The sequence below is a fragment of the Anser cygnoides genome, chromosome Z, assembly GCF_040182565.1.
Source record: "Anser cygnoides isolate HZ-2024a breed goose chromosome Z, Taihu_goose_T2T_genome, whole genome shotgun sequence".
Classification (NCBI taxonomy): Eukaryota; Metazoa; Chordata; class Aves; order Anseriformes; family Anatidae; genus Anser; species Anser cygnoides.
Window position 1 is genome coordinate 69,493,924 of NC_089912.1, and position 144,179 is coordinate 69,638,102.

The 144,179-nt window shown below is 37.2% G+C and overlaps 1 protein-coding gene across 3 annotated transcripts; it reads right to left on the reverse strand.

Moving 5' to 3' along the window:
- Positions 1-47,737: 47,737 nt before the first annotated feature.
- Positions 47,738-114,709, reverse strand: FGF10 (fibroblast growth factor 10). Of its 3 annotated transcripts, none has more exons than XM_013181803.3 (5): positions 114,414-114,709; positions 113,898-113,972; positions 113,236-113,799; positions 55,276-55,379; positions 47,738-50,796 (listed from the first exon to the last, which is right to left on the reverse strand). In XM_013181803.3, the coding sequence occupies exons 3-5, from the start codon at positions 113,570-113,572 to the stop codon at positions 50,599-50,601; spliced, it is 639 nt and encodes a 212-aa protein (XP_013037257.1). In that variant the 5' UTR covers positions 113,573-113,799; positions 113,898-113,972; positions 114,414-114,709; the 3' UTR covers positions 47,738-50,598. The 3 variants fall into 3 exon arrangements, with proteins under 3 accessions (XP_013037257.1, XP_013037258.1, XP_047910008.1); XM_013181804.3 differs by lacking the exon at positions 114,414-114,709 and adding an exon at positions 114,094-114,348; XM_048054051.2 differs by lacking the exon at positions 114,414-114,709 and having other exon boundaries at positions 113,898-114,348.
- Positions 114,710-144,179: the final 29,470 nt, after the last annotated feature.

A 144,179-nucleotide genomic window follows, 5' to 3' on the forward strand; every position in this document is an offset into this window, starting at 1 on the left:
TACAGATTAAAACTAATATACAAGGAAATCTGCAAGGCAACAATCTCAGGATGATTGCATAACAAATATGAAGCTAACATGCCTCGTTTTGGAAAAGCTTATCATGCTTTGATCCACCATCATGTTCATCTCAAAAACATATTGTTTATGTAGCGGATTATGCTGTTGCCTTCTGAGGTAACTGTCATATGGCGAAAAGTCCAGTTTGCTGAGAGTAGAAACATTAGGAAAAACCTTGTAGGTCAGCCAGTGTAAAGCAGAGAGTTAAACTATTGCACTTTCTCTGGAATAAATGACTAGTTACAGGTCAACACGTGCTTGAGAATTCCTGGCAGATAGAAAAGGTCACCATCTGTTAAAGGGAAAGAAAGTCCAAAATTAAATAAGTGAGGTGAATCACCTTTTCTCAGGGGAGCTCAGTTTTCCCTCAGAGCATTAATGATAAAGTTTAGAGATTGCAGAAGACTGCAAAGTAGGGACAATCTTGCATTTGCATGAAGTGAGCAAATAGCATGAAACACAGGTTTTAAAAGCCCTAGTTAAAATAAAATTAAGCATAAAACATATGAATAACTACCTAAAAGGCTTTTAGGCATTAGTGGAAGTTAGGAAATTGAGGGATGGACTGATTTGGCTTCTTCAGAGTCAGTCATGGCTTTCTCAAGGGAAGGTGATATCCTCTCAGGAGGATATGAATTGCACTCAAGTAACGGGGTTTAACTGAAGCTCCCATTTGTGTTATGCCTGTCATTGACCAGAGAAATAGACTAAATATTGACTGTCTTTGACCTTAGATGTTTAGCAATTAGACATCTAAGTTTAGGTGAGATTAATCTGACCCTTGATAAAAGCCAGGAGATGTACTTGTCTACATATTATGTGTCTAGAGACCCTGGAAAAAAAGATCAGTAATTTACAATTAGCATTGTATAGCATAGTAGTACAATATTGCAGTATAGTATTGAAAGAGTATAAATATTTTTACAGAGCTTCACTGGACCTTTGTTGATGTCGCCTGGCTCTTAGCTGGAGCTACAAGTTTCAGATAAAGTGACTCAACTCACTTTAGTTCCTTTTCCCCCGGATGAGAATCAATGTTTATTTTATATCAGAGAATCGTATCATAGAATGGTACAGATTGGAAAGGACCTTAAAGACCATGTAGTTAGAACCTCCCTGCAATGGCAGAGATGCCATCCACTAGATCAGGTTGCCCAGGGCCTCATCCAACCTGGTGTTGAACACCTCCAGGGATGGGGCATCCACAGCTTCTCTGGGCAACCTGTTCCAGTGCCTCACCACCCTATGAGTGAAGAATTTCCTCCTAACCTCTAATTTAAATCTCAACACTTTTAGTTTAAAAACATTTCTTCTCCTATCATTATCTGACTGAGCAAAAAGTTGCTCTCCATCTTTTCTGTAAGACCCCTATAAATATTGAAAAGCTTGAATAGTGTCACCCTGGAGCCTTCTCTTCTCCAGGCTGAACATCCCCAGCTCTCTCAGCCTTTCTTCACAGGAGAGGTGCTCCAGACCTCTGATCATCTTCGCGTCCCTCCTCTGGACCTGCTCTAACAGCCCCGCGTCCTTCTTGTGCTGGGTGCCCCAGACCAGGACGCAGCACTCCAGGTGGGGCCTCACAAGGGCAGAGCAGAGGGGCACAATCCCCTCCCTCCACCTGCTGCCCACCCCTCTCTTGATGCAGCCCAGGACGCAGTTGGCCTTCTGGGCTTGCAAGCATGCTCTGCTGGCTCACGTTGAACTTTTCATTCACCAGAACCCCCAAGTCCTTCTCTGCAGGGCTGCTCTCAATGAGTTCTTCTCCCAGTCTGTGCTCATGTCTGGGATTGCCCTGACCCAGGTGCAGCACCTTGCACTTGGACTTGTTGAACCTCATGCAGTTCACATGTGCCAAGTTCTCAAGCTTGTCCAGGTCCCTCTGGATGGCTTCCGTTCCTTCTGTTGTATTGACTGTACCACTCAGCTTGGTGTCATCTGCAAACTTGCTGAGGATGCACTTGATCCAAGTGTCTGTGTCATTGATAAAGATATTAAACAGCACCGGTCCCAGGACAGACCACTGAGGGACATCACTGATCACCAGTCCCCACCTGGACATAGAACCATTGACCACCACTCTCTGGGTGTGGCCTTCAAGCCAATTCCTTATGCACTGAATGGTCCACCCATCAAGTCCATGTCTCTCTAATTTGGAGAACAGGATAGCATGGGGGACTATGTCAAAGGCCTTACCAGTAGATGACATTAGTCGGTCTTCCCTTGTCAGCTGATGCAGTAACTCCATCATAGAAGACCACCAGATTGGTCAGGCATGATTTACCCGTGGTGAAGCTGTGCTGGCTGTCTTGGGTCACTTCCTTGTCCTCATGCGCCTTGACATTGCTTCTAGGAGGATCTGTTCTATAATCTTCCCAGGCACAGAGGTGAGGCTCACTGTTCTGTAGTTCCCTGGGTCCTCCTTTCTACCCTTATTAAAAGTGGGAGTGATGTTTCCCTTTTTCTGGTCACTGGGGACTTCCCCTGACTGTCAGGACTTTTCAAAGTTGATGGATGCGATGGAGAGAGGCTTGGCAACTCCATCAGCCAGTTCTGTCAGGACCCTGGGGTGCCTGTCCTCAGGCCCCATAGACTTGTACTTGTTTAGTTTCATCAGGTGGTCTCGAATGTGCTCTTCTCTTACAGTGGGAAGAACTTTGTTCCTCCAGCCCTCCTCTATGGGTTCAGGGAAATGGGAGACGTGGGAAGCCTGACTGTCAGTGGAGGCTGAGGCAAAGAGGTTGTTGCGTACCTCAGCCTTCTCCATGTCTGTTGTTACCAGTTCACCCTTCTCATCCATCAGAGGGGGCACACTCTTCTTGGCCTTTCTTTTCTGGCCAATGTACCTACAGAATCCCTTCTTGTTATTCTTTGCATCCCTTGCCAGGCTCAGTTCCATCTGTGCCTTGGCTTTCCTGATCCCATCCCTGCACATCCTAACAGCATCCCTGTACTCCTCCCAGGCCACATGTCCCTGTACACACTGCCTGTGCATTTCCTTCTTGTGCCTCAGTTAGACCAGCAGGTCCTTGCTCAGTCGTCCTGGTTTTCATCCCTCCTTGCTCGCTTTCTTACACAGGGGGATGGAGAGTTCTTGTTCTTCAAGGAAAACATCCTTAACAAGTTGCTATCTCTGTTCAGCTGCTTTGTCCTTATGGACAGTGTCCCAGGGCGTCTTATCCAGTAGGTCTTTAAATAGCTTGAAGTTTGCTGTTCAGATGTTCAGGGTTCCTGACTTTGCTCTTTGACAGGCTCATATTCTTCGAGACCACAAACTTAACCAGGGCATGGTCGCTGCAACCCAGGCTTCCTCCAATCTTTAATTAACTCTTTAATTAACTCTTTAATGAGTTCATCCACATTGGTGAGCACTGGGTCCAGTAACATTTCTCCTCTGGTTGTTTGCTCTAATACCTGGACCAGGACGTTATCCTCGATGTGCTCTAGGAGTATCCAGGATTGCTTACAGCCTGCTGTGTTGCTTTCCCAGCAGACATCGAGGTGGTTGAAGTTCCCCATCAGGATGAGAGCATGCAAGCATGATGCTTCTTGTATTTGAAGCCAGAAGGCCTCATCAGCAGGCTCCCCTTGACTGGGTAGCCTGTAGTAGTTTTACAGAAATTATTTCTATTTGTGATATGTATAATGAATGTATGTGATACATATAATCATAATAATAACATGACTGCATGTTACCTTCTTGGTTGCATCTAAGCAGACAGAAATTGTAAGTATCCAACTTCATCTGAGTAGTTCAGATGTTCCTTAGAATAGTGGTTTCTTCTTGTTAAGAGATTTATCAGCAGGTAGATGAATTTCTCACGGAAACAAATTTAATGGAAGTTCCTCAAAGCTGTTGAATGTATAGACAATATTGTCTGTCTGAACACAATTGTGAGATTTGAAGATTGCTCTTATCATAACTATAGACCAGTTAAGTAATCTTTTTGGAAAAACTAACAGAGGATACCTGATGAGAACTCTCTCTGTCTTACACTGGAGCAACAAAGACTACAATTTAGAATATTATTGTTGCCTCATGGAAAAATGAACAGCTATTTAGGATAAAAACCACAGTACAAATTTATCTTCTCAGAATTCCCATGTAGAGTTCTGAGTTTTGTTCAGCATTTTGTGTTCATAGTTAGTACATTCCTTACAAAACCATTTGTTCCAGTAGGCTAAGTTTTGCTAATTTTATTTATTTATTTATTTATTTATTTATTTATTTATATTTTTCCACAACTGATGGAGGATGGTTTAGTGTGTGATCAGCCTTTAGTATGTGCACAAAGGCCCCTCCTACTCATTGTTGCCTCCTCTGCTTTGAGGGGAAGGAGGTTGCAGGGTTGGGGAAGATTGCTCTTCAGCTCTGTTTGGCCACCACTAGGATTTTCGTAGCAAGCTTGGATGCTGCAGGAAGCTGCTCCACCAAAAAGTGTTAGTACGTGGAAGCAGAAGAGTGCAAAGAACAAAGACATTCAGATTTCCTTAATGCTGATAGGAATAGTGGGGATGTCAGAAACTCAAGTAAAAGGGGCAGGACTCCTGTGAAGCATGTCCTTAATAAAGGGTGAGATGAGTAATAATCACCACTGTGCTAGCACATGGCAGAGAAAGATATGGTACCACTGAGAAAGCAGTCTAAGGAAGTCAGTGACCATTGACCAGTGACCTGTCTGTCTATGAAAAACTTCCGTGTTCTCTGCAAAGGAATGAAGCTTTGACTGGAAAATACCAGTGTTTCTGTTCTGTTCATTGCTCAATATTAGCAATGAGAGTTCGTTGCTTAATGTTATCAATGGGATATGTCATATTTTCCCTAGTTTACAGTTTGAATTTCTCCTCATATGCACTTAAAATACTTTTATTTATTTATTTATTTATTTTTTCCACTCATTTTCTTTTTGAATGTCTGGATGGAGCTGTTGTGTCATCTGGTGAATGGTATTGATTGTGTTGTTTGAACTGTATTAGGCATTTTTTTTTTTAATTGAAAGACTTATGTGAAGGATAATTAGCGTCCCCTTTTGGTGACTCATAATCACCAACTATGTTTTCATTATCAGTTGTGGATCCATCAATATAGTCATCATTAGGTATCTGTGACTTTGTGAGTCCTTATCCATGTAGCATCTAACTGTAGATATTTTCATAGAATCATAGAGTCATAGAATATCCAGAGTTGGAAGGGACCCATAAGGATCAAGTCCAACTCCTGGCACCGCACAGGTCTGCCCAAAACTTTAGACCATGTGACTCAGTGCACAGTCCAAACGTTTCTTAAATTCAGACAGGCTTGGTGCAGTGACTACTTCACTAGGGAGCCTGTTCCAGTGTGCAACCACCCTCTCGGTGAAGAACCTCTTCCTGATGTCTAGCCTAAACTTCCCCCACCTCAGCTTAACACCGTTCCCGTGGGTCCTATCACTGGAGATAACGGAGAATAGGTCACCTGCCTCTCCACTCCCCCCCGTGAGGAAGTTGTAGACCGCAATGAGGTCCCCCCTCAGCCTCCTCTTCTCCAGGCTGAACAGGCCAAGTGACCTCAGCTGCTCCTCATATGTCTTCCCCTCTAGGCCCTTCACCATCTTTGTCGCCCTCCTCTGGACACTCTCCAACAGTTTAGTGTCCTTTTTGTACTGTGGTGCCCAGAACTGCACACAGTACTTGAGGTGAGGCTGCACCAGCGCAGAGTAGAGCGGGAAAATCACTTCCCTCGACCGACTAGCAGTGCTGTGCTTGATGCATCCCAGAATGCAGTTGGCCCTCCTGGCTGCCAGGGCACACTGCTGGCTCCTATTCAACTTGCTGTCAACCACAATCCCCAGATCCCTCTCTGCGGGGCTGCTCTCCAGCATCTTGTCACCCAGTCTGTCCGTATAGCCAGGGTTGCCCTGTCCCAGGTGCAGGACCTGGCACTTGCCTTTGTTAAACTTCATGTGGTTGGTGATCGCCCAGCTCTCCAATCTGTCCAGATCTCTCTGCAAGGCCTTTCCACCCTCATCCGAGTCCACAACTCCTCCAAGTTTGGTGTCATCGGCAAATTTGCTCAAAAATTTTCTAGTCCTACATCCAAATCATGTATAAAAACATTGAAGAGGACTGGCCCTAAAATGGAGCCTTGAAGGACCCCACTAGTGACCATCTGCCAGCCAGATGTGGCCCCATTTACCACAACCCTTTGAGCCCTGCCCGTCAGCCAATTGCTCACCCATCGTATGATGGTTTTGTTTAGCTGTATGCTGGACATTTTGTCCAGTAGGATCCTATGTCAAAAGCTTTGCTGAAGTCCAAAAAGATCACATCAGCTGGTTTCCCTTGATCGACTAGATGGGTGATCTTATCATAAAAGGAAATCAAATTTGTTAGGCAGGACCTACCCCTCATGAACCCATGTTGGCTGGGACCAGTGACTGCATTGTCCCCCAGGTGTGCCTCAATAACTTCAAGAATCATCCTCTCCATAATTTTACCAGGCACTGACGTGAGACTGACAGACCTGTAATTGCTAGGGTCTTCTTTCTTACCCTTCTTGAAAATTGGCACATTTGCCAGCTTCCAGTCCAATGGGACCTCTCCGGATTCCCAAGATCATTGAAAAATAATTGAGAGAGGTCCCGCGATGACGTCAGCCAGCTCTTTAAGCACCCTGGGATGAGTCCCATCTGGACCTATGGACTTGTATGGATCCAGGTGAAGCAGCAAATCCCGCACATGTTCAGGGTCGGTTGGGAGTTTTTCATTCCCACTGTCATAGTCCTCTAGCTCAGGGTACCCTGGGTCCCAAAGCCCATCATCAGTATTGAAGACAGAGGCGAAGAAGGCATTAAATGTCTCTGCTTTGCCTATGTCATTGTCTGTGAGGAGACCTTCCCCATCTAGTAGCAGACCTATGTTTTCTTTGGTTCTCCTTTTTCTGTTCACATATCTAAAAAAAAATTTTTTATTGTCTCCCACAGACATGGCCAGCTTCAACTCTAGTTGGGCTTTGGACACAAAAATTTTCTCCCTACAAACACGAACAGCATCCCTGTATTCCTTCCTCGTTGTCTGACCCTCCTTCCAGCAGCCGTACAATTTCTTTTTTTCACCTAAGCTCCAGTAGAAGTTTCCTGGTCAGCCAGGCCGGCCATCTGCCCCACTTGCCTGACTTCTGATATTTTGGAATCGCCTGATCTTGTGCTTTTAGGAGGCAGTGCTTAAAGACTGACCAGCACTGATGGACACCAATGCCTTCAAAAGCAGTTTCTCAGGGGACCTTGCTGACTAGTTCCCTGAGCAGCCTGAAGTCTGCTTTCCCCATATCCAGGGCTGAAGTTTTGGTGACAGTTTTCCTTCTGTCACCAAAAATTCTAAACTCAACCACTTCATGGTCACTATGATCGAGATGGCCATCAATCGCCACGTCTCCCACAAGACCCTCTCTGTTCTCCAGCAACAGATCTAGGAGGGCACCTTTCCTAGTTGGCTATCTTAGCACCTGCACCAAGATGTTATCATCTAGGTGCTTTATGAACCTCCTGGACTTGCTTGTGTCAGCCATGTGGTGATCCCAGTTGACATCTGGCAAGTTGAAATCCCCCGTAAGGACAAGGGGAGTTGATCTCAAAGCATCTCTTAATTCTGCAAAGAATAATTCATCGGCATTGTCATCCTGGCCAGGTGGTCTGTAATAGACTCCCACAACGACATCCCCTTTATTTGTTCATCTCTTAATCCTTACCCAGAGGCTCTCAACTTTGCCATTGCCAACTTGAAGTTCCACACAGTCCAGCCCATGCTTCACATACATTGCCACCCCGCCACCTCGCCTACCCTGCCTGTCCCTCTTGAAGAGCCTGTAACCATCTATTGCAACACACCAGCCACATCAGGTTTCGCTTATGCTGATGATGTCATAGCTGTGGGACTGGGCCAAGACTTCTAGCTCATCCATTTTATTCCTCATACTGCATGCATTTGTGTAGAAGCACTTCAAATGCGCCTCCCTACACGCAGTACCTTGTGTAGCTGACCGCAGGGCCTCACTAGCGCACAGTCCCTTAGCTCATCACTGGCGTGCCTGGTTTTATCCACTTCCCCCTTTGGCTCTAGTTTAAAGCCCTATCTATCAGCCCTGCCAACTCCTGAGCAAAAATCCTTACCCCTCTCTGAGAGAGGCACATCCCATCTGGTGCCAGCAGGCCCGGTGTCGCGTAGATCTTCCCATGATCGAAAAACCCGAAATTCTGCTGGTTGCACCAGTCCTGAAGCCACGTGTTAATGTGATGAACCTGCTTGTCAGCATCGATCCCCCCTATCGGAAGGACAGATGCAAACACAACCTGTGCCCCTGATCCTTTAAGTAGTTGCCCCAAAGCCCTAAAGTCCCTTTTGATCGCTCTTGGACTTCTTGTTGCTACCTCGTCATTACCAGCCTGGAGGACCAGTAGTGGGTAGTATTTTTGGATCAGCTCTGGTGGGTACTAGAGTGACATAACCTATATTACTACCTGGGTATGACCTTCTTGTTCAGGAATTTCTTGTGAATGTAATGTTTGCATTTTACTCCTAGTATTATTGCCTTCTTCCTTCTTCCAGTGCCTCCCAGTGTTCATCTCTCATTTTTTGTGACTTCCATTTCTGGAACAATAGAAAAAAAGTTTATGGAAATTAGCATTTTTTCTGGTTCAGCCTTTAATTCTGTAGTTCTCGTAGTGCTAAAATTGGAGTAAAGGTCATGTCCACTTTAATTTGCCTTGCTTACTGTATGATTTTCTCAGCTAGCCTGCTGGACTGCATGCAATAAGGGCTTTCGTTATGGGTATGAAAGAGTAATCCTTTACAAACCTAAAAATCCTTCAGTGGCCAGTTGTAACCTATTATCTCAAATTAGTTCTTTCCAACTAAGAGGCTATATGAAAAGAAACCCTGAAGCTGCAGCAGTTACAACAGCTATTTTCCTGCCCTGCTTTAGTGATGAGCATTATACATAACTCTGTTATTCACTATCCAGCCCTCCAAAAAGCTCTGGTCTATGCAGTCCTAGATTCTGTGTGCTGACGTCTGTATCCTGGTGCCTATAACCTCCTGCTCCCAAGAAATTAATTTACATTACTCACATTGCTGTCAGGGAGATTTCACAGAGTCTGAAATAAGATTTGTTCCAGTAAAAGTATTATGAATACACGTTTGCTGAATCTCTCTCTCTCTTTCTTTTTTTTTTTTTTTTTTTGTTCTTTTACATATGAATATAAACTAAGACCTGTTTTGAGCCATCGTAGCTGCCACCACCTCTGAGAAAATAATCAATATTCAAAATCATAGAAAGAGCTCCTTTACATTGTCTTTGGTATTTGAGTCACAATGTCCGAATTCCTGCACGGGAATAGATGTGGGTTTTCAGATCTGTGTGGTGAGAAGACTAAGAAGTAATAGAAAATGATACATCCTCATAAATCAGATCAATTACAAATTCTCAGTTGTGACGCATATTGCTGGAACATTTTGTTTAGAATCAGTTGCTACAATCCCAAGAAGCAGAACTGTGGAAATACCACTCCCCGCCCCTGAATACCTTGTTCATATTAATGAAGTCTATTGTTTTGTGACTAAATGAACCATGCAATGGTTTTGAGGCACACCCTGTTGTTTAGGAACCGACAGATCCTCTGCAAGCTTTGGCAGGATTTCAGGTAATTTTGTGTCTCCCCATCTCTTCCTGTACCACAAGATTGAAATGTGGTCATTTTTTTTTTTTTTTAATTTCCAGCCTCCAGTTCTTTCTCATAGTATTGGAGTCACTTTTATTAGAGTGAAGTTAGGCTCTGCTCCAGGAAGTGATAGCTATTTGTCCACTAGAAACTTTCAGATGACATGCTTATTTAAAACAGTTTTGTCTATATTCCAAAATGCTTGATTCTTTTGAACAGCTGAACTTAGCAAATTGAAACATAGTACCCCTCCCCCCACCCCTCCCCCCATTTTTTATGTCTGTTTATTCAGTTTACTTTCAGATTTTGTTCTTAAGAATATGGGAGTTGCTGTATGTTAGACCCTTTCCCAGCAGTCATTGTGCTCGTTTCCATCAGGAAGCTGTGCTGCAGAGCTGCAGCAATTCAGCTTTGTGAATCAGGAGTAATTCCACTGGAGCTGATGAATCAATTTACCTTGGTTCTGTTCATTTCTAAAGAAAGAGATCAGGCCTAACTATTGAAAGCATTTTGACAAACATGTAAGACATTCCCACAAGCAGATTTAAGTTAGACACAGCACCTGCTGGAAACAAGTGAAATGGCAGTGCAGAATACAGGTGCAGTTTCTGTCCTTTAACTACTGGTTCTTCAATGCTAGATCAACCAGTAGGCTGATCCAATTTTGTTTCCCTTTAGCAAGAAACAAATTATTGAGGAGAAATCACAGGAAGCCTCAGAAAAGATAACAGGAATTAGAGATGGAACCTCAGTACAGATGGTATGTTACTTGCCCTTCCCAACACAGAAGTTGTCCCGTATATACATCATCATAAAAGAAATAGTCTGGTTTTTGGACCATACCGAGTCTTTTCCCACAGAGCAAACTGTTGGCAGCCTAAAGGATTTGCACAAGTTAGGGATTTAGTGCAGTGTTCAGAAATCACACATTTCATTATAAATACCCATTATAATTAACTGTTTACTGGAAATGTTGCACATTAGAAAAAAGTCTAATAACTAGAAAATAAGTTCGAGCTGGAGATCAAGGTAATTCTATTTCCTTGGCCCCAGGTTGTGCCAATGGCATAAGCAAAAGACAGAGAAAACATAATCCAACAGACCCAGCTTCTGGTTCTGATAAAATTCTTTTTTGCAGTCATAGTTATGTCTGCATGTGATGATGCAGCACTCTGCAAGAGATACCTGGGACTGCTTGATCAGAAAGCAACTTCTTAACATAGGGAATTGATATCGGCAGTAAACTTTGCCTGTATTCTTGACAGACTCTATAAATGTAACTAGTGTTATACAGGCATCCCTTTGCTGACCCAAATGGAAGACATCTTCAGGTGGCTGGATCTTCAGACACTCAATTTAATGTGGAATTCATCTCGCAAATTGAGACACCTCCATTTAGATATTCATATGTAGGTGTCTTCATGTGAATTATGTACGCATATGCACAGCAAGTGGGGCTCTGGCTATCCAGGAATATACCCTGGCATGTTGTTGAGCTGACCCTCAGCAATTCAAAGTACTGCATAGCTCATACTCTTCAATTATCTTTTTAATGCTCACCTCAGTTCCTTTGCAATTTCAATTCATGCCCCAAATGTTTTTCTTTGGCCCTTCTCAGGCCTTGAACCTGGATACAGTTTATATGCTATGAAAATATGAAGATTTTTTTTATTAATGTTTAATTTTCTTTCAAGCTTTCTTTCTCAATTATTACTCTTTGATTTAATTTTTTTTTGTCATTTTGAATAATGCAAATTTTAAGTAAACTAAGTAAACTAAGTAAATAACTGAAACATTTTGGAGAACGTTTTGTTTTCCATGTATAGTATCCGTAATATTTTATCAGAGATTGAATTTGCACTTAAGGAAAAGCTAAAAGCTTTGCAGTACCATTGAGAATGATTAGGAGCAGCAGGTTAGTAAGCATCCAGAGCTTTCACAGAAACTGCTATAGTATCCCTTCTTATTAGATTAAATATAAAGTGAAATATGCTTGACTGGAGCATATATGCTTTGACTATAGTGCTTGAACCACATCGCAAAGGCAGAATTGAAACCATACGTTAATGGAATGCGGATATTGATGACAGGAAGGATGTTCTCATAAACAAAGCATTGGAAGCCATATCTCCCTCCTCCTCCTTGTTTCCATCTGCTAGCCAAGTACATCTTATGACTCAGTCTGTATTTGTTACTGGAAATAAGCCTGAGAGTACAGAGGACCACAAGAAAGGTAACCGCTTAAGCACAGCAGCAGCAGAAGTTGTGAAATCATTAGTACAAATGTGAATTTGAAGAAAATGGGTCTCCTGCATGAGTACAACCCTCTATTGTCAAGGTAGAAAACTTCTTTGTGCCAACAGACATATTTTTCTGCTGTGACATTTAGTTACTGGCAGCAAGCACACGAGAAAACATTCAGTGTCAAGCAGTTAATCTGTCTTCATATTGGTGGAGGAATATCTGTATAATGTATATTTGATTGGTTCAAGACAATACTCATCTGGAGCTAAGAAAATGGTTGCTGTGAGATGAACTCTGAAAAACGTTGTAGTCCTTATAGTGCAGACAGATCCTTTTGCAAAATGTACTTACCTTCTCATAATCTACACAAATGAAATTAGCATCTATTTTGCTGCAACTGTGTCATTACAAGCAATGGAATCATTTTGCATCAAACCTCTTACTTGTCAGAAAAGACTAAAGATGACTGGTGGTAAATACATTAAACATTATATAGGACTCTTAAACATTTTAGAAAAAAATGCTGAAAGGTTTTCCATCTCTTTGGCCCATAACATTGTCAGTTGGCTTTCATGTAAACTTGACAATACTTTGGAGCCTTGCACAGGAAGGCTTTGGAGGATCTTTATGATAAAGTAATAGTATGAGATACCACTTCTCATGTTAAAGTGGAGGCAATCGTTAAAATGTAACCATGGTAGTTAGAGGAACCATATATCCAATTTGTTGGTGAGTGTTGACCCTGGAGATACATACTGGTTGGGTCATGATTTGAGTTAGTGTCGACATCTTAGCTTGATTAGAAGACCTGCTGGAGTTAGTAAGGGCTTTCTCAGGGAATGAAGGGACTTGGGGGTCTGTAAAAAAACAAAACAAAACAAAACAAAAACAACAAAAAAACACACTATTGTATGGCTTAAGCACTGGGCTGCTGCTTTGGAGAACCATCCCTGCTTCTGCCACAGAATTACGTTTTGTATAAGCAAGTACTGTAGTATCTGAGCATGTCAGACTTCACACACACTGGTGATATGCTTGGATTCTTCATTTTCTGGGTACCCAACTTAGCACCAGTCAGTCTTGGTATTTCTATTTGCAACTAAACTGTTCTAAAAAAGAGGTGTAGCTCTTAGATACGCATATTCCAACCCGGGAATAGACAATTGGACACTTTTAGAATAGACATATTGGACTTTTACAGCTGGTGAATTCTGTGTATTCACCTCTTGGGAATGGGAATAATAATGCCAGTCCTCTTAGGTGGATGTCATAAAAAATAATACAAACACTTCTCCAAAAAGATTAAGATTAGGTAGTAGTTATTTATAAAACATGACTTTATACACGTAAAGGGCATTCTTCTGCAAATGTTCTGCCTATAATGCAGTAGTAGTACACCTTTCAGAATAGATTAACGAAGTTTACCTATGAGACTTTCTTAATTTGATTTGATTCCACTTTTTTTTTTTGATATATAATCTGCTTTTTTGCACCTGTCCACCTGTCCAGATAGTTCTTAACAGAATTAATTTTTTTTTTTTTTTTTGGGGTGTGTGTGTGTGTGTCAAAAAACAGATAGTTCTAGTGAGAATATTTGAGGAAAAAATATTGATAGATGAATCTTCCATATTTAATGAATAAAGATCCTTGTGGAGAAAACTGACATTCTAGTCAGTGTGCAGTGTGGAAGGATGTGGAAGATGGTGGAAGGATGGAGGCATGTTTTAGGCAACTCTTTAGCAGGAAGAGAAAGAGTAACATTGCCAAGAAATGCAGAATACATCAAGAGAAATAGCTTAAACAATGAGCTGGAATTTGGATGAAACTTTACCAGATTCCTTTCTTTTATCATGTCCATTTTGCCTGTTTTCATATGCTCCCTGTTTGGCATTGAGTAATCTGAAGAAATGCCTAGAGGTAGGATTTTAATGCTGTTTTCTGCAAGTACACAAAAATAAGCAGTTGACACAATCTTAACAGTTGCCCAGATAACTGGAAATATTGCAGGAATATCCATTGCATTAAGACATGAGAAGTCATTACATGCACGTCTTTCTTTTTATGGACAAGCATGACCGCTCAGTGCTACCATGTCAAGCAAAAACTAAATGAAATAGCTCAAGCATTTCCTTCACTGAAAATAGCTGAGATTCCTGCCTGGATACATTATGTGGAAGGGATCAGAGGATGCCCATGTCCCATTCCCCAACCCCTGAAAAAATCAGGTCCTGAAAACCCCTTGCAAATGAGCAACAGCAAGACAGCTGGGAAACAAGCACATTGCTTAGTGGAGTTTGCTGGTGTTGGGGAACCGAAATCTGCTCAGTTTGCAGAGTTGAGCAGTAGGTACTCCTCTAATGACTTTGGTTCATCCATAAAGCACAAACAAGATTTCAGCTGATTTGTAAACATGAATGCAGAGGATCCAGCTGAGCAAGGAAATGACTAATAAGGAATGTATGACAACTTGACTTACTGTTGACTTCCTGAGTGACCAGTTCAAATAGCCAGAGGATGTGTTAACTAAACCAACAACCAGATTCCAGTGGGTGGAGGTTATGACAACATTTGTCTTTCCAATCCCATGCCTGCCGACACAGACATGGAGCAATTTTTTTTCTCTTTTTTTTTTTTTTTTTGAAGACTCTCTGACAAAGGGAGCAGCCTTGAAGTTTGCATAGCACATTTTATCTTTAGATTGTAAGAAGATACAGTATAAAAACAGTGAGAGGAAGTGATCTATGCAAGTGAAGAATAAATAGCTCTAAAACAGTGCTGTTTTTACAGATTTCATCTTGGTTTAAATGCAAAATTTCAATTGCCAAAATACAAGGAGATCATCCTCTCTATTTTGCTATTCTTTGCTGGTTTTATCACTTACTGAATGCAGAGATTGTATTGTGATCATGAACATTAAGGACAAATGCTTTAAAATGACTTCCAAAGACAGAACTTTCATTCTGTCTTCCATCACTAAACTTCAAAATCTATCATTTCACTTTTCAAATTATAAGAATGAAATTTCCTTTGACAAGAACACAGATAACCATTTTCTTGCTTATTCTAGTTATTTTTTGTTTGAAAAAGGCCTTTGGAATACAGACCAGTTATACAGATACCCACAGTTACAGCAAATCCCTGACTCTGAAAATGCATTTCAAAATGGCAGCTTCAGCTGTGTTAACAATAGTTTGAGTCATGTAGGAGGAGCAAAAATACAGGTCCTGTTCTACTTGGAATTCTGTTTCATTACCCAAGCACAATTTGTTCAGCATTACGATATTATTTCTGACAGTCAAACTCATAGATGTACCTCACTAAAATGTATGATTGTCTTAAAAAGCATAAGATTTAAAAAAACGTCTTCTGGGTTTAATGTCTTGTGCTGCTTGAGTCCTCTAACTATACGTTCTCATGTTTTTTTCTGTGAAGGTATGAATACTAAAATAATTGGTAAAGAAAAAACAAAACTTTCACCTCTTCCCTTAACTTCCTTTAACAGTGAATCCACAACTGAGAAAGTGACAACCAATAGTGCAAAATTAACAGTGAAGTTGTGATTTGGACACAATCTGCAATACTGTAAAATTTTAATTTGTAATATAACTTTGAAGCTGTATTTTCATATGTAAATAATAATTACACTGTACAGGGAGCAATGACCAAATGCTTATAAATCTGTTCTTTATTGCATAGTTAATAATACAGATTTGAAAGTGCCAGTGGTTTAACACCAAGACATTTGAACTTTAAAAAACAAATATTGTCTTAGTGTTTTACACTACAAATCATCGCAGAAGCGTTCGGTGGTCCTAGTTTCCATTGATGAAAGTTACAGGTTGTTCTTTTGTTAGTTTTCATGTAAATATAAACATTGTTTCCAAACTATATGTGTTTTTCCCTAAAACTTACTTGTATATCTGAGCTGCCTTTGTCTGCCAAATTCATTGGTGAGCTAATGACTGTCGATGTTTTTTAGCACTAGAATCTAGACCATGATCAATTATACTTACATTTAATCCCTCCCATTTTCATGCTTCTTTTTCTTTAGTGTTGTATCTTGCTTCTAAACTAAACTGAATGGACTAACCTTGGAAATACATTCAGACAATTATTTCTTTTTGTTGCCTCATAGTATAGTTTAAAATGGTCTTTTTTTCTAAAAGCTTTTGCATGTAAAGTTATCCGTGTTATCTGTTAGCTTGCTACATGTGTAGCAGTAGATACCTAGGCTGAAGGGTTTTTAACTGGTTCAGTGAAAAGAACCTTTCTTTAAGTACCAGAATATTAGATAGTTTCCTTAAAATAATGTCAAAAAATAGAACTAATCATATTCCATAATCCCTTCTGCAATAGTTTTCTGCTAATGGAAGTCCAGATTATAGATGTACACCTGACCTATTCTGGGGAAACCTGAAAAGGAATCAGCTTGCTCTTCCACTGTCTTCATGCACAGCCACAGGGAGAAAATTAGAACTAACGTTCTGAGGTGACTTTATTGCTTCACTTCCGAAGGGAGGAAAGACAAAGACTTAGGTCTGTCCCATAAATTGGTACTGCGTCTTACAACTCCTTTAATCTTTTCTCTTATATTGCCTATTCTTAAGTGGATTAATACTAGTTCCTGTGTGGGCCTTGCAGAAAAACTTCCTTTTCAACTTCCAAGCTAAGTAAGAACACTGTCCACCAATGTGGAGAACACAGGAAAGAAATTAAAGCTAAAATCTGGCTTCCTACAGAAGTTACACTAGGCATGGATCTCTTACATAATAATAATGACCAATTTGCAAAAGGAGCAAAGCATTTACTATAGGACACTTCTGTAATTATAAAGAAACTACTTAAATCATTGTGGTTTTATCAGTGAATATGATTGTGCTTTGAATAGAAATTATTGTGAAGTTCATTGAAGTTCAAGTAAGTTGTGACAAGAATGATTATAGGACTGGGCTGGGAGTACTGGCCACACTTAGGACAAAATGAGACCAAATGCTAGAATATGGCTGGTAGTTATTGTAGTACTTTCTTGACAGAGAACAAAGGAACAATGTTCTCTTGGAACTTAGATTTCCTTTTATTAAGTTGTCTGGCAGGCAGCTAAGTGCCACATAACCACTCTTTCCAGGTGCGATGGGGGAGGGAATCTGAGAGGTAAAAGTGTGAGAACTCACGGGTTGAGACAAGGACAGATTACCAGGTAAAGCAAATGCCACACATGCAAGCAAAGCAAACAAAGGAATCCATTCACTGCTTCCCATCAGCAGGAGGTGTTCTGCTGCTCCCAGGTAAGCAGAGATTATCATGCATAATGGTTCTGATTCGTACAAAACACTTCTCTCCCTTAGCAATACTTGCTATTACAAACACACATTGTTACACAGTTTAGAGATATCCTTATCTCTAAGTTGGACAGATATGGATTTGAAGGGTAGTCTATTTGGTGGATAAGGAATTGGCTGGATGGCTGTATCTAGGGAGTTACAGTCAACGGCTCTATATCCAGGTGGAGATCAGTGATGAGTGGTGTCCCTCAAGGCTCCATACTGAGAGCAGTACCATTTAATATCTTTATTAATGACATAGATATTTGGGATTGAATGCACCCTCAGTGAGTTTGAAGATGATGCCAAGCTGAGTGATGCAGCTGATATGACAGAAGGATGGGATGTCATCCAGATGTACTTGGTCAGGCTTGAGAAGTGGGCCCACATGAATTTCATAAAGTTCGACAAGGGAAGGTGCAAGGTCCTACACCTGGACCAGGGCAATCCCAAGCACAAATGCAGGTTGAGTGGAGAGTGGATTGAGAGCAGCTGTGAGGAGCAGGACTTGTTGGTGTTGGTGGATGAACAGCTTGATATGAACCAGCAGTGCATGCTTGCAGCCCAGAAAGCCAACAGTATCCTGGGCTTCATCAAGAGCAGCATGGCCAGCAGGGTGAGGGAGGTGACTGTCTCCCTCTTCTCTGCTCTCGAGAGACCCCACCTGGAGTCTTGTGTTCAGCTCTGGGGCTCCCAACATAAGGATATGGACCTGTTGGAGCAAGTCCAGAGGAGGGCCTCAAGGATGATCAGAGGGCTGGAAGCACCTCTCTTGTGAAGACAGACTGAGGGAGTTGGGGTTGTTCAGCCTGGAGAAGAGAAGGCTCTGTTGAGACCTTATAGCAGCCTTCTAGTAGCTAAAGGGGGCCTACAGGAAAGCTGGGGGGGACTCTTTGTCAGGGAGTGTAGTGATGGGACAAGTGGGAGTGGCTTTAAACTGAAAGAAAGTAGGTTTAATTTAGATATTAGGAAGAAATTCTTTCCTATGAGGATGGTGAGGTACAGGGGAGGCCAGAGGCTGCCTGGAGAAGCTGTGGAGGCCCCACCCCTGGAAGTGTTCAAGGTCAGATTGGATGGGGCTTTGGCTAACCTGGTCCAGTGGGAAGTGTCCCTGCCCATGGCAGGGAGTTGGAACTAGATAGTCTTTAAGATCCCTTCCAACCCAAACTGTTTTGTGATAATCAGAGTTCTCCTGTCCCCCCTTAGTCTTTTTCCTAGATAATCTTAGAGTGCCAGTCTTTAGTTAGAGGGTTTAGGACACTCTGGTTACATTTATCCTAGGAAATTAAAATTGGCCAGGAGGGTTTCCAGGCACTGAGACGATGTGACCCTTGTCTGCATTAGTAAATTTGTCTTAGCCCTAAAAGGCAGTGACATGCAACATGCCTTTGGTGATTATTCTCTGTGCTGTTCTAGCTGCCAAATTATGCTCAGCACTTACTTGGAGGCAGCTGGAATGGGTCTGTTCATGCCAGGGAACATACTGACAGTTCACTAGCACAGAGGTTGTGTTTTGGTGACTTTACTTCTTTAGGTGCAGCCTCAGTTGTTGGGACTAGGGTAGTTGGTGACCTCCAAAAGCTCCAGGATGAAGATCCTTATTGCAACTTTTGAACCTGATTATGAAAAAAAATCCTTTGTGTCAATTCTCTCTCTCTCTCTCTCTCTTTTATTTATTTATTTATTTTTATTTCCGGAAATGTGTCTGTAGCAGACCAAAACTGTGGTGTGATCATCACATAACTTACGTAATCACAGAATAGTTTGCGTTGGAAAGGATTGTCTAATTCTGACCCTCCTGCCATGGGCAGGAACACCTCCCACCAGACCAGGTTGCCCAAAGCCCCATCCAGCCTGGCCTTGGGCACTGCAAGGGATGGGACATCCACAGCTTCTCTGGGCAACCGGTTCCAGTGCCTCACTACCCTCACAGGAAAGAATTTCTTCCTAATATCTAATCTAAACCTACCCTCTTTCAGTTTAAAACCGATACCCCTAGTCCTATCACTACATTCTTTGATGAAAAGTCCCTCTCCAGCTTTCCTGTAGGCCTCCTTTAGGTGTTTTAAAGCTGCTATAATGTCTCCCTGAAGCCTTCTCTTCTCTGTGATTTCTAATTTAAATGCTAGACATCTTCCTTTGAACTTCACTTTTCTAGTGTATATCAAGATGTATATGCATGTGTAATATAGGATAACACACAAATAATTTCAAACCCAAACAGTCTACTGCTGTGCTAGGAAATGACAGAAAAGCAGACATGAGACAGTGAATTATGTTTCTTAATGCATTACTAAAAGATGCTCACATACAACACAGTAAGTCTGAGTAGACCAACTTCTAGTATTTATCAGGTGTAGTATAGCTGAGGTGGAATGCCTGTTTTCTACTTGTGAGATATGCAGTGTAGGTTTTTGGCAACCTCCATCTGCAATTACATTAAGACCATGGCAGTAAGATAGCTCATTTAAAATTGAGCAATTTGCTTTGGGAATTCTGTGTGATATCATATCATTCATACTAGCACAAGCAGTCTTGAATCATGGCTTACAACATATTTGAAACTTGGTGTATTTTTCACTGTGACTCTGAAATCACACTTTCCCTTTTCATGGAAGTCCAAACAGTGGGCAGCAGGTGACTCAGGCACAGTATTACTACAGTCTCTGAAGCTTCAGTTTCTTGATAACATGCCAAAACCAGAAAATGTTTCAAAATTAAGCAGCAAAGTGAGTTCAGTTGTATGAACCCACTGTTCCAAGCTTTGGCAAACAAAAGAAATTCACTTGTATTGCTTGTACGTTAGAGCAGTTGATACAGTAAGTACTGAAAACTTAAGTGCTTTAGAAAATACGATAACTTATTGCTAAGAATATGGGAGATTTTAGCTAAAAAAATCCTGAGCTTATTGAAAAGTATGAGGAACATCCTAGGGATAGCAAAAGCAGGGGCTTCCTCCTGTTTGTTTTTCTTCCACCTATTTGTTTTCCATTTGAGTTTTCTTTGTTCTTTCTTTGTTCTGTGTCTTTTTACATTTGTTTTGTTGTTCAGCCTCTTTTCTGTGAGTCATTTTTAATTCACTTTTATAGCAGGATTGTCTCCCTCTCTCATTCTCCTAGAAAGAAAACAAACATGATAACCACAATGTTTGAGCGGACTCACAATTAAATAAAGAGTCCTTCCATCCTTTCACAAAACAAAAAGTACTGGACTCACTGATCTTGGCTATGCTGTCTGTAACATCAAGACTTGCCAGTGGGTACTGAACACTTTGTGTATCTGGATGTAATAATGGTTAGCAACTCTGTGTGTGTGTGTGTGTGTGTGTGTGTCTGTGTGTCTCTGTGTGTGTGTGTGTGTTTTGACCTTTTCCATTCCTGTCAGGCTCAGTTATTTTCAGGTTTAAATTTTCTGCAAGTTGTTTTTTTCCGTTCCAAGTCTGAGATTTTCTCATTCTACTCTGTGAGGTAGGATGACAGAAGCCAGTCATTACTTAGAGGTTAAAGGTTATGATTTCAGTGCAAGAAAGAGACTCATGGAAATAATGTCTTCATCCTTTCATATATTATTAAGCTGGGTGTTTCTTATTAGTTAAAAACTTAAATATTGGATGTTGATTCTTAGGAAATTGAAATCAATTTCTTGCTTTTATACTGCTAAGCAAGCTGAAGAGCTGAAGACCCCCTAAAGCCACTTCATGTTATGTAGCTTTTAATTTATCCAAACCTGAGTGATTAAATTATTACGTGTGATGTAAGACCAGCAGTGAGTCATCCAGCAAGTTAACTGAGGTAAAAATCTGTTGCGTCATTAAGAGCAGGAATACAGTCCTTTGCTTCAATAGATTCATTCTCTGGTAGGCATTTTGCAGATCATCTGCTACACAGTTTTGGTGGACCTGTGTCATACTAGTCTGCAGTGCTTTTCTCCTTGCAATTTAGAATCTATGGTCACGCAACTGAAAAAAAAAAAAAAAAAAGAAAAAATGGTATTGGAATAAAGAAAGCAGTTGTTAGCAATATACTTGAGATTTTCATCAAACCATTTTTAGGAGCCTGTATGGGATGTCTCTATCATACTCTATCTAGCAAGTGTAAGTTTGGCCAACATATTTTACTATTTAACAATGGGACTGGCAACTGAATTATTCAAAGCAATTTTAAGAGACAAAGGAATAGGTCAAGATGGAAATAAATAATAGATTTTATTGTAATGGCTTACAGTCCATATCTACCATTCTGTTAAATATGCTTTCACAGTCTCCTGTATTTTGAAAAGAAAAGGTATACTGTTATTATATTTTTAATCAGAATAACATGCTTCAATTTTAATTATCCTGTGTAGAGAACCTCAGTAGTGTTGAAAACTTCCGTAGTACTATATGAACACTGTGCTGAGAACTGCAGAGTTTGGTATGAAGCAGAATTCTATATAACACTATTAAGATGTTCCCATGATGTGTTTGGCTAACATTAGGTAATACACAGAGTAGTACTGCTTACCAAGCCTGAGGACACTCCATAAAGGAAGACCGAGCAGTTGTGATTATTTAGACTTATCTAGAAGAGTAGACAGAAATACCTAATTACGTTATTTTAAAATCTTAAACATTATTAACAGTAAGGAATTAAACTCCTTTATAAATCAAATATACTATTTATGTGACATTAGGGTAAACTAATGGTGAATATGAAAAAAAGCAGTTTCTAAAGGTAGCACTTTTTTTTTTTTTTTTTTTGAGATAATTCCAGAATCTCTGTTACTGAATGATTTAAAAGTCAGGTCCAAAAAGCATCATTCAGGAATGGTAAAGGGAAGAGCTGGTTCTGACATAGACAGGGGCATAGACTAGATCAGGCCTTTTGGACTGTACCTGTAAGTTTCTGTAGCAAAGACCATGATTTTGACTCAATGTGTGTGTATTAAATCATTACTACTATTTGTAAATGTGTTTGAATGTACAAAGCTAAACACTGTTTATGACGTTTCATTCTCTGAACATTTTTATTTCTGAAGCTGCTCAGTTTCAGGTAAAGAATTGGGATGCTCTATAGCACATGTGGAAATCTAATTTCAGGTTACATTCTTGTTTGCATGAACAAAATTTCTGGAATGATGCCTGCCCTTCAATATTGACCCATTTTTTAATAAAATGGGAAGATTTTTTTTTTTGTAGTTTTTATAGATTAAAATAAAATGAAAGTATTTTTCTCACAGTGCTTTATATAAAACATTTAGCCATGATCAAGAACTATTTGTTCTGCTAGCAAGAACCTTTGCTATTCCTGCACTTCTTTGTTCAGATTTTTAGACAAATTAAGAGCAACTTTAAATACTTTCTTCATAAATTCAAAGTCTCAGTACTTGCTTATTATACAAAAATCAACTATATTATTTGGGATTTCTTTTTCCATCCCTGTATGGACTGGCTAAAACCTTCAGAAGTGTGAATCATCCAACATACACTGAACTGAGTGGTGCTCTTTTCAATTTTTACGGACTGAAGAATGGACATAAATATATAGATTACAGTCTTTTTCATCTACATCTCTCCTGGGTCATTTTCCACAGGGAAACGTTAGGAAGACCATGCACTGGTAAGTAGAAGGAAAAAGAGGCAAACAATAGTCTGGGAATGGGGTATTTTGTTTTCTTCCTCTGTTAAATTCTGTTTTGCAAATTCAAATAACTTCTCCAGTTATCAAGTTCAGACAATTTAAATCCTGACCTTTGAATTACCTGTGTCCCTGTCCCAACAAATGAGCATGTGAAGGGATCTCTCAGATAGGTGTACTTTGCAATGCAAAGTTCAAGTCATTAATAAGTATAATATATGGTAACAAGCTCAGGACAAGTAACAAGCTTCCTTATGTGACCTCACTTTAAATATTTTTTCATTTTTTCAATGAAAGACTGATAAATATTTTTATCTTTAGGGAACTAGCTGAGGTAGTTGCCAAGCCACTCTCCAGCATATTTGAAAATTCCTGGTAGTCAGGCGAAGTCCCTGATGGCTGGAAAACAGGAAACATCACTACCAGTTTTAAACTGGTCAGAAAGGAGGACCTGGGGATCTACAGACAGACAGGTGAGCCTCACCTCTGTGACTGGGAGGATTATGGAACAGATCCTCCTGGAAGCAGTGTTAAGGCACATGCAAGACAAGGAGGTGATGGGAAACAGCTAGCACAGCTTCACCAAAGGCAAATTGTGCATGACCAATCTGGTGGCTTTCTATGATGGAGTGACTGCATCAGTTGACAAGAAAAGACTGATTGATGTCGTCTACCCAGACTTCTGTAAATCTTCAGCACAGTCTCACATGACATCCTGATCACTAAATTGGCAAGACACAGATTTGAAGAGTGGACTGTTTGATGCCCCACCCCTGCAAATTTTCAAGACCAGGTTGGATGGGCCTCTGAGCAGGTGGTCCAGTGGGAGATGTCCCTGCCCATGGCAGGAGGGTGGAACTAGGTGGTCTTTAAGGTCCCTTCCAACCCAAACCATTCTATAGGTCTACGATTCTATGATTCTTGACAACTACTTTTCAGTGAGTATGATATGTCTGTGCTGGATGTTATCAATATAGCTGTTTTGTTCTGTTAGTATTTCTTCAGGTTGCATCTGTGAATGTCGTGTTGAAGTATGTAAAAAATGTTATCAAAGCCAAGGTTTATCAAATCTGCAATGCCTCCACTCTGCAATAGGTCACTTTGTCAAACATGAAATTCTTTGTTTATGGGTATTGGTAACAGTTAATACTTTCACTGTTTCCACTATAAATCTGTACTTTCAGGGAATTGCAGTGTGGTTGTAAAAATGTTTTCCCAGTCTAACACTTAGCTTTTGAATCCAGCAGCACATTTGTTTTCATAATATTTGAGAAATCCATTTGGTTCTTTTTCAAATTACAGTAGTGCAAATGAAAAAACACAAATAAAACTAAAACTAAAAAAAAAGAAAGTTACTGCTTTCAGATGTTCTTCCGCACATATCTAACTCAAACATTGCATTGTTTTTCAAACTGAAATTTTGCAAGACCTCTCAATCCATCCTGTAGTGGTTGCGGACTGATATGTTGGCTACTTGGGGAAATAAACACTTTAAAATAACTAAGTGCATCATTTTGGAAAAACTATTCCTGCACATGTTTAGCCGCTACTTACTCAACCAAAAATGTCAGACAGCTTTAAAACTGGAACATGTGGAAGTTGCACTGAGACATATAATAATAAGCCACAACAAGAGTGTGCATTAGCAGATTGCTGGTATATTTCTTGGATGTGATATGAGCCTGGAGACCAAAGGCTGAAAGACTTCAGTATCTTCAGAAGTCGATTAATAGCATGCTGCTGTACATCTTGACATGATTAATTGGTTTTAAGTACAGCTTGCTGCTAACATATTTCATTTAGCTCTTCAGAGTTTCATATACTGTATCTCTTCATTATGAACAATAAAGACCAGTAGAAAAATGATAGAAATTAACTGGGGTTTTGAATACATTCTCTCATTTTTAACCACTTTTCTTCTTTAGCTTTTTGGCTTATTCAGTCCATTTTTGAGGAATATCTGCCATAAGAAGCTGGCCTGTCCTCCCAGCAGTAGTTAAATATAATAGCAGTTATTATCAATAAAAGTCATCATGCAATTTCAGATATTGAAGAGACTTACTTCAGCTTTTGCTTGTGTAAATTTAACTGTCTATCAACACTCACTCTTATTGTTGCTTACTGCTATATTTCAGTGTAATTTGCACGTTAGAGATTTAAAACTGCCTTACATCTAAGACTGCAAATGCATCTATTAGATTTAAGGTGCTATCTATTCAAATGCTGCATAACTCTGAATGGGCAGAACAGATTTGGCAGTCTCGTTCTTAAGACTATACCTAAGCCATAGTAGTAGTCAGATTTTAGTTTTCAGAACAGATGCATGCGATAAATGCATAGGAGTGACTTTCATAAAGGTACCCAAACTGTAGACATATCAGAGGTATATTGTAATCTCCTTTTCTCATTCTCTTTATTTGCAGTTGAAGAACTCTAAATGTGGTGGGAACTTTGCATATGTAGTTTCCAAAAAGTGTTTCCCACAGAAAATGTAGAGTGATGAAACTATGCATCACTTGATTTCAATGATTTTTCTTTGTTTGTGGTCACAGAGGTGGCCCGTGTCCATAGGATATCTGACAGTATACCTGAAAGTATACCTTTAATTTTGTTGAAAAACTAAGGGTGAGATTTTTCTCACCTATTCTCTTAGTCTTAAGATTCCTTCTGAACGTTAATGGAAAGAGGTTGTCACCACTGAAGGTAACTTTATACCATCCTAAAATAAAACTATCTAACTCTGTACACTGACTAAACAGGGGCTCTAGCTGTCATTTAGATGGCTAAAGATAAATCAGATGAAAATTTGGTAAATATCTATAAATAACCATATATCACCTGACAGCAAGGAACAAAAAGTGTCCTTCAGGAAAGAGCTTCCTATGTAGCACAATTTATTTAATTAACATTTAGGAAAAAAAAAAAAAAAAAGATATATCATCTCTGAAAAGGAAGTGGAAACTGCAAATGTATCTATTTAATGAGATAGAACCATGTTAAGGGATCAAAGTAAAGTATAACTATTTACATCTTTGCGGTTTGACAGACTGTCCACAGTAATTAAAGTAGGTTAAAACCACAGCATTACAGTATTATTCCTACAAAGGAGGATGCCATTCTTCCAGATGTCATAAGCAAATGCCAGACTGGCTAACATCAGTTCATATGGTAAGGATCAATATTTGCATCCTGCTTTTCCAGTAGTGTGAAATTGAGCTAACTTGTTACACTGCAATGGTTCTTCAAAATGTCTGAAGAAAAGTATAAGTGTGTTCTGAAATTGTAATTCATTTTCAACAGAGTATAAACAAACAAACAAAAAAGTGTGTTTTTTAATGTACTTAATTGACTAAACTAGAAAAAAAAAAAAAAAAAGAAAAAAAGGTTCATCATCTGGGCTGCCAGCCTGATTGTAAATTCTTTGTGAAGTACATGGCTCAGCATGTACTGTTTACTATAAGAGGGTAAGGAATGGCCAGTGGCATATATATATTTTTTTATTATTATTTTTTAGCATGAAAGAGTGAGAATATAAAAGGTTGAGTTTTCCTTGAGCTATATTGTTTTGTGACTGCAGGTACACACTGGGAGGTTCCTAACAGGCTGAGACGGCCTGTTAGGAACTTTCTTTTCCTCTAAGTTTTAGTGCAAGCTTTTCACAAACAACTCTTCATTACTTTTTCTGGATGAGGAATCTAAATCTTTTAAAAATATGTTTGGTTTATGTAACTTTAATTTGGTGCTGTCTTCATTTTCTGTGAATTCCATTTTAACCTTTGAAAGCACCTTCTTATGTGCAAAGACAACTGTGATTTTTCTTTGAGTGAGGCTGGAAGACAAAACACATACCCATTTCCTCACATGGCAATGTCTTTTTCGTTATGCTCATTTTGCAGCTTTCATTGTGCAGAAGAGCTCAACACAGATTCAGATTCTGGCTTGGAGCTAACACAGGCACACTGAACCAGATCCTAAGCTGGTGTAAATCAACATAGGTGCCACTAAAGTGAGTGGAACAATATCTCATGTCAGAGCAGAGTCTGGTCAAAGGTTTCTCTGTTGTTTCTTTTAGAACTGAAGCCAAATGTAAATTTACTAAAAAAATACCATCCAAACACAAAACAAATTCCAACAATTTTTATTCAGCTAATCAGCATGGATTTAGCAGGAGGGACTAACAGAACTGTAGACCCCATGAACGTGGTCTTATGTCGTGCACACTCCACATCTCCAGATGGAAGGAGAAGATGTGCTTCTGAATTGCCAACAGCAGTTTTGTGGTTACTTGCAGTCCTGGTAGTAATAAGAAAATTAAAAAGAGAATGGCAATAATGGCTGTTTTTGTGAAGTTTTTGCAATGAGACAAATGTCATTATTTTTAAATCAAGCTGGCAAAGCTACAATGGTGTCAATAAAGTCAAACTATGTATGGAAGCCTGTTTTAAGAGTTGAAATGGGGCTGCTAAGAAAAATGTTGGCCTCTTCTTCCACGTGTGACTCAAAGGTTAGCAGTATTGGGTCTAATAATAGCTCAACAGCATATTTCTCTCAGAGTAGCAACAAAAATGGTTGTTTATTAAACACAGTGTTGAAGCTGTAATGCTGTCTGTAGCACTCAGTGAAAGTAAAGGCAGTATTTGTTAAAATACATTCAAACTATTGAATGTATATCATTTTGAATTTTTGCAGAATCCATGTAGGATTATTGTATTATAGATTTCGCTTCCAATTAAAATTAAGTGATAAAACTGAGAAAATGTTGTGCCTTATAAAAAAAAAAATTAAAAAAGTAAATTAATTCCTTTAGATAATTTTTGTAGGTAGGAACATTTTAAATAAATGAGAATAAGGTATTTTAGAGCTATCCTTTCTTTACATTTTCATCTTCAGCTGAAAATTTCTTATCAAAGATTTTCCAGAACTTATTTTAGTATCTCCAGTATCCTTTGAATCAGACTCTAGACCAGTCTGTTTCAGACAGTCAGGGAGTACACTGCACAATGGCATGATACAGTGTAGGTAGTATTTACAACTTTTAGAAGGAGTTTTTTCTGAAAAAAAGTCTCTTTTTTTTTTCCTTTGTATTGATACATAAAATTATTTTTGCAAGCTGCTAAAGCAGCACATCTCTATCAGCTGGTAAGATTTTTTCTCTTGTTGCATTTAGTTAGAGATGTGACTATGCTAAGATGGTTTAATTTCTTAGAACATTTTTCAGGATATGAAACAAATGGAATATGATTTCTGCATACAAACTTGATCATTATTAGGTGGGGGGATAAATCAGTGGAATCGAAGTGCACCTCTAAATAGAAAATAGGAAGGTTTGAATATCAAATCACTTGATCGTTTCTGTTTTGGAATAACTTTCTGCCCAGCATTTCCAACAGTTGCGTATTAGGAAGTAGTATCAATGGGTCACTAGCTTAAATGTGCTACTGTCAGTATCTATATAGCCTGTCTTTCCTTCTATATGGCTTCTTTTCATTGCTGATCTATTTCCAGATCTAGGTATTGTGTATTCTAGCAGAAATTTCTCCAGCTTTGGTGTTTGAAATATACAGATCCAGAGCCAACGTGGTAAAAAAAAGTTGGCTTTACTTCTTTCTGCAGTTATTTATATGGTCTCATATGAAACCATGTTCCATGCAATTATCAACTGGAAGTGTTTTGAACTAAATGAATGCAAAGAATAAAGAATAATTGTATTGGTAAAATCAGGATATCTTGAAAATATATTCTAAGATGCAAAGCCTGTACCTTTGAAAAGTAGTTCCTAAAAGTAGCTACAGTATATAAGTGCTTTTGTGCCTTTGTGTTCTTTGTGATATGTTTTAAGAATCCAGGGGTACCATAATTAAGTGCCACTTGCCGATATTTTCCAGCACTGTGTAAAGTTAACTGCACATATAAAACATATTGTCTCCTGCTGCTGACTTTTTATTGTCCTGTGTCTGTAGTAAATGCTGGACTGGTATGCTTAAGGATATAATTTTGTGCAGGAAACCACAATAAGGTCTGGGAATAATTGCAACACAAGATCAAGATTAAAAGATAGAATTTTGCAAAAATCATTTTTATCAACAGGGTTTCTCTATATACAGTATTTCTAATGATCTGTTCATGTATAAAGATAAATGTTAGCAAGAATAACCAACATTTAATGTTGCCACACACCAAAACAGTTATATAAGGCTTGATCAAGGCATGACACTACCTTGTCATCTGGTTCAACACTCAGCTTGAAAACCATTTTGTTATAATATTTTACAATCCTTCTAACCATGAACAGTTTGGCTTTAACAAATATGTGTTAGATACAGAATTTGGCTCAGTCTTCCACTCAAGCTGGTAAAGCTTTCCTTGAGGACAGTTGCCAGCCCTAGAGATCTATACAGGACATGGCTGAATAAAATCTGTCTTCCATTTTAGGTTGTTCCAGTGGAGATTTTCTTTCTGATGTGTGAGGTCAGGAGAAAAGCGTTATTTTATTCAGAAGGTTTCATTTTTGTTTTATTCAGAAGTCATCCTCTTCCTGATACAAAGTGAAAGGTTACCTTAGCCTCTCTAACCCTTGCCATTTGCACAGAATTCCTTTGAAATATTTTTTCTTCTTTTTGAGACGGAGAGGAATTGATTTATGTTTCCAACGTTTTGCAGACAATTCAAACCAAGTCCACAGCAACAGAACAAGCAACACTGTAATCCATACAGCATGTGCCATCTGTAGAGGATGTAATTGCAATAGTGTTATAACCTCTTCTCTGTGGGCCAAACATGTGGAACATTCTCTAGATGTTATGTTCGGCTGAAAATGTTTAATGTCGTGGTATTTTGAATTGGGACGAACATCCAGTAACAATGTATTGTTCCTAAGCATTGAACAACTGTATCAAACACAGCATTTGAAGAGGGGCTTGTAAAACACAAGGGCTTATAAAACCCATACAGACCTCCTTGGGGTAGGAGTAGAGGAGTAGTTCTTAGAGCTTTGGTATAAGATTCATGGATTGTGCTTAACAGTGTTTAGTTAGACTAATCTTTTCTTGTCCTGAGCACTTAATGTATACCAGTGGGTCTAGCTGGACCAATTAAGTAAAAAATGAGAAGCTCTTTTATTTCTGAAGTGTGCATTGAGTAGTAAATATCCGTTAGTGCTTTTTTTTTTTTTTCTATTAAAATGCATTGCTTGAAATAATGAATAAACTTAGAGGAGTAATAATTGTTAACACTACCACCTTAATTGCTATTTGTTGCCACAGAACTCGTATCAAGATTATGGATGTTTTGTGGGAGGAAGTGGCACATAATAAAGACGGTACTTTTTCTGAAGAGCTTGAAGTCTTAAGTTGGTCCACTGTTAGCCTTAGGAAAGTTAGCATCTAGTCTAAGCTGGATATCTACACTTTTATAACCAGTGGAGAGACACTTGACTTTTCAGGATACACATTTCAGATTGAGAGAATTTTCTGCAGAGCTTGATGTTAACATATACTTTGGTAACCTCCTGGGAGTTTATGCTTGGAAGCCCCAAAAACATCCCTGCCACATATGATTCTGTCTGTGGAAGGAGGAAAAGGCTCCAGTTTGTGAAGAACAAGGTGATAGGAAATACTTATGTTTTTTACACAGAGCTGCACAGAGCTGTACCCAAGCGGGCAGTTTCAAGATGAATCTTCACAATTCAGCATTTGATCCTATAAGAAAGGTCAAAGTCTTTGGTGTGCAGAACAGTAAAATAGAACAGACCTGAACACAGGTTTTCTACTTCCTTGGCAGATGATCCAACCCCTGGTTTAGTCTAATTAGTAAGTCAATCACCAAATGGGCCACATGTAGATCTAAGGACATCATAGAATTATACTAGGCAAGGGTATTCTGATACTATTAAGCATAAGAAACAAAAATTTTCAACCAGTTGTCACTTTTCTTTCTTAGGGGAACTGAGCTTCTTCCATTTAAATAAAAGGTATTTACTTGTTTACCTCATAATTGCACCCACAGTGTGATGGACAGAGACAGAGGGGGTTGTTCCACAAGGGTAGACGAATCTCTGAAAGTGTCATACCTACCAAAGGTGTGAGGAACAAACACCATTCTGAGGACTAGGTAAGGAAAATATTAGTTTTGCCAGTCACTGTGTTGTGGAAGAAAGCAGCCAATCCAGTACCTAAAGGGGGTCTACAAGAAATCTGGAGAGGGACTCTTTGTCAGGGCGTGTAGTGATAGGACAAAGGGTAACAGCTTTAAACTAAAAGAAGGGTAGATTAAGATATTTGGAAGAAATTCTTCACTATGAGGGAGGAGGTTGCCCAGAGAAGCTGTGGATGCCCCATCCTGGGAAATGTTCAAGGCCAGGCTGGATGGGGCTTTGGGCAACCTAGTCTGGTGGGAGATGTCTTTGCCCATGGCAGGAGGGTTAGAATTAAGTGATCTTCCCTTCCAACCATTCTTTGATTCTAGGTCCCTGTCACAAGGACCTAGAAGAGAAGGTAGACGCAGCAGAAGAAGTGGACAGGCTTATAGATCAAAAGTGGTTAGAACTCATACTAAAACCACCTATCGGAAAAAGTCCAAATCTAAATCAAAGAGTCCCCATAGGAGAAGTGCTACGCCGACTCCGTGATGATCCCCCTCTCCTAGCCAAGGATAGAGACGGTTCTCATTCCCTGGGTCCACTGGCAGGTTTATACAAATTGTCAGGATGTAAATTTAATCCTTGCTGGGAAGTACCTGATATTTCGGCCAGACATTTAAATGTGAATTTTCTTAAAGAAGAAATTCCTAATATCGGAGTTTGGAAATATTTAACCCTGGCTAGGTTTTGGCCTAAGGGCATTTCCTACTTCCCCCACGAGGAATGAGTTAAAGATAAATACCCAGGGTTCCAAGAGCAGCATAAGTCATATGATAAACCACCTGTATGATAGTTTTTGTAGTTTTGGTATTGCAGATGTGAGATCAGCTGCCTGAATCCTCATCTGCTCAGAGTACCCCACCCAGTAAGACACAATGCTTAGGAAGGAGGTTAAAACTGACATGATGGATACTGCTCAGAGGTACAACAAATACAGGTTAGGGAATCTTGACCAAAAAGAGAAAAGTGCCTACACAATTTAAGCAGCAGCCAAATGAAGGTTATTAGATTAAAAAATTTGGTTTAGAAACCTATCATCTGCCACAGACATACTTTTGAATTTCTATTTTTGGCTTTTTTATTTATATCTGTCTCTAAATGGCTTTCCAAGGTCATATATAGCCTCTCTGGCAGCTGAGATTTGAGGTCAGAATTCCAGTCCAGTGCCTTACCCACAAGATTATCTTTTTGCTTAGGCACTAGAGACATCTTTTGAAAAGTTTGGTCTGTGGTTAAGATTGCAAACAGATTTCCTGTCTTCTACAGTAAACATTTCAAAGAGGGATAGCTTTTGGTTTGAGGTGACACAAGGATCTAGCACTCAACAGTTACCCTTCAGAAGTCAAGCATAAGGCTGTAATAATACATTTAATATGGATTTTCTCCTGTTCTTCCCAGCTTAGGCAGGAAAGAGAATTTCATTCTGTCAGGGCCAAATAAAATAGAAGTTTCATATTATTTAATCTCCTTTCCTCATACGAGGTTCCTTATCTTTTCAGTGAATCTTCATATGACTCTTCGTATGACTCTTCATATGACTCTAAGAACATGTTGAAAAACAGTTAGAAAACAGACTTGAGCCACTAAGTTCAGCATTAATAATTGAAAAACTAGCTAGTCATTTTGCAATTAAGGATACAAATTCAATCACATCAGGGCACCACCTTTGGTATCTTAGTTTCAGCGTCAGTCAGGTTTCAGTAAGGCACTGCTCATATTCAGCAACCTGCTCTTAACATGCACCATATAGCCTCTGTACATTTCTAGTCTCAAAAATAAGCTAGTCTTCATATTGGTCCTTTATCACCCAAACACAACTGAACGGTTTTAACACTATCTATCTCACTTCCAATATCCCTTGTCCCTCTGTATTGTCAATATCCTTACCTTTTGCTTTACTGGAACAGTGGTATAGAAAACATCCCAGATGATGTGTAGTGGAGATGTTTGCAGATATTTTTGAAATGTTTTCTAAAACATGTATTGCAAAATTGGAGGCTGCCTCTGATTTATCTACAATTTTTACCAAATGTTAAAGAGCTTGCAGCTGATCACTTGCTGCGTTTATTCAAAAGACTAAATAACTCCCCCAAGTATCCTTTTAGAATAAAAAAAAATAGCCTATTGCTAAACAACAGAAAATGAAAAAAACATTTTCATCACAAATACAACTTCTTTTATTGCTTTCTGTGACTATTGTGAATAGATAAAGATATTATGCATATAAAGGATTGGCACTGCAGGGTGCATGTGTAGAAGTGTGTTGGGTTTGAGATTAAAGAAAAGAAATCTGAGTAATACATAACGTATAGAATTTACCTGGTAACTACATATTGGCCAGTTCTGGAGAATGGGTAAACGAGGCAGTTTCTTTGTACTTGGCCTTGGGAGTAGAGTTCAAAACTTGAATGAAGGTTGTGAGCTCCCTAAAAAGTTAAGGGGAAGAACTTGGTGTATAGTGGGATTTTTAATGGCCTGCAAAAAGATCTGCTAGAGCCCAAGCTGATTCATGGAAGAAGTGTTTCAGACTCCGTTGTTTTCCTGGCCATACATACATATTCTCTGCTTTCAAAGTGTGTGGAAAAGTAGGGTTCATAGGGTCGGTCCAGTCCCTTATAGATAGGGTCAGAGTTTGGCTAAGTGCTTCGTACTTCAAATGTCATTGGCTTTGGGTCTACTTTTTCTTTTAAGACTCAGACAGGGAGGAAAAGAGCCAGACCAGTCACCTTTTGTGAATCCAAGGCTATTTGCCATCCTCTGACTCCTAAGAAGAGCTCTCACCATCAGTGCAGAAGGTATGAAGGAGGTTGCAATTATCCCACCTCTCACCGTGAGGATTGCTCTTTTAGAGCTAAGGGGCCAAAGTACTGTGGCTAGAGAGGAAAGAAGCATACAGAAACTTGTGTCCAAGGATAACAAAGTTTTAAGGGACAGAAAGTGTCTCAGGTTCTGCTCCTTGGTTCCAGAACATTCTTTACACTTACAGTCGTACGATGTAAGCATAAATAACAGCTATAAATTCGTCCAAGTTGGGCATATTTTCATAAAGAGAATGGCAGAATGAAATTCAAAATTCTTGCCAACTGCCAGATCCTTTCTTCAAAACATAGTAGTGCTCAAAGTAAGCTGCTGTAATGCCTGTGTGTTTTTAATGAACAATATTGTTTGAACAATGTTCTTTTTCACTTCTGACATCTGACTTCTTGTTTACTAAATCTAATGAAAGGTTATTTGCCTTTTGATAAAAAATTTAGCAGAAAAAAAAATGTTCTCAAACAAAATTTTTCAGTGGTATTCAGTGATGATTTTTTTTTGTGTGTGCATATTCTCTGTGGAGCTCAAGGTAAGTACCCAAGTGTGTACCTTTCTTGACAGGGTAAACTCTGTTGGAGTTTCTCAGGTTGAATTGTCGGTAAAAAGAGTTTATAATAAATTGATGGAATAAATAGAATAATTTTTCAGGATGAGCCAGCAGTTATATGTTTGTTGAGACTGAGATATGACATTCTTACGGACAAACTGGATGGTGTAGCCACTTGTTTCAAACAGCATTGGTGCCAGAACATCGGAAGCTTGCAGATCTGGTGTTTTGTTTTTTTATTAAAAAGTTTCTGGAAGAACCTTAAAAGGCAAATTAATGCAGTTGTACTGACAAGTAGGACTAGTAGATAAAAGGAAAATATTTTAAGAGTGGAGGAGAACAACATGCATATGGTAGAGGGGAAGTTGTGCCTTTATGACAAACCTGTGAAAAATGAGATTCAATTGCTGTACAGAACCGGTATGATATGATGTAACCTTGTTTCCAAAAAAGACTTTTTTTGGTCTGACCGTGTACAGCTGTTTGCTCTCGTTTTTTTTTTTTTATATTTTTATCTTGAAATTTCTGTTTCTTTGATGAGATTGGAGTGAAATTACTGCTGGAATTTTAAGTCCTGTGATTTGTGTTTTCTTATTAAACATAAGAACAACTGTGGGCATGCTCACAAGCTGTATGGGGTGCATTTCACAGATGTGCTGCATCCTGATCACTCCTGTCTGAAGGCAGAGAAGCAAAAGCCTAAAGGCCTTTCTAGTGCTGACCTCAATTAACTGTTACTCATGACTATAGCAGATGTTCCTGATTTCATTTTTTATATGATATAATATTGGGTGTAATTATCAGAAAATGACCTGTTACTAGACACAAGCTAACTAGTTATTTCCAGACATGTAAAACACGATACCTGGGATGCATTGGTTTGCTTTGGATTATTATAGATGCAGTTGGCTGTTTGTTAGACACTCAGTCTTGGCAAGTGTTAGAATAAAGTAAACAAGTTACACGTGTTAAATGTTAGAGTAAACTAACTAAAGTAAACACTTGCCTATATGAGGTTTATATGAAAACCCAGCCAATTTAGCTTGACTCTTACTTTCTGGATCTCAAGAAGCAAAACTGTTAACTAAAGTCCCAGAGCAGTAGTTGGAGTTGGTAGACAGAAATCTGTAGAAAATAAGGGTGGCAGGCTGAAAGAGGAGACTCTCAGTTTATATGAATTTTGGCTCTGGATGGTAATTGTCAGAGTCTGCGTTAATACTTATCTGCAGTGGTTGGGTGCTTTTCATGCAGTCTTCTGTGCCATTCTTGAGAAAAGTAGGGACATATGGTCTCAGTGAAACTAATATAAAGTCACAGCTGGTTGAAAGCCATCTTAACTATTGTTCGCTGACTACTTGAATGCACATGTGGAGTTGGCAAATGCAGGAAACTAGATGGGGACACAGATGGAAGTGAATGTTCATTTATAAAAGAGTCAAATGGCATTCCAGAGTGTTATTAAATGTGTATCACTTGATGGAGTCAGGGTGTATTTGTTTCATGCTACCTGGTATTGGTAAACACCTACTGGGGAGTAGATACATTTTCTGAACGACAAAATTGGAGACAATTTATTGTGAATAATAAGGACGATAAGCAGTTTAGAAAACATGACCTCCAAAGCAAGTATGAAAGAATGTAGTCTGTTTAGTCTGGAAAAGACAAGAATGAAAAGGCTATGATAACAGGCTTCAGATGCATAAAAGGTTATTACAAAAAAGATGGTGATCAATTGTTTTCATCCCTGCAGAAGATAGAACATGAATTAATTAGATAAATTTGTAGCAAGGACAAATTTTATTGGATATTAGATAAATCTTTCACATCACAAGGCCAGTTCAACACCCAGACTATTTGAAGAAGCAGCAGAATTTCCATAAAAAGATATATTAAAACAGTTGGATAAACTTTTGTCAGGGAAACTCCAAGTAATGGATTCTATTTTAGGCAAAAGGGTTGGAATAGAGAAAAATAGTGATCAATTTTATACCTGCAGCTTTGCTAATAGAAGTAATGGGTGTTAGGGAAAAGGAAAGTTAACTGTACATTTTCAGAGAGATTCAGTAATTCATTGCTTGGTTGTTTTACTGGATAAGCTGCCATATTGCAACTTGTTATTAATGATTCATAAGCAACAAAAACAGCATGGACTGTCTAATTTGTTATGTTCCTACCACAAGCCACTGTCTTAATAATTATCTGTATAATTATCAGACCATTCACAATTTCAGGGGAAACAGAGATGTGAATTTATGTTTAGCAAATCAGATGTAGTAGTAATAATTTTGTTTCTCTTTATTCTTCGGACTCTTTGGGCTCCATCTACCCAGAGTATATGGAAAATTATTGAAGTAAATCAGATTCTTTATAGATAACATACAAAATTGTAATTATCATCAAAAAGGCATGTGGGATAACTTATGAGTATATAAGCCAGCCAGCATTATATAACTTTTGCTTCAGCATTTTTAAGCCAGAGAATGAAAACATAGGAATAGCTAATAGGGCTCAAAGGAGATTTTGACTTTAAGAAGTAAATTAGATTTTCTTTAATAAGATAACAATTTTGATACATGAAAGTAACAATGTAGATATACTACTTTTTATAAACTTTCCATTTAGCATCATAACATATTTAAATTACAAAAATTAACACTACAAAATAGCAGTAAAACACATGTTAAATGATATATCAATGGGCAAAAAATAGCAGTCAAAGAAAAACTATTGAATAGAGTTTAGACAGGAGTTCCAGGAATATGTACATGGCCTGGTGCCTATCAAAGTTTTAAACAGTGATCTGGAAATAAACGTACACTTCTTACATAACCATGTGAATTTAATTCACAATAAAAAAAATAGTGACAAAAGATGGATTGTCATCCTCAGACTTATAAACGGGTGAAAAAACTAGAAAGTTTAGAAAGTTTAGAAAGTTTAGGGTACTGTAGACAATATAGATGCTGCCATACAAAAAGGAGTCTATCAGAACATTATCAGAACGATATGCCTTATGCTGGGCAACCAAAAAAATTCTGTCTGGGTAGCTCTTCAGAATACTGAGAGTGACTTGATTCACGTCCTTCAAAGAGAATAAAACACTGGTTATCACTAGCTTTTAGCTAACATGGAAAAAGTTAGAATTGAAATTAAGATTAACATTGAAGACAGACAAACACAAATTTTAAATAAAATACATAAATGGGGCAAAACTGGACTCACTCTCTCTTTAGGTGTTCCTAGGCTGTAGTCAGTTAGAAACGGATTAAGTCAAATATAGATATTAATACGAAATTTGTGAAGGTGAAGTGGTATTCTCTTCTAGTTTTATGCTCTTTGGGTACATGAGAGAAAGATGAAAAAGATGTCTTGTTTGCAAGAGCAATTAATGAAAAAATATAAATCCAAATAAGTATTTAAACTAAGCAATAATTACTCATGGTCAGAGGTGCACAGTGGACGGTAGAAGCTGCAGCTCATTAAACAATGTCAAGTGTCTGCCATGAATGATTAAATCATTTATTGTATTGATGGAGTTCCTTTGTTCACTGCAGACTGTGTGTTGAAGTACTGGTAATTGCACCAATGCAGGTCTTCCAGCACACTGTACAGCCGGCTTCCTGCATTTTCTGCTTACAGTCTTTTTACTCTCGTGTCATGACTTCATTATTATTATTATTATTATTATTGTTTTCTGATTTGTCTCTATCCTCTTGCACATACTGGTCTTTATAGCAAACAATATTCAAAGCAGGGTGGAGTCCTCACCTGAACATGTGACATAAAACACTGACTACATCAGCTCTATTTGCCCTTTTTCTACCACGTAAACTACTTCTATTCTTGCTCTACATTGCTATTCTTCCAAAGAGCAGTCTGATGTGTTAGCTGAGAACAGCTGCCAAAGTGAAAAGCTTCTTCCCTAATGGATTTTCTAAATCATGTTCTATGACAGAGCTCTGGTTTACTGTGCTGGCTAAACAACATCCGTTGCAGAAGCTCCTGGGTTGGCATGGGCTTCATTTCATGTGCCTGTGGAGGCATAGACTGCTGCACAGTACCACAGTCAGAGCTGTGGCTCCATATATACTGGCTACATGCATCTGCAGGGAAAAATAAGAGAGAGTGTATTTTGTTCAGTTCTACCTAGGTGGCAAGAAATCTGTTGCGGATTTCATGCTCAATAAAAAAACAGACAGGAAAAGGCACAAGGTTTCTACGTATTGCAATAGTACTGCCAGCTGTCCTCTGTTTAACTGGGGCCGTCCTTGTTACATGGTGCTGTTTTAAATGTGATCTGGCTCAAGTTAAGAAAATTCTGCATATTTATATAAAACACAATAATGTTACCAGTAAAATGTTTACAACATTGACGATCTGGGAGGGACTGAAACAAACAAAAATCATATCTAATTTAATAATTAGAACCAAACAGAAACTTGCTTCTAGGACTGGGTTTGAAGAACATTTGAACTTCTCCCTCAGGATCAGGCATTGCCCAAAACTTAAACTGAACCTTTTCTGTAAGGTTCTGCAAAATTAATTTAACTCATTCTTCTCAATATCCCTTATTTCCATTTCTGTGCTTCCTGGTCTAGCCACACTTAGGTTCCTCACTGCTTTTGATGCATGTATTTGCCTAGCAGTATCTTGCACTCATCCCTCAGCATGAAGCTCCAGCTGTATCAGTTTGCTAGATTTAGGACATACCTTTTCAATGAAGATTAAGGCTGTAATTTTTCTTTACAATACTGGTATGATCCATTTTACTGTTCTGTAATATTATAGCAGTGATCTAGCTACTTGTTTAAAGAAGTTGCTAGAAGTAAATATTTTCAATAAAATGTCCATGTGTGGCCCTAGATCTATCCACTCTCCCCTTTCCAGCATCTCTTATTTGAGTCAGATGACTGTTATACATGTGAACAACACACCGAGCATTATGTTGGTTATTACTGTGCATTCACAAAGTTCAGTTTATGCTTCTCTGAAACATGTAGTATTTTGCTCCAAAGCAAGACTGTATTTGCATGATTACTGTGTTTTTCTCGGTAACTTTGTTTTGGAAGCTAAAATAATGAAGTCCTCTTTAGATGTTGTATTTCCAGCGAATAAATATAAATTAGTTACTATTTTCTTCCTGACCTTATTAAGTGAGAAAGGTGTGTCTTGCTGTGAGAAGACCATCATGATCACATACTTCAAGCATTGTGTCCTATTCCTGTTTGTCTCATATGCTATGCCGAGTCCCCTCATTATAGAATCATAGAACCACAGAGTGGTTTGGGTTGAAAGGGACATTAAAGATCATGTTTTCAACCCCCCTGCCATGGACACCTCCCATCAGAGCAGGTGTCCTGGTTTTAGCTAGGATAGAGTTAATTTTCCTCCTAGTAGCTGGTAGGGTGCTATGTTTTGGATTAGGATGAGAATAATGTTGATAACACACTGATGTTTTGATTGTTGTAGAGCAGTGCTTACACTAAGCCAAGGACTTTTCAGCTTCTCGCTCTGTTCTGCCAGTGGGCAGGCTGGGGGTGCAGCAGGAGCTGGGAGGGGACAGACCCAGGACAGCTGACCCAAACTGGCCAAAGGGATATTCCATACCACCTGACGTCGTGCTAAACAATATATAGGGGTGGCTAGCCGGGTTGGGGGGGCCGGCTGCTCGGGGATAGGCTGGGCATTGGTCAGCGGGTGGTGAGCAATTGCATTGTGCATCACTTGTTTTGTACATATTATTATTACTATTATTATTTATTTTATTTTATTTATTTATTTTATTTTATTTTATTATTTTATTTTATTTTATTTTATTTTATTTTATTTTATTTTATTTTATTTTATTTTATTTTATTTTATTTTATTTATTTTATTTTATTTTATTTTATTATTTTATTTTATTATTTTATTTTCTGCCCTAATAAACTGTCTCTATCTCAACCCACAGGCTTCATTTTTTCTCGTTTCTCTCCCCCATCCCAGAGAGTGAGGGGGGAGGGTGAGTGAACGGCTGTGTGGTGTTTAGCTGCCAGTGGGTTAAACCACAGCACCAGGTTGCTCAAAGCCCTATCCAACCTGGCCTTGAACACCTTCAGGGATGGGGCAACCACAGTTTCTCTGGGCAACCTGTTGAACTTCTTCCTAATATCTAATCTAAATCTACGCTCTTTTAGTTTAAAGCCATTCCCCCTTGTCCTTTTCACTCTACTCCCTGACAAAGAGTCCCTCACCAGCTTTCCTATAGGCTCCCTTTAGTTACTAGAAGACCACTGTAAAGTCTCCCTGAAGACTTCTCTTTTCCAGGCTGAACAACCCCAACTCCCTCAACGCATCTTTGTAGGAGAGGTGCTCCAGCCCAGTACTTATAGGAAGCCTACAAAAAAAAGTGGTGGAGGGACGCTTTGTCAGGGAGTGTATTGATAGGGACAAGGAATAGTGGCTTTAAGATTTACATCATTCTCTGATTCTGTGATTCTACTAGAAGGCTTCCATAAGACCTTAATATGACTATTAAGGAAACTGTTGCTAACATCATCCTACTGTCACAGTGCTTGGCATCCTTTCATTCTCTTTCTTTGACCACCTTTAAAGAAAAGGACTCCATTGAGGCTTTCCCTGATATGCCTTACGTGATTTACTAGTTTCAGGATACTAACTGTGATTGTTGCCTCTGCTTTCAGTATGTCTGTGGTTTTTTTTGTTTTGTTTTGTTTTGTTTTCATGTTCCTTCCATTGGACAGAGGAAAAAAAAAATCCTTCACATGAAAATCTGCATAGTTTTCTACTTTATTTTCTCATAAATCACTCCTTAAACCCATGATACTTATACTTTTGTGATAACACGCTCATTTATTTATTGGTCTCTGTCATATTCCACCATATCCGACAAGAGAGATATAATTATATTGGAGTAGCAACATCTTCTCTCTTACCTTTTTTTGCTTTGTACCTATACAAAGGAGTTTTTATAACAGCAGTAGCTGTAGCTAACAATTGTATGATTGTGATGAAGAGCAGATAGCTGCCAAAGACACAGAGAAGTAGAATACCTGCTGTAATGACTTTGAGATACAAGACTTGTCATATAGATTTAAAAGAGCTGTGAACATTAGATATGAACATTATCTTTCAAGGAGGCTGATTAAGCTAACTTCCTACCCAGGTTATAGAAAGCAACAACAGGGGATAACATCAATGCTCTTATGGGGTGAAAAATAGAAAACAATACAGTGAGTTTGGTAAGACACTGCCAATGGTATATGTCTGTGTGCATGTGTGGTATTTATGACTATAGGGTATAAATGTTTTTACATCTTATATACATTACCATAGGATTAATTTAAGAAAATTGAGTTTGGGATGTGTAACATCCAGTATTTTATGATACATCTATGACTTGTTAGAGCTACAATTAACTAGAAGAATAATCCTACCCTCTTCTCCCTGTACTTTTATTATTCTGATCCCTTGCCACGCTTCCAGAGTCTAAGCAGTAACAGAATAATCATGGAAACTGCATATTTTTCTCTTCCCTAGAATGGTCCTTCTTTTTAGGGCCTATCTAAAATAGTAACACAGTGTACAGGAAGAAGCTGAGTGGCTGATCTTTCCCCAGTATAAATTGAGGGCTATATGTAATGCAGAGTCAGTCTTTCATTTGATACCACACTTACTTTAAAAATGAATAAAAGAAAATAAACATGAAGCAAGCACTATTAATTATTAAGCTGTCAACTGATCAAAGATTCGCATTAAATAGATCAAATTTGTCTACTGGTTAATTTATAGTGCTGTTAGTGGCAGCTGAAATAAATAAAGGTTCTTGGACAGTATCCACTGGTCAGCTGATATTAGGTTAGGGAACATTCTGAGGAGTAGATTAGTGGAGCGGTTTATTCATTTTGGCATTATTCTTTCAAGGACCACTGAAAAATACAGTAATTACTTGTGAAATTTTTTATTTTATTTTATTTTTGGGACAGGTTACCAAATATCATAAGGAGGTGGACATTGACCTTTGCATATTGTAACTGCCTGGGTCAGTCTCGTTTCCTGCAGTCAGTGTACAATGGAGGCTTGAGTCAGACCCAGATTACATCTCTCTATATCATCTTGCTGTCTTTTTTTGGACAAGTTCATTCTCTGCTGAAAAACCTTACACTTGCTTTTAACCACTCTGATTTCTTTTAGTTAGAAAGATTTTAGCTACTTGTTTTTGCTTCCTGTCCAACACTGCAAACACACTTGTGGAAAGTAACTATACATGGGGGGACTGGGTGGCTCTGGGGATTTTTTATAGGATCTCCATCTTACTAGCTTGAGCCTGAGCTTGAGCCTGTTAATACTGATTGAAAATTATAACTGTCTTACTGTCTAGTGTTTTATATAGGTTTAGTCAAGGTTTTCGTAGTGGGAAAATACTGCTGTAAGGGATTTTGGATAAGAGATAGTCCATTCTCCTGTCTATGGTAGGATCAAATACCTAAGCCATTCCTGATGTCTATCATATGCTTAGAACTTCGAAAGTACAATCCTCCTAATCAATTTCTTCAGAGCCCTTAGTGCTAAGAAGTGTTTTACAAATATTTAAACTTAAACTTCCCTTACTTCAATTTGATCATTTAGTTTTTAAACTATCTGTGGTGAATATAGTGATCTTTTCCTATTTGTAGAATTCTTTTACATCTGTATGTATTTCAAGGTAGTTACCGTGGCTTCTCTCAAGCACTGAGCATTCCTCAAAATAACAGAGCAGCCCAGCTGAACTGGTATCAAAATCAGGTTCTAAGTGGTTCCAGCACATTTGAAGAACTAATCTAATTGTTCTGGAAAGTGAATGGCTTCCTCAGTAATGGGATTCTACTTTGAAGTCATATGATGTCTCTGTTACAGGGGGGTATGGAAATATTGTTGTATGATGGTCACAAGCTTTTGAAAAGAGCTCAGTCTCTAGGGTTATCAATTCAGGATTATTTTGAAGAATTTTTTACTGGATACCTCTTTCACAGCAGTTTAATTTAGTAATTTAATATAAACTTTTGGGTCAGAAATGTTTCAGTATTTCTAATCTGGTGCCATAGTATCTTGTTTTTCTTGGACAGATGTGGATTAGTGTCTAATGTCTTTCTTGGACATCATGTAAATTAGACACTGAGGGTTTGGCTTTCTGGGCCATGTTGTATGTAATATGTGTATGTTTCACAAATTATTCATGTACATGTAGTTGGTCGGCATGCCCACCTACTGCAGTACTGTGTGTGTGTTCATCTGCATAAAAACAGTGGTTAGGTACACATTTAATGGAAGTCTGGAAGCCAGAATGAATGACTGAGGTGCCAAATAAAGTTTAGCAGTCCTATTGTGCCAGACTAAAAACTATCCTCTAAAATGTTCTGTCCCAGTGAGCATAAGCATATAGCAAGTGAGATGAGCACAATAATGGAGTAATTTTTTTTAGTATTTCCTTAAAGTACCCTTCCCAAGTCTAATACTGAGGTTATCAGGACTTTGTGGGCCAAAACCTGCTATCTTATATTGATAGTCCTTAGTGTACAAGCTAAGAGAGCTGTCTGAAACTCACTGAAGTCTTTTTTGGCAAAACATATGGCAAGTTTGGGGAAAATCTGATATAATCTGATATAAGGCTTAACCCAGTGCAGAACAGTCATCACATCAGTGCTGAGTAGTCTGTTCTTATGTCTGGTCCCCTGTGTTACAGCCAACTTTCAACAACGGTAGTGCTTGCGAGGTTCCACCCAACATTTTTCACTTGATTTTTTTTTCCCATAAATGAATTTTTGTCCTTAGTACTTGATATACATAAGATCTCATGCTGTATTGCATTTCAAGTGCAATGAAGAACTGTATTTGTGTCAGGAGTCAGGCTCAAGGAATATGTTAACAGAGTAATGGGGAAGAAACTCATTACCACAGGTGACTTAAGCTCAGCTGTTGTCATTTTCAGATTCTAAGTAGAATTTGCCTCATATTTTACATCTATACACATAATCAGAGTCAAGTTTGTTGTGACTTCACTTGTGGAAGATGGTTATGACACTAGAGCAGTCAGCAGAGAGGAGAGGTTACTTATTTGTGGATAGCTAACTTCCTCATTCCAGAGGCCCAGCCATTCCTTTACAACTTGATGATGGCTTTCAGTATGAATATAGGCTGAACCTTCCCGCAGGGTTTTGTGTCAACGTACTTTAATTTTCCTGACACAGCATCTTCTCACTGCACCCCCCAACTACCACAGAAATGTACTATCAGCAAGACTTTTTGCTCACACTTCATCGTTCACCTCAGAGCATTTAACAAACAATCAGTTAAACAGATGAATAAATTAAATCTTTTCCATCTCTGTCAGGCAAAGGATACAGTACTCATTTAATAGAATAAGCAGAGCCATATCTCTTCTAAAGCTGGAGTCTTTTAGCTTAATCCATATTTAAGTGAACATGAACTCTATGGTCTACCAGTAGAACTTAGTAAGTCAAACTGGCTGATCATAACGAGGAGACAGAGGATGACCCTTCAGGATTGCTGGTATCTCTGTTCTATTTCATCACCAAAATAAGATCTAGTCAAAGACCAAAATAGGACATGTATTTACTGCCAGTTAAGAAAAACAATGAAGACTGTAAATAACAACATTTTTTTCTTCTGTTCTGATTTCGAGTGAACATAAAAAGGGAAAGCAGTAGCAAAATACATTTTAATTTGCAACATACCTTGTGCATGGTGGTTGTTAGAAAAGCCAAGCTATTCTTGCAAAGCATATTTAACTTTTGAATTGGTATTTGCATGTTTACTGTTAAATATATGGATTTTTTTTCAGAGGAGCCAAAGGTTAACAAAACAAAATAGCATCACCAGATCTCTGTATCATCTTTTACATGGAACCAAAAATGAGCATCTTAAGTTTGTACTGCTAATGACAGAGTACCACAAACATCAGTAATCCCTCAGCGAAGCATTTATGCATCTTGTTGCTTGGGGGTGTCATGACGTAAAATAAGGGGGAAATCATAGAAAACTACCATACAACAATTGGACAAGATATATACTGCCTATAGTAACATTAGAGCAAACTGAAAACAGTATTTTTCAAAAAGATTTAATGAAAAGTATGTTTTTAGAGCTGTGGCACAAAGAATCTATATTTTCACATTTTTAGTGCAAAATTTAAAATGTCCAATGGGAACATTTATGTTGTGTTTTTAATTTATACCTAATACCTTCATTTGTTCCGGTTTGTTAGAAGTGTTGCTTGAAAGATCCCAGTCCGTTGGCCCTACTATACAGAAGGTACTTACTAAGTTTTTTACAAAATTCTACTGTTCCTGTAATTAAGTATAAAAAAGCTAGGCTTTTTCAGGCACTTAATTGTATCTGATACTAGAAGACCGTTCTCAAAACATTTTGATTGTTCTGAATGGATTGGTCCACTACAATTTGAAAGAATGTTAAATTGTATGTGTGGGTTCTTGATAAGACAGATCCTACTCTGGGTGCTGTCTCAACTCGTTAAAAAGAAAAGAGAGCAAAGAGAAGGCTGAAGTGCTTATACAGTTTTGTGGCATAAATTTTGGAAATGCGGGAACAATATGAGACTTGACTATTTCTAATGCAGAAAGTATATAAATTAGCTGGGCATCAGGAAAAACATGAATAAATGAATCAGGGAGAATATTTTGCGACTGCCATATTTTAATAACACAAGTTCCTGCATGTCATTCACTGAAGGCAATCTGTTTTTCAGTTGTTTATAGCTAGACAAAATTGCAGATTAAATTGTAGATGAGTGTTTGATCTTTTCCCAGACTTCTCTGAAGACTGTTAACAGAGAAAAGAGTTAATGAAGTTCTTTTACCAACTAAAAAAAACAGTTTCATCATAAAAATAATAATAATAATAATAATAATAAAATAACTATAGCATCATTTAAATGGAGCCATAGTAATTTAGATGGTGGAATAGCGTACATCTTGAGCTTGGATGAATAGCTATACTGAAGATGAACACACATTATACTTGCAGCAGTAATAAAGAAGCTGTAGTATTTTGATTCTTCATTTACTACATTATCTGAAGATAATCATCATCAGAGTCTGACCTTTGATGTAATGATAGGCCCTGTTTTTTCACTGCAGTATACTGTCCATACACCATCAATTTCCTAAATATTTCACATAGAACTATACACTAAGATACTTCCTGTGTTGTTGTTGTTGTTTTCTGGTATTGAGATGTGTATAACCTCATATGTGGACAATGGACATGTATTTCTGATGTCAACATTAGCATATTAGCACTGTGCTTTATTAGAAAATGGTAGTCCCAAATAGTTAATCCCAACATAGTCTGAGAAAGCTCCATATAGTTAAACATGAGGTTCAAATATTTTGAGTAGGTAGACATAACTATGAATTTTAATCTGATAGGTATGAAGTAAACTAATTTTTCTTATTCATTTTTTTTTTTTTTTTTTGCACATAACGTGATGGGAAACATAACCTTTTGCATGTGTTTGTCTGTTACTTGCAGTTGCACTGGAATTGTTTCACTCGATGAGCTTTTTCTGAAAACACCGTCAGTAATCATACACCGACTAGCTGCATCAGAATGTGTTTGTGTGTTGTGTTGTGCTCTTCTTTCTCCAGCTCAACAGAGAATAAGGAGAATGAATTCAGATTCACAAATCTAATTTAAGAGGGTTAATAATGACTCTTTAAAATAGGCAATGTCTTCCTCAAGTAGCTTGTGGATTGAAGCAGTTAGGACCGTAGGAATAGAGACAATCAGTTTCAGCAGGGACATGAATTATAACGTACTCATACACTTATATTATTAAAGCTTACTAACCTCTAGTGAACTTTATAACATAAAATGTCTTGAATGAAATCTTGTATAAAATGTGACTACTTTTCTATCTCTGAAGTTTACTTTAAAAATGTAAGTACATGTTCTTCCTAAAACCCTTCATTCTTTCATTAAAGGTGCTTGCTTTAAATTCATTACTTTTTCCACTGTATAAACTAGGTGGATCTGAATACTTAAGGGAAGAATCTAAAGCATTTGGTTGTTATTAGTGTGGAGATAGCTGACTCACACATGCAAAAAATTAAAGAAACTTTACAAATGTTCTAGCGAGTTTTGTTTTGTTTTGGGGCTATACAGCACCAAACCACATCCTGTAGTACAACAGACCTTTTCCCTTTTTATTTTTAATTGTGCAATATCACTTCAGGTTAATAAAACAAACAAGGACAATACTCTTATTCTCTATTCCCCAGATTTTATTATTTTTATTTAAATATAACATGCTATACATTGTTGCTCAGTAATTTTTGTTTTTGTTTTCTTTTTAAATCCTCCCCTGTTTTCCTTTTGCTCAGGAGTCTGTTATGTTGACAGAAAACAGAGCTTATGGTTGAAGAACTGTGATACTCTAGAGTGTCTGCAGTTTGCTTCCACCACAGTGGGTATTACAGTATGTTAATAATGCAGGAATCATTGATTCCTTCAAGGTCATTTTGCTTTGGTTAATTCTCAGAAACAACTATTCATGTCATAAATGGCTCCTGACTCACTTTGGAAAAGTGATATTTTCTGATTTTGGCCTCTGAGCAGCATAGTGTTTTGAGTACTATGATAAAGCTTATGCATAATCCCTTCCCTGACCAAGTAAACTAGGTAATTCTGTAAAAAGAGAACCTCATTTGTACCCTAAATGTTCTTTAAGTGGTCAGCCAATACTGCAATTGCCCAGGCTAACACTGAATGTTCACTGTGGGTGGTCCATTATGCCTTGTCAGTATTAATTATTGATTACAAATTTTAAACAACAAAACCTCACTTCTACTATGGTAGTTAAGTTTGCTGATCATCTGCATGTACATTTAAAATCTGAAATTATTATTTCCCTTTCTAGAAAAGTCACATTTGTGAAGAAGCAAGCTGGAGATAAAGTTCCATGAAATGTAATGTTAGCTATCGGCTAAAACGTTTTGTCTCAAATGACTTTCTGGTTTTAAAACAATTGACTTTATTTAAGGACAGGAAATACAATCTGACCATTTTTTTTTTTTTTTTATGGGAAGGCTATTATTGTTTTGCTTTAAAAAAAAAAAAGCTAATATTTAAATAACAGGTTAAGATTGAAGTGCTGGTTAAACATTGACTTAAATAAGTTATAGAAGACTCCAACACCAGACTTTTTAGAGGTTAAACATTCTCAAAAAGACACATTAAGCAAGGCTCTCCTTTGTACCAAAATACAGTTTCCAAACAATAAAAATAAAACCAACTTTTTCACAACAAGAAATATTGAAGACAAAACTGCAGCATCAATATAATCTCATAGTTATCACTTAAAGTATTTAGAACAAAATAATATTATACTACTTTTGTTTCTTACTACAGACACTGCAAAGGCTTATTTATTTATTTAGTGGAATACAATGTGAAGACAGTGGTACAAATTGTTTGATGTACTGTTTTCTATTTATCTGCTCTAACAAAATGAATCTCAATATGGTTATATTGGTGAGCTATCCAGAGCTCTCTAAAATTACAGAGTAAAGCAAAACATAAAACAAACCTTATGTACCTTTAATTGAACAGACTTCATATCATGCTTAACTTTGTTATACTGCAGTTGCTCAAGTTAAGCCATGGGACTAGTAACACTTTATAAAAATGTGCTGGATATTATGCATTTTGAGCCTTCAGTTACTATGATGGATATGAAAGGCATGCTAAAGCTGGATACCAGCACAGCTTTTTGGTTGGCTCTCATATATAATATACATGTGAGTAATAGTCTCTGATAAATGCATGAGCATGATTTTGAATCCCCTATCCCTCAGTCCTTATTTAGGTATTGCTCCCAGTATATGCCTGTGATTCTACAAGCTGGTAACAAGGACAAATGTGCTGAATGGGCATATTAACTGAATAAGGAGTGCAGGACTGTGTTGCCTTCTTACTTACCTTTCAGAGACCAAATTTTACACTTGGGAATTACATACTCTTTACTTTTAATATGTGCAGTCTCAGTGATTTTAACTGGGCTGTCCACATCTAGGTTCCAGCCCAATGCTTGCCGCAAAGTTTCTCACTGATTGCAATGCATCTTTGATCCCCATTGAAATCCAAGTCAGACATATATACACACCGATGCATTGACACCCAAGTACAGAGGTGGCCCCTCCTCTCAATTTAAAAACAGCAGAAAGACCTTTTGAACAAAGTATTTCTTGAAGTTTGTTCTTGAGTGTTGAGAAGTAAAAAAACCTCTCCAACATAGACACCCAATACCATAAATTCAAGCACTGCTTGTTTGGTCTTTTTGCTTAAGTGCAAGACAGTTTAAGAAAAAAAAAATGGATTATACACATTAAATTCTGCCTTTAAAGCCATGTCCATTACTTATTCTCAGTGTACTTATGAGGTTTTGACACTTGAACTTATCAACCTCTGTGTAAAGTACTGAGAAAAAGGGAAAACAACAAGCAAATGAGGAAAACATTTCAAACCAAAAAGATATTTAACATCCTATTAAATAAATAACTTAGAGAGAAATAAAAAGAAATGAAGTTAGAACATACAAGCAAACCGTACTATCTGTTTTGTTAGAATAGTTTTACACTACTTTGCTTATATTCCTTAATCCTATCCGTTCTTCCACAGGGCGTCTCCAGAAACATCTTTGCTTGTACATATGACCCAAGTGCTTCCAGTAAATGCTTGTGTGTCTAACTGTTCATTGGATCATTAGGCTTGAAAGAGCAATTAAGGTCTTTGATACAAGTTAGTATTCCATAAATAACTTTCCCCATGAAGATCATTCAATAGATTGTCTCTCATCCCTTAAATTCCGTCGCAGAGATTAAAAAAAAATAATCAAATTGTTCACGCTGGCAATAACTTCCATCCCATTTCATCCAGCTTGTATCTTGATTTTAAGATATGACACTGAACTAAATATAAGTAAATATTGATCTGCCAGCAATGAGTTCAAAACCTTCAGAGGTTTCCCCTGCTCTTTTCAAACAAGCAGATATCTGCGCTATTTCTTTGCATTTACTCTTCGAGAGGACTACAAATTATGCTTGACGTAAGAGCTTTTGTTTCAACTGAATTGATAATATAGTTCCTTCATCTATGACATTACTACCATTGGAAGAAAGTGAGCTGAAGTGTTTTTCCTTCTTGTTTTCTGTCCTCTCTTTGTGGCTCCCCTTCCATTCAGAGCCACAAACATTTGCCTTCCATTGTGCTTCCAATTTAAGGATGCATATGTGTTATATCCATTTTCTTCTATTCTTTCCTTCAATTTGCAATCACTATTAAACTCCTTCTGTAAAAAGAAGAAAACAAGTACACCAACTCAGAATAAACAAATTTCACTGAGTCCATAGCATTTAAAACAACATCACTTAGATTACAAAAAGTGAAAAAAAAATTAGCAATAATTATAGCAATAAAATGATATAATTCAGCCAGAGTTGAAAATGCAACTTCTCTGTATTGGAATACAGGAACAATATTAAATCATATTCTCAACAATAAACTCAAAGTATGAGGTAGTACTCTTGGAATCATTCATCATATTTCAGTTGTAACAAATACAACCCTTAAATATCTTGAACCAGATTATTGATGCCATATGTTAAACAATGGCACAGGCCTACTTTGTATTGAAAGTAAGATCCTTTACACCACATTGGCCATGAAAAAGTGCTTTTTTGGGTGGGTGCAAATCACTGTCATACTGTTGATAGAATGGATGTGAAGCCTGTTTACTTGCTGATTTGAAGAGGGGCTTGGCCTGAAAAAAAGATTCATGTATGAGCCTGCATGATTCATATATGAGCCTATATCTTATTGAGAAGATATTCACAGTAAAATTCAGAGCAATTTTGGGTAGGGTACCATGGATTAATGTTTTCTATTTTTAAAGGAGAACCAGCTGCCAGTTTGCTATAAAGGATAAAAAATACAAGCATGAGGAATCAAGTAGAGACTGTTTTTTTCTATAATGTTAAATGCGCTTTTACTTGGATCTGCTTCTCTATAGTAAAGACAAGAAAGCCTTGTTTTCACAAACAAGTAATTACTACATATAAAAAAGCCAGATCAAATTACTTATATTCCATATAGAAAGCTTTTGAAAGTATAAAATTTACAACATACTAAAACATCAACCAAAAATTGATATTCTGTTGTTTCTGCATTTAAAAAAACAAGATGTTGTACAGCTCAAACAGAAGCATGTTAGAATCTTAGAGTATGATATACTAATTACATGTAGCATTCTTAAGGTGTTTATGAACAAGATAACAAATTTGTATGAATAATAAAACATTTTTCATGGGATAATAATTTCAGGAATTTTTTGATTATGACCAAAATCTGTAGGTATTCAGGTAAAAAAATATATAGAAAGTATCTGCATTAATAAAATAGACATTATTTAGCTGAATTCATTTTTTTTAAAGTAACACAGGGCAAATACATATTTTTTTCTATTCCTATTAATTTAAACTAGATTTTTTAAACTACTTAATGTTCAGTACTTCAATACAGTAGGAAGTTTCTGGTGTCTTATTAACATTTTACTTGTTTTTAAGACCACAGAACACATACTTAATGCTTGTTTTAACACAATTACACATATGCAAACACAATTTGGCTCCCAAAATGCACTTCAATTTTTGGATTAGTAGTTAGTGGAACAATAACTGTTGGGAATACACTGCCAGGAGAAAACTCTATGCAAAACAACCATTAATGCTGCCTGTATTCATAAGGTAATATACAGATCATTTAACTTTTACTTGCTGTAGTAATTTGCCACTTCCTGTGTCAAGGTATTAAGAAGGCAGGTGACTATCAATTATAGTTCTAAACCACAGTAATTTTTCCTATCTGACATAATGTTAACTTGTTAAAGAAACCAAATAATGAGTCTTCCTTGGCTTCCTCTAACCTGTTAGTCAAATGGTAACATATTTGATAAACAGAGAAACAGTCTTACTTTACTTGTTCTTCCAGATGTAGAACCATACTAGAATCCAAACTTTGTTTTTTCTTTTTTTTTTTTTTTCCCCTATTCTTAGATAATACAGAGAGAACAAATGATGTTGTGAAGTGGCTAAGAAGTCTTATTGGCAGGGGTCTGAGTGTTAGCCCAGGACTGCTTTGTTCATTCCAACCAAATTTCAGTATAGCCCTGCACCTGTATGGTGAATGAATGTCTATTGTGCACATGCTTAAGAGTGTTTTTAAAATTTTTATTGGTTCTGTTTTTCATATCCATCTGCAAGCTGCCACTCTGCAGTAATATGAGTCTAACTGCAAGTCTTAGGAGGATGGGAAAAATAATAACAGAAGCATTCTTGAAATCTCTGAAGTATTATGGAATAGGTTTTGATAAGTCATTATATTGTGATTTTATGATGTGAATATTGAAAAAATTATCTCAGTTGGAATTGAAAAAACAGCTTTCCTCATTCGTATCCTCCTGTCAACACTATTTCTAATACACTGTGAATTACTGAATCTTATGGCAGCAGTTTCCACCTATGGTACAAGAAAGCTGCTTTGCCTTCTTTTGTGTATCAGTAGGGTTGGATGAACTCTTACCGCACCAGCAATGGCTAACAAGTTGGGTAGGAAACCTTATCTTAGGTTTTGGGACAGATCATCACAAATGACTAAGTTAACAACATTAACCAAGATGTGTATTGACTACAGTGATTTAGGCTAATGTATTCACTTATGTCCAGAAGTATTCCTGTGATCAATAAAGCAACGGAGCTTAATTGACAAAAGGTAACATTGTCAGCCACTCAGTATACCCTTATGGCTCTCAATGGTGCAGGGCTGACCACTGATTGTTATATCTCACCAGTGTAATTTTATAACTTAAAATCTACATTTATGGGAGCTTACGAAAAATTTCTCTGTTCAGGTCTTTCTGTCCCTAATGCAATTCTTCAACACTGTCCAGGAGCTGAGGAGGTCAGAAGTAACCTCATAAACTAGGAGTGACTAGTAACAGTGCAGATAAGGGAAGACAGTTTATGAAGTTTATATGAACTAAATGCACCCGACAGAAATGCTTACTTAGAAAAAAAGGGCCAAATGACATCAACCCCCTTGAGTCTCAGTTGATGCAATCGGTAGTCTCAGACTGGCAATACTTTATTGTTTTCAGCAGAAGTGGGCTTAACTATGTTACCCCTTTAAAGCCTATGGATGTTCTGAATCCAGAGTAATCTGAAGATTGGCTCATCACCTTTGTACATGACTAAATTTACACTTATGTGGGTTCAAACTGGATAAAAAGTTGCAAAATTACAAACCAACTGTTATGTAATAACAGAACAATCTGGTGTCTATGCCATCATGTGGATGTGTGGGTGTAAACTTGAATTTAGTAGTCAGATTTCTAGATTATACTGCTTCCTATTAAGAATTTATTATTTTATTTTCTTTATTTTATTTTATTTTATTTTATTTTATTTTATTTTATTTTATTTTATTTTATTTTATTTTATTTTATTTTATTTTATTTTATTTTATTTTATTTTATTTTATTTTATTTTATTTTATTTTATTTTATTTTATTTTATTTTATTTTATTTTATTTTTTTATTTTATTTTATTTTATTTTATTTTATTTATTTTATTATATTTTAATTTCTTTCTTTCTTTTTTTTTTTTTTTTAAACTGGAAATATCAGTAAACCCAAACTTACAGAAATGCAAATAGTACAATTTTCAAATGATGATACCCAAATTCTTCTCAGTCAAAATCCCTGTCTCTTTGTCCTGTCTATAAGCTTATGTGTTAATTACTATAGTCAATTTATAGCTAACTGCTCCAGAAATCTTCTTCTCAGCACTCATACTTTGATAATATGGTGTGCCTTCTCCATCAGCTGAAGTTTACAACATTTTAAGTACACTTTATTTCCTCAGAATCACTAATTATGTGTCAGTACTGCAGAAACTCGGCTCTGGTGAGGCCGCACCTCGAGTACTGTGTTCAGTTTTGGGACCCTCACTACAAGAAGGACATGGAGGTGCTCGAGCGAGTCTAGAGAAGGGCGATGAAGCTGGTGAGGGGTCTGGAGAACAAGTCTTACAAGGAGCGGCTGAGGGAGCTGGGATTGTTCAGCCTGGAGAAGAGGAGGCTCAGGGGCGACCTTATAGCACTCTACAGGTACCTTAAAGGAGGCTGTAGCGAGGTGGGGATTGGTCTGTTCTCCCATGTGCCTGGTGACAGGACGAGGCAGAATGGGCTAAAGTTGTGCCAGGGGAGGTTTAGGTTGGATATTAGGAAGAACTTCTTTACCGAAAGGGTTGTTAGGCATTGGAATGGGCTGCCCAGGGACGTGGTTGAGTCACCATCCCTGGAGGTCTTTAAAAGACATTCAGATGTAGAGCTTAGTGATATGGTTTAGTGGAGGATTTGTTAGTGTTAGGTCAGAGGTTGGACTAGGTGATCTTGGAGGTTTCTTCCAACCTAGATGATTCTGTGATTCTGTGAAAAATATGGAAAAAGAGCCTTAAAGATTACATTTCGTAGATCCTTTCAATCAGCCACTAGTTAGTAAGAAATGTGACTGAAGCAATGAACGTAATAAATCCCAGCTACAAGAAGCTTGTGGCTGGGGTGCTGCTGGTTTACCAGAGGGCGAAATTTTGATGAACAGCTAATTTTAGCTCTAATTAGTAGTAATACACAGACAAGTGGGATTTTCAGTAGGTAAGAGAGGGAAATATACTGACTACTGCCATCTGTTTGGAAGGTAAAAAAAGTACTTACAGAGCCATAGACTTTTCCTTTCTTGTTCATGGCTAAATAATAGTTGCTTTTAATGGACTTAACTGCCACGACTCCAATTTCAACGGATGTTATCTCCAATATGCCTAAAAAATAAAAATTCAACTATTTAATCACTTCATTAGAGGATTTTCTCACTATAGAAAGAGCAATAAACCCCCCAAAATACTAAGCTTCTAATATTCAGAACGAACTGACCAATAGACTTCAGTAACATTCTCCAAACCATTGCAAGAATATACACAAATATTGTTTCAATTAACATGTTTCCTTTGCAAACCCTGCATTTTAAACCCCATAAATACTGAAACAGCTTCATTCTTCTTAGTACAGATTTCTCTAAAATTTATCAGAAGAGACATCTGAACCACAGCATTAAATTAAATCTATAGCATATGTCAATAGAATGTCAGATTTATCCCAATCTTCAAAACCAGTGGTAAACTATTTATTCCTTGTAGGACATTTAGATAAACTAAATCTCTTGGCTGCACTGAGATGATAAATTCATTTTTGGCAAGAGTGTTGACATTTTGGGATATAGTAAGACTAACCCTAACGGCCACATTATCTTTGCCTTTCAGATATCAGAAACATTTTGCTCTCTTTGTAACATTTTGCTCTGTTTGTAATAAATATGATTAACTTTTTACTTTTCTTTTTTTTTCTTTAAAACAAACTATTTCTGGGATACTGGATGGCTCAAGGGGCCAGTAATGGGACACAGAACTTTTCATCTCTGTATTTTCTGTCCAAGAGCATACTGATTTGGGACTAGCAGTTAGTACCACTTGCATAGGAAGTGGCTTCAGAGGTCTATTTTCAGCTATTACTAGAGCAACTGGATGGCTCTGTTGTTTTAATGCATATGCTTTAATATAGGATAAATATAGTTCCAAACAAATATCTTCTAAATGGTTTATCCAGGTAGTATACTCCAACCTTTTTACTGATATTAAAGTAGTAGTAGTGGGAAAAAAAAATCTAACTTGGAGGTCACAAAGGGGCTACCACTGGGGAAATTACTGGAGGGCCAAAAGTATTGGGAAATCTTAGAGAAAAAACATCCTACATGAAGCCAACAAATAATATGATGAATAGATCAGCTGGAACAACATTGATGAGTTGCCAACTACTTAAAGAAAAGGAGTCTGCAATAATTTGCTCCTAAATACGTCCAACACTTTTTGTCTGAGCAGAGAAAGACTGGAAAATTTGTATGTTTTTTTTTTTTTTATTTACTTAAGATTCCTTATGGTAACCACACACCAACTGAATCTCAGTGTAGCTTGTAATTCAGTGCTTTGTCTGGAAATACTGATTTTCTGTCCATGAAAACTCTATGCAGTCTGTGCAGACTGTGTAAGCATGTGCAGTTTAGTTTGCAGTGGAGGTTTGTAGGAAGCTCCTTCACTGCATATATGTATATATATATATATATATTAATAATGGGTGCTTTAGGTACAATGGAAAAGTCAAGCTATATGGCCATTGTTCTGCTGGTCTGTATAAGTGAGGATTAACAGATGAGTGAGGTTGTTACTTGTTCTGTGACTTGACATAGAAACTTTGATGTTAGCTAGACAGTGGCTTTGAATGAAGCATGACAAAACAATATCTGATTTTTAATAGGAAGAAAACTGATGATATAGGTTATGGACATGAAAAATAAAAGAAACATAAACCTAGGCAATATAACAGGAAAAACTTCCTTTTATTGCCACGAAAGAAGAGATGGACTTTTCTGACTGCATTTTTAAATATACTTACATACATATATATAAATATAGTATATATATATTCTGAATTTATATAAATTACCTAAATTTTTATAAAAGTATATGTAAATTATAGTGTAATTACCAGAGACTTTGTATTTATTTAACAGGAAGCAGTAGGCTGGCCAGAGCTACAAGGTCTAGAGTGATTGCATATTAGAAAGACTTCAATGAGAACTGCAACAATAAACAACAAGAGGTCTAGGATCTAGTAAAGCTCTCCAAAAAATGGACCATGTTAAACCAGAAATATATATATATGTTATATATGTGTATATATGTATATATACACAATACATTTCCTGTCCAAACCTATAAAGAGCTCGAGGAGGAGAGTTATTTTGTTTTAATTTCTTTATGAGTGCCTCATGCTGCAAATACTGATTTCAATATGTAAATGTAAGTGTTGATAGGTATAGTTTATCATGTATTGTTAAAAAAAAGCAGTGATAAAGCCTTCTCTTGTAAGAATTTAATTGTTTCTTTACAGCATGAAAAATCAACACTGTTAAAGATTGTGTTGCACATATATATTGAAAAACATCACTTATAGAGCTGAATATCCACTGAGTTTCTTACAGCTGCATGAGAACTGTTCTGTGCTAATTACCTCTTGAGCTTGAAACCCAGTGGGTTTAAATAAACCGTGAAAGCATAGTTACATATGGCATTGCAAGTCTGCTACCTGTGAGGGGGTAAGAAAAACAATTTCCCAAATCAGCTCATTCCATCATCAGAAGTGTTTCCAATTCAGTAGCACTAAAGGTGCCTCTGATATATCTAGAGCTGTCTTTTTCCACTGCCAGGTGGAAAAAGATATGCCCAGTTAGATAAATGAAAAATCAAAACATAACTTCCATTAGTTACCTATATGCAATGTTAGCTTGCGAATTAGCACAAGGTCCTAGGTGGAAATAAGAGGAGACGTAAATTGGGGGAAATTAGTCAATTAGTAAAATTAGTAAATTAGTAATCTGGGAAGTTCCAGAATGTGTTCAGGAAGAGTGAGGTAAGACCCATAACCTATTTTTAAGACTAATTTGACTACAGTGACAAAGCAGCTCTGTATCCTTTTCCATAAATAAGATGAAGAGAATTATACTCTCTAATCTCAAGTAAAGTTGTCAGAGTTCCTTAACTAGGTCTTGTTAGCCAGCTCATATATTACCAGTGTTGTACCATTGACACAAGCAGATCAGTAAGCCTATACCAGCTAAGGCCTATTATGTTTTTGGTGCTCTTATAATGTTGCTCATTTTCACTGCAAAGAAAAGCCAAAGTTTCTTCTTGATTTTCTGCAAAAGCATTAATACAGAACAGTGGTCTTTGATATTTCTCTACAATGGGTCATCCTCTACAGTATTTGCACTCAAAATCAAGAGCAGTTAAGTGGAATGTTTTAAGTTATGTGGATGACAACCTATAAGAGGGTAAGACTGTGTTGTGAATGTTGCTACAACACCCCTCTCTTGCTGTGCGAGAAACTCGTTTTCAGGTCTTTTCCATGCCAAAAACTGATGAGAAGAATTTAGTCAGAAGAATTTTAGTGTAGAAATTAATAGCTGTAACCCAAGCATCACCAGTAAAACTAGGCTGGGTCTGTCTCTAACACCAGTAACAACAAAAAGAAAATCTGAAACTGGCATAATATGTAGCATTATTAATTATTGTATGTTGAAATGGATTAAACTGACTTATAGTTTGTCATAGTATCCTTGAAATAACACCATATTAGATTAACTTAACAGACTATTGCACTTGTGAAATTTCTGAGTGCAGCTGAAGGAGAACAGTGCTTAAATATGAAACTTGCACTAAATTAACCCATTTTAATGGTGATACACTGCTCTTCACTACAATATCCAAGTTAAAATAACAGAAGCATTTATATAAATCATGAAAATTTTTCTGGTAAAGTTTGGTCACTATCTCATATGCCATTATACCCCCAATCAGGCAGCTAAAGGGAAGTAATGAGGAGAAATGTTATTATGTTAACATTATATATAAGAGTAACTAGCTTGATTGTACCCAGTTATGCTATTTAACTGCAACCAAATGTAGCTGAATTTGTCTGAACTATTATCAGTTTGATCTCATGACCAGTGATCCTGGATTTATTTTCATTGGGTGTGTTTTGTTTTTTTTTGGAGTTGAAAAAAGTTGTATAATTTTCAATGAAAATTTTGCATATTTTAACCTCTGCAATATTTTGAGGAGAGAAGTATAAATTTTAAAGGATGTTTTTCTTTCAAATAAATGTAGTACTCTTGATCTATTGTTCCTTGGGTAGCAGGGGTCTAGTTTGGTAACATCTACCCTGTTACTAGCTGTATGCCCTGGAGACTTCACTGGAGTTACATGCTCATTACAAGCACAGAACTATCTTTTGTCTAGATTGCAAATGATTCAGCATCATTTACTCATTTGCTATGGAGGAGATTGTCTTGTGTATTTGATAGAAATCTGTTGAAGGTAATGGAGATCTTTTTGTAGGTGTCTGTGATGTAGACACAAATTCCAGAGGTCAGGATGAGAGCATCAGCTCATCTGACACAGATCTACAAGCAGAAGTCATAAGGACTTTCCAGAACTTTGAAATAGACTGGATTTAAATCAAGTGCCTTTGATCTAAGGGTGAAAATATGTATTTGATTATTCTTGAGTCATTATTAAATTCAGCAGGAATGTGTAAACTAAAGCAATTGAAACATACAGTATGAAGCATTAAACTGTAGTGTTTTCACCACCTAATGAAACTGGCTTCTTCGAGGAGCCAGATTGTTTTGTATTTTCCTCAAGGTTTCTATAGTAGAGCTATGTGGCATGACTGGGCTTCTATGTTACTGAAATAAAAAATATAGATAATTTCCATTGGCTCTCAAGAGTAAACAGGCTTGAAGGTAAGAATCTCTATATAGTCAAAGACAATATGGCTAAAAGGATGCCAGAGTGAGGGTATTCCCTGGCTTTAGTCAGGAAAACTATTCTTGGCAGATGATTTGTTCTTAAACACTTTCGAAAAATGATATGTGACCTCCCAGGTGACCTATATACACTGTCTACGTTAGGAAGATTTTCTGGTATCTGATAAAAATGGCCTTGTTGCAATTTAGGCCCATTGTTTCCTGTTTAAAGTGACATGAAAAAGAGATTTATTTGTTTTCTTTACAGAAACCTTTTACATATTCTGGAATTATTATCACATCTACCTATCTATCTACCAACTTATGCTTTCTAAAGAAACACAAATATTCAATGCTTTCCTTAAAGATTTCAGATTTTCTAGACCTTCAACAGTCCTGTTCCATGTCCCCACAGCACAGGTGTAATGCACTTATCAAATCTTATCTGTGTTGATACATGAAGAAACATTTCCTGCAAAAGATATATGCATATTCATACATTTATGCATACTTCTTTTTTTTTCCACGTCCAATTTGTGATTCACTATCTTGAATACATGGAAGAAATGTAAGCAGTCACTCCTCATCATATAGTTGTGAATTTGATTGCTCCTAATTAAATATCGTACTTTACACACACCCCAGTTAGGTGGCTTCATTTACTTTATAATTTCTCTAATTTTTCATGTTGAGTTCTTATTCAGTCTTCCAAAACACTTGCAACTATTCCAAGTTTCATATTTCTGCAACTTTTATAACTATATTTTCAATGTTTTCACTCAAATTGTTAATGGATTTTTGATTAGGAGACACTTTGAGGAAACTCTTGCAAAACTTGATGCCTCTGTTAAGATTGACAGGGAAAAATGGTGAAGTCTTTCTATGCTGTAAGACTGTCACTTAGATTTTGTTTGTTACTCTTGTTTAAGAGAATATTCTGATATATTGATTTCAAAAATCTTTCCCAAATTTATGATACCTACTGCTTCTCTCCTGTACACAAAGTTTTTAGCCCATCACTGATGCAAATTTGGTATGGTTTGGCATTACTATCAATTATTTTGGTTTATAATTTCTTAGGTGCTTATAAGCATATATTTAAAAATTATTTGCCCCATATTTTTTCTCTAGATATGCTGACTTGTCTCTAGGTCTTTTTTTTTTCCTTTTTTAAAGATAAGTATTATATTTATTATCATGTTCTTTTTCTGTTCTAACCTGTGTTAGTTACCGTTGGTTGGAGTTTGTGTTATTTTTCTATGGAGACTGAACAAAAAAGGTACTTGAAATACTACCTAATATGTTTCTAGTATCTAATTTTATGCCATGGCTTGGGCTCAGTCATTTGCATTGCTAAAAAATAATCACATCAACAAAATGAATAAAATAAATAATTACTATGGTATAATTTGACTTGTAACTAGGCTTGATAATAAGCTATACAAAAATAATGTTATTGGGGGGGAAATTCTCATCGGTAGTTACTCATTTCCAGTTCTATGTTCTTTAGAAACTTGGAAAAGAAAAGAAATTAAAAAAAAAAAAAGAAGTAGAAAATAAAAAAATGCTGTGGCCTCCATTATGGTTTTAAAACAGATAGCACACTTATTTTACAGCCATAATTCTCTAAACTCCAACAATTACAACTAATCCCCGTTGACCACATCCACTATAAAAGCATGGTTTTCAATACCCAAACCATTTCCAACTCAATCTAATTAGAAACATCTTAAATATCATCTTGAGATGTGCCCTGTAGCCATGCATATGCTCTCTTTACAGGTCCCAAAGGCTCGAAACATATTCCCAATTGAAACCAAATATATTTAACTTAAATAAACTGTATTTTTATGGTTTATAAAAGTGATCATTATATAAATGAGAAGGCAACAGAAAGCTGACTGGCTATCTTGTTCCACACAGAGGGACTGTTTAAAATCAAAAGAAAAAAAAAAAAACACAACAAAAAATGCTCTTACATAATTCTGTACACTAATTCAAAAAAATTACATAATATCCTAGTACTTGTGTGAAATTATGTCAAGCAATTTGTTAGGAAGCAGACGTGACAGAGTACTAGATACATTATCAAGTCTGCATTACAATGGACCAAAAAAAAACCATACCCTGCAATGAGAACCACCTGATTCTGGAATCAAATTCTATGTAGTGTGAGGCAGTGACTGTTTTTCTGTAGTGTCATTTATATAGTAAGTTCCTAAAATGCACTTTACATGTCTGTAACCCTAGTCTTAATGTAAAGGAACGGGACTACCTTCTATACTTCCCAATTCAGAGACTTCGCATTTCAGAGATGATGCCACCCATATACATGACAATCCACAGGCAGTCCTTCCCTCCCTTGCCTTCTCTTGCGTCTGCACCACAGAATAAGACTGAGTTCATCTGGACAGAATGTGATAATGACTGAGAGTTTCTGAAACTTTCCAGTTTCTGAAATGTTGACAAGAAGATGCTGGGCCTGTGAAGGCAGGTAGAAAGTGGGTAATGGGAGGGAGGAGAGGGGGAAATTTGCAACATACATTTAAACTAAGTTTTCAGAACTTTTTTTTAGATCACCGTGCAGGGAGCATCTCTAGAGGGGTTCTTTTGACTGGCAGTGTCTTGGGCCAAACAAAGTTGATAAAGCATCATGTTAAAGATTTCACAATTCAAAAAGCTGCTCTTAGTAGGTGATTTGAAAAAGGCTTGTTTGAGGAAGTGAGAAGATTGGTTGGATGTGGTCATGAAAGACAAGAGTGAAGTACTAAGGAATATGGGGTCATTGAGTCTGTTCCCACTCTGTTTCACCACTTACACTGGTGGAGAGTGAGTTGAAAACATGCCCAAGTCAGAATGTATACTGTTATCAATCATACCATAGAATCATAGAATGGCTTGTGTTGGAAGAGACATTGAAGATCATCTAGTTTCTAGTTTCAAACCCACTGCCATGGACAGGGATGCCACTCACTAGATCAGGTTGCCCATGGTTTTGGGCATTGAACCTGGCATTGAACACCTCCTGTTTTTTATTTGTTTTTTCATAAGAATTGCTGACATCAGAAAGAGAAAGATGGTGGAACAGAAAATAAAATAAACCTAGAAACTGAAAATGGGGTAAGCAAGGCTTGCCTTTGGAAGGACTTTCAACGAATCAAAGTAGTTCCACTAAAATGTAATCTTCTGAATTTAGTGGCTGTCTATGAACTCCACTTCAAATACAAATCCCACAACTCAAGATAACACAGTTATGTACAGAAATCTGAAATAAGAACCAACCTGAAGCATAAACCAAGCTTTGACTTAAAACCAAAATTTTATATGAAGTTAAAATGTTTGGTGCTTTTTATTATTCTTTAATATTTGCTGAGACCTCCAGCCTTCCTGCTCTAAACTAGTAATAAAGATACTGAAATACCACAAAGAAAGTTGTTAACATGTCATAGTTTAAATCAACAATAGCCAAAATGTGAATGTTCTATGAGCTCTCCCACAACTAATGCATTTGGATAAGCCTGAGATAAATATCCAAACTTCTGGAAGACTGTGGGAACAAGACTTCAGAGCCCTCCTGCATGAGCACAGTATCAGCATAAGACGTGAAATCTCCGTTGTGCACAACAATAAAAACCACTAATTATTAGAGCCCTTTGTCAGACAATCAGAGGGAATAAGAGAAGATAAGCTGCTTCTCCTTTCCTTATCTGCTGCTTTTATGAGTTTGATTTCAGAGCAGAGCAAAGACCACTCAACCAACTCTGTAACACCAAATACATAGCAGGTTGGCAGAAGTATGGTACATAGGAAGAGGGAATCCTATTAGTGATGCAATAGTAAGATCTATTGGCTAGTAGAGGAGAAGTTTAAATTTAGCTACAAAAATGTCAGGAAGCAATTTATGCTGCATGAACACATAATACTGACATGTAACTGAAAATTAATTTTCCCTTCTAGTGTGTGGAGAGAGATAGGCAGCTTCAAAGGACAGTTCTGAACATTGCCACTTCCTCTGCTAAATGACTGAAGTTAGATGGGTTAAACTTAAGCAAAGGAAATGCAAGAAGTGACTTTAAGGATACACCTATGCTGTCAGTTAAGATGTGTTCAGATCTGTCCTTAAGGACACCTTCTCCATTACTTTCATCACTTACATGCTAATACATCATCAGATTTAGCCTAAGTGCTGGAATTGTCTTGGGGGAGGGAAGATGATAAACGGTCTCACTTCCTTCACATGGATTTAATTCATGCTGTGGAGATGGAATGGCTACAGGTAGACCCAACTCTACCTAGCTCTGTTAATAAGAGCTCAGATTTCTTGAGCTCCATGCTTTGAGCCAAGACAGGAAGAGGTACAGCCAGCTATGTGAATGTTGATGGAAAATGTAAGGGTCTGAAGATCTCAACATGCTTGACCCCAACATTGCGAGATTTGATAACATGCAGATTAGACACAGACAGAATGTCAGAATTCATTATCTGAACTGTTTCTGGGATGGAGAAGTTACAGCTGACAACTCAAACCACCCAAGGAGTAGTAGCAATTAACATGCCAGGAGGAAAAAGGGGAAAACAAAACACCCCAACTTAGAATATATGATCTATATATATAGATGCAGGGTTGTAGTTACCTGATTTGTTAGCTCTGTTGACAAAGGCAACTTAAGGAGTTTAAGCCCTCCCTTCCCCCAGATACTTTATCATGCCTCTGTGCTGAAGTTCACCAACCCTTCAAATATAACTGTTTGCGGAGCAGCACTATAAACAAAATCGTTGGAATGATCTAGCTTGAAAATAAACTCTCAATAGAAAACAAATCAACCTAAAACCCTAAGGACTAAACAATCCAAGTTTTTGCAGTCATTCCTAGTAGTATATGTTTTCTAGACCTCCTATTGCTTTCTTTCTGGTGTCTTTCCAATTGGCTAATTTTTTTGAAGTGAGGTGCCCAAGACCGGACTAGTGTTCTAACTAAGCTCTTATGGGTACTGAATAGAGCAGAAAGATTACTTCATGTGTTTATAAGGAAACTTGGATCCCAATCCAAATCCTAATCGAAACTTGGCAGACCATATATGTTTCCATTTAGTAGACAGGACCAGGCACTCAGGAGTTCTGCCAAATCTTAAATTTCTAGGTCTCCACCGAAATACATAGGATGATGGAAAGCTTCTAAGACACCAATATAGTTCAGTAAATTTCCTCAGGGGTGTATGGAGCTGCCTATTTGTAACCTGGGTGGAATCCCACGTTACCTTTTACATTCAGGATCGTTATGTTCACCTCCTGCATTTTAACACTTGTACAAATTTCAACATGAATAAGAGAGCAAATTGGATGAAATCATATGGAATTAAGGCTGTTCCATTTATTGCCCAGCCTAACACACAAGAGAAGGATAATATATAGACAGTGGCACTGCAGAAGAAAAAGTCAAAATGCATGGTGACTGCAAGGAGAAGCAGTTCATTACTTGTGGTCTCAGGAAAGGCAGACCTTCACTGCTAGAGCAGTCAAGTGTTGCTCAGTCAGAAGTTCTTAGCAGATACAGTATATATATTCACAAATGGGGTACAAATTATAATTAGTGCCAATCACTACTTAGGAACTGACAGGTACAAGCACATGGAGGTGAGTCTGAGTGCTAAAGCTGCCAGAGTATGTACAAATAGATGAAGAAAATGCACGGGTGTATCAGATGTTGCATGTAAGTTGTATCACTTACAGTGTGTTGCAGATGGCCTCTGCTGCTTTTATCTCAGCGGTCTTTATCCTAGTGACAGGTCTGTTGCCTCCTACAGGGATTGTCTCACATATACTACTCAGCTGCACATTGAAATGAGAGAACAGTTTCATTCAACAGTTATATTTAATTTGAGGCCTCATAGATCTCAGCTTGACTCCTTTTTATACAGACAACAGGACTGGAAAAATAAGCTCTCTCATTTGCTAGTTTCAAATACGTACCTTCTTGTGTAAGGTGGGAGACAGAAGGAAACTCATTGCATAACTATACCACAAAAACTGGGAATTTACAATGCACACTGCCAGCGGAAAGTAAGATCCCCTTCTAAATCTGTATGGGCACAATGACCTAGTTTTGGGGTAAAACAAAAAGTTCTACAGTTTCTAGGGACCATGGCTAAATACAATTCCTAGCAGTATCCTAATAGTACTGTGTTTCTATGAGGAAAAGGGTGTTTTAGTGTTTTCCATGCAAATCAGAAACTTGCCAAATGCACTAATCCATCACATTAATTAGTTGTTGCTAATGATTTATATCTTGTTTTGCCTCACACAGGAGAAAGGAATCCATGGTATTTTAAAATGTGGGATCCACGTGTTCTTATAAATATTTTCAGCAATTTTATTCCTTAATCGCACAAATATTCCTAATATTGCTTGGTCATAATAATCACTATTTTAAGGAAACCTCATAAGGATTGTGGGGATATAATGAACATTTTGGAAGCGTAGACTAGGGAAGATGTACAGTAAAGGTGATCAGTATTAAGAAAATGTTTGCAAACAGTATTTCAGTATATCTTAAAATTACAGACTGTTGTTTGTCCCTTGCAGCATTTTTCTTCCTCAGATTCTTTTCTTGACCGAGTTGCATGTGATCAAATAAAAGACAGACCTGCGACTCCAGTATTCTTATTTACATAGTTTGCATCAATACTGTGTATAACCTGGGGGGTGTTTTGCCAACAAACTACTCTCTAAAGTTTTTCAGACAAAATATTTATTGAAAAAGACAATCATGTTATTGGATAATCTTGGAGTAAATAAAGAGACAAAGTGAATGGAGTGAGAAATTGATTGTGAGTTCATACTGCAGATGATGTTAAAGCCAATAGTTTAATAAGTGAAAATAACTAGATGACCTCTGAACATGAGTTCATTGCTCTGAATATATATATATATATTTTTTTCTGACATAAAAAATCTGGGTACTTAATTCATCCTAAGTTGCAAACAATTGAAAAGACACCATTCAATCACTGCATATATCATTCTCATTATAATGCTATGTGATCAGCTTCTCATTTTTAATGTTAGATTTGTACTCTGGCTTACATATCTTGTACACTTTCTTCATCATCAAAGGTATGCTGAAACACTAAAACAAGTAACAAGGTCTGTACTCTTGCACACAGATGTAAACTATTGCCTGCTACAGTGCAAGCACCTGATATATGTCTTTCACAGTGTTTTCATCTTTAATACTTGACTGTCTCCTAACCTGGCTGGACCTAGTATCTTCATTCTTCTAGTACAAACAGTTTTTTTTTTTTTTTTTAACTCTGATGAGCAGTGATATGTGCTGTCTTCTTAAACATTCATTCAACACCTCATCAAAAAGCAGGATGACAAAATCGTCAGTCTTGCACAGAAACTTAAAAGGCTGATCTGCAGAGCACAATCACTTCACACCCTTCTGCTTTCATTACCTTCAAGTCTCTTTTTATATTGTTTCCCATCTTGCATGCTGACATCCTCAGATGTCATGCTAACAAGCATGTTTTGCCCACAGGATTATGTGATCTAATTGCACATGCAGCCTGTTTTTTTTTTCCCTTTCCTTGAAATGCACAAGACTTCTGTGCAAATACTCACAAAACTATGCTTGGGACAGTTAATGGACAATAGAATACAGAAGGGAATATGTAAAGTGCGGGCACCTCCTGTCTTCTCTACCTACTTTTATGTCAGGCTCAGTGATACCTTCACTTACACTACTGCCTAACATTGCAAAGAGCACCTGCCCCCTTGGCTGGCTGTTCAAAATTGTCTGGCAATCATGTTCACACCTTCTAGGGTAGTCTGGTACATCCATGAGAGTACTTGGTTCAAATTTCCTGTGATGACCTCTGGAGACTTTACCTGTAGCCCACTGACAGGTCTGTTTTCAGTTCTGAGTGTTGTGAAGACTGTGGCATCCCACCAGTGTGGTTTTTATAGTTTGATGCCAAAGTCATCTAGACATCCTCTTGTAGAGCCTGGCATGAGAGTTTATAAGACCAAAAGAACCAAACCAGGCTTGGCCTTGTCCATATTCCCTCTCAGGAGTTGTCCTTGCAATGAACTATCATGAGAATTTTGTGGAGGTTCATCTCACGAGGAAATCGTTCATGCCAAAGAAAGCTAAGAGTGAACTAGTTTATATGCTAGGCTCTCAACCTTGAGAGCTATGGTACATGTGCTGTTCACACAGCCTGCACACAGACAATAAGTATAAAACTTTCTATGTGCTTGTCTGTGAACCAACTCTACAATTATTTTCCAGTAAGCATCTGCTTTTCTATACACGTGCTGTGCAACTGATATTAGGTAACAATAAATAAAGAAATAACAGGTTAAAATAGGGAACAAAAATAATCAGTTTTCTCAGGAAAGAAATCAGTAAATTCTTTGCATTGTTTATACTCAATGTATTCATTAGTGATCCACCATAGTGGGTGGATACTGACATGATGAACCCTGCTGCTTATACTGAAATACTCAGGGTAGTAAATCTGAAAAGAAGCTGGAAGTAAATGCAGAGGTTTCTCAGGATTCCAGCTAACAGAGCAGTAAAATACCAGATGAAATTTGATGTAGATGAATGTTGTGATGTAATGCACATGGGGAGAATATTGTTAATTTTATAAACATGGAATGTGTTGCAGAATTGCTTGTGGTACAGCTATCAATTCTCAGTCATATAATAAATAGTAGAAAGAAAAAAATAGGAAAGTACAGGAGAGGAATAGGGAATGTTTAGGAAATAATATATAGCAACAATATTTAAATCCATTGGTGCTTCATTTTGAACATGCAGGCTGGCCTAGTCTCTCAACATGTAGAAGATGGAGTAGAACTGGAAAAACTACATGAAAGGGCACATGCATGAAATAAGAATTAACTATTTTTTGAGAAATCACTAAAACTCAGGGCTTTGCAGGGTGGAACAGAAATGGCTTGAGGAGAGGGATTCTGTAAAATTGTGGGCAACCTTGAGAAAGTGAAGTAGGAAGAATTATTCCCTGTATCTAAAATCGAAGTACTGGCTAAATGTTCAAAACAAAACAAAACAAATTTTTTTTTTTCTTTTCACATTCTGCTCATTAGCTTACAACAGTCATTGGTGGGATGTCAGTTTACATGAAAATCAATCAGAAGAATTAGTTAAAAAAATATAGTCCTAGCACAAGGATACCATCATTAGTCTCTGAACTGAATATTGATAGAAACTAGGAAAGCATAATAGGAAGCTATCACTATATGCTTGTTCTCTTCTCCTCTTCAGGCTTCTGTTGCTGCCAAAGACAGGAAACTAAATTGACCTTTAGTCTAAAGTGGTGGGGTTGGCCTTTGATTCTTAAATATACATCCTTTCATATAGGGAAATGGAAGAAAGCGGAGAAGTAGCTACCATGAATTTGTCAAGAGAAAAATCTGTCAAATCTAATTTCATTTTATGGCAATGTAACTGTTCATATCATGAAAAGAGCTCAGCAGTTAGGCTTTTGACACTATCACATTACATTATCTTAAATACACTAGGTATGTACAAAACTGTATTTTGAGTGTGATGAAAAACAGGCTAGAAAAGTGCATTAAGAAAATCACTCTCAATAATTTATTGCCAAAAATGAACGAGGTATTGAGGAAATGCAAATATAGGGCGGAGAAGAATGAGGTAGCCATTTTGCAGAAAACTCTCTGGGTGGTTTTCCACAACCTGGGCTAAAGTGAATAGCATGAAAAACAAACATCTTCCTAACACATTTAAACATGAGTATAGAGTGTGAAGCAAAAGAAAATCTTGCCTTTTCATCCAGCAGTTGGAAGACATAAACTGCACTCTATTCTCACTTCAAGATGTGTCTAAAAAAGAACTAGCATTGCCATATGTTTAGAAAATATGCTTTGCAATGTAAAATAAAATATTTTTTTTTTCCTTAAGAAGAAGAGATTTGAAAAGAATAAACATATAATTAACTTTCAAACACTTAAAAAAAAAAAGTTGAGGTATACTCTACGCAAGAGGGATCAGAACTAATAGGCTCAACAGAATGCTTTAGAGTATGTGTTGTCTTCAAGAAAGATGACAAAAGTGTCTACTGGAGTTGATAGTAGGTATCATCCATATGTACATTGTAGGAGAGGTGGATCTACCATGTGATCTCTTGAGATTTCTGCCTGTCATAGAAAGCTGTGTTTCTACATACAAGATGTCAATCAAATCTTTCTTAAAATGTTGCACTTGCACTCTACACAGCAGAATTCTGCACAGTACTTGCATATGAAGTCCAACACTCCCAGAAATGCACAGACAGTGTGCATAGTGTGCAGGTGACCTTTTGAAATATTCAGGATTTTCGGTTATGCAAAGGCCGTTCAGAACTACTGATATCATATATGATATTTCTGATCAAGGCATTGGAATTCCAAAAGAAATGCAAACAATAATTGAAAACCCCGGGCTGAAGAGGTCAGCTGAGATACGTGGTTGCCGCAGGTGAGAGTAGGACTGTGATAATTTAGCTTTCTCTCATGAAAACTTGAAGACCATAAATACTTGCATAATTACTAGACTTTACAGATGCTATATACTCTTTGAAGATCTTGCCTCTAAATTGTGAACTTTACAGTGAACCTCATCCCATGTTCTTCATTTGCAGGTTTGTACTTATTAATTGATCCTAGCTGATGTCTTATTAAACGCAATACCAGCCATAACTCTTTTTTGCTTTATCAGAAACTGCCCCACTGCTGCAATCAGTGGTGTTTAGAAGGAAGGAACCTATTTATTTCTGTAATGAAAAGTGTAATTATGGCAATAGTGGTAGGTCTGTTATACTGACATTAGAACAGATATTTACTTTAAAAAATAAACACTGAGTCTGCATAATGGTAAATCTTACAGAACATGGGATTCAGCATTTGAAAGCTGGCCTACCAACGATAATTCCTACAAGACGTAGAAGGGACTCCTTTCAAAAATCAGATTCATAGACAGGAACTGTTCTACCAAGTAAGACACAAAGTTCACAGAACCACTTCTGAAAATATTAATGTCCCTGTTCCTCTGATCATCTCTGGTGAATTAATTTCTTTTTATTCACCATTTCTGTACGGCCTCTTTTTTCCCTCAAACCTGCACTGTCTCCTTCTCTCTCCTTGTTGTAGCCACTAACAAAACAGCTTGATAGAAAAAGAGTAAGTTAAAGCATACGACTGAGAATCACAGTGGCTGCCTTTAAACTGTCAGTCTATTTATTAACTTTATTTATTTTGCTGTTTTGAAATCTGTGTGTGCCAAGACCACGCTCTGGGAGCTCCTTGCTGTGTATAAAATAACAAAATAATCAACAGTTACAAGACACTGCTAAATCTATTGTCATGCGTCTTAACAATTATAATTCACTTCCATGCCACTACAAAGCAATCAGACTGCCTGAACCACTCAGTCCCTTCAGTTGCATAGTCAGCTGTCAAAAAAAAAAAAAAAAAATGAAGCCCCCAGAGAAAGCAGAAGATAACAAAACTAACCTCTGGTAGAAAAGGAAAAAAGGAATTTTTGTAACAGGATAGAAATTATGTTGCATGTTTTGGTATATTGATATGATTTCAATATAATATTTCCTTCTTTATGACAACAGAGAAACATCACTATATTACTGACACTATTTCCAAGTTATCTAATTTCCGTGTCCCATATGTTTCGTGTACATACTGAGCAACAACTAGTGTCCCGTAAAATCTCTTATAAAACAGAGATTAAGAAATCCCAGTTTGGCAAAACACCTTCTCCATTCTCTAGTATCAAAGAGTAATAGTTCTGGTACAAGTAGTTCTAGAAAGTTGCCTGAAGGATGTCAAAGCTGTCAATGCCACTACTGCAAACGTCAGCTGACAAGAATCAGTGCCCACTGACCTCAGCAATCACTTAGATCTTTCTAATTAGAATAGAATAGAAAAGCTCAGTTGGAAGGGACCTTCAAAGATCATGTCCAACAACTTCAGGGCTAACCAAATATTAAAGCACATTATTGAGGGCATTATCTAAATGTCTCGAACACTGACAGGCATGGGGCATGTTGTGGTTTAACCCGGCTGGTAGCTAAACACCACACAGCCATTCGCTCACCCTCCCCCCTCCCTCTCTGGGATGGGGGAGAGAAATGGGAAAGTGAAGCCTGTGAGTTGAGATAAAGACAGTTTATTGAGACAGGAATATAATAATAACAATAATAATAATAGTGATAATGATAATAGTATTAATAATAATAATGTGTAAGAAACAAGTGATGCACAATGCAATTGCTCACCACCCGCTGACTGATGCCCAGCCTATCCCCGAGCAGCCGGTCCCCCAACCCGGCCAGCCACCCCTATATATTGTTTAGCATGACGTCAGATGGCATGGAATACCCCTTTGGCCAGTTTGGGTCAGCTGTCCTGGGTCTGTCCCCTCCCAGCTCATGTTGCACCCCCAGCCTGCTCGCTAGCAGGACAGAGCGAGAAGCTGAAAAGTCCTTGGCCTGGTGTAAACACTGCTCTGCAACAATTAAAACATCAGCATGTTATCAGCGCTCTTCTCATCCTAATCCAAAACATAGCACCCTACCAGCTACTATGAGGAAAATTAACTCTGTCCTAACTGCAACCAGGACAGGCATCAACCAGCTCTCTAGGAAGCCTATTCCAGTGTTTTACCACCCTCACTGTAAAGAAAATTTTCACAATATTTAGCCTGTACCTCCCCTGGTGCAGCTTTGTGCAGTTCCCACACATCCCTTGATCAGTTCCCAGGCAGCAGAGACCAGCACCTCCCTTTCACCTTCCCCTCCTCAGGAAGTTGCAGAGAGCAATGAGGCCACCTCTGAGCCTCCTTTGCTCCAGACTGGACAGTCCAAGTGTCCTCAGCCTCTCTTCACGGGACATGTCTTCCAGCCCTTTCAATTGATCTTAATTTTTTGAATAGCAATCTCTGATTTCCAACACAAAATTCCAGTGTTGTGGAACACATAAAAGGAAGATTCATGGGCAGATTTCCAAATCAAGGCAAAATAACCACAGTCAGAAAGACTGGAAGATTCCAAAGGCTGACCTATAGACTTATGTCTTTCCTTCCTCCTTAAATCCCATTTCATCAGGAGATGCCAGGCCAATCGATAAATGAGTGGGCTGGTACAGTTCTCTGCTGGTTCACTGTTGTTTCTTTGAAAACATCTCAAATCAGAAACAGAAAAATTTTCGTGAACAGCATGCTCTAATTTACGAAACTTTATATGTTAGTCTTACCTAATGGATGATTTGTAGAATCAATAATCAGTATTGTCTCAGAATAAAAAATTTCAACAGATGCAAAAGTATACATATTACAATATTCCTGAAAGTGTGTGACCCTCATTCCAGTATCCTTAGGCATTGTAGCTAGTAAGATCAGGTTTAGAAGCCAGTAACTTTTGTTGGTTCAGGAGACTGTTTTTCAGTACTCACTTAGCAGGATAATAGCAAAGCTTGAACCTTTTTAATGTTTTATTGAGTGAGACAACAACATTTATTGAGAACTAACTTTTCTAATTATCTCAGCTGTTTCAAGTATAAACCTCTGATTCCCACCTTAATTCCAGTGTTGTGGGTCACAGAAAGGACTTCTGGATGCCTTTTTGATTCATACAACAATTTAAGTTGGAATGGCCTCTGGAGGTCATCTGCTCCAACCCCTCCTCTCAGAACAAGGTCAATTTAAGTTTCATTAAGTTGCTCTATTTCTTCTTTGTGGCATCTGTGTTATCTCTCATGTGACTGTCCTGGAGAAGAGTTAAGTAACTTCCGTAACTGAGGACCCTTCACCTCCATTTTTATCAGCAATCTCTTCCAGAACCGGATCTGCCATATGCAAAGTGAAACCTCAGTGGAAGACAGTTGGGTAGAACTGGCAGCAGATTCAGAATCTGGTGCTGATTCCATTGTAAATGAATTAGAAACATTAAGCTTAGACAAGATCACTGACTTTAGACAAGAAGGTGGCTAATGGGACACTGTAAAACACGTGCAAGGAGACAGTGGCAGCTGATTTTGATTTCTCTTCCAACATGTGGATTATGTTACATCCACCCAAGCACTAAGCTTTCATCTCAAACAGTTGTGAAGGTGAATGTTTCTGGGGGTCTCATTCTCTAATTATGCCTGACTTAGAATTCACTTAACTTAGACTAACATGCATAGGAAGTTAAATTCTGTTAGCTGTTCCACCTTTCACCTTACCACACATCTGGGAAATATTCAGATCAAGATCATAACCTTGCATTTTGGCATTAGCTACCTAAAAAAAACATTAAGATATCACCAACAATTTGCCTTTGACTGGGAAAATTAGAAGCATATTTGAGATGTAAACACTGTTGTGCCACTAATATTGCTGGTAATGATTAAAGGCTGCTACTTTAACTATAATGGAATAAACCCAAACTGACAGTCTTAGTCCATGCCCATTTTCAGTTAAAACAAGATAAGGAAATCCCACTGGTATATCATATTCTGAAAGAGGGGGAAAGCTGGGAATATTTAGAGATGAGTATTTTTGATGAGCTCTACAAATGAAAAGCAGTATATGTAAAGAACTGTAACAAATTTGTGGTTATAAAGCAGAAGTGGGGATAGGACCCAGATCTTCCCACTCTAACAGTCCTGTGTCTTGAATTTAGGAAGAATTGTCTTTAATTGTAAGGAGACTGGTCCTATGCATAACCCAGAGGCTACGCAGTAGAGGGCAGCATTCATTAGCCAATTTATTTCATATCTACTAGCCCATTTATTAGATTATCATCACCATCATTATTGTTTTACTCCAATAAAAAATATTGGAAGTCAGATACTGCTACATAAAGGAGTTGTAGGGGGAGAGCAGCTGGGATATTCCACATGCAGGACTAGAGAGATCCAAACTCCCTTTTCCCTTCTGTTTCCAACCATCATTACAAACCAAGTCTAAAGTTGAGCCTATGTTAAGAAGGATTTGCTGTTACAGTCATACTGGCAGAAATTTTTTACTTCTAGGATTATTTCTGTGTTGAGGTTTCTGTTCATTTTTTATAAAAACAATGGCTGCCTAGAGAAAAATATCTAGAGACCAAGCAGAGGTCAATTTGTAGAAGATGAAGCCAAGAAGATTCATTAAGAAAGCAAGCACAACATTTTAATGAAAAATTTTGGTCAGGCTTTGGTATTATCTATCAAACAAACGTGAAGATTCTCCATATATTGGTGTGTCTAAACCAAGACTAATGACTTTCTTGGATATATGATTAGCCAGATATTAGTTATGTTTGAAATGCAAGTTCCTATTCTCTCTGCAGCATTAACAGTGGGAAATGAAATAGGCTGTGATATATGCAGTCAGACTACATGCTATGAACCCTTCTATACAATTAAGAACTCTAAAAAATGCTGAATATTTGTAATTTATGGTCTCTCTCTCTCTCTTTCTCACTTTTTTTTTTTTTTCCCAAAGATATACTTGCAGGTTAGAGTTGTAGTAAAAAATGAGATTTCCTTCCAGAAATAAGTGTTTTCTACTGCAACAATTTTTCACATCAATAAGCAGAAAAACAGTAATGCTCTCAAATCATAGATCTGTATGTGTTACTAAAGATGGTGAAATGAGATTTAGCATTGGTTAGTATCTGTCTCACACTATTAGTTTCTTTGATATGTTTCAAATATCAGTAGAGCCTTTTCCTCATCTTCCACATTGCAGTGGACAAACAATTCTGAAAAGAAAAACAATTCTGAAAAGTCTGAATTGTAACAAAAAGCTTGCTAGTAGCTTTGAACCGCCATATAAAGTTTTTATATAACTTTATAAGAAATGATACAATATGAGCTAAGGTTACTAAATAATTTCTGTTAGTTGTTGACCATTTATCTACCACAGGACAAATCATTGCATGGGGTAGAAAAAAAGTATAGGTGCTTGGGGGCATCAGGAGTAAACAGGGTGTATACTGGCTATATGTTTTATTGTGAAAAATTTAGTTCTATAAATCAAATATAACAGGCAAATTTAGATGGAAGGAAGCAGAAAACCCTAAGTACATAAAGTTGTTTCAAGATAAAAATAATTATTTTACCTACAGATAGGTTTGAATATCATTGCTCTTCACAAAAGAGATATACCTAACTCAGTATGAAGGAACTAGTGAAGGCAGGTAACAATCCAGAAAGCCTAGATATAGATACAAAGAATTGAAGTCACTATCGAATGTCTCCACCCAAAAGAAGGTGGAGGGGGAAGAGACAATAAAACTTTCAAAATCCAAGAGGCAAGGCATTTTCATAGTCTCCTTCCCTGCCAAACAAAGATATTTTTAAGCTACTTGTGTTAATTGATAACTTACTAGATATGTCTAGTCAGTATAATATTTAATTTTAATATTTAAATTTACATGTTTGCTCCTTTAAGATAAATACAGAGTGTGCCTAATCCTGCCATCTTTACCCGTTAAGAGTCTCCTCCATTCTCCTTGTGTTGCTTTGCCTGAAACTACAGGAAAAATCAGTACTGTAAACTGACAAAGCAACACATCTGCAATTACTTCTTTGTAGACAAGGCTAAGATAGTGAACACTGGCTTGCACTTAACATAACTTCGGCATTTGTTTCCTTCAAACAGGCACTGGATTAATATACTGATTTTTGAATACCTGAGAAAATAAAATTCAAAGTAATTCATACATATGATGTGTAGAAACATGTAAAATTGCATGTGAAGGTAGAGGAGATAGGAGTTTGCATGCTGAAGAGGGGGGAAAATACCGCAACGTAAACAGATCTTCTGAAATCCTTGGAATTCACTAGAGTTTGTGACTAGAGTAACTTGGGTAATGTCAATTACCATAACAATTAAAACTACGCTAGAGAGGTTTTGCAACAGCTGAGGCAGTACAGAGCACTTTTAGAAAGTAAATGTGTTTTGACATCTCTTGCCATGTTTGTTAGAACAGCTCAGAATCTGAGAAAACAACACTGTGTGTGCAACAAGCTCCTACTCACATATATATCCAAATTATTTGATTTGAATGTAGCACCTTAAGAGGCATTACAATGTATCTGATCAAACAGAAAACATGAGTAAATAATCTCATCCATCACATTGTCCAGTGGAACTGTCTCCTATTTTGTATTTATATGTATTTATACTTTATTTATTGTATTTATATTTAATTGTATTTATATTTAATTGTATTTATATTTTATTTTATTTTATTTTATTTATATTTTATTTTAATGACCTAAAGTTGTGCCAGGGGAGGTTTAGGTTGGAAATGAGGAGACTTTTCTTCTCAGAAAGAGCAGTCAGGCATTGGATTGGATTGCCCAGGGAAGTGGTGAAGTCAACGTCCCTGGGGGTGTTTAGGGAAAGGTTGTACATGGTGCTTAGGGACATGGTTTAATGGGTGACATCAGTGGCAGGGGGATGGTTGGACCAGATGATCTTGAATGTCTTTTCCAACCTTAATGATTCTATGATTCTATATAGTCCTTAGCATAATTGGATTAGCATCACAGATTTCTAACTGCTCAGCACACAATCCAGAGTTAGGCAGGGTGATTCTGCCTAGTGGCTTGACTGCTATTGGTACTCAGGCTAGCTAGCATAAAGCTAGTCTGAACAGCTCTGTAATACTGTGGTGAAGAAATATGTTGTCTCCTCTGCAGAATAAATGTCACCCTTTCTGTCTGACTCTTTCTGATTTACCTGCCCTTAGTCATTGTACTGTCTTACATGCTGTATTTTTGGGGGCCATTGGTCCATGTAACCAATGATCTTTCCAGTTTTGTTCCTATGTTATCATGTCTTCAGGTGGTATTTATAAACTGATATCTGGCTGTAAAGACTAATTTGCCATGAACAGTTTTACATAGCCCTTTACTTAAGAACAACCAGAAAAACAGACGACTTCTTCCTTCAGCAACAAAACTCAACTGACAGAGGTCAAATCTTTATCTGACTTTGCACCTGAATCATCTTGTTAATTACAGGATTTCTTTTCCCACTCACATATTTGTGTATATGTACTAAGCATACATACATATCACTATATATATATGTATATATATACACGCCATTATGCCTATGATGTAAACATAATAGATCCAACCATATGACTGTTATCTTCTGAAATACTGTTTATATATATAAATACATATGTATGAATATATATTATATTATATTATATTATATTATATTATATTATATTATATTATATTATATTATATTATATTATATTATATTATATTATATTATATTATATATATTATATTATATATTGTATATTCATACATATTCATATAAATACTGCTTCTTATATATATTGAACAATTCACATATAATTTATAAATGTATTCCTAAACTTTGAAATACCTCTAACTGGATGTGAAATCCAGTTTCTTATTCCTGATGTATTTCTCACCAGAAACCAAATTGTTGCATAGCTATGAAATACTTTCAAATTATATTGGACTTGTATAAATTGCACTAGCTAGAAGTGATATTTCTTGTACAGAAAATGATTTAGAAAAAGAACGTACATCATACATGGATCATACATCATACACAGGATCGTATATTCAGGTAAAATTATAGTGACCTCTTGTAAATACTTCATGCAGTCCAAGGGCACAGGGTGAATTTGCTTCTCTTAAAATTTGATATATTTCAGCAGAGGAATGAGACACTATTCATCTTCCCTTCTTGTATTTCTACCCCCAACACAGATGTCAATGTTGTCTAATAGATATATCTGGTTTAAACTATTTCCCATCTGGAGGCAGGCCAAACAAAAGAAATAACAGCTAGAATCAGAGAAAAACATTGTTTAGAAGGTAATTGAAACTCTTCACTAGTTATGAGTATCTTTTCAGCTTAGCTGTGTTTAGTCAATACTTAGCAAACATCTACATTTTGTTTTTGGTGACATCAGATAACAGATATATTTACATCCACAGATACTAATATCCGCTATTAATAATCTAATTAATCAATATTAAGATCATTACTACAGGTGTGAGTATTACTCTCCATGCCACAGATATTTTATGCAAGATATCCCAATGCATGACTTTTCCATAATCCTCTAAGTAAGCAGAAACATCATCAAATGACAGTAAAGAGATTAAATGATGAAAACTGAAACTGATGGACTACAATGCAGTGTTTGCTTTAGTATAGGACTGAAGTGTATTCATGCTGCATGCACACAGAATGACTGCAGATACATCACAAATGCATCATCAAAAAATTGGTCTGTATAGGGACACTTCATTAATAAAGAAGAGATCACAATGAAACATTTGGCTGGCTTTGCTGAAAAGGAATTGTGAAACGAAACTATGAAATGTAGTGTCTGAAAGTGGGTGTACAAAATGGCTGGAGTTTATAGCTTTTCTTCCTGTGAGACATATTCAGGGTTGGCAAATACAAGTGGTGACAGCAGTTTTAGTCAAGATGTGTCAGCTATAGTTAAGTCTCATGTTTGCTCTCTGACTTCTCCACATAAAATATTTTCACTGTACAGCCTGGAAGTCTTGCCAATGCTGGAAATAATCTACTGCATGAAAAAAAGGCTCAGGTCCCTGAAAACATCATGGATAATAAAAATCAAAGTTTAGTAAACATTGCAGAATTAGTAGATATTATAATACACAAGAATATTTACAGTTCATTGTACAACTTTCAAGACAATATTATTTTGCCTTGTTTATAGCAGTAATATTTTATTTTTGCCCATAGAGTGGGCAAATGAGATGAATACATTGTGACATTTAAGATTAGCCTAAATCTAATCAATTTATTCTTGTGCTAACATTGCTTCCATTAAAATTGATGTTAAATTTATTTCAACCCTGCATCCGCCTATTCCCCTGTAACAGCTTCCTCAGTATCTATTGGTGGAGCAATTGGCCTTAAAGGACTCACTGAATGTATCAGGTGCTGAGTAACTTTCCAAGGGTGATTTATACGTCACTTTATTTTGCTCTGCCAATTTAGGAGTTACAAGTAACATCAATAACAACAAGCAGATGCTGTTTTTCACTGATGTAAGTTAAAGTATGTGACATATTCCTAGCTTCAGCTCACCTTATTACCAGCAACTTGTCCCTATGCAAATGCAAAATGCTGTGAGCTATGATGGGAGAAGTTGTCTCTCAAACATGGCTTTATCAAGAATGTGCTTATGAGATTCAATCTATGCCATGCACTGAGGATGTCTTAGATAAATAGACAGGTATTATTTTGATTGCAGCGGGTTGTACGAAAAACTGAAAAAATATTGTTCTGAATCATGGAAGTTGCTTAAGTAATTATTACAGGCAATGTTACAGCACTCCCCATTATTAAAATGTCAGTCATGTCTCTCTTTTGTGTAATTGGAAAAATACTAATCTGTAGCATTAAATTTGATTATTTTTGATTAAAACAAATCTCATACATTTTATTTTTTATTTTATAAATATTATTTAATGAGATAGTTCAGCTTTCGACACTAAAATTCGACACTAAAATTATGATATTAAATGAAGTAGTACTTTTGCAAATAATGTAGAAGTCAAACCACTTAGATGAAACACCTTGCATCAGAGTTTTAACAGAGAAAATATCTTATTCGTTATGATTTATTTAACTTATTCATGTCAGTATGTCATCCATTCAAAGTTAAGAAGTGATTGGGACTTTCAAAAAAAGTAAAATTTTTAACAAGAAAGAAATCAATGATTACAAACAAGGTGTCAGAAGATGAGTTCTACTACTTTTAAAAACCTAAAGGACATAGTAACTAGAAACAATCAGTTCAGTATACTAAATACATACAGTCTTTTGCTTAACAAATTAGTTCATACTAAATGCAAAGCATGTTTTGACAAATTACTCTATGCTTCCAACACAATGTCATTTCATGTAATTTAACTAGCAAAACAATGTTAAATTGTTTTTCGATTTTTTTTAGTTACATGCTAATTTCTTTTCAAATGTGGCTTGACAAAAGCCATATGTAAATGATTATCTTGTAAATAACTAACTTATCATCCACCATTTTCTAGCAAAACCAACAAGAAAAAATAAGAATCTGAATAACTGTTCATTAAGCCATATAACTACACATAGAAAAATCTGCAGATACTTTGTGGTTAGCAAAGAGGAGTGTTGAACAGTACCAAGCAGTGAGAATCAACAAAATGACTAAAACCAACAAATACAAAATAATTGTTTTTAAATTAAATATTTCTGTTGGTGTTTTAAATCATGATAATATGAAGTAGGGTAGTAAAAATGAGTTAAGTTACTTGCTATATGAAGCAACTGCATCATATGTTCAGTTCATAAACTGATAAACCTTAATTCTTGCTTAGATTTTTTTTCAAAGTACATTTCAAAAATCTGTATTGTAGAGTTAAAAAATATAAATTCCAGATTTTTTTTTCTAAAGGATCATTTTTACCTCTTTTTTTCTCACACTTCTGTATCATTCTCTTTTAGTGTAAGCAGTCATCTTGTCTCTTTCCTTACATATGGGGTTGCTCTTTATCTTCCTGCTTAGATACATTAATGGAGAACTCTTTATATCTTCTTTCAGCCTTTCTTTTTCCTGGTTAAACAAGTCAGGTGTTTTTCAGACTCCCTGGTAAAACTGTGCATGTCCACTACAGAGTTATCTACAGATTCTTGCCTACTCCACATACCTTTTTTTTTTTTTTTCTTGACTAGAATAATACATTTTATTTCATTTGCGGTCTAAGAGTGATTCGTAGAATGAAATCACAATTTTCCCTCCACTTCAAGCTATACCTATTACAGAATGTGAGATGCTTGCACTTACATTTCTTATAGCTGCATCACATTAGAAATTCTTACTCATTCTGTGATAAAGTGGTCTGCTGAAGTCTTGCTTCAAGATTAATCAATAGTTGCATACAATATATGTTTGTGTTATTATCTCAAAACAGTATGTTTTCCCCTTTATACTGTTGAATTCTCTCCCACCTTTCCACTTATCAATCTCACCAAATACTTCCCATATTACTACTACTTCCCATACTACTACTGCTTTATATTTTCAAGGTTTTCCGATGTCACACGACCAAATTTAATTTTAGCTGTCCAAGTTACTACTAAAAGCATTGAAAACATATTAACTCTTCTGATGTCCAGCCAGATAGATGAGATCTCATTTATTTTGCTTGTCCAGAAAAAACAATCATCAAAGAAAGACATCAGATTACACTGACATGATGCCCTTTTGGAAAATCCATGTTGAATTTTATTCTGTTTTCCATTAATTTCCATGCATTTAAAGCAAATGTTGAAGAAGAGAACAGTTACATTGCATGATTTTTAGATAATCTGATTTTCAGTTTTGTGGATGGGCCAAAAGGAAAAGCAAACAAACAAACAAACAAACAAACAAACAAAAAAAACCACAGAATCACAAAGAGCAGTCTTCCTGTTGAATAAGCAATAAACCCCAAGATTGCTGAGTTTTTCTGCCCAAAAATAGCCAGTGGCAAATCATTCCATTTCTATTTTTGATGGCTCGGTAAAGAATATGTAATGGATTGGTTCAGTCAGCCAGCTATCATAGACAGAAGTCTGTATGATGATCTACATGTGTCGTCTTATGAGAGCTGCTCTCTTTTTTGATGAAACCTGTCTTTAAGATTCTATGTCCTTTGAAAAACAGCTCACCAAGTGGGTGCTTTCCTGAAAAAAAAAATGGAAAAAAAAAAAAAAAGATAGTTGATGTATTACACAAACAGGAGTGCACTGTAAAGAATCACAGTCTCTCCTTGTTTGAAAACAGGTGGAAGTAAAATTACAGCCTTGCTCTCTTCATATAATTAAAGAAAGCACATGCAAATTGGGGAGAGAAAAAGAGAAAAAAAAGACAAAAGGATTCTTCTTAATTTATAAATCAACTTAAACTGAACTTAACACACCCACACCAGGCTATGTACATGGGAGTGAATTACACCAAATCTTTGTCTATAACCATATTTCTACATTGTCCTGCACAAACCGTCAAAACCATGTGCTTTGCTACTTTAAAAAACCAAGAAGGTTTTTCCTAACATGGAATGCTTGAGCTATGTGTGTAGGTGCGTGTACACAAAAAGATGAGGTATTTTTGTTTAGCTGCAATGCTGCTTGGAGGTCTCATTCATGATCTACTTTCCCATTTTGCAGAGTTCTTTATTCACACTCATTCTTGAAATGATCCCTATCCCCAAAGCTTCTATTCTAAAGATATATTGCGAGGATGCAACAAATAGGATAAACAAACACCAGTTAACATTGTGACCATATGATAAAATCAATTAGCAACAGTTTCTGTTTATATTATGATCTACAAATGGAAAACAGAGGCTGGTAGGAGTGATATAATGGCTTTTACAGAGTTTTTGAAAAGTCTGAGAAAGGTGAGATGGAGCAGACAATAAATAACAAGGGCATCTAGCAAGGGTGGAGTAACGGTCAGTAAAGACTAACTTGGTTAGCAGAATCCAAAAAAGGCTTTCTGAAGAGAACAGTTTTCAGAATTCATACTGACAGACTTTGTTCAGTGAGTCATAGCTTTGTACTATTACCATTTCTTTGTGCAGATAAAAATACTACAAAGATGAATTCTGGGCATAATAATGCCTGCGTGAGAAAAATGAGTTGGAAATTGTTTGAGGGAAGATTGGTGGGAGATGAGAGAGACCGATCACAGTGAGATCATCTCCAGATGTCAATGAGACCTGAATCTTCGAGGGCAGCCATGTGTCCAGTAGGGATCTTTGAGACAGAACTGTATTCAGAATAAGATGCTGTCAAGGATGAGTTCAAAGTCATGTTGAAATTGCTATCCAGGATCATTTTTCAGGAGGATGCATGCTTGTCTCTGAGGCAAAGCAAGAAATTGGATACTTTGTCATCCATCCCAAGCATACAGTAATTTTTATGGATCATTAAATTTTGGAATATATAATGGGAATCTTTTGGGTACTTTGAGAAACAGGAATAAAATAATCTCTGGCCTTTCAAAACTTTTTATCTAAGCTAAAACACATTTTAATTTTTAGCTCTACAAAAAACAAATATTCTGCCAGGACAGCATGTTAGAAATTGATTTATCTGGAACTACATTTAAACCTGATTTAAAAATTGCCATTTAAAATTTAAGGTAGAGAGTAGCACTTGAAGACAAGATGGTTAAAAAACAATAACAACAAAAACAAATGAACAAAAAAACCCCACAGTCAACTGTATGTTTGGAAGCTTTTCTTTCTAATAAAGGTTACAGCTGGTCATAAAGAATTTCCTACTTTTAACACTATGTTTTAACAGCATAGGGACCAACCCCTCTTATAATGTATTGATTTACACAGGAGAACTGACATTGTTGTGTTGAAACTAACTGTTGATATCTGCCAGTTATTAACTAAAATTGCAGGGCATATGTTTGAGTAATCTAAGAAAATAATGCATCTTTATTTTTACATTCATTAGGGACAAGATTTTAAGTTCACTGGAGTCAGTGGCAACACTTCCATGAACTTCAGTCTGGATCCCTTAATTGCACATATCTCAGTGAAGTCCATTTCCTCGCAACTCAAACTCAACTCTCGATCAGGATAGATATTACTTTATCACAATCTGAAAATATACACACAACACAAAAAAACTTCTGTAAAATAAAACACACTAAAATAACATATTAATGGATGTTGCTCATCAGCTGTGTCTGTGCCAGATACAGTTAACAGTTGTTTTTTATCAAACTACAATAAAGGACAGATTTTTTCTTCAAGAAAACAGTAATTATAATCACTCTATCAACAGCTCTTAGCTAACATATGCAAGGGTGCATTCATTTCCTATTTGGCCCTTTAAAGGGAAATACTGAATATCAAAAAAAGCAAAACCAAAAATACTATCAAGATTTTCCCACTCAAAAAGACAAGCAAAAATCTGTGTAACTCAGAATAATAAGATTGAGCTCTCAGCTACTTTATGGAGAAGCTGCTCCACTGGAATCAGTTGAGTGACCTCTTTTGCACCTCAGTGTGGTCTTATATGGATCACATACAACCTTTTAATAAGGTTCTCGGAAATCTGATTATTTGGATTTTGTGAGTGGGATCATATGTAAAGACATTGGTGTTACATAATAACCTAATGAAGTTGCTCATTTCTGGAATTTTGGTGATTTAGTGACTTTCAAATGCCCAGAGTTTTTGTCACCCACTGATCACTGCTAGCAGTCCACGAAGAACCCATGCCCAGAAAATGTTTTTATTATTATTTCTTTATTTCTCTCTGTGACAAAAAAAAAAAAAAAAAAAATGAAATTTGGCAATTCCAACAGAGATAAATGAACCTGGAGCTATAGCACCCAAGAATCTGTCTTAAATTGTTAGTTTGCACACAGCTCTGATACTATTAAACTGAATAAAATAAAATACAACTTTAACATAAAAAACTAATGCTGCTAATGAAGTATTTTGTCTACTAAGATCCACTACACACCAAGAAGACCTTTGGGAATACCTTGCCAATGAGTTTTATCTAGGGTAGCATTTTTTTCAAAAGATTATTTTGTATGAGATAAAATCTGTATGACATGAACACTTAAAGGTAGTTCAAGGACTGCTTCAGAAATACCATTCTCTTTCAAGAATCAGTGGTTTCTACTCTAGTGAAATGTAAACTGGCCCTTCTGCCAATTAATTCAATGGCAAAACTACTGCTGATTTGCAATCAGCAAATTCCAAGAACAGCAATTCCAGCTGCTACTTTCTTGCTATGGTGTAATACAAAGAACAAATGCACAAAATCCCCTGAGGATGTGATACTGACTTTGTCTCTGTCCAAAAAATAATTTTTGCCAATTTAGGAAAAAAAAAAGAAAGCAATATATTTTGTTATTTTAAATCTATCACTGATAAGAGATTGCACTGCAGTGCCATTTGAAAATATTTTTGATTTATATTCTAAAGGAAAAGGTTGCCTTGCACTTAAGCAAGATTTCTTTAGTGCTAGAAACCAGGGTAAATCAGAACTATGCAAACTGTTTGAAGTAAAAAACAAACAAAGTTCTCTTTTAAGATTTATTCTGAGAATCTCCCTTCTAAAGAAGAGGCTCTGACAGGTACAGAAGTGTTAATGGCTGAACTTCCCATTTCCCTTGTAATCAAAGTTGTGCTTTCTAATATCCTACCACTAAATTATTCAAGCAAATCAATGGGAAGGTCCCTTTCTAGTGCCTTTCAGTGCTCAGTGCCCTAAGTTCAGTCTAATTCTCTGAGTTTGCACCAGGGCAGTCTCTTCTTATGCCTTTCATCCAACTCAGCAAGTGTGCCAAGGACACAGCTTGCTCCAGAGCAGGCTGCAGTTACTCTGCTCAATCTTCTTTAAACTATAACTGGAGATGGAAACCTTTTGCTGTTCCTAAAACAGGAGGAAATGTCTCATCTTACCAACATGGCCTCTTCCTGTCCCTCTTTTCCTCTTTGCTTCCAAAGACACAAGTAAATGACATCATGTGCTGTGACTACGCTTTCTGAAGTGCTTCTACAGCACCTCGCAAAGCAACTCTTGTGGTCTCATAATTCAACTTCATACAAATAATATCTATTAAAAAAACCACACACCTAACAACTAGAAAAAAAATAATGAAAGAACAGCCTGGCATCTTTTAGGTTTTCTTTCAGGACTTCTTTTCAAGAGAACACTAAATCAGGATAATGTTACTGTAAAAGAGAATATATCTGATGTTCCCCAGATTGCAAGTAGCATCCACAGTTTATGGCAATCTTTTTTAACAATTACAACAGCAGAAATGTGAATTATTTTCCTTGTGATTTTATTATGAAAAATAAGTTTCATTCACTAGGTGCTTCGTTACATACATACTTGCAAGTAGTTTTAATTCACAACTTCAGTTTTCTAATGCTTGTAACTGTTAGGATAATTTATTGACTTGAAACAAAACAGAGAATTATGAATTACAACTAATTGATTTGCTTTGGTGTAAATTTCTAACTGCCTCTATTTATTTATTTATTGTTATTTTTCTTATGTTGTCCACCAAAGATGAATGGCAGTATCTGAATGGCAGTGTTTAGCACTTCAATAGAGAGTTTAGACTCAATCAGTCTTTCCTCCTGTTTTGTCTATACTTTCATTCTAGGCAGTAGCATTTATGAAATAACAAAATACGGTGAGATGCCAGTTTAGTTCTTTCAATTTTAAGCCATTAAAAGAGAAAAAATCCTTTGAATGCAATCTTACAATTAAAAACAATAATCCAATCTTGTGCCAGATCATACACATTGGTGTTTCATTGTTAGTTTTTTGCATGAACACCCCAACATCTAACAGATTTTACATTTCATCATCATATGATATTGTTAAAAACTAGAATTTTGAGAGGAATTTTCTCCTTTGGGGATGAACCCTCTATGAAATTAAATGATGAAAACCTCTTAACATGTTGATGCCTACAGTCTACTTAGGTTCCATTAGTATGATAGAAGAGATGTAATGGTACTCAGTGCATATTAGAAGAGAAGGAGAGTTGATTCCCTGTTATTTCCATTATACCAGACTGCAGTAGAGAGCCATGGTGTGTGTTAAATGCCTCTCACACCCTAGGTCTCAGCTGGGGACAGCATATATGAACTATACCTTATATTTCCTTTTTCCCTGACAATGCAGGAACAACATTTCCTCCAAGTAAGAGAATAAGTCATGTTCTGCCAGAAAGATCTTCTAACTGAGCTATGGTCTGTAACTACTGGACTGGGACCAAAAGGCTTGTCAGCCCCTTGGAGCATATTAATAACAAAAGACAGGTACACATCTCAAATTCCTGGTTTCAGCTAACAAGTTAATAGGGCAAGATACGTGACACTCTGGTTCCAGCCAATCTTTATATAATGGAAGACACTTTCAAGCTGCTGTTTATCAATTTCAGGGTGACCCTGTTGCTCTCATACTTTTGTGCCTTGAATTACTGAGGAATTCAGGCTTCAGAGCTGACAAAGATGCCAAAAGTTGACTTCTGCCTACCCCCTGCTATGTACACAGAACACTGCAGCGCTCTCATCTACCGGAGTCAGCCAGAGGACTCTGCTTTTGTTGGTTCTCTTCTGCTTTCTGCATGGCTGAGGTTTTCAACCCTCAGAGAGTCACCAATTTGCCTCCAGGCTGGAGTTTGTAATGAAAGTCTTGGTGCCAGGATTTTGTACATTCTATTCTGCCTCTAGTCAGGATGAGGAAACTTTCAAAATAATTATCCAATTTTAAAGACAAAAAGTAACAAATGGGTATCCAAGGAGCCGTGAGGTTCAATATAGGCTATTTCCTCATACAGTTAATATTGGCCTACAAACACCAGGCCTAAGTTTAGCAGTGATTAAGATTGAAAACTCTGCAGAGCAAAAGAGAAATAAATCTGTACTGAGGAAAACTGCTGTGGTGGGAAAGCTGCCCTCTACACATTACCACCCACAAAGCCATATGGGGATTCCATGGATAAATATGTGACTGCTAGCAAGAGCTGGGTGGGAAACCATCTCTCTAGCTCAGGAAACATTTCAAGATTTCAAAAGTGTTTTTGTTCTGCACCAAGGAGGCTGACCAAGCCACTGCTACCAGTGGAATTAGATGGGAGAGTATTTGTGTCCAAAGTGAAATATATTATAAAACAAAACAGATAGTGAGAAGATATGTTTCAAAATCCACAGAGCTGGAAAAAAATAAAGAAATATCAGGCTTTCTTACCACTACTGGAGTCTGCAAACAAAATGAGAACAGTAAAAACCCAATCAGTCCTAGCAGCCTGGCAAAAATAGAGTAGAGGACAGTGGACAGAGCTTGGAAGAGCTACAGCACACTTCCCATTTCTCTTTTCAGACGTAAATTCTTTATTTGAATGACCATCTGGTCATTGAATCACTTAAGACTGAGGGGAGAGAAATCCAGGTACTGTGGGCCTTATCCAGGCCACCATAAGCAAGCTGGTGGCCTGTGATGGGGCACAAGACATAAGATGTGTTCCTGACACACACCCTTGATCAAATCACAAATGTAATTCCATTTCCATGGAATTTCCATTGCCTCTCTACTTTTTGCTCACTCGAACCAAAACTTTTCATCATGGACTGAAAACTACAGTCTGCTAATAGCAGACTCTCCGTGAAGAATTTGAACCAGCATCCTACAAAAACACCTGGTAGACAATTTCCATTTCTTACAACTGAAAGAGCATTGAAGTGTTTCCCTAACATGAACATAACATTCAGACTAACACAAGAAATGTAAAGCTTCATAAGAGCTTCATAAATCTTCTAGGTGTGAGAGATAAATTCCCTTTATATGTAGTATAACCCTATGATTTTTCACTGATAACAGATAGCCAGAGGAAGTTTGGGATCAGAACAGAGCATACACTGAGAATAATACAAACAGTAGTGATGATAACAGGTGAACTTTCTGCATTTTAAACAGTTATTGATGGCAAAACCTGAAATTTGGAAGACTTCACAGACAAAAAATGATGGCTTCACTGACTGCACTGTTACTCCAGATAATATTCAAGACTATTTCTCCTGCAGACATGTAAGCTGATTATATTATCCTGGGACATCACATGCAAAGCACTACAGGACTTTTATTGCTTCCTGTGTTTCCAGAAAATTAATTAACCTATGTTGCTATAGCGTTGGAACTTGGAAGGGTTTTTTTTGTTTGTTTGTTTGTTTTTGTGTTTTTTTGGCTGGTGAAGTGTATTTGCTCCTTATTTCTTTGGAAAACCTTTGATAGAAAAGAAAATAATACTTTCTCCACAGCCGCCCGATCTTTAAAAAGGAAGAACATAATCAAGAGCAATCTTGTGTAAGGATAAAAGACATCTTGGAATGCTGTGTTTGAAGGCAATGCTGCAATATCATCTCAACTAAATGTTCCTCCTGTATATATAGGAAAGAAGCCATCAAAGCACGTTGATGAACTTGAGTGTCTGATGTATACAATGCAAATATTTTAGTAGCAGTGAAACATTGTCCAGCTGTCTCTTCTAAGCTTTCAATCCAGTTTAGCAGGAAGCCAAATGGTCCAAGGCTGTTACATAAATTTGGTGACATCTGGAAGAAGTGGTGTGCTCAGCTGGACAGACAGGTTGTGCATGGGAATATGCTTTATTAGGAAAGTTATAAACCAGCTGGAGATTTAATACAGAATCTGTGATGGATAAAATCCAGGGCTACTGGCTCTGCTACTGCCTGCCCTTAGTCACACCATCTCTACTCAACCAACACATGCAACATATTAACAATCCAATAATTAGTACACATTCCTGTCTGCTACTTAAAACTTCACTCCCAGATGCTGCTTTGGTCTGATCTCAATTTTATTACCTTTGATGATTCCCTGCACTTCGTAATAGTAGGCTCCATTGCCATTCATTAGACTGAACAGTGCTTAGGTAGACACTAGCTGAGGCCAAGTTTCTAACAGGAATGCCCTTGCGTGTTTTTTTTTTTTTTTTTTTAATGTGGCTAACATATAAATTACTGTAAATCCTTCCTCCAAATCCCCATCAATGTATATTCATGTATGTGTTTGTCTAGGCAAAACAACTGCAGCCACAAGAACAAAACCAAGCAACTAGATGACAAGCCAAACGATCAATTAGTAAAAATAATAAAAATAGTAAAAAAATTGTTTTGCAGCAAACTACCTTGAGTAAGATAACAAGATAATATCTGTTATTTAATCTGTTCTTTTTATGTACGCGCGCACACACACACTCACACACACACTTTGATACTCATGGTTTCACTACTACACCCGTAAAACTACATGTCACCTAATACTCTCCTACAGCTAGGCAGTCAGTCAGTCCTAATCATCTTATACAAATAATTCTGCTAAGAAAATAATCAGGAGATGTACGTCAACAATGACATTTTTGTTTGTAATTTTAAATAACCAGATCTGTCATCTCTCATCTTATTGTTCTGGGCCCTCTCTCACATTTTCTATTTTTTTTTTTCCTGATATATATGAGCAGAATTAAGTTATTTGGCATATCTTTCTGGATAGCAGCTATAAATGCCTGAATGTGTGAAAAACTATGCACATTCAGACACTATCAGGGGACACCCAAAGGCTTAGCTTCTAGCATCAAAGATTTTAAATTTATTTTAATTTAAAATACAGATAAAAGGAAAGATTATATATATATAAATATAAGCAGCAAAGGTTTGGCTTGAGTTGATCCAAAAAAAAGTGGTGCCTTAAAGGGTCTTTACCTGCCTCCTTGCTTATTGATACAGCAAAATATGCTAAGTAAAAGGGGAAAAAACTTTACGTATCATGCAACAACTGGAAATACTCCCAGTAAAACCAAAAACTGCGAAGCTTAGCAGACCTTGACTTTAATGAGCATTTCAGGATTGAGTTGTTGCAAATGTTTATACAAATCATTCAAAAGTGAACAGGGCTGGTATTTTTGTCTGTGTGGAAATCTTTCTAAAACTTGAACTTTCTTTGAACAATTTTATTCAGTGAAACTCAAACTAGAAAGCTAGTACTTGGAAGAATGGGTGGTGTACATCTAGACTGACATCACAACAATTGCATGAGCCCTTTATAACTACAGTTGTTGATTTTCAGACAGCTTTATTTGAAACGGACTTAAATACATTATATTTTCAAATTTCGATCTCGTTTCTCTTTTTCTTGATGACAGTTTAATTTCACCTTCAAGCCTCAGAGATATTCCTAGCTATGGTTTCAAATCATCTCTCTACTTTTCTGATATGTAATTTAGACGAGTGTTGTCTATCATTGCACGAATTTCAGAACGGTGCAAAGGCTTAAATTCTGTTACCCATAACGAGCAATTTTTCAACATGGACATTTCACATCACGTTCTGTTTCAAGATACATCTTGCACTACTCTACTTACTGATGGGATGGAATAAACAAAGAAAAGCAATGAGCTACTCAAATTCCTTGGATCAGACAATGACTAATTAAGTGCTAGCATCCATGAATGGTGTCAAACCAAACAAGGGACAAATGGAGCTTGTTTGCCACACTCTTAATCAAAATACTATTTATGAAACATATGACTGGTCATCTTGATAACGGAAAAATAAACAACAAACATAACTCATAAAAGCTGGGGTGTGCAGATTTTGTCCAACTGAAACTGCCTTGGCAACTTGCAAGAAGACCAAAGCCGATCCTGAAGACTCCTCCATTCAAGTGACATTTATCCTCGAGAAAATTACCCTAGTGACTACAATAGTGTTTTGATATAAAGAATGAGATCCTTTAAATTGTACATGCTGTCTACTTTACAAAACAATGGAAAAGGCCATACTAATTTTGATATCCAGTGTTTTATCTGGCAGAAGATAATGAGGTATGTTAATTCCCATGGGCTACCTTATGCCACTGAATATTTAGCTGTTATATTTTGACTTGCATTATGGGCTAAAAGACCCTTTTCTCAGTGCACAGTTCTCCTAATACCAGCAAAGTCTCACCTGTACAAAAAGGCAGCTGGTGACACAGATTATTGCTTACATGGAATAAAAACTTCACTTTCGATTATTCTGTTCTAAAGCACACTCTTTCCAACTTTTCTTTTTAGAAAAAACAACTACCAGATAGCACCTAATTGTTGTTTACAGACTTTATTATATCAACAACAGCTTAGTCTTTTCAATTAATATGAACTACAATTTAACTTTCCTTCCATCCTCTCTCCCTCAAAACAACATTGAATATAAACTCAATTTAACACCATGGCCAAAATTTACTAATTTCATTAACTGGACTACCTAACACTCTTTTGTTATACAACACACTAGATGATATAAACGTAATTTTTGGCTTATGTGCATTTTAATTCAAAACCCAAGCTGGACACTACAATTCAACATTTGGCAAATCACAGTCTTATCTTGGTTTTTGTAGTAACAATGTCTAAACAAAAGTAGACATTTACTGGGAACAGCAAACAGCAGAACTTGTGTCTTATCCTTTTCACAATTCACAGTATCATGCTGGCATTTGTTATACATTTCTAAGCACATTTTGACAGCTAAAAATGTCCCACATCATATCTCAATGTAATGGCTGTTTTACATCATATTTTTGTATCTAATCCACTTAAAAAAATGATGATCCAATTATTTTTGGTACAAAAGAATTCCTTAGAAATTCTGGTAATTAAATCTAGCAACCTGGAGAATTCCTTGAGTGTCCTACGATTTTTTTTAGCTGTGATCTCATATAGGCAAATTCAAGACAGCTCCTATGCAAACAGTGTCCAAGTTGCTTCAAGCATATGAGCCATATCAAACAGATTTAAAAGCTTATTGCACTGCTGCACTGAAGAAGCAGGAATGAGGTGAGACAGAAGTGAATTGCCACGCTTTAAGCTCCCTCGCTGACCTTCCAACCCTTCCTCAACTTGTTCCTGCATACTCCAAAGCATAAAGCTGCCTCTTTTCTTCAAAAAGATTAAAGAATATGGTGTTAGAATGTAAGAAAACATCATAACAAGAGATGGAGGGAAGCAGGTACTTGTACATTCATTTCTCTATTTTACATAGGAGATAATTGATTTCACAGAGTTTGGGTTGAAACAAAATAATCTTAAATGAGACATGAGTGTTCTGAGGACTGCTTTTTGTTTAAAAACCTTATGATTTCTGTTTTTAACTGAACACCTGCAAGGATTCTGTTTAAAAGAGCAACTTTTATCAGTATGTTTACACTATGATCTTGACAACACTTTTGCTTAATCAGTTTTCCCAATGAAGCCAGCTTCTGGGTCTATATGAAATTTTCATGGGACAACAGAGAGAAAAAAAAAAAAGGTTTTAAACTAGCTAAATGTGATTACAGAGCCTCAAAAATTATTGGCAAGCACAATGTATGCAGGTGTCTACCTAAATTACTTCAAACTATTCTTAAAAAGATTAGGTACTTCAAGTTAAAGGAGAGCTTTTAGATGGAAAGGAAGACTCTTTAGTTTGAGGATATGTAAGAACCTTTTTCCTTGTACAAGTGAAAGAAATACCATACATAGTATGTGCAGCTGACCAACCATCTTAGCTGAATGATTAAATTAATCAATCCAAAATACACCACCATGTGTGAAATTTTCAAAATTAAAGCAGATAGAGCAGGGGATGGGCAACTGCAGCTCTGATAGCTTCTCCCAGATTGTTTATGTAGTGTGCTGAGAGTGTCAACTGATGTGGATGGTACTGGAAACTTTCAGGCATAGTTAACCTCTGTAGCCTCTTAATGCAGTTTCACCTATAATCCACAGTTCCATATCAGAGAAGAGCAAAAAGCTTGTTCAGGCCCAATTGCAACATTTCACAGAGAAGTCACTGATTAAAGCCAGACAAACAGATAGTAGAAGAAAAAGAAAACAAGAAAAAAAATAGTCATGTGGTGTCCACTATCTCCATACATTAGATGCAACAGTCCACACGTCTTCTATGACATCTTGATGCATCAAGGAAGTGCTAAGAGTAGCTTCGGCTGATATATCTAACTTAGAATGTCAGAAACAAGTGAAATTATACCTAAACGTTTCAGGAAATACTATTGTGAAAAGCTCTGTCACAAGATTTATAAAAAAAAAAAAAAAAAGTTAGCACATTGTCCTCATCGCTCCTCAACATGGAAATAAGAGACCACTATGAATTATATTCAGTGCAAATACACAGCCACATAAAGCACGTTGTTTCCTAAAGTGCTTTTCTAAACACAAATATATATTTTCTATAAAAGACACAACTTCATGAAAAACATCCTGGTTCCTCAGCTTGTACTGTATCCAGAACTTATGGCAGTTGTCTTGCCACGCCTGAAAAATGTCAGGAGGAGAAAACAAGCATATTTCCTAATGTTTGCCTTAAAACCATTGATAAATACAATGGAATGAAGCCAAGGACGTAAAGATACAGCTTTGCTTCTACCCTTCTCCATGTATAAAAAAAAAGATGATAACCTGTGGACAGGTTTCTGCATGGAAACCAAGAGTTCTGTGCAGAGTATTAGGTCCCAATATTAATGGTATGCCCCCTAGTTCTCTGGTATTTCTAATTCAATGATCCAATACCTCTTAGGGACCAAAGCTACCTAAGGACTGGCAGGAACTCTATTCCTTCAGTTGTACAGAAATCAGTACTTTGAGCCTCAAACATCAGCTAAGATATTTAATGGGCAATCAGACTCCTTGCCCGGTGTCAGGACTTGGACAAAAGCCTGTGCAAAACATAATATAATCATTTTTTGTGTTTAGCTTAATTCTAGTGATGAGCCTGGTTATTTGACAAAGAATATTAGAACTCTCTTCTCAGCTTTTATCTGTTTTCTCTCCAGTTCCTTTCTTATTCTGAAGCTACATATAGAAGTATATATCCTGAAGTATATATAGAAGTTTTATGACCAACCATTACTTTATTAGAAAGTATGACTGTTCATTCGTTTCATTTTCCCATAGAAATAATGGGTTTCAACAAGATTTTCAATTTAACTTTCTAAAAATTATCATACAATTTATTTTTTATACTTTTAAAAAGAAAAAACATTTTTGTTTCTAATTTACACTCACTACAGCAAAAAATAAATTTCAATTTTGGCAGTTTTTAAAATATATTTTAAATTAATTTCCATAAAATACTGTGTTTAATATAAACTGACATTATTCTGGACTTTGATTTTATAGGAGAGTCTGTTTCAATATTTCATATTCACTCTGAATGGTAAATACTTTGGCATTTCAATATCTTTCAGAAAGTGGGAAAAATGAGTTCCTCCCCTAAAACACCCATAAACCAATTCTCCACTTCTAAATTTAAAAAGAAGCCTTATGTGCCAAATCAATGAGAGTAAAACACTATGTGATAAATTGCTTCAATTCATCTTCGCCTATGTCAGCTGTATTCTGACCATTTCTCTTAATGGAGGACTTCAAATTTTCCAACAATTTGTCCTGTTAAATATATTGTAAGCTAGCTCCATTTCTATTCTTACATTTCTTTTATTTATTGGGCAGAGAGTGGCATTTGCCATGTGACAGGTGTATGGTCTGTTTGGGGGGGTTGTTAGTTTTGGCAATGTTAGAATTCTTCTTACTACTCATTTCCTCTGGCTCTGAGAAATTAATAGTGTGAGTCCTGAGCACTGAGGGCAGAACATGGCCTGGGACATGGTGTGTAATTTTGGTTTAAGACCAGGCACCTAGAAGCAGTTCTACAAGACAGGAAAATGAAAGCATTAGCTTACAAGAAAAGGGTATGTCTACACAAAACCATCCAGGGCTAGAAACATATCCAGAAAAGAAATACTTCAAATTAAGCTGCCCCAGTAAAGATACTAAACTTGGAAAGCAAGACAGATATGCTTTCAGGGTAAAACACATGAATTAACATGATCCACTAAGATGCATAACTTATTAGTCCATATGGATTTAGCTACAGTGCTTCATGGCCAGGACCAGCAGGAATATGGTGAGGGTGTTTCTCAGCACACTGGGCTCTCTTTAGCAATGAACTTGACATATTAATTTTAGCAGAAGAGAAAAAAAAAAAAGTATATATCAGCTCACTGTATATACACTGTGGTAGTAAGCTTTAGAGTGAGCTTTAGAGAGGAAAAGGCAGTGATGGAACATGCTGTCAAAAGAGTAGTAGTACTGACTGAATGTATTCTGACTGAAAATAAGAACTAATTGTAACATGTAAAAGAGTGAGATTGTGCAACAGCCTTTAGCTAAAGAGTATGATGAGAAGAATTTATCTGTTGTTAATTGAACTCAGTAAGCTTCTGAACAAATTTATATGGCAAGTACTAGCAATAACAGGGACCATAGTAGAATTCCCAAGAATCTTTTTTTAAGTCCCGTGCCTTTACAAGTTTTTAATTAATGGATACACACTGACCAAGTGTAATGAATGCCCATGGTAAGGCTGTGCTTGCAGTAAAACACCTCAGTCATCATAAGGCATGCAACAATGCTGGCTGAACCTTGATCCTGGAAACACTGGACTGTCCAACCACTTTTAAAGTGTTCCACCAAAAGCTGTTGTAAAAAGGATGCCAGAGAAAGATGAGTACAGATTTTTTATTTATTTATTTATTTTTTTTTGGTACCATAAACTTACTGGTTACATATTACACGTCTTTGCAGGACTTCCCTGTTCTAGGGCAAGAGCCACATAACTGCTCCTTGCCTACCTACATCTCTCAAACTGCCAAAGCCTTGATGTTTGTAAGTGGGAGAAGCCACCTGGAAGTGCCCATCCTGGGAATGAGTTAGTGCTCTGGAGCGGTAAAAAATACTTTGCTGATACCATTCATAGACTGCTTTTTCACAGAAACTGTCTGCTGAAGCTATCCATTAAGAACGGTTCCAGCATTAGTGTTTTAGCTTTGAAGTTTATGCAGATAAAGAAAAGACAGAGTTTCTAAGGTAGATGCAGGGCACAAAAAAGATGAGGAGTTTATCATGCAATTTCAGAGTGCTTCTGCCTCCCCACTGGTTATTCTGCAGCTTGAAGAACAAAGAATTCTGTTTTAATTTCCTTTTCCCTTTTATCCCACAACTGACCTTCTTCTTTGGCTACTTCAGCCTTCTGCAAAATCGACATCTGTAACCTTTTCCAGGATTGGCACAACCCATAAAATCTATTGGTATTTTCTCCTGGACTAGATTCTAAAGTGGTACTATTACTTTTATAAGGTGCTGAAATGATACTTTTGATAGAAATTGAAATCCTGGTGTGAAAAAAAATGGCTATTTTGCATTGCCAATTTGAAAGAAATATGAGGAATGCATAGCTGAGATCCTGGACCGCTGCACTTAGGTACAGGGTCAAAACTCCATCCTCTCTGTTGAAGGTCTAAATGATTTTGGTGATTTTATATCAAATGACACTCCTGTTAGCACTCCCTTTACTTTTTTTTGTTCTAAAGCATCCTGGTTCTCTGCTGTGAATCATGAAGTCAGTCTTGATGTGGTTTCATGTCCTACCTCTCTCAGTGTCAATACTGGATATTTCAAAGTAATGAAAATCTCTACTATAAAATTCTTCCTGTCTATGCCGTGATGAAGTCTGATCTCAGTGTCACTAGACACTTTTTGATTTCAGCTGTTGAGAAATCCAGAAATTCCAGTATCACTGATTTCAGTAGGAGTGAAAACATTCTTTCCTACACTGGCAGAAAAAAAACTGCAGAAAAAACTCCTGTCTCCAGCTGCTCATCACCAATCCCAGATGGAGTTTAGCTGATCTCCAAACATTCCAGTGGACACACTTGCTTTAGATAATATCTTGCATTTAAGCCAGTAAAGTTAAACTGGGTGATTTCTGGGTGATTTTGCATGATGGAAGTTATGGAATGCTCACATGAGCTGATGAGATTTAGTAAACTCCAGCAGAGCAATTATAACAAATTGCTGGAAGACTTCTCCTCTACTTACTTCTAGAAGAGGCCGCCCACAACCTTAGGTTTCTGTGTCTTTGCAATTAACCACTCAAATCCCTGAATGCCTGCTTGCAATAGTCTCTTCATTTTTTAAAATATCAGACCTGTTCCTCCTGCCTTTCTGTAGGCAAGTTTCTTTTGTTCCTGGGTGAATACCTTTTCTTCAGTTAAATCACTCCAACACTAACTCCTCTGTAAAGCTCAACAACATGAGAAGGAAGCAATTAAAATTATGAATTTGGAATCCATATGCAAAATATGCTGGCTTTCAGACTCTGCTCTCCTGGAGTTGTTATCAGTAGTGAATCTCTTCAGCTAGTATCTCTCTAGTATCAGTAGTGTTTCTCTTCAGCTGTTATCAGTAGTGAATACTTTAGCAATACTTGAAATATTTATTTTTCATTGTAAAACAAAATAAGTTCCCAAATCCAGATCTTCCAAAGGACAGTTTACAGATTACCAATAGCTCCTAGCTTTACTCATTAAGGTCAATTTGTTTTCAAATATTTTCAGTTTTCTTAGCTACACTGGTTCAAGGGTATGCTTAGCAAGAGAAGCTACCTTACAATATCTCTGTCATTAGACAGAATTGTTTATCTGTTTCAATCCCTTCTCTAAACTTTTTTTTTTTTTTACTTTCTATATCTCTAACTAGCATTAAAGTCATCATTTAATCTTTCATATGTATACATCTATGTTGGAGACATACTCTGCTATAAAAACTGAACAATTACACTTCACCCCTTAAATCCCATTTCTATTAAGAACATGAACATTATCCCTTGTATTGTGAACTCAAAATAAGGAACAGAGTAGAATCATCAGTCCATTATTTAGCATGGAATAAGCTTGAATAAAATTTAAAAAGAAAAAATCCAGGTCTTTAAACACTGCCTCAGTCTCTGTGTCTATAAAAAGAGGAAATAACATAGCTATATTTCAAGATTTGGCTAGCTAATGTCTATAGAATTAAAAAGCCCAACACTGGACAGGAAACCTAGGCTCTAAAGCATAGTATTTGTAGTTTTTCTTTAACAAGTAAGAATTTTACTACTTGTTACTTTTATTTTTGCTGCAAATCATGCAGCTTCTGGCCATTACTTTTCAAAAGTAAACATGGAGCTATTGGTCCAAGTATAGAAATATCACTACAGTAGAACAGTCTTTTGGCCTAAAACAGGACTTTGTAATACTATCATTTTATGAAAAGTTCTTAAGCAGTTGAAAAGTTCACCTTACCATATCATTATTTTGGTTTAGAGGTATTTTAACTTTTTGTTCCTAACGGAAGCCAATTAGAAAAATGGGGGCAAGAGGTTAGACATATATCTGGTCTCCCTATTTAACATAGAGGTTTATCTTTTGCATGTTGCTGATGATCATTTGGAAGGACAGGCCCAAAGAAGAAGAAGAACTTCTCCACCCTAACACTTGCATATTTTTCCATTATGAAAAAGACTTCCATTTCTCGTTTGACATATTAAATATCTTTGCCTTAAAAACCTGTATTTTTCAGCTTTGTGTTTAATTGTTGGATCCAAGAAAAAGGGTGAAGAAATAAGACAGATCTTGCTTGGGCTGACACTTTTTAAAACATAGGCTATAGCAGGCATGTCTCTCATTATGTTTAAGTGAATTAGTCTGTTTCCTTTAAAAAAGAAGGGGGAAAAAAAGGAGAGATTAACAAGCCACCAAGGGCCTGCTGTAAGATTTTGACACTTTTAGTGGCTTGTGACATATGACTTGTGAGTATAAGCTCTCCTTCAAAACCAGAAAACAAATCTACTATTTGAATGAGGAATAACAATAATAATAATAATAAAAAAATCACAAACCAAGAAACTCTGCTGCTACAAGGTCATGTTAACTAGAATTTATTAGGAAGGTATTTATTGGAAAAAGAGAATGACATAAGTTCTTTAACTGACTAAACTCTAAGATTATTATTAGATATCTAGAAGTTTCTAACATTTGTCATCCTCTGCTTGGGTAAAGCATATGCTATGGTCCTTCTGGAGGCATTAATCTCACATGTCCAAATAATGAAATAATACAGATTTCTACTTATTCACAAGATGTTTCACAATGTGAGAGGTTTTACATCATAAACTTGATAGAGCAAGCTCTGGGAGGTTCTTACAGCAATAGGTACTAAAGGATTAGCTGTGAAAATGAGTGCTCATTAGGGCCTTTACAGATTCTTTGGAAACTTAATCTTATGAAGTACATTAGTTGCATCATCATGCAATCAACTTTTGTATTATCAGTATGTGTCTGAGTGTACAACAGGAGTTTTGCAGGTAGAACAGCCATAGCTTGGGACACAAAACATCTATAAATGAAAAGGTCGTGTATATGTTTATGTTTGACTACTGTGAAAAACAGAAAGTGTGATGTGGCTGGTGGTCTTACAGTAAACTATATCTGAAAATGATTAGACCTCATGCACTGGGAGGAAGAAAGATTCTGAAACTACTAATACAAGATACTTAGTTGAAAAGTGAGCAACATTAATTCTAAAAGATGTCAGACTGAAGTTTACTCAAACAGGAAAAATATGTTCCCATCCCCGTATGGACTTAATGAGAAGTATCTGGGAACCTCAGCTATAACTTCTTGTATTGACCACAGGGTAACAGAAAGCAGTGAGAAGTTTTCAGGTATTGTTTTTCCTGCTTATCATTACAGATACTTTTTGAGTCTGCATTGGTGTGTGAGCACAAATACACATATCCCTTACATCTGTTGCTCCCTTTTCAAGGATTTTAAATGGTGATTAAGATTTAAAGGTCCCTAGATAGGATAGCTAACATTTCTCCCATCAACCCAGCAACAACTTCTTTTTTTACAACATTACTGAATTTAATAGATCAGACAACACTAAAGATCCTTCTCAATATAAGCACCATTATTTGCTTTCATTTATTTATTTATTTATTTCATTTTGGACACAGCAGTTACTATAATTTAGTTTGTATTGGATGACTAGATAGGGTTTGTTATGCCCTGAGTAGTGTTGAAAACCAAAAAGGTTACGTTTTGCTGACCTTTCTGATCTACTGTGTACATTAATAAAACCAGCAAACCTAAAAGGAAAGAGTTCCACAGAAAAAATATTATGGATATTTTACAATAGTGTTTGTCCCCAAATCCTCATCTTTGCAAAATGTTTCCTGTTTCATAAGCAGAATCAGCTGCAAGCAAGTCCACAAATGCATGTGTGGCAGAACTGAAGGAATAAAGCAAGCATGGTGAATTTTGAGCAAATCTGGATAATGCTTTGAGGAATTATTTGGTGTGTGGTCTGAGGCAAGAAGCCACAGAGAGGCGGAAGTTAATCTTATGTACTCCCCAGCTGCAGATATGTCTTTTTCAGAGCAGACTGCAGCAGGAGACACAGAAGAAATGACCAAGAGACCAGATTAATACCACATGAGCCAAGTGTCAGCCTCATTATATGTGTTTTCACTAGAGTTGAAAAGACTTTAACTTGGATGGCTGTCATTTCAAAGAGAAGTTGTGACATGTAAAAGTAACTGTAATAAATTAAACTGAAAGAATAATGTCTGTGACACCGAAGAGGAGATATCTATAATAAAAAGGCAGGAAAAGAAATAAAATAATAATATTAAAAATCCTGTAGCTTTACTCCGAGACCTAGGCAACATTTCAGAGAAATTAAGGCAGTGCCAAAACTGCATAATAGGACCAAATATGAAAATTATTAGGCAGAAATCATGCTCAAAATCCTTTGACTGGTAGGCCTAACAGTAAGAAGAAGAAAGTGAAATAAATCACTATTTTAACTATTTAATCATGGGGATTATATAGATCCTTGAGCTGAAACATCCTAATGTTTAGACCTTTAAAATAAAATCAAGGTTGATATCCCTTAAGATCATAATGGTCATGCAGCACAACCAGATCTCAGCTCAGCATCACAGAAGGGCAGATCCAATTTGTGCCTACACCCATGTTTTTTCAGAAGCTATTTTGCCATTAACTTTTCTATTACGCTATACGTTTGTTGAGTAATCTTGACAGTGCTTGCAAGAGAAGCTATGGAATGTTTCTTTTCCAGTGGAAGCTTAAGTTTTTGCTGATCAAAGGACAAACACCTAAGTCTGCTGGAGTTAAGAAGTAGCTTACTCTTTCCCTTCTATAAAGAGGACAAAACTGCCCTTCCTATTCCTTATAATCAAGCATTTCTGTAAAAAGAGAATCATTACCTTCCTGGTGGGCTTTTTTTTTTTCTTTTTTTTTTTTTTTCCTGGCACTCATCACCATGTTACAGGTATGTTTCATAAATAATGTGTTTTCATAACACCCTTCCTCATGGAAGAAGTATTACTACCTTGATTTTATAAACAGCAAGGAGCCAGAGACTAGAAACAAATATATGTATAAATTTTGGGGTACAATGGACAAAAATCATATACAGGACCTGATATTTCACAATAGCTAACACTCTATTACACTTCACAAACTCAAGTTTTACTTCCTATAGACTATCCTTGTGCCAAATTGTTCAGTCTTCTTCCCTTTCCTTTTGAAGTAAACAGATTCCTCCTCTGTGTTGCTTGGCTATCAGCTAGGGAAGCATGGAGAAATCAGAAAAGTCCCCCAGATCCCTTTATGCCTTGGCTATCTTCACCTCTTGTGCTGAAGGATGTGAGCCTTTAGTTCTTCACATCTCCATGTCATTATTCCAATGCTTTTCAGCCTTGTTATGATTTAAAATTCCATCATAGTCTTAAAGAATGTTTCTAAATTTTGCATGAAAATTTGCTTCATCAAAGAATTCTGGTGCTGGACCTTTTCTTCCAGCCAGTTTATTTGCAAACTTCAAGTAGTAGCTGTTCTCCACCTGCAATGAATTTCCTCATCCCAAACCTCTTATAATGAGGTATTTTACACTTGCGTTACTAGTAGTAATCTTTCTATGTCTATCATATAATGATCTTAAAATGTTTTTAGCAATGTTTTTAGCAACATCACTGGGTTCAATCTTGTAGCTCCTTAATATACAACTTTCTCCAGCTGTGAAGTAATCGGCAATCACTGTTCTTGACTGGTTTATGGAATATGAGAAAAAAAAGTACCAAACAGTACTACTAACTCCCATGAAATGTACAGAGTGGGGTTGCAATTCCCACCCTCAAGGTCATTTGCACATGTGAAGCTGTGAGAGAAATGGAGCATTTCTCCACATAGTACTCGGAGAAGAGATTATTGTTAGTATTGTTCCCCTTCCCTTTCCTGCACTACCTCCCACAGTGTTTTGACTACAGGAAACATTGTCATTGCCAGGATTGATAGATTGCTAATCTGCATGATCTCAGCATCTCCCTCCATCTTCCTTGGCCTAGGATTGTGGCTGGCCACAAAGCAAAATCCAAGAGAAGCAGCAAAACTGCTTGAATTGAATCCATTCTGGGGCTCAGAAAGGGCATGATTTGCAGCTCCCACTGCTAACTTTAGTAAATTTTGTTATGGCTCCTTAAGCAATTTAAACTGTGCATTGCCCTAAGAAGTGAGCTATTTTTTGTGTGAGCTCATGAGTTACAGGAAGCAGAGGTAATGCTGTTCTGTAAATAAAAAGTAATAGACATGACAGTAAATGTTTCTGTTCATAATAATTTGCATACTTGCACAATATATGCCTTCATCCAGTATCTTCACGTGTAAGTATAAAGGCTGAAATGCTCATTTCCTTCTAATAGTTACATGCTGCTCACTTTCCAAGATATTTCTGTCAGAAGCAGGTAAACTACTAATTTTGAAGAGCTTGGAATGTTTAGGATGTCTGTTTGTACCTCAGACCACCTGGTGAAACTCAGTTTGTATGAATATTCTACTCCAATTTACACATGGTTGAGTCCCTTGAACAAATTAACTACTTCTGCCCCAGATACCCACTAAGGGTAGCAGCAAAACTGCATGTATATCTCTTCCAGGAGGAAATTATCATTTCAGCTTCTGAAGAGCCAGGTGAGCATCCAGATACAGACCTTGAAGCAGACTAGTAACAAGTGGCCACCACTCAGCTCAGACAGCTAGCTCTAGTCTCTTTCTGCTGCTTCTTTTCATGTTACCATTAGTTTTGCAGCTATAAATTCTCAGTGAGCACACAATTAATCTCTGTATTGTGGTTACTAACAGTAGCATTTTGACAAAGGAAACGTGTCCTATCATCAAGATATGGGCCATGTCCACCGCGTTGCTTTCCTTGAGAAAGGGGAGAAGGACACAGTGATATTAACTAAGGTTAAAGTTGCCAAAGGTTTTAGATTCTTCACGTGGGTGGGAGAGATACTTCCAGATCAACATGGTTTACCCTTTTTAATGTTTACCCCCATGCAAATCCATAGAGAAAAAAATGATTATCTTGGAAATACGCAGTGAGTAAACCTTGTTCTGTTGAAGTCAAAGACAGTTTCAGTGAATATCAGGAGGCTCAGCATCTCCTAAAATGTTGTTAAAAACATCTGAAAATGTGGCGCTAAAACTATAGTCCTATAAAACCTACTTCATGTTAAATACAGTCATTCTGTATTCTTCCACAGAGCATATATTCCTATCGTCACTGTAGTAACAGTTATTGGATATGTGAGTTGTAACTATGTAACTACTTCAAATCTTAAAGATACGCTTACAAAAGATGACATACTCGATAACACTAAACATATCAGTCATAAAAAATAACCTATTCCATCCCTCCCAAATTAAAACACTCAGAAGTCTAAGGATATATAGGTGTCTTTCAGCTGTATGTTTCTCATACCAAATGTAGTGGATAGTGAAAAACTAGCATAGTGAAAAAAACAAAAACAAAAACAAAAACAAACAAGCAAACCAAAACCCCATTTTTTTTCTTCTTTAACACAGGTTTGTTTGTGGCTGCTTTTCTTACTCCCAAGGGCCAAGTATGATCACCTTTCTGCTTGCAAGTAGTCAGCACTGATTTTGACACTAGGAATAATGCATGCTACTAATCCTCTTGAAGAGGATAGTCTGAAGAAGAGAATGCCAGAGCACATACCAAATCATATTGACAGAATAGGGTTAGAGAAGATAAAATGGAAGTGGGGGTAGGAGTGGGGAGATTTTATAACTCAGCATTGATTGCACACTTTTAAACAAATTCAACAGGCACCTTGATGAATTTGCAGCTTCATAGGTTCAGGAAGTGAGAAAACTGATGATGCAGTGAGATAAGATGGGGCAATTCAATGGCTTCACTACTGCCAGAATGGGAAGGCCACGTTCCTGTCTCCCATGTGGAACATATGCTACCCCTATATCTTTCTTGTCATCCTTTCTAGTGTTGCTCTGGCACTCATCACAATTCCCTTCCCCTTCCTCTAATGCTGGCATGGTATCATTGATTTATTCCCAACTTCCACTTAGCACCACAACTTAACTGCAAATAAAGAGTATCCTGAATGCTTCCAAAATGCTTTAGTGTCCCCTCCCCAACTCCCACATACACTGACTGCAGCTTGCACAGATGTGCATTAGGAACCTGAAAGAAAATTTACATTCCCTTTATTTCTGTGCTATGTTTTGAACCTCTACTGTCAGGGGCAGAAGAAGGAAGAAAAACTAGACCCGTCAGGTCCCCTGTTTTCACCTCTGCTCTCTATGTAGGAGGAATCAGGAACTGCAAAAAACAACCAACTTTGTCTTTCACATGTTTTCCACCATGAAAGGGGCAGGCATCATATTGCTTTACTAAATCAAAGTTTATGAAAGATCTGATCTTTGTTTTTATATAAAATTTATGAGCACTCATGTTTATAGTATAGCCTTTTCCTCTCTTGCACAATATCAGAAATTTCAGAAGGGGGGTTGGGGGTGGAAGGAGTGAAACTTTTTGGTGTAATTTCAACATTTCCTTTTTCTTGAAAGTCAGCCTCAATGCGTGTGAAAATTCCTCTTTAACTGTAGAAGATATACACTACTGACAGATTATTTAGAGGTAAATGTGAAAGGGGACAGGCTAATAATTCTTTAGGCTAACTATAAAATATGGGAATGCTTTACAGCTGACACTGTGAGTATATCAACCCAGTAATTGGATGCACGTGTTAGTAGCAGTAAAAAGGCACTGTCCAGTTGTCCACCTTACATGGGAATCTACTTTGAGTGTATTCTTTGATTTACTGATGTAAATCAGTAAACTGAATGTTCAAAGAAAGAACACAAGTAACCTAATTTAAAAGCAAAGAGTGCCTTTAAAGCTATTATTTAGCGTGTGACCAGGCTTACTTGCAACCATTTCATTCCCCTGCAACTTCCATTTGTTGCACTGTATGTATGAAGTAGCATAACCAGTTTTAATAATGCATTCAGCTAACGAATTAATATCCATCCAGTGATTAAAATATGAACTATTTTTTCCTCATATACCTCCCCTTGAAGATATTCATTTTCTTCATAAAAACAGAGAGCTTTCCCATGCTGGATTTTCAAAACTTCATGTAACAGTGTTTCCTGTCTCCCTTTTACTATGTAGTAACTAACAGAGATGTTTTACAACAAATTGGCCCTAGCAACAAAAACAATTAATTCAGATAGGAAAGAATCTTTTCAGGTCACAAAACTTATGCTTGCAAGTATCATTATGAATTCTTTGTGTTCAAGGTATCTGAACAATGAAAAGCTGCAAGATGTGGAAGTATTGCATCAAAATAAGTTGTTGAATTAAAGGAAGGTGTTTTTTTTTTTTTTTATATATATAAATACATGCATTTAGACTAGTATACTTCTACATACCTAGTGACCAAGACACATGTATGTGCTCATATTCCTCAATGCATCTCAATTTCTGATCTGATATTTAGCCTTCCTTAGCCCAAAGTAAGCAAAGCTTACTTCCATAGAGTCTCATCAAGCTGACATTGGCTGTTAATGCTGATAAACCTTCAAACTATTTGTGCTGTTCAAAGTGTCAGAAGTCACTAGACGATAAACCACAGAATATTAGGATAAGACAGTTCATTGTCTTATGGCAACTGCAAGGAATGGTACCAAGATGCACAAACTGAAATGTCAACTCAGTGCTGTTTTGGGAAGGAAAGAACTCTAAGACCTTCATTCAGAAAACTTCAGAAAACTGAGAAAACAAACAAAAACAAGACATGAAAGGAGCATTAGAACAAGTCCCAAGCTGACTGAATTATTTGATGACACTACTGCTATCATCCAAATATCAGGCTTATGAATAAAAATGCAATACTGTTTAAAAGGATCATTTTTTCCCATTAAGAACCTTTCCAATGTGATTTTATTACTCGCTCAGAGGAAAGGTCAGGAAACCTCCATGAGAGGAGATGTTGCTCTATGCTCATATAAGTACCCAATGTTTTTAACTTAAGACACACAGGTTAACAAGATTTGGCAATAGGATGGTTTTTCCTTTTCTGAAATGAGAAGCTCTGTGGAAGAAATGAAAACTCCCCTATTGCAGAATCTGACTGAACTCCCATTTGAAGTGAAAAGACCCCTATTCACACACACAGCTCAAAGACATCTGAAAGTCATCTTAACATACTTTATTTCAAAACAGAGGATCTTATCCTATGAGTGAATGCATCCAAGATGTTTCAAAAGTGTAAGCACATTCTATAGTGCTCACTCAACTACCACCATCTTCAAGGGAAGTTGTGACTGAGCCATACCTAAGAATCATCCCATTAAAACAGCAGCATGGCATCTCTGACCCTGTATTCATCTTGCTCTCACTCTTCTGAGGTTTTAAGGACAAACTTTCAATTGCCCCATTTTTTTTTTTTCTTCCCCAAGAGGTTATAAGTTAGATTTATGAAGACAAAAAGACTTCTTACAACTGTATATTTTGAACAGATTTATGACAGGGCTACAGTATCAGCATGTAGGGTCTGCAAGGCAGGAATGCAGTAAGGGTAACAGGAGAGTGTCATGTAGACATTAAATACTACAATTCTTTCCACATTCATAAATCCTAAGTGCCTAAGGTTGTACACTGCTGGTTATAAATTATGTAACCGAATTCTGCAGGGAAAAAAAAAAAAAAAACTAAAGTGAGAAATCATCTCCATAAAAACATAAATTTTGTGCTAAAGAAAAAGAAAAACAAGATTCAACTTACTTCACTGAGACAGCATTATTTCATATTTTAAGTCATTTTAATTGGTAACAAAATAAAACATCTCTTATAGAGTAAAACAACAAAACACATATGGCTACCAATTAGTCTTTAGAAAAATAGAGAAAAGTTCTCAGGTTAATTTACAAACACCAGCTTGTGAGGAGTTGATAAACCCAAACAGCTAGCTTAAGCATGTCCGGAAGCAAAAGAATGTATTTTACCAAGTATTCTAATCTGTTTTGAACTGTACTGTGTGATTAATGTACCAACAAAGCTTTGAGGTATACTCAAAAAAATGAGTATCAAACCGAGTATACTTAATCAGAACACTTTTGTTGTTGTGTGTACACAATTCAATACATACTATAAATCTGTATTTACATGTCATGCATACACTTAAAACCCTCATTAGCAATGTTCAGCGTTTCTAGCAATTAGAGTCATTGTCTACAATTTTTTTGGCCTACAGAGCAAGCCTTGAAACTTTCTTGCTATTATTCACTATATTGCTAATCTGATCCCACACTGACAATAGCAAAACCAAAGACTTCCAAGGACTTCAGGAGATATTAAAGCCATTCATAAAAGATAATTGCATACTCAGGGGAAAAGCCTGGAGTAGGTTAGCTTGTGAGCAGTAGGTAATTATTTCTTGCTAGCTCTCTCAGTGAAAACTCTTGTTCTGCAACTGTAGTGCTTTTGCACTGTTTGGATTAATCCACTTTGGATGCTCAGAAGGCCAATTAATAGCCTCCCACCTGGTGTAAGACCTTGTAGCTTTGCTTGAGCTAAACTAGCCCACAGAACTGAGGACCCAGCCCCTTGTCCACCTACTTTGAGCAGAGGTGACACCAGACAGTGTCTGTGCCGCCATCTACCGTAGGCTTTGCATAGCACTGCTTGGTCCAAAACTCGCAGGAATCGATCCAGTAATTCTTCCCTCTAATGGGCAGTCTCAATGACATAGACTACACTCCCTAAACATCTACCTCAATAACGGCTTTACCCTGTAATCCTCGCTCAGGCAGAACTCCCACTACAGACTGCACGTTAGCTGCTGTTAATTAACCATTGCTTACTGTGTTACCACTCTTCACCTACTAAGATCTGTACTGTAAATTTGAAGCCCATGTGCCTCTTAGCACTATTTACGGTTGCCTGAAAAGTCGATTCAAAATAACATAACACTCAAGAGTATGTTCAAGTTTCCCAGAAGCTGTTTATCAAAAGTATCATGCAGCCCAGTGCATGATGACCATTAAACCCAAAGATTCACCATCTTCAAGAAAGCTTTCTAGGTGAAAATCAGGTCAGAATCTGCACCATGCAGTTCTCTCTCCAAGTTTACATATGGCTAAAGCTATTGTTGGTCATCCCACCTGTTAAGTTACAGCACTTTATTTTTTTAATTACACTTTAGAGGTTTCTTTTTTTGTTTCTTTTTTTTTTTTTTTTTTTTCCCCACCAAAATACTTAAGACTCCAGAAAGCAGTGCAGCTGTCCTTGTTCATATACACAAATGACCCTACCAAGGCAAGGGATTTCACAGCTGTGGTGCTGAGGGACAAGCTATCACTAAAATGTTACTCTTTGACAACAAAACTCCAGTTGCAAGGAACAATAAAACAAGACCTAAAAAGGGTCCTGCTTTTATCTGGAGATACACACACTCCAGCTCTCCTAAATGTTGCAAGTTCTCCTAGCCTCCTGACAGTGTGTTCAGAAGCCACCTCTGTTCCCATTACCCTATAGGTAGAGAAAGGCTGATGGAAAAGTTCCAAGCAATCAAGTTGGAAAATATCTGCCAAAGTAAACTTTTATTTAGTGCACTTTGCACAATATTTATAGAGAAAATCTAAGGATGCTGTTTGAGCCATTTTAAAGTCTGGGGACTAAGTTCTATTTTCTGAATGTTTATTCTGACTTTCTCCCACTGTTCTTCTTACTTGACAGTGCTTAATTGGCAGCCAGCCATGAAAGCTGTTGTCTAATTACACAACATATCATGATCTTAGAGCCCTACAGATAAGGCTTTACTGCAGCATAAATGGACTTTAAACATTAGCATATGAGAAAAAGAAAATTAGCCTCCAAATTAGATTTCAAACAAAGTCTTGTGTGTCAATAGTCACTGTTATTTGTTTAGGAAAGCACGATTTTGAAGGAGGAACTTCTATTAAAGATTAAATAGCCTTTAACGTTAAACGGGCTACAATTTAGTGGGTTGGCTGACTAACCCCTTATGCATGGCAGAAATTTGTTCACATGTAATTACACATTTTAGACTATCTTAATGACACCACATATTTGCATGGAATCAGTCCAGCTGGAGATTATGGCAGCACTCTGATTACACAGCTACGTGGAAGTGATGAAAAGCACAGATTTTGTGTCACTTGCAATATTTTGCTACACAGACACCCTTGAAATTAAGACATGGTAAATGTCTACATGAATGGTCTCAGCCTATGTGCTCTTACAGAAAACACAATTTCACATTGCAAGTTATAGTGTGTGTTAAACAGGAAGATATAACTGTTTGACTTGTCTTCTGCTAGCTAAAGTGTAATCATTTTGTGTTTAAAGATGTTGTTGTATCACACTGTGGGGTTAGCAAGTTACATGCCCTAGGACGATGGGAGTCCTTTCTTCACTACTTGTAAACTCGAGAGACAGGATACGTCTATGTGTAACACAACCATTGGTTTGCATTTACATGAAAAAAAAACCAAAACATTCTTCACCCCTTAAATAGATATTCTGCAGATGTGAAAAATAACCAGGACATCACCCAGAATGCCAGTTCTGTTTCTGATACACTGGTTAGAACTCTAGGAAAAAGGAATCACATCCCAGAGTTACAGGGAGTTGTTGATGCACATAGACCAAGAGTAGAAAGATGTATATGTACATTGCAGATTATGCTACCTCTTCTTGGCAAGATTTTGCAGAAACTCATGCAAGTCTGCAACTTGACTCGCTAAACAGTTCTGCAGGCTAAGTGGGGCTGCTCAGGCGAGCATTTACTTCTCTGAGTATACTGTTGTCAATTCGGCCCCTAAAAGACTGTGCTGCAGGAATATTCTACACAGCATGGCTTTGTGTTTTCTGTGATGCACACAATGTTTGCAGAATCCCATTTGAGGGGAATCACACTATCCTCATCTGCAAATGCAAGTTATCAGAGAAATACAGGGCTAGGACCTAGTTCCACACACACTCGTTGAAGTGAAACCTTCATCACAGCTCTTTCTTTCAAGAATTTGGCTTCCTATGAAATGTAAAAGGGAAGTGGTAAGATTTGGCTGCCTTGACATCTAAAGCCTTTACAAACATTAAGCATATGATAAAGTATGAACTTGCCAGGTGGAGCAAGTGAAACAGCAACATATGATACATCAGCCCTCTCCTCCCTTCTTGTACGCCTGTATTATGGGTATTTAATAGAAATACAGTGGAATTAACAGTAATGCCTATCCTACAGCAGGGCAACCTGCTCAAGTATTCCATACTTTACACATTAGCTAGCAGGGGAGCTACTTAAGTCACTTTAAGTTGTTTTAAATTAACGGGAGATTTATCCTCAGATTTATCTGGATTTATGAAAAACAACCCAAGAACCAAGGAGCGGTACTCCAACACTTGCATAACAGCTTACTTTTGCAGCACGTCCCTATAGTGGGATGCAGTCACTTAAGAGTTACAATGCAATATATTGTGATTTACTACAGTTGCTTCAGTTTGAGACTGCACAGGCAAGAAAACCGAATAAATGTTACATTTCTAGCACTGACAGCCAGAAATACATTACCAGAAGCACGCTATTACTAAAAGCCTAATTAGTACCACAGAAAAGCTGGAAAGTACAGCCATGGAAACAGCCATACGGCTTTTACTTTGAAATCATTTCTTCAAGACGAAAAAAAAAAAAAAAAAAAAAGAATGACAATGAAATGTGTGTGAGGTCTGCGCGAGTCCAGCCCCAGATGTTTACAATGGGGCGCGGAGCAGCACCGAGGCTGCCGCGAACCCGAGTGCGGTGCGGGTGTCAGCGGAGCGGCGGCGGGAGGAAAAGCCCCTTCCCCGGGATCGGGGCGGGGGGGGCGCGGGGCAGGCAGCCACGTTGGGGCTCAGAGAGCGAAGAGCGTGTGTGCACGGGGGGAGATGGGTGCATTGTTTTAATATAGCGTTCTCGTCGAGCCGCGTTAATGACAGGGGATAATGATTTTCAGACTCGGGAGACAATGTCCCCCCCAACCCACCCTCCATCCCTCGCCCCCCCACACGCTCAGCGCCACATCCTTTGAAAATCTTTTCTAATTTGCTCTTCTGCCAGGCAGCGGAGCGAGCGGCGCTCGGCGAAGCCATTTGCAAAGCAAATGCCTGCCGGAGAGCGCGGCAGAAGCGGGCGGGCAGCGGGGTCCCTGCGGAGCTCACCCCACCTCCGCCCCGAGCCCCCTCCCCGGCCCTTCCCCAGCCGGGGGCTCGGGCGCCCGGTCCGGGGGAGCCGCGGCCGCGGGAGCCGGGGTCCGGCGTCGGAGCCGTACTTACTGAAGGGGCAGTTCTCCTTCTTGGTGCCGCTGACCTTGCCGTTCTTCTCGATCTTGAGAAAGTACTTGTTGTAAGAGTAGAGCTTCCTCTTGCGCACGTCGCCTTGGAGGTGATTGTAGCTCCGCACGTGTCTCCCCGCACTGGAAGGAGAGGAGAAGGACGAGGGGAAGGAGGAGGATGATGAAGAAGAAGAGTTGGTGGCCTCCGGGGACAGCATGTCCTGGCCGAGGTCATGGCAGGTGACAGGCACAGAAGACACCAAGAAGAGCAGCAGCAAGCAGCAACAAGGCAGGTGGGAAAAGGCTGAGGCACCATTTGTCAGTATCCATTTGCACATTGTACTGAAACTCTGGGCGCTGGAAAATGTCTTATCAAAAGAAACATACTGGAAGGGTAAAACCTGGTAAAAGGCAAGTGGAGAGCCGGTGGTTGCTGCTTCTGGTTAGATCCCTCTGAGCTCTGATCTGGCCTGAAGTAAGTGCACCAACATCCATAACTCAGGGGACAAATCGCCTCAGAAGTTGCTGCCTTTTAATCCTTCGAGTCCTCCCTCAGAAAAAAGAGCTGTTGGTTTTTTTTGGGGGGGTTGCTGTGGTTAATCCTCTTTCCTTTTTCTCTTCCCCTCCCCACCCCCCCCACCACATACACACACACTCCCCAACCTGGTTTGAGACTTCCCAGTAGTTATTTTGTTCTCTTCCTCACTCCTTTCTTCACCATCTTAGATGCAGAAAGGTCTGAAAAATAGATGACAGCAAAGTGAACAACAACAACAACAAAAATAAATAATAACCAGCGGAAAGGGGAGCTGGAAGGGATTTTTCACACACACCCCTTTACACACACACTCGCACTCACACTTTGTGGCTTTGCACCTTCTTCTGATCCCCACCCCCTTGCCTTTTTGCAAATCCCAAACCAGTTGCACAACTCGTCCTTTCTCACTGACAACCCCAGAGGAGGCAGTTTCTTTGTTTTGCTTTGAATTCTCCAGAACAGTATTAAAAAAAATAAAAAAATAAAAAAATCCAAAGAGAGAGAGAAAGAAAGAAAGAGAGGGAAAAATCCCAACTTGTCTCCCCCCCCCTTCCGTTCCTTTCCCTTTCCTTTTCCCTTCCCTTCCCTCCCCCTTTGGTTGTAAACAGGTTGGAAGCTGTAGCCTAAATGTCAGCGATTACAAGTCAGAGGTGGGATGTGCCTCTGGTGGTCAACCCTTATTTGCAGGGGGTCAAGCAGCGGTGGGACATCTGAAACCCTTTTGCAGTTGGAGCGAGCAGTGCCTGCTGTGAAGGGAGCCTCAGGAGCTGCCCTGGCTTCCTCCGGGCGGCAGCGGCAGCAGCAGCCGCCGCCGCCTTCAGCTCGCTGCTAATTGCTCCTAAAGCGTTCTTCTCCTCGGAGTGCTGGCCACCAGCATGGCTTGGAGACTCATGCCTTACTAATTTCCCTGTCTTACAGGCTGAACCAATCCCCTCCAGGGAGGCTACCTTCCCCCCTCGCCCCCCCTTCCAAGGGAAAAAAAAAAAATTGTTTTCTAGCGAAGGATTTTATTTTATTTTTTTGGCAGTGAAGTGCTTGAGAAAGCCACCTGGAGCTTGTTGCCTGCTAGATCTCCCCCTCCCCCCTGCTGGAGGAGGGGTTGGTGGAGGGGCTGGAAAGAAGTATATACTACAGGCAGACCCTGGAAAAGCAGATTATATGCTGGTCGGAGAGAGTAAAAAGGGAAGAGACATAATTAGCTCCTTTTCCTTCTTCTTTGCCAGCTTCCATGGAGGTCTTTCTCCCTCCTTTAATGAATCACTGATTTCTCGCTTCCGTTGCTGAAATAAAAAGTTCACACTTTAGCCTGCTCTTCCTTTTAAGCCTCTCAAGATTTATTGTGTCTCTTTCCCCACCCTCACCCTCCTTGTCTCAAAAGAAATTGGGGCCCTAAATGACCATTTTCTAATTGCTAACATGAGTCATTTACCGAATCACGCGTCTGACTTCAAAGCAAAAGGGGCTTTATTGGGATTGCAAAGGTTTCCCCATAAAATCTGTCTGAATGTTTTGCTGTCTTTTTTTTTTTTTTTAATTAACCAATGCAGTTTTCTTTGCCAGAAAGAAACACATTTTCCATTTTCAAGGCTATTTTAAACTGATTTTTCAAGCTATTATTTTTCTGGAGGGGCATATGTTGTTGGTTTTTCCTTTGATTCTGTCTCTCCTAATGGATTTGTCATTTCACATACTGAATGTTATGACAGATTCATATTTCTATCCCGTCACCGAACTGTCAACTTTCCCAGTAATTAACAGGCATCTTCCATATGATGTACTATCTTTTAACACCATAACAAGGGATCAGGAACTGACAGGATATGGGCGAGCATGCTAGATGTTGAATGTTGGTTCATTATTCAGTATTGTAAAATAAATGTTTTGGAATGCAAGTAGGTGGAACATTCGCTAAGAGGACAGAGCAGCGGAGAAGTGAACCGGTGCAGAAACACAGGGAGTTACTCAATATGTAAAACCAGAACTTTTTTGAAATAGAGGCAGTTTAATAATGCAGATCAGTGGAATGCAATGGAAAACCGCCTGTGCAATTACATGTGGCATTTGGAGTCAGTCTTAATTTAAACAACAGAAAATCCAGAAAAGAACAAATAGTTCTAAAATTAGACTGATTCATTAGATTAGGATGTTAAATATATTGTTAACTTCACAACAGAAATTAGAAATGATTTTCTCCAATTATGGTGTTTATTCTGGAGAGAGTTAGCTCTTAAATTTATGTTCTCAGCTTCTGGGAGTGACATTTAAACAGCCTTAAAAATGAAACCATTTAATGTTAGAATCAATATGTTTTATGATGTTGTTTATGGTACTTCAGAGTATTTATTCTGCACGTATTTGCACTGAGTGCAGAGCATTGCAGAAAATTTTTGGTGAATCTGACTTAGGCTTTTCTTTTGTAGCAACTAATAAAAAAAGAAATAAAAACAAAATGAAAAGCAAAAGCCTACTCCTTGGTGAATGCCTGACAGCTTACGTGTATGTTTGCAAAGCTACTGTCAATGTTCACTTGCTGTCCAGGTCATGAATACAATATATTATCTCTAAAACTGAAGTGCTTTTCATTCCAGCAGATTAAAAAATAAATAAACACCATAATGTCTTAAAATTATACATTTGAAGAAACCTTTAATTTTTGTTCTTCTTCTGTCAAAAGCCGAAAAATGCAATGAATTGGCATTTTAGGATCTCTGGTGGCAAGAGAAAATAGCAAGGTGAAACAGACATATTTAACCCCTACTCCTCTGAAAACAGGTACTATCTTGAATTTATTCCTCTCAAGAAGAGGTCTGCTTAGACCTATTTCTAGCTTGTGGTGGGTTGTATAGCGATTTTAAGATCTTATGGTTAAATACAAAAGTTACGTGTCCAGAATTTCATATTAGATTTGCTTCTGGTAAGTGCAATATTCAGAGCAGTACTTAAAAGTACTTCAATGCATAGGGAATGCGTTTCTATCCTGTGTGATGACAGGGAGGGCATTTACAAAACGGAGTCCGAATGAAAAGCTGACATAGCTTTTTAGATTATGTCTCATTCTTTTTTTTTCTACTTTCTGTATACCCTTTCTTTTACAGCACAGTTGAATCCCTAAATACCCCACTACTTTGTATTGTTAGGTCACCTCTTAGGTTAGCCTGAGAAAGCCTGAGAAAAGTTCCACAGGAAAGATGCACTATTTAACGGAATTCAATCTGTCCCAATAGATTTGAATCACTAACATAAATGTATGAATGTAGATTATATCTCTGTAATGAGGCCTGAATCATTCCAGTTACTTCAAAGGACTGAAATTCAACCTTCCTTTTTAGCAGCAACAATCAGACCTTAATGGGTTCCTTTATTAATTGTTCCATTGCTAAGTCTGAAAAGCAGCTACCTTCAGTCTGTGTCCTAGACTAGAAATGGTACCTGCTGCTTCTAAAATAGTGCTTCTGTTTTGACTTCTACTCTCTAAGATTTGGTGAAAAGTCCTTTTCTGCAATTTTAGAAATGCTGAATAATTTTGACTCACTGGGAATGAAATAAAGAAAACACCTTTCTAAAAAAAATGTGAAAAAAGTAGAAAATGTGGTTTAAGTATTTTCCTTTTGGGCTTTTTTCTTGCCAAGGAATGTTCAGGGAAATGAATTGCACAGGTAAATTTTAATGAAAAATAATCTCAACACAATATTTTTTTGAAACTTGTAGCAATTGCTTATGTCATGTTTTTGCTTTTTGATCAGCAAGGGGGGATTTTGTTGTTTTTCTTTCCTGTGGTAAGTAATTGACTTGAATCCAAGAAGGAGTATTTTAAGGTAGCTGGAATAGATTTTGCCTTGTATGATTTCCCTTAGGCAAGTCTTTATCTTTTCTGGTGTTGTAAATAAGTTCTGTGTATGCCTTTGAGTGTTAATATAATCAACTCACTCTCAGATATCACCAGCCCCTTAGGTTGGGCTGTTAGATAGCAATCATGACCATTTGCTGCTTACAGTGTGATGAGAGATGCACATGCATCTTCTGGTCATGGGACCCGGTTCTTTTCTTATTTGAGGTGTTGGGAAATTTGCCAATGTTTTCATTGAGAGAGATCTGGGCTAGGAACATGACCGACAGAGAGACAGTCCTGTTGGAAATGAGGCAAGGAATGCCAAATGACAGTGATGGTTCAGATGCCTCCATCTATATGACTAACTGCTGAACTTGGCTGTATTGTGAAATGCTAATCGCAGTTGTGAAGAAAAGGCAGTAGCACATAAAGTCCACAGTTGCCAGCCAGCAATGAGACAAGACATTTGATTCAGGTTGCAATGCTGTTTGATGAAATCTTTATATTGGGTAAAGAGTTTGTGGCCAGCAACAGCAGAGATTAAAGGCCATAGCATTTCATCTGAATTAACTGTGCCTTAAAGCTTGAAGGTAACTATGTCATGAAGCTTGAAGGAAATCATCGTTGTAGTAGTTTTCTTCTGAGAAATCTGCAAAATCATCATTATTATATTTGTCTTCCTTTTTCACCTCATAGCTTACCTCCATGCCATTTAAGAAGTATCCAAATACTAATATTATTCTAATTTTACATATAGAACAAGGTATAAAATAAGCCCTTAAGTTGTCAAAGAGAAAGACTGAAGGAGGTGTATGCCATATAGAATCATAGAATATCCTGAGTTGGAAGGGACCCATAAGGATCATCTAGTCCAACTCTTGGCACACAAAGGTCTGCCCAAAGTTTAGACCATGTGACTAAGTGCACAGTCCAATCACTTTTTAAATTCAGACAGGGTTGGTGCAGTGACTACGTCCCTGGGAAGCCTGTTCCAGTGTGCGACTACCCTCTCAGTGAAGAACCTCTTCCTGATGTCCAGCCTAAACTTCCCCCGCCTCAGCTTAACACCATTCCTGTGGGTCCTACCACTGGTGTTTACAGTGAATAGGTCACCTGCCTCTCCACTCCCCTTTGCAAGGAAGTTGTAGACCGTGATGAGGTCCCCCCTCAGCCTCCTCTTCTCCAGGCTGAACAGGCCCAGTGCCCTCAGCTGCTCCTCATATGTCTTCCCCTCTAGGCCCTTCACCATCTTCGTTGCCCTCCTCTGGACACTCTCCAACAGTTTAATGTCCTTTTTGTACTGTGGTGCCCAGAACTGCACACAGTACTTGAGGTGAGGCCGGACCAGCGCAGAGTACAGCAGGACAATCACCTCCCTCGACCGACTAATGATGCCGTGCTTGATGCATCCCATGATATGGTTGGCCTCCCTGGCTGCCAGGGCACACTGCTGGCTCCTATTCAACTTGCTGTCAACCACAACCCCCAGATCCCTCTCTGCGGGGCTGCTCCCCAGCGTCTCATTGCCCAGTCTGTACGTATAGTCAGGGTTGCCCTGTCCCAGGTGCAGGACCCGGCACTTGCCTTTGTTAAACTTCATGTGGTTGGTGATCACCCAGCTCTCCAATCTGTCCAGATCTCTCTGCAAGGCCTTTCCACCCTCATCCGAGTCCACAACTCCTCCAAGTTTGGTGTCATCGGCAAATTTGCTCAAAAATTTTCTAGTCCTACATCCAAATCATGTATAAAAACATTGAAGAGGACTGGCCCTAAAATGGAGCCTTGAGGGACCCCACTAGTGACCATCTGCCAGCCAGATGTGGCCCCATTTACCACAACCCTTTGAGCCCTGCCCGTCAGCCAATTGCTCACCAATCGTATGATGGTTTTGTTAAGTTGTGTGCTGGACATTTTGTCCAGTAGGATCCTATGGGAAACCATGTCAAAAGCCTAGCTGAAGTCCAGAAAGATCACATCAGCTGGTGTCCCTTGGTCAACTAGATGGGTGATCTTATCATAAAAGGAAATCAAATTTGTTAGGCAGGACCTACCCCTCATGAACCCATGTTGGCTGGGACCAATGACTGCATTGTCCCCCAGGTGTGCCTCAATAACTTCAAGAATCATCCTCTCCATAATTTTACCAGGCACTGACGTGAGACTGACAGGCCTGTAATTGCTAGGGTCTTCTTTCTTACCCTTCTTGAAAATTGGGACAACCCTATGCCATAAGCCTCATCCATATGCCATATGAAACTGGAATAACACATCCAAAGACAGCATACTATTTTAGCTGCCTGTAGTGGGATTTTGTAGTGTGTGGAATACATGGCTGAGCTCCTTTGTGCACATTCCTTTCAAGTTAAGCATCCAAAACTGGAAAGAACTCCAGCAGAGTTTATGCAGAGGTTAATAAAACGGACATGTCAGCATTTATTTTTTATTTCAAAACCATTTGCATTTCTAGGTCAGACATAACAGTAAACAAATGCAAAAAGAACCTGAGATAAACAGAATTTAGCTCAGGCAAACCTGGTTCCCCGTGAGCATACAGAATCACTGCTGAGAACGGTCAAGCGCCTTGCCCACGCTGTTAATAGTCCTCAGGATGGTGCTTACACTCAGAGGTCTGGTAGAAGCACAAAGGGTTGGCTGGGCTAGCACTGCCACTGGCAATAGGTAATGATCATCTAGCACATACTGTCTCATGTTTTAACACAGAATCAAAATATGGCAACTCTTAGGACTGCATGGGTCATATTCTTCTGAACAGATGTATGAATTATGGGACGAGCATAATTTGGTCATTGTGATTTACCTCATTACTTAGATTAGTAAGATGTGTTTTTCTCTCATGAATGTATTGGAAAAGCTGTCTGAATGATGCACTTCAAGCAGACGATTAAGAAAATTGTTTATTCTTCTTAAAATGTTAATTATGGCTATTCTCTTGGAGTATGTTTATAGTTATGCTATGCCTGGCAAATATATTATAAAGAGATCTGTAAATAATGTATGTTTGATGGTTGAAAATATCTGTGTGATTTGTGTTTGATAAATACAGCTTAAAAAAGAAAAAAGTAAAAACATGCATTCTACAGAGGTCATCTAGAGGAGACTAGAGATCCCAGACATTGAGCTACAGTAGTAGCTATGTGCATGGGTTAGAAACTGACTGTGTTTAGTAATGGTCTGCTGGCAGCCAGTTTTACTTTGCAAAAGAAAAATAATTAAAAAGGCAATATTTTCAAGGAAAGGATTTGTTTTTCCTTCTAATTTCATACAGAACTACCAAGAATACAGGCCACTTAAATATTGTCCATAAATACGAGCAACTGAGAACAAAACCATAAGAAACTGCCAGGAAGGGGCAAATGCCAGTGAGGTCTGCAGAATTCTCTCTCTCTCCCTCTCTCTCCTCTTCCTTCCCCCCTTCCTTCCCCCCTTCCCTCCCCCTTTCCTTCCATCCTTCCTTCCTTCCTTCCTTCCTTCCTATTCCACCCCCCCCGTCTCATCTAAGGCTAAATTTTCCATTGGAAAACCAATGATGGCTGAGGAAGTACTTTGTGCCTTCTGATAGTCACTCTCTACACATAAGCCAATACACCCATGGGTTTTCCTTGTAATTGATATTGCTACGACATTTAGTCACCAAATCTCTGTGTGATTTTATCCTTTTCCTGATAGCAGTCTCTCACACTGTTTTCAGACCTCAGCTGATTTGGTGTGCCTAGACTTGAATCAAAATTATTATTTGAAATGAACTTGTGTGCAGTGTTAATACTTGGAAAAGACAAGCTGACCTTTTATGTGGATAAAAGTGGGATACTGGTGAATTTATCCCTCCACCCTGGTTATTCTAGCTGTTTATACAACTTCCAAAGATACACTGTAAATATTTCACTACTGCTTCACAAGATCCAAATCTTCAACTGAAACAAGGTGTTGGCTTATTTATGATATTAAAGCTCCTGTTCCTTGGAGGAAGCTTTCCAGAAAAATGGACAATTTTGTACTTATATGTGTAAAACCACCTTCATGTCTTTGTATTGTATTTCTTAATTTACTGGAGCAGGTGTTTATATGGGATGTAACAGATAAAATGAAAAAAGTTATACTTTTTTTTTTTTAAACAGAATTGTGTATCCTGAGAGGTGCTAACTATCAGTACTCTTTCTGGATCTAACCTAGATCCCTTTTACACAGACAACAAAGCCAAACCAAAAATCTGCAGCTCTGCTAGGCTCCATCCTTCTTCAGTGCTACTGGAAGGGAGTGAAGAAGTCACTTCTAGGCATTACTTGTGGAGCTATTTGAAACAGAGCTGACAGCTAGGAACATCAGCCCAACAGCTGAACATGCTTGCCTCACCACAGGCAACCAGGGTAGCCAGCTGGGCTCCCTCTGAGCTAGTTAATAGCTCACACATTGCAGGGGGAGCTCACACATTGCCTCTTCTTTGTCAGTTAATTTGTAGCAGTCACTGGAATTACTTCTGTGAGTAAGCACCTCTCAGCGTGAGGAAGGGTGATGGAAGCAAGCCCTCCACTAGCTGGGCAGTGCTCAGGGGGTCTGGAAAGCAACGGACAGCTCCTGATTCCCCTCTGGCTGAGCGGGCAGCACTGGAGACACCACCAACTAGGCTGGGCACCTGTCAGCCTTCCTATGTGTGCTATAACCTGGAAGATACCTGACATAATGTGGCTTACTGGGGCACATCCCATCCGTGCAGGGTTGGATACCACTTTTCCAAAGACTTTAACCATACCTCTTTCACATATTTATCAGACAAATGAGTGTCACTGAAGATACCATGAAGAAAATAAATAAATTTAAATTGAGTCAGTTGAAGGCTGTGGGATTTTTTTTCCAAAGCATGCCATAGCTTAGGGTATCCTAGTACCCTTAATGTCATTACTAAGAACACCGTGACTAAGGTATAATTTCTCAGCTGTGTGCAGTCTTATTATTTAGTCCTGGAGTTCAGAAAGAACAGACGGGCTTCACTGCTGCTTTCTCTATTAAAAAACAAGTCCCTCAAAGGTAGCATATTCCAGAGTTGTGATCTTTTTAAGGATGATTTTCTTCTGTTAGAAAGTACTCTTCAATAGCTGATTATGGTTTTGGAAATTCAGCTTAATTAGATCTATATTTATTAGTAGATTGTTTAGCTTTTTATGAGGATCAAAACACAGAGACGAAGGAAAACAATATGGTATCTTCTTTCTAGCATTATTTAAAATGTTTACAGCATGTTAAAGTTTTAAGCAACTCTGAAGAGCAGTCATCCATTCTGCCAAGCTTAAAGAAATTATTTTTCTTTATGACATGTGGGTAACAAATGGCCACACAAATCCAAATTATTTCAGATTTTAGCCAAGCTGACAGTCACTGATGATAATAATTAGCTCCTAAAAGTCAGATTCTCAAAAAATGGCATCACATTTCATGTGCTGTACATGCAGTTAAAAGTAAAGAACTTTGAAAATTACACATTTTTTTGTATGCCAGTATCTGGTAAAATACCCTCCTTGTATATTTCTAAATATTAAAACAAACAAACAAACAAACAAACAAAAAACCTGCTGCATTTTTTTTCAGTGCAGCTCAGGAATACAAGCCCCTAAAAAAAGGCTGGAATCTGCCAAACCAAGAGATGTCACTGATTATAACAAGCAGCAGAAGCCTGTGTATATGGTATACGCTTATTCTGAACAGCTTTCAAAAGCATAGAAGGGCATCTTGCAGCCAAAGAATGAAGAGGGGAGGCCAAAAAAGGAGAGGCACTCCCTTTCTTGCTCTTCTACTGTGCTTGTGATGCTGCCTTGCTTTGGGTAATCCTTCGAGCCCTGAATCACCGAGTTACCCTATTCATGAGATTACTGGGAAAAGAATATCATCTTGGAACCTTTATTGTGTGTCCGAATAATAGAAATATAAACAGAAAAGAGCAAGTTACTTAACTCTAGCAAATGTTGACTCTCTTCCGTGGAAAAGTACTATGTAATAGAAAAAGCTGAGGAGAGCATACGGAAGGGCTGAACAGATAAACATATATAAAATATTTGTGGAAATATACGATTTCCACAGATTATGCAGATATAAAATTACATGTTTAATTTTTGAGATATTCAACGCTGGTTCTTTTAATGCCTTCTAAAGTTTTATGAATCTGTTGTACAAATGATTTAACAAAACTGTGGTGAACTTTTCTTCAGCTTGCTTCATGTTAGTGTGACCTATCGGTACTTGTGTCAGATGTACACCTAAAGGCAGACAAATTATTCAATTAATTAACAATTTTATTAGTTAGTAAATTATTGAAGAGTCAAAAAATATTCTTAACAAAAAGCTCTGGGCATGAGTTTAGGCTAGTTAGATTCATGGCATCTCAATAGTGATAACTCAGTAAAAATCAAAAAGCATTTACAAATAACGTATTACTTAGACCATACAATTTCATTACTAAACAGTCTTTTTGGTCTTGGTTCCCTATGGACATGCATTTAAATTTGTCAACAAATGACATCCTCAGATAAACCACCACAAGTCAGATCTTTCTTCTCTCACAGCCAAAAGGAAAAGGATTACTTTTTCAGCTGTGGGTGTAGGGGTGAGGGGAATAAATGTCTTTTTATCTCAGCAATTTGCAGTAAAATGTCCTCTTCCATCAGTCTAAAACTGTGACCTGCTTTGCTGCTCCACTGTACACTGTTCCCTACTGGTCTTCAGGAAGATTACCTTTCCATTCCATTTCTCTTGCAATTGCTTAGTATCCTCAAATGGGAGCTAGAGAGAAGCCGTACCTCCCACAGAATGCAGAATTGTCCATTTAGTATATCTGAGATCTGGTCAGATATGCACAGTATGGTGGACCCTGAAAACAGCCTATCCTATTCACAACATCGAGCATCTGCAGAGAAGTGGATGAATGATGGTTTGGACGTCCTCTCCCCAGTTTATTGATTGATGGCTGATAAGTGTAGATCTTTCTGAAAAATGAAGGTTTGGGGGTAGGGAGTGTCCTGGCACTGAGAATGACTGTGCTCATCCTGGATTTCTGGGAAAATCAGATCAATCAATGTCAGTTAATATGTAAAAATGTTGTCTTCTTCAACAGGAGCAATGTGCATGTCATTACTATGAAGAGATAATTACTGAGGCTAAGAATGTGAGGGGAACAAATGCAAGTCCATTCACCAAATCATAATGTGTTCTGCCTAGTAAAATTACATAGAAAGCACTGTCCATAAATAAGATGCTCTAATCTATCAGGTCTTCAAAGAAAACTGGACTTGGCCCTGAAAAACTTTGAGCCCTTTGCCAGCCAACCAGCCAATTTCTTAAGCAGGTGTTTAATCATTTGAATATTTCAATAAATTTCAAGATGATCATATATATACTTAAAACTAAGTGTGTGTTTAAGTACTCTTAAGGCAGGGTTTTTCAGCTTTGCTTACTAAGACTTTCAGCCAGCTTAGGTGTGGGATTTCTCTTCTAGAATTTTGGGTATCAGGAGTGAGATTATAAAGATTTTTGAAGGATTAAAAACAACCCAAAGTGTGAGAAGACAACTTTTGCATGTCACATTTTCAAGTCTGAAAGATACTAACATTTTCATAACTTGAAAGAATTGTACTAAAGTAACTGTTATTTATCCTCCCAGGAGACGATAATTTTTATGACACGTTTGTTACTTTTGATGCGCATTACAAAGAACTGGTAGGTTATATGATATTTTTCATGGGAAGATTTAAAAGCAAGTAACAAAGATTCTAGATAGGTTTTTCTAGGTGGACCAGGTCTAGTGCAGGGGTCAATTTAGATGATCATTAAATTCCTTTTCTATAGTTTTCACGATTTTGAAGTAGCCAAATAACTCTTGTTTAAAGCTTAACAAAATAGTTGCATTACTAAGTGACATCTGTGAAACTACAGCATAAGCAAGAACAGGGCAAGCTCTCATCCTTTCACAATAATTTATTTTCCATTTCTTTTTTATGAGGATCCTTTCTCTCTAAAACTCTAATTCTGCAAAACTTAGAGAATAAACAGGACTCAAATTTCAGTTGATTCTGGGCAGCTGACTTCAACAGATTCTATGTGGTTTTCCTGCGCTGACCAAATTGCAGAAAATATATCAGGGCGTGGCAATTCTAGAAATTCCCTGGAAATTCCCAGTGCAGACTGAGGAAGACAGTAATTAATGCTCCTTCATCCTGCATTTTTTTTCATCCTGCCTATAGATTTTGCAATGTAGTACGTGTTATGTGTGCACATCCACCAGGATCTTGACGTAGCAGCTTTTTTTATATAGTGCATGAATACCTGTCAGACAGTATGAGTGCTTGATCACAACTGAGTGAAAAAATCAAGAGCATAGCAGAAAAAGGCTTCTAATGTAATTTCCAATCCTTGATTTTTTTTTAAATTTATTTTTTATTTTTTGTAGCTATACTACTCATTCATATAGAGGTTTTGCTCTCTGGTAAAACAAACAAACAAACCAACAAAAAACAAACAAAAATCATTACATTCTGGGATAAAAATTTCATGTATATTAAAAATGACATTTCATTTAAGGACTGCTTTTTTTTTTTTTTTTTTTTTTTTTTTTTTCCTCTCCTTATAATAATTGCTGTGTGATTTTGATTTAGGAAGACAAGTGAACAACATTTAAGGTCTTCAAGACTCACTATTGCATTACTGTAACATATGAATAACTTTGTTTGTTAAGTGAACATTTGTAACCAATTAGTCTGAAGAATGCATCTTTGCAGCTGAGAAAAAGAGGAGTTCTTCAGCTACCCCTTTTCTAGTGACTTGGACATTGGTCTGCTTTGACAGCAGTAAGTAAGAGGTGTGCTTGGCTCAATAAAGTATTTAGCTGGGGATGCTGGTAACAGAGAATGGGTAGACTAAGGTCCTCTTACTCTGCTGGTGCTGAGTTAGAGGAAGGGATATTTTGCTGGTGATATTATCAACTGTAACAGAAAGGGAGAAAGTCAGAGAGGCTATCTGACTCACAAGGGCTTCTTCTGTCATAATGATGTTTATCTGTCACCCTTCCCCAAGGCTAAGTTAAAATCCAGGTCCTAGACCAATTCTTCAGCTTGCTTACTCTTAGAGCTCCTGCTAGCTTTAAAATTGTGTCAAAAAGATAAGTACTCTATCAGTTTCAAGTAGTCTTGTCTTTGTCTTTTATTGAGTCAGCCTTTGTGGTATTTTCTGTATAGATAAAAGTTATGAAAATCAGGGAATTATATCAAGAGTCATATCCTCAGATAGTTGGCATTCAAACAAATAACTCAGTAATAAAAACTCAGGAAGTTGTAATTTATGCTGCTACAGATCCTGACTGAATCAGCCTCTTCAGAAATGTGTGTGCATACACACACACACACACATCCCCTGTTTCACAAATGGATTTTGCAATGTTCTTGAAATTAGCTGTAACAAATATTGTAGTAGTTTTATTATTATTATTATTAACAATATTATTATTTTATTTTTTAGCTGACCTGAACTAGAAGGACCTGAATATAGACCTGAACAGAGACAATGTTTTACTCATGTCAGAATAGTACCTGATTATGCCTTTATGTGACTATCAGACTGTCATTTCTTACTGGTAAGTGCAAGATATCTAAACATTCTTCCCATATATTTCTATTAGAAAAAGCATGTTATAAAGTTGGAATCAGAACTGAATCACTGTCAGAGCTTCCAGAAATTCCAGAGTGACTGTAGACATGGTCATTTCTACATGTGAGCTCCTGCCTGTTTCTGTGCAACTATGCTAGCTACTATGATAATCTGATCATGATGAAGGATTTTGGCATTGTAGCGTTTGTCATCACGTTCCATAAGTACCGCATGCTTCACTGCTAGTGAAGAAGGTATAGCATCTTGCACATGCATTGTTGTCTATATACCTAAGAGAAACCATTCTGATTTGTTAATCACTCTGTTGAAGATTTAGGTGTTGTTTCTGCACCAAAGGAAGTCATTTTCTTCTTTGAATTTATAGACACTTCAGGTAAATCTTCAGTCAAATGAAGTAGGAATCAGAACCGTGAAACAGAGGTGAAGTGACAAGCAGTGATCTTTCAACCCCAGGTTATTACTAACATGATGGGACTTTTCAGTTCTAATACTTCCGCCTGAAGAAGATTTAGATTCAAATCTCAATCCATTAAAGTGCATGAGCCATGTTAGTCAAAATAATGACATTTTCTTCTTACTTGATTATAATATTGCTATTCCACTTTGCATGGACTGTTGTCCAGAAAAAACACCAATTCTAACACTGTAACTCAGTGTTAAAACATTGTTTTTAAAATAAAGATCTGGGTTTCAGTTGCTGCTCCATGGTCTGTTTATGTTTTATGACTGTTTAATGCAACATATATAAGCAGCAGTTCAAGCAGGCACCGAAATTTAAGTCTCTCTTTTCACAGGTACAGTTGTTAACACTCACTGGATTGAATCTCTCACTGAGATAAGGAGATTTAGTTTCAGGATTCCAGCATGACATGTGCTCACTCTGCTCTGTGATATGTGAGTGAGTGTACATACACTGGTGGGCTGAGTTGCGTGGTCCTGTTTAATTTTAGGTGCTCAGGTGCTTTTATACACACTAGAAGTTGATTTCTGGCTTTTTTGATGCCTGAGACACCTATGAACTTTAAACAATCTTTGAGCAAAGGTTTTTGAAAGTTCAGAATTAGATGCATAAGCCTGTCTTACATCCCATTTTAGGTTCCTCAAATAGCTGTGGGTTAATATTATTTCCTCGAGGGTAGTGCTGTAGGATAAATTATATCCCACATGCCCAGACTACATTTTGCTTTCAGAAAGGATAAAATCACAGGAAAATATGAAAACAATACAAGTGAACTATGAGAGCATTATCAAGTGATCTCAAAATGGAGATCTCAGTGAAAATCCATGTTACATACCAGGAAATAGAGGTACAAGCTATGGAAATGACTTGCCAAAGGCTATCTGGAAGTCCAGTAGCAGGGGTAAGAGCCAAATTTCCAGATTACTCATCTGGTACTCTGTCTATGCATCAAGCTCTTTCCCACATAGTGTCCATTAACTTTGAATTGTAAAATAGCTGACAAAATAAGGTTATGCTCATCAGCTATTTGTTCATTTGTTAATTTGCTCATCTGATGTAGTTTAAAATTTTAAGAAATAAACCATTGAATTTGCTTCTCTATTTCTCAGTTACATCTTGCCTTTCCTTTTAAATTACTGCCAGTTTTGTAGATCTGTAACTTTGAATATGCTGGGGTTTCTTTAAAATATGGATTAAAATTTACATCTGTAATCAATAAAGATTAGATTTTATTTTATTTTATTTTATTTTATTTTATTTTATTTTATTTTATTTTATTTTATTTTATTTTATTTTATTTTATTTTATTTTTATTTTATTTTATTTTATTTTATTTTATTTTATTTTATTTTATTTCATAAATATTAGGGCTAAGAATAACTCTAATGGCTATCAGATCTAACTTGCTTTCTAACGCAGGGTACCAAAAGCTCCTTTTTCATGTATCTATTTTCCACACAGTTCTTGCAGCTAGTCCAATAACTGGTGGCTAAAAGAACTTTCTAGAAGCCTCCAACAGTAATGTGGAATCAGTAATGTGATGAGGAACAAGCCCCAGGTATGACATCCACAGGCTTATGGACTAGAAATTCACAAATCAGTACAATAGCCGTACCCCCAAAAAATCAAAACTGAAGCAATGGAAAGATATTCCAGTCATATGAAAGCAAAGCAATTGGTTTCTAAGTTTAGGACATTTATTTTTGGATGAAATTTTGAAGAAACTGCCATATTTTTTTCCTGCTCTTACTGTATTTTTGAGATTTTAAACTTTTCCATCAGTTTTAAAGAACAAAAAGTCAGCTTAATTTATGATCATAATCAACAGATGCATTCAAAAATAGATATTCTCTCTCTTTCCTTTTTGTGCCATGGCAAATAATCTTTTAGCTCTGATGAAAGGAAAAAAAAGTTTTGTGTATCTTATAGAATGCTGCATTTTTTCCTCATTAAATCCAAAGATAGCAGAACTGATTCTGTTGTAATTTTTGTTTCAGAGCATCAAAGCTTTGGAAAATATTAATGTCATATAAAATGAGGGTTGACATTTCTACATCACTGGTCTTTGTGTTAGTCAGAATGGAATAGAAGATGTTGCAGTGAATCAGATCTTACAGTGCCAAATTTTTCATATCCTATGTCCTTTAGAAAAACATGCTTCATTTTTGTAGGAAAAAAAAAAAAAAAAAGCTAGCAAGAGAGAAATTGACAAGTCTAGGTTTACAGGTTGTTCTAGAAGCTTGGGATGTTAGATTTGTGATTTTTTTTTTCAATTTTTTTTATTTCTGTGAAAAGCTTGGAAAGGAAAATTCTGAATAATGAAGACAAGTCTAAGCAGTCAGTTTATCTTTTTTTTAAGTTTCCTATTGATGTAAGATTAAATGTCCACAAACATTAGAAATAAATAGGGTATTTCAAGAACAAAAGCATTCTCTATCAATTCCTTGGTAGACTGCCATATCCCAAAATGTCCCAGGTAGTTGCTGCCATCAGAAGGTTCATAATCAAAATTCACACATTGGAGGAAGCCCTACCCACACAAACCTGCCTATTCACAATTTTTGATCCAAAGGTCTATGACATCGGCTGGGAAATGGTCTACAGTAACATCAGTGCCTTCTGGATCAGGCTAATAGTGTGTTAATTTGAGGTTGAGTACAAGTCTTTGCAAGGCTTTGTAGATTGCAGTATCCCAGCCTGCTAGTCCTTGCAGTAATGTAACTCTGTTGGCAAATTTTGAGATGTTTTTGTGCCAACATCAAGATTTCACAGAGTTTCCACTGTATGATTGGCCTGCCATCCTGTTGGCCAGGGTTCCCTTTAGCTGCAAGAACAGTAGCCACAGAAAAGGCACTGACAGGGAATCTGAAAGATTTGGAAAAGAATTTGTTGTGAAGAATGGCTATTTTTACCCTCCTACTCTCTTCTGGGTAGTTGATGACAGATCAACTACCAAGCACGTAAGTAGAGGGGAAGAATCTCTTTCTTGCTTGAAGATTGTCCAAGACCTTACACTATGCTAAATATTACATACTCATATAATAAATGATACGTCTTGTCCCACAGAGGGACTTATTAAAAAAAAAAAAAAAAAGGTGTCTTCAGCTGCTGCAGTCAGATTTCTCCTTGAATTAAGGTCACAGCCAAATGGTCTACTGTGCACATCTACTCTGCATTACCATTTTAAGGAAACCTGAGATGATTCTAAAAGCAAGCACTGCTGGGACAGCACCTGCAGGACTTTGAAGAGAATCAAGGTACCAGAGGTTGGGAACACCACCATATATTCTATTTCTCTCACTATTGGTTTTGTGCTGACAGCCTCAGAAACATTTTCTGTTGCTTGTTTGAAATACTGCCCAACTTCCTTTGCCAGGCTGGCACAGTCTGGGTCAGAAGAACCATGCAAGCTTGACTCTCATTCTAGGGAAGAAGCAGGGGTAAGTGTGCAACTTTGGCTGTGACAATGGTGTTACTGCTGTCCAGAAGGGTCTCTTAAAACACCTGTTGTAATTTGATGGCTTATGTGCTTTCTTTTATAGAAATATATATATATAAATAAAAAAAATATAAATATATATATATTTTTTTCTTTTAATAGCAAATAGAATTATTCTAGCCTCTGTAAACTGTTACTGGTTTAAAATATACTGAATCTGTCTCTTTACTAAATTTAGTTATAACTGTATACCCTAAGTCACAAACTACTCAGTAAAAGCATGTTCATCGAGAACAGAGTATCTGTTACCAGTGTTAAGGATACACCTTTGACTGAAGGGTTGCTGTTCACTGTACAGACACAGATTTCCTTTCAAGTTTCTTTACTTTTAAAATCCAACTTCAACACGAAGGGGCAATTTGCCTCATTGGAGCAGACGAACCCAAGTGGGATTTCCACTTAAAGAGTAGGAATTTTTTTTTTCTTTTTTTCCCCTCTCCAAATAAACAAATAACTAAACAGTACCAACACAAAAGCCAGTTGAAAAACATCACATGCGTGGAGTTTACCGAGTGTCTATAAGTCTTTTTTGATCTTTCAGCATGGACCTCTGAACCCAACAAAATAAACAACCCAGATTATGTCCTAATTGCTCCTACAGAGCAGAGCTGCAACACCTGGGTGTGTGGTTTCCCTTTATAAATTAAAAGGTCAAGCTAACCCCTCCTCCCTTTAGAAAAACATCCTGTGCCTATGGTTTCGGTGGCCTTAGGCAGCTAATCAGCCTTGTGCTGGTGGGTTTGTTGTGTGTTTGAGTTTGAATGAGTCTAGTTAGATTTGTTTTTTCCTTTTTTTTTTTTTGAGGTGGGTGAGTGGAGTTTTATTTTTTGCTGATTTTTTCCTTTGGAAGCATTCTTACACTTTAAACATGAATGGGCAATGCTTAACAAATGGGAGCACTCTCATATCGAGCACCGAGCCTCTGCAGGGATGTGATTAGTCATCTGAACACATGCATATGACCTGCATAAATAGCTACACTAGTATATCTTGCCTCCTTTGGTTTATAAGCAGAGACTCTCCCAGAATGAATTCCCAAAAGATGAAAAATAAGGAGGGAAAAATGAAGCTTTCTTAACTGAAACACAAAAAGTAAGATGCAAACTCACATTTAAATGGGAAGTTGAAAAGAGTTTGAGAAGAAAACATTCTCTGGGTTACCATTTCATAACATTTCCAGAAAACCTGACATGAGCAACTGAAAGCAGAAAGGGGCTCTGTAAAACATCTGCCAGGTCTCCATTCTCATGTTTCCTTTAGACTCTCTTTCAAAGTACATGTTGTTCCTTTCTGTTGGTAGGTCTGAAGTTAGGGTGATTGTGCTGGAAAGCACACGGCATGCTGCCATTTGTGTATTTCTTTACAACTGTAGGAACACTTTATCAAGACTAAAGCATTGACAGTTTGCTTTTCTCGTTCCCTGTGAACCCTGTGGGTCTCTTTGAAAGTACTGCAAACATGATATATTTTAAAAATAACTATTCTTACAGGGCAGTAGCTAGTCATACTAGGGAAAAAATATTTCAGGGAAGCAGACAATTAAGATATCAGTAAAAAATGGTCCAAGTCCTGATACGAAAAATGAGAATATCATAGATATGTGTTTAGTGTTTGTATCTAATGCAGCTGAATGCTATGCTATAGCCAAAACTCACAAAACCCTAAGTAATACCAGTAGTAATAAGTAGGTAATACTAGAGTGGGGCTCTTGATGGGTAAAAGGCACTTGTTCTGTAAAGGAGAATCAAACCTTTTCAGGTGGGGGATAATTTTTTTCAGGAATGGAATAATCTGGAGTTTTGCAAGCTATATCTTAAAATTATAGCTGTAATCATTGAAAATTTTCTTGGGAAATGTCCACATAAAAATGCACAGAAATTGGGGAAAACAGTAGAAAATGAAATCTGTTTGAAAGTCACCAAGGCATTCATAATTTTTCATAACATAAGGTTCTTCAGGGACCTTCAACTGAAAGATTCATAATATAATTACCATGACTGTGATATTTATTTCTCTTCAAAGAACCGATTCTTAGCAATGGAGGAAAGGTGTCTGCCTTTCTCTACGTCTCTGAACCATTGTGCTAAGGGACTGCTATGGCTAAGCTTGTAATAATTCAACTCACTTCTTCCTCTGCAGCTCCTTGTGCTACAGTGTCTTCTCATCCTTGTTTGCACTCAAGTTCTTTCTAAAGGCTTGCTTCTAACAATGATGATAATTAATGACCGTGTTTCAAGTCTTCCCAGTACATCCTGTCATTTCAGAGCCTGTCTTCTATACTGTAGGCTCTGAGAGGCAGTATTTGTTTTCATGTTTTGTCTTATGCAATGCCAAGCAATTCATTCTGTTCAACAAACAATAAAAGTGGGTGAAATTTTGCTCACTGTTATACTTTTGCAAATCTTAAGCCTTTTAACTCCATATAGTGAGGAGCAAATGAATATATTTCATGTGCATTGCTACATGTCAATATATCCCTGTGCAGGGCAGAAGTCTGCTAGGTTTCAGAATGGGGGTTAATTTATTAAGCCACGTGAAGCAGATGTTTCTCTTTACTCTTACAAGCAAATATTTTTTCTGGTAATCTAAAGTGGTCTACATATTCTAGATTGCTTGGGGAAGACAACCTCTTGCCCTTCCTTACTCCCATCTCTATCACAGGTTCACACTATCAATGTGCAATAACCCAACACTGAATGAATAAGAGCAGCCCTCTTTTCCCCAGTCTTGGTTCAGCTCTTTCAAAGGCTAAACGGTTTTGTCTGACACTTTTATTGTCCAGATGGTTTGTGATGTGTACAGATGTTGTATTTGGTAATACACTGATTATCAAAACATGTCCTGTTGCTCACTTGAGGGTTACAACTTGATGCATAGATCTATTACAAAGATTGATAGTCTTAATAAATGCTAACCTACCAATTCTGTAAGTGCACAGGGATTTTGTTGTTGTTGAGTTTTTTTAAAGATGCTAGATGGCACTGCTAGTCCAGGCTTTACTTTGAACAGCTGGGTTTCATAAAGCTAATTCTGCAAGTTACGAAAAGGGCATGTAAGGTATTACTTAAACTTGACAGCTAACTCATTCTGAGAAATATACACCATGATACATTAAAATAATGTTTCCATCATAAGAGAATTCAGGTTTAGGTCTATAAACTCTGGTTGACTGCACTTAAAATTGTTGTACAAATATCATTGTGTTTGCATTTTATCCTGTATTTTTCACATGCTACCTCATTTAATAGTTGTTATGATAGCATAGAACTTGTAACATATTTTACTTTTTATTCCAAATGTTGATTGGGGTACTTTAAATACCTTTTTAAATTTAAGAATTAGAGATACAACAATGGAAAAACATATTTATTTATTTATTTATTTTAAACTGGAAACTTTTATTTTACAAACATTATGCCACCCATGATGAAAGACATAAAATGATTATTTTGCAGATCTCAAAAATATTTAAATATCTATGTAGTCATATTGCTCTCCCATTTCCTTCATTCACTTTAACTTCCATTTAATCTATGCTTTACCTTTCTTTTACATATGTTAGGAATTTGTTGCAGCTATCTGCTAACAGGTGAAGGTTTCATTTTGAAAAAATACATTTTACACTTGAAAACTGAGGGGAGGGACCAAAAAAATAAAAAATAAGAAATAATCCAGTAATGAAGTTGTCCCTGCTGCATAAAGATTTGTGACTTGAAAAAGTTTATACAATGTTATTGACTATTCACTCTCTGTTTAGTTAGTATTAAATTCCCTTCTTTTGTTTATTGTGCAGTAAGCTTACAAAGAAACTGCAAATTCTCAGCCTTTTTGGGCAGACAGTTGGATCCCATGTCTGAGCGTTCAGGGCAACCAAATGGAACCTGCACCCTTCTGACCACTGGCTGGGTCAGTGGCTGGGGCGTAAAGACTCACCTGAGTAACTTGAGAAATCCCTTCAACTTCCCTTTTGATTTGCCTTTCACAGGCCAGTACTTTTTATTTCTTCTCATCTGTCTGCTATCATGTTAACAAGCAAGGGAGAATCTCAGCAATTCATTGACAGCATAATAAAATAGGATTTAGATTTCAGTATTTGAAGAATGGTTTGCTTTTAGGGTTTTCAGCTTTTGTCTCATATTTGTATTGCCCCAGTGATCAAAAAAGCTCCAAACCCCACAAAGTACATAGTTGGCCCTATGAATTTTTCACTTAAGTTTTCCAATTATAATTTGGGCAGAACATTTAGTGTAGGTTCTGCCACATTTTAAGTGAAACATCCCTAATATATTTCTGTTGAATATTCTGTAGGGCTTTTCTCAGGTAATTACTTCCATCTAAATAAAACTGAAGATTCAAAGTCTAATTGAACACAGTTGAATGGAGAATAGCCCAAATTTATTCCAGACATGAATTAAGTGAGCTGATGAGGTGAATTTGGCCTTGTGTATCTGCATTGGAAAACTCATACTTCCTCTTGGAAACTCAATGCAAATGTAACCTAAGATTATTGCTTTGAAAAATCTGTGCTAGATGATGCTCTCAGGTGAATATTGTGCTAAATATTTCATGACTGTTGAGAGATGTTGCTTGACAATATTGTGTTTAGTTCCTAGCTGAAAATAAACTGCATTATAAAAACAAGTCAGAAGTGAACATTGGTAGAAGGATATAATTTATTGTGATGAAACAACTATAGCAAAATGAAGTGTTGAAAAACCTGCAAGTTAATATACTCTAAAATACTGCAGAACTTTTGATTTTTATTAGCCTGATCAAAAATATTAAATTGTATTGTTGTTTTCAATTATGCTTCTGTATATATTTATGTTAATTCTGTTATCTCTTATCTGAGCGACAGTAATGAGAATGGTTTTAACCTGAATGCCAAATATTGTAGCATCTGTGGGAAAAAGTCCACCTCCATAGGATTTACTCAAAATTGCAGTTCATCAAGTATGTTGGCAGCAAATATAGTGATATCTACTAGGATAAACAGTTATGTGTATTGGTTTGTCAGCTGTTCCTAATTCTGCATAATTTAGATACTGTGAACTGGAGAGGTGCACATTATTTATCAATAATGCATGTGTGGATTAGTTTCATGTGAGAGAAAGCTGAGTAAATAAAACCACTCTAATGTTCTCTATTTATTATTAATCAGTGCAACAGAATAACTCTTAAAATATCCCAGAACTCCATAGACATCAGTAGCAATTTTAAGGACTTATTACCCTTTCTGTCCTAAACTTTTGAGATCATTGTTTAAGTCATTGTGATGTTATATCTAAAAATACACTAATGTAGTATTTGATTTCTCACAGAAATATTTGTTTACTTTGCTTATTCTAATTTTGACCCATGTCAGCAAGGGAGAATTTCAAATTACGGCCTCTGCTTTTCATAGACTCCCATAGCATATTAAGGCACTTGCTGAGAATTTCATTGATTTCCCATGTAGATACAGGGTTTAGCCAGGAGGACTTCAGTGCCAGTTCAGGACTGAAATTGGCAGAGGCTAAGCACACTTTCAGGAAGCTGCACTCTTATGAAACTGGTGAATGGAAAATGACCCAGAATTAATATCAATTCCATACAGAGAAAAAATTCAAAATGGAATTCAAACCAGTAGATTACAGTCACCTCAGCTATTCTGGGTGAAATGCAGTGAACAGAGGTGGGTTTTGTTATGTTCTTAAGTGTCTCAGGATTGCAGGGAGGGATCTCAGTTTGGAAACCTCATGGGCTGCAAGGTGGGTTGGACGCTCGGCTATGGCCATCTCATGAGAGGTGGGACTGTGGGCTTGTGCTGAGGGGCTGGTTTTCTGCAGAAAAGATAGGATACATTAACCCACTTCTTGAGTCTGTTTGGGAGAGAGGGGTTTTGTACTCCCTGCTGCAAAATGAGATCTGCAAAACATTAGAGCCTTGATCCTCCTTGCTGTTTTCTTACATTTCAATATGTTTTGATTATTATTTTTTTTTCTTGTTTAGTGGAACAACTTCATCAAGAGGGTCTGAAAGCATCAAGTACTGGACAGTCATCAGGGTAGCTAGAACCTAGAGGGCGTAGGCATTCTTGGGGACGTGAACTCAAATGTTCTGAGGCAGAAAATTATTCTTTCATGATCTGCATGTGTGCTATGATCTCTTGGTGTAAAAGGGAGGATCGTTCTTCCAAGCATCTTCTAAATGCATTATATTGCAAGATCCTCTTTCAGCTGGTGTTCAGTAATGTGCTCAGAGAATGAAAGCTTGCAGTTCAATGGAAGGATCTTGGTTCCAGAACTTTGGGTGTATATCTTGCTATGGAAAACTGCTAAGCACGGAGCAGTGTAACTTTTTTTTTTTTTTTTTTAAGAAAAAGCCACTTAGTCTGTGCTGAAGATGAAAATAGCTATTTACAATAGTACAAGCACCTACAAAGTGCAGGAAGCAGTTGAAGGATTTTCAGGGCTATTATTCTGGAACTGAGTATCTATATTGCTATTGAGCCAGCATCAGGAACCTAAATGCTACTTATAAAAACAAACAAACAACAACAACAACAAAACATGACAAAACAAAAAAAAAATCAACAAAACAGCTACAATGACAAAACTGAGCAAATATATAGGTCTGAAACTGAGATATCCTTGAAGTGGGATTTTTGAGGTTCGAGATCCATAGAGTATATTGAAAATATAAATACATAAAAGGCTATCCTATTTCTTTAAAGATGTAGGTGTAGTACAAAATGCCTGATCTGTCTGCAATGGAGTCAAAGAAACCACTGCCATTACCTTCAACTAAAGCAAAATTGGCTTTCATTTGTGTGCACACATACTAAATCTGAGGTATCAACAAGTCCTTACTGACGCTACAGTACTTTTTAAAAAACTGTTTCATTTTTAACAAAGTTAATTAGTTTCCAAGTGAGTAGGACGCTTTTATATCCTCTTAATATTCTGTTTGCAGTGTGATGGTTGCCTGGGGTTGAAGTGTTTTTGATTAACTATATGCGATAATGAAAACCATAAGAACAACCTTATGCAGAAGTTCTCTCTTTATGATGTTACATATAAAAAGGCGGAAGTCTTACAATATTTAACACAAAGCTTTTTCTCTCCTCCTGCTCCTTCCCCAGGCCCCTCTACGAGCGAAAGCTAATTATGGAAGTGTTAGAAATGGTTGCACACCAAGACTTCAGTATGTTGTAAGGTGTTCCTAAGTGTAGAATTTGACTATTTTTACAGGGATTAAGGGCTAGCACACTAATAAGGACAACGATGATAAGCATCTATGGTGAGAGCTGCTTGGTTGCTACGATGCTCTACAATGTTACTGAGAATCACACTCGCATAAGAATACATATGTTTAAGGTTTATTAATGAAGGAAGCGAGACACCCTGCTTCACTCACATAGTTGTTGTTGCTTTTTTCCCTCCAGCTAAATCTTGTTGACTGTTGGATCTTTCCTACATTCTGAAGCTTATGAAATGGAAGCCTGTTGGGACTGAACAAGACGACCAGACGTTAGAGGTTGAGAAAATGATAGTGACTGGCTGCTTTGGATTCTGTGTTATGGGCCTCATTTTTGATATGAATTCCCATTGCAAAAGTAACTTTGGGTGATATGGATGATTTTCATGTGAAAACATGCATAAATGGGGTGTTGTCCCTGGTAAAGATGTGAAAGGATCTGATTCTTCTCCCAGTGAAATGGGCAGGAGTTTTGCAATTTCCTTTAATTGGGGAAGGACTGAAATCCTTAAAAGAAGGAGACAAAGCTGAGGCAGGCATTTTGCTGTCCCACTTGAATTTTAATGTGAATAAAATAGATAAATTACAGTAGTATTCCAATTCACCTTTAGAAATATTTTAAGGCTATTAAGTTTGTATCAGACAGAAAATCTTAGCATCTTTCTGCATGTCACTAGTAGGAGGAACTCTGTAGTTTGCTGGAATTGATGGCAATCTTCCATTCTGCTCTGTAATGAGTTCTGAGCTCTTACGAAGCATTATTCCAGCTTACTTTAGGGCGGGGGATGATATGGCTGAAGTGTCCTTACAATAACATAGGAAGGCTTAGAGAATCAAATGTCTAAAAAAATTGTGGCTCAGATGTTGAAATATATTATGTAGAGTATTAAGCATGCTTGGATATTGTTATATATTGTCAAGTGGATACCATGCAAAGTGGTTTTGTACCCATGGGAATTTTGCTGCAGATTATCATTGAAGCAGGAGCTGGAATCCATGTATTACTATCTGGCATGTGCTACAGAAAAAGATTTGGGCACATGTGTGTATATATATATATATATATATATGTATATATATATTTATGGAGCAGAGCTATGCCAAGAATGGAAAAGAAGAATCAATTATAATTCAGATTTTATTGATTCTGTTCTATGCTAACAAAAATGGCCTCCATACTGAAGTCAGTTTAGATCAAAATAAACCCTGTTGAAGACGCTAGATGTGAGCACTGCAAACTCAAGAGAAACATATGCCAGGTTTCCTTCATATAGTGTTATGAAGGAAAAATAACTCTACAAAGTGAAATTGGTGTGTATCATCCTGCCAGAGCCATGCTCTTCAGAATTTATAAAACGTTGCTGCATCAGGCTAAAAATTTGTAATAGCTTGTTGGCCATATTCACAACATTTAACTAATAGACAAACACTTTAGTACAGGACTATGTAATTACTCTCTCTATAGCAAAAATAAAGAAGGTATTAAATACAGCTGAAAAAACAATTGTCAACACCAATAAAAGGATACAGGGTACTACAATGATTAGATACCATCATTAAAAAAGAAAAATACCTCCCCCCCCATCTCATTAAAATCCTTCCTCTGAAGCCACTAAGTTATCTGTTCTTTTACAAATGTTGTACTACAAAAGTGCTAATTTGCAGGGATCAGATTAACTCTTCATACATTCATATTAGTGTTTCTCTGAAGTAAACATTGCCTTAAATGTTCAAAGTAAGAGTAGTGGCTTTGAAAAGGTGTTTGCGATAACTGTAATATTAGTTTTTACCACAGCAGTATCCTGATGGCAAACAGACACATCACAGCATGTCACCTTTTGGCAGATAGCTGCTGGGCTGTATTTTGCATCCGTATTGGCTTTGCTTGGATTCCACAGAATGCAAATCTGGGTAAAATTTGTCCAGTTCTGTCCAAAGAACATTGCTGTGAAAGTTAATAGGGAATTCAGCAATAATTTTTACCACTGGGAGGAAAAGTACAACATTGTGCCAAATATGACTCAAAGCCAATTCTCAGTTCCTGTTTAAATATTAGTAGCCCGATACAGCTCAAAACCTTATATTGCTTTAAAAATAAAAAATAACAGTCAGGTGTGAGAAGTATGACTCAACTTTCTATTGGCTAAATGTAAATGGCAACAACAATATTTTAGGAACATTTGTGACTAACTTAATGTCACTTATTTGTTTAATGTGATGATCTTTAAATAAAAACCCAAATTATTTTATAAATATTTAGCTTTCCAATAAAGCTATATCCAGATATCAGTCTTTTGACCATCCACAACATTTGAACTTTCTTCACATTCAAATCCTTATTTATGATTTTGCTTTCATTCTGAAAGCAATGCTCTTTACCAAAGTTAACGATGCAACACCTAAATGAGATGCCAACTCGATGGCATGATGCAGACACCCAACTAATGTTAATGGCTCTCTGCTCAGATGATTAAAGTCAAAGAGAGACATGGATACAACTTTGAATTACACAACTACTGAAATTCCTGGTAGCTCATGCCCATTTTGGAAATACACATGCTGAGGGGAGACAAAAATCACACAATGTGTGCTGGTTTAAATTATGTTGTTTCTTCTGAACTTATTTTATACAGTAAAATCTGTGTGTTCCATGAAAGTTATTTGAAACTGGATCACTAATTGTGTTTACAATGATAGTAAGGCAACATACTACTAGAAAGTTTCAGTGATACTAGTTTTACACCTATCAATAACCAAAGAAATATTTTGCTGGAAGCAACTGATCTAAAGCAATAACTATTATCTTTCAGTCACTTATGACACGTTCATTTTATCTCCTGGTCTTTTTGCCAATATTCCCTTTAACTATAGCAATGTCACCTGAAATTAAACTATTAACTGAACTATTTCTTACTGTTTCACCTGTTCAAATTAGATATAATAATTAAATATATATTACATTACATGAGATAAAAGGTATATATTACATCACAATAATAAATACAGTTCAAAAGGTCTCTTGTGTTTTCTCTGATATGGCTTTTGTCTCACTGCTAAACTATAGGATAGACATCTGTTGTCTGTGTGGATTTTTCTGGAAGATTTGGTGTCAGGTGCACAGATTAGGACTTAATCCTGCTAACCTCTGTTTAGATGAACAACCCAAGAACCATGGCTTTTAGAACTGGAACCTCTGTTTTCTGAGAAGAGAATGTAAATTGTTTAGTCTGAATAGTTTGTGACATGCAGTTTCTTCATATATAACACTTATGTAAATTATATGTAACACTAAGCAAACTATTGCCATTAATGTAGTTGCTAACATGAGAAAGGGAAGAAGTCTTTGACAAGATAAAGCTAAGAAAAGCCGAAGAGCCATAGTGTTTTATTTTTGCCTCAGATACATTTATTATACTTTTCAGCGATGATGCTGATGTGTAAAAACACAAAGACATTTCATTAAAAATTGTGTTAATATGTCTGTTCATTTGAAATGCATTTTTAATGTAATACACAATGTAGACATAGGAATGTCATCTCTGAAGTATATTCAGAAATTGTCATCCCTGTCTTTTTATGTTTTTTATTTTATTTCCAAAATCTTGACTTTATCAAAGAACCCCTGTTTCACACTCCTTATGCTCATGTTTATCTTTATCTATCTTCTGGGTTTGCCCTCTGTAAAAAGTTGCTGTTTCTCTGTTTTAATGACTATATCGGTTTAAAAATTTGGTGATGTTGGAGTACCTTTACAGCAGGCTCACTAAGCTTTGTCTGCTTAGTGGTGGTTTACTAATTCCTGCTAAAGCAAAATTAGGGTGCTGTTTTCTTTCGGCTTCTCTTGTTTTGCCCTCACCCTTGGCACTTGAGTGGGGAGAGGGAACATTATAAAGGAGATGAAAATCTTTAGCATGCTCACCCTGCAGGACAGAGGATACAGATCACAGCTGTCTCTACCTCTTGAATCTGCATCTTATTAATGTCATCAAGCAGTGAATCCTCTGTAGCTGTAGGATGGACTTTTCCTGCTGTTAACAGGCCATGGAATGAGCTGGAGTTCACCAAACTATCTGCAGCTAAATAAACTCGGCGTTACTCAAAAGTTTTCTCCAGAGCCTAAGATGACAACAAATGGGGTAGTACAAGCACAAGAACCCTGTGGAGTCATTTGATGTCTGTAAATTGACTGGAGTGTGAAAGTGCATCACTTGGGGGCTGCCCCTCCTCCTGGCCATAACCTGCCCATGGGAGGGGGAGGCAAAGCTGAGCATCCTGCAGGGCTTGTGGAGGGAAGCATGGCTTGGTGCCCGTGATTCTTCCTGCGGCCTTAATCTCACTGAGCTCTGCTCTTTGTTACCTGGCCCCTTCTTGCTGTGCTTCATGCAAGATGGACAAATTGGAGACCAGGGAAGAGGAATGGTAAATGTCCTCCCACAGGATGGATGCATAAGAAAACAGCCAAACTGGAAAGATAGAAGAGGGTAGTAAAAGAGCAAAACAACTCATTCTGCCCCCAAGATTTTGAAGTATTTATCTCTCCCATTATTACAGAGAACACATTTCCATGAAAGGTGGTTGTGATAAATCTGATACCTTTCTATTTTAATGTGTTACACTTTTTATAAAGATGGTCTAAACTTGGGAATGCAGCATCTACTATTATCCTATTATATCCTGACATTATCCTATTATAATAAACTGAACCTGAAATGATTTGGAAAATACATTGGTAGTGACTACAGAGTTCTAAGACCTTGTCTCTCATGAAAACAGGTTGTCTGTTATTGGAGGATGTTCCAATAATATGTGGTACTTAAGAAAATCATTCTTAATTAGACCAACCGTATTGCTTGTCTAATGCCAAATGTTTTCAGAATGTCATCAGATTGGCAGTAAGAATGGATGGCAAATAAAATAAAATAAAATAAAATGTCTGCTCTTCTATTAGGGGTTCACAGCTTTGCTCTTTAGAAATCTTGGACTCTGGTAAGAAGTTGAGTTTGAGGATTGGTATCCTCAAGAGTCTTCTTAGGAAGGCACAGAAATTATTAGTGACAACAAATAGAAGTGTTATCTGAATGTGATACTACATTAAACTACTGCAAAATCAAGACAGATGAAATCCTAGAAGATCACTTGATAAGGAAGTGATTTTTTTTTTCCCCTCCTCTCAATTGCTCCTTTATATTTTTTGGAGAGGAAATCTGCTTACTTATATGGACTTTATTTATCTGTGGAAAGTGGGAGGGATAGCAAGATACACTTGGACCCCACAGTTCAGTTATGACTGATGTTTCATAAACATGGGTAAATATTGCCATAAACTCAATTTTCTTCTAGGTGAAACTGAGGCACACAGATTAAAGCTCTCACAGAATATAAATGGTAGAATTATTACTGCAATCCAAGTTTCAGGTTTTCAGTCCCCTAAATAAACAAGTGTCCCATCTCAGTGAATCCTTGTTCATGGATTCTTGTACAGCAGTGATACCAAAAAGGAAAGAAGGGAACAGGTGGTATGAAAGATGCAGTGCAAAGAAAGGATCATCCATATACTCTTACAGCCATCAGCAGATTAGGGAGTAAGGCAGCATGAGTCTGGAATACCTATAGCATAAGGCAAAGTGATCTTAATTTTTGTCATAATTCTTCATACAAATCTAAACAGATCTTACAGAGCCAGCTGGTTGAAAAGGCTTGGGACTAAAGTAGCT

What these genes read in the sequence shown, in the direction of transcription:
- FGF10 (XM_013181803.3), bottom strand. Translation starts at nt 113,572, where the DNA reads ATGTGCAAATGGATACTGACAAATGGTGCCTCAGCCTTTTCCCACCTG. An exon ending in GAAGGAGAACTGCCCCTTCA is followed by an intron (nt 55,380 to 113,235) that starts GTAAGTACGGCT and finishes TTTATTTTTTAG; the next exon opens with GCATATTGGAGATAACATCC. An exon ending in AAGGAAAAGTCTATGGCTCT is followed by an intron (nt 50,797 to 55,275) that starts GTAAGTACTTTT and finishes TTCTTTTTACAG; the next exon opens with AAGGAGTTTAATAGTGATTG.